At 38.9% G+C, this 101341-nt stretch overlaps 1 protein-coding gene across 2 annotated transcripts; it reads left to right on the top strand.

Annotated features, from left to right (window-relative positions):
- Positions 1 to 703: 703 nt before the first annotated feature.
- PLEKHA8 (pleckstrin homology domain containing A8) lies at positions 704 to 63340 on the top strand. Of its 2 annotated transcripts, XM_069461522.1 has the most exons (14): positions 722 to 1121; positions 16944 to 17060; positions 18153 to 18308; positions 19722 to 19846; positions 21335 to 21493; positions 22492 to 22532; positions 24046 to 24203; positions 26359 to 26518; positions 26898 to 26983; positions 30550 to 30608; positions 37738 to 37868; positions 38524 to 38594; positions 48779 to 48840; positions 52316 to 58193. In XM_069461522.1, exons 1-14 carry the CDS (start codon positions 1082 to 1084, stop codon positions 52511 to 52513), a joined length of 1563 nt encoding a protein of 520 aa, XP_069317623.1. In that variant the 5' UTR covers positions 722 to 1081; the 3' UTR covers positions 52514 to 58193. The 2 variants fall into 2 exon arrangements, with proteins under 2 accessions (XP_069317622.1, XP_069317623.1); XM_069461521.1 differs by lacking the exons at positions 48779 to 48840; positions 52316 to 58193 and adding an exon at positions 62739 to 63340 and having other exon boundaries at positions 704 to 1121.
- The last annotated feature ends 38001 nt before the right edge of the window (positions 63341 to 101341 follow it).

Below are 101341 nucleotides of genomic sequence, written 5' to 3'. Positions count from 1 at the left end.
GCATCTGTGATAAATACCTAAAGCAATTTGGATTTGAAGTGTACACTTTTCTCACCTTCTCTATGCATTTACTCGGTTGTTAACATTTTTCCTGGTCAAATATCCTTAGCACAGTGCATTCTCACAGTTTAATGGATTTAGGAATTCCCTGGGGATCTCGTTAAGATGCAGATTTTGATTCAGGAAGTCTGGGCTCAGAGCGAGATTCTGCATTTCTAATAGGCTCCTAGGTGGCGTCAACGCATCGGGTCCATGAACTACACTTCCAGGAGCGAGGACAACACCCATTTACACTGGCCGCACAGTATTCTATCCTGAAATTCCAATCATCTCCTCAGGCTCCACTGTCTAGGACCTAGGGTGTGGGGGATTAGATAGCTGTTAAATAAGAATTGGACTCTGGGGACTAGAACCCAGGGGGTATCGTAAGCGGTGACGAAGACCTCCACACTTCGGGAGGTGAGAGGCTACCCTTAGGGCACCATTTGCGGTCAGAACTGTCCCACACTTGTCTCGGGGGCCTCCCTCTTGCCTTCTCGCCCACGGCCTCCTCCCCAGCCCGCTGCCCAGGACTCAATCTCCCGGCAGGCCTTTCCCACTACGTCAGCCAGGCCGCCGGGAAGCGCCGGAGTGGATTTTGGGAACGTGCGCGACCAAGGTGCACTGCGCATGCGCGAGCGCGCGCCGGGCTGGGGTTCCAGGGTTCAGGTAACGCGCGGTGGCGCCGCCCGCGACGGGGCTGCCTGGTTCGTGGCAATTTGAAGGCTTAGCTGCCCGTCAGGCTCTCCCACTGCCTCGGCCTCCTGTGCACAGCGCGCCCGGCTCCGCCGCGCCGGCCCACCGGCTGCCCGCGGCTTCTCGTGCCGAGGCCGCCGCAGTGACCCCGCCCCCGCGCCGAGGATGTGAGGCTGGCCAGGCGTCCCCGCACCGGGCCCGGGCGCCGGGAGTGGGCGTCTGGGCCGCGCCGGGCGATGGCCCTGCTGCTGGTGCTCCTCGCCTCCTGGGCCCTGGAGCACTGAGGGGGCCGGTGGGCGTGGGCAAGCGGCCCGGGCGCGGCGGGGGCCGGGGGACCGTGGGCGCCATGGAGGGGGTATTGTACAAGTGGACCAACTATTTGAGCGGTGAGTGGGCGCGCCTGGGGCCGGTCCTTTGTCTGAGTGGTCGGAGGGCGGCGTCGGGACGCGCCTGGGGGTCGGGGTCATGGCCCATCCTGAGACCGCAGTGGCCGGCTCAGACCCGGAATATTTGCTAAAGCAGTTCTCTCACAGGACCCTGTCTGTCGCCCCTGCTGTACGGACACAGCCCTCTGTTGGGGATGGGTGAGACCAGTAGCTGCCCTTTCACTTCAAGAAAAGCTAAGATTTGGGGTGACTTGAAAGACACAGGGCCCCGGACGTCAGCGGGAGGAAGGCGCTGACGCCCCGTTGTGGGGTCCTTAGAGAGTCCGTCGAATTCTGGCAAGGGAGCCGGACTTGCCTGGCCTGCAGCTAGTTAGGGAGGTTTCAAGTGAATGCCAGCAGTGACCTGGAATTCCAGAAGTGAAAGATCCTTTATCAGAGTTCCCAGTGCAAACACTTCCCTTCGTCACCTTCAGTCATCTGCATGCAGACCAGGGTATCCGAGTTCCAGCTCAAAGCTCCAAAGTATCCACGAGGTTTTTTATTTTCTCACTGAGCATTCCTTTTTGTTTTACAGACTGAGAAATTGACGTAATTTTATTTTCTCACTGAGCATTCCTTTTTGTTTTACAGACTGAGAAATTGCCGTAAAATGAATACAAATATTAGTAACTGTTTCCTTGCCCTGCCTAGCAGAATGGCTTAAAAATAACACCCCGCCCCTTTTCCAATTTGTGGAAGTAAAGGCTGCATGTCTTGAGAAGGTTATAACTATTCTTCAGCTGTGGAGATGATTCAGAACGAGCATTTTTGCGTTTGTGCAACCAGTATTTATTAATAATAAAAGCATATATGCTGGAAACTGCTAGGCACTTTTTTTTGAAATAAAATTTTTTCTTAAGGATAATGGACTAGTTATTTAAAAGTTTAATGTCAATATGTTTGAAACCAGAAATGCTTCCAGTATCTCTTAGAGTGGGGGAGAGATATTTTCTCATCCTTTATTTTGTGGGACAGTTTTTTTAAAGAGTCCAGTGTGGTGATGCTCTGGGTGTTTTAAGGGTGGATGTATCTGGAAGGATCCATTGGCATAGTGTCTTTAAGGAGGTCACACAGCACAGCAAAAAATGCACCTGCTGGGTTTACCCAGAATCTTTTCCTTTTGCATAATGTAGTTAGCAGAGAATTCTCCTGTTTATTTTTTCCATAATCATTAGTAGGGACTGAATGAGGAGAGATGTTTTCTTTAGAAAACTTGGCTTTTGCTTCAGGGACCTTTGGTGATATTAGCAATTAGATTAGATATGGGTAACTCAAAGCTGGGCTTTGGTTTGATGAATGCCAGAGCAATTAGATTAGATATGGGTAACTCAAAGCTGGGCTTTGGTTTGATGAATGCCAGAGGTTGATTAACGCTATACTAACCTAAGGGGAGGAGGCTTGACCAGGCAGTTTTCCTTTTGAAGTCTCTCTAAGCTCTTTGTGCAACTTGTTCCCTTGACCCACGTGCCTCCTCCTTTGGGCATACTGTTCATAGAAACCCAGCACAACACTGGGTACTTTTCCGGATATACTTAGATTTATGGTTCAGCACATTCTCTTCCATTAGGAGATAAATTTACTTTGGAAGGAACAGTAATAGCCTAGGAGGCATTCCTGTTTCCTCCACACTTTACCCTCCTTTGTAAGTTGTTCTCCCAAAAGAGCATGTGTGTTATGTGTTAAGGACAAGCTACTTTTAAAAGGCTTGTTTTAAAAAGTAACTTTTTTTCCTTGTGGTTTTGCACATAATACCTTTAAAACATATATCTCAATCCAAATTTTTGTTCATTGTGAATTTTTCTCCAAAAGGAATGCATAACCTGTGCATCTGTTTGTGTATTTCTGTTCTGCTGACAGCTTGATGTGGGATTCTTTTTGTTGAATTTGAGTGGAAAAGTTAGGAAATCAGTTTCCTAGTTGATTGATCAGTTGATCTTTTGAATCCTTGGAGGATGTTGTTCATTTTATTCACCACCTACTATGTGCTGGGCACTGTGCTAGGCACAGGGGAAGCAATGTTGAACAGGTGGATAGCCCCTGCCCTCCTTAAGCCTGCAGTCTGATGGGGAAGAAAGATATTAATTGGCTAAATGATCAGAAGCATATTCCAATTGTGTGTTATTGGAGGGAAAGGGAGGCTAGTCTGGATTGTGGGGGAAGCCTTCTTTTAGGAAAAAATTTAAGCAGAGCCTGAAGGATAAATCAAGCTAGTTAGGTGGGGAGGCCAAGGGAGAGGAGCAGTAAGAAGAACTCTCCAGGCACAGGGAATGCCAGCGTGAAAACCCCAGAGCAGAATAGAGACTGGTGAATTTGAGGAAAGAAAAGAGGACCTATCTGGCTGGATAGCTAAAGAAAGTAAGGCTCCAACAAAGATGCAGGAGTCACGTGTGGGAGGCCTGATGTTAACAGGGCCTCAGAGACTGATGTAAACACTGTGATGTGATTGTATGTGTGTGTGTGCATACATGTATGTGTCTGTGAGAGAAAGAGAAATGATGAACTTGTTTAAAAGCTTACTCTGGTTGCAATGTATTGTAGGAAGTTTGCTGCCTTTGTATCTCTCCTGCTGCATTGATTGTATTTTGTCAAATACTATGTATAATTATTTTGTGAACTCCTCTTGCCTTGTGAATTTAAGTGACAAGTATCAATTACTGAAAGTTGGAGACATCATCAAGCCCTGAGAATAGTATCTAGATTGCTTGCATGAGTATACACTCTAGAATGCAGAAAAAGAAAGGAAGAAAAGTCTCTTTTCCCTCAAAAGCTAAGCATACTCAGATACCCTATGCTCCTTCAGTAAAAAATGGGGAAAAAAAGAAAAAAAGAGAGAGAGGGAGCTTATGTGTGTTTTCTTTAGTCTTGAGCCATCCTGTCTTTTGAGGGGCAAAACATTGGATATTCTGGGATTTAGTGTCAAAATTTCTTTTCAGATATTATTATAGATTAAACCTAAGATGAAAAGAGAACAAATTAAACATTTTACAGACACCCATATTGTGTGAAACACAATGCTAGACATGTATGTTTGTTATTTGTACCTTTTGAGACCTAAAAGTTAGGGGGGGTATTATCATACATGCAGGAGGAAATGTTAAATGCTCTAAGAACATTGGTTCAGGAATCAGAGACCTGAAGTCTTATTCCAGCTCTGTCATTGTCAATTGCAGCTCTGTCATTGTCAATACCATTCTGAGCTTTAGTGTCTTCCTGTATAAAAATAATCAAATTTACCAGTTTATAATAAGAATAGTAAAAAATTTATTAGCACTTACAATGTGGCAGGCACTATTCTACACATTTTACATGGATTAACTCATTTAATCTTTGCAGCAATTTTGAGAAACAGTTGCCTTTATTGTCCTCTTTTCCCAGATGAAAACACTGAGGTACAGAGAGTGGAAGTTGCCCAAAGTCAAACAGTTGTTAAGTGGCTCCAGAGACAGTGCTCCATTACATAATACTTTTACAGGTCCTTCCTGCTTTATCATTATATAATTCTAGCTGATTCATAACATACCTATATTTAAAGTATGTTTGACCTAGAATAGCAGACTCTGGGGGTGGGAAAGTGGGGAGGAGTTCAGGAGTGAACAAGGCTTTGAGTGCCCAATGTTATGCATATGTTTTGCCACACAGAGGTTTTCTGAGCTGTTTTTCTACTTTGCAGTTTTAGCTCCTATTCTTGTCCACTCAGCAAATAGAAGGGCTCCTGCCATGAGCTTTGGCCAGCTGTAGGCTTCTTGGATCTCTCCAGCAGGTTAGGGCACTAGCACATTGCAACTCTGCATTCCAAAAATAACAGAAGCTTGCATCATGCTGGCCAGATGGTTGTCGTTAAGGAGGTGCTATAATTTTGTTTCCCTCCAGGTGGAAGAAGGTGACTCTTGCCCTATATGTTTGTGCTTTGTAAACAATGCCAGGAAGACATCTGGAATATGAGTGATCCAGAACAGGATTCATGGTCTCACAACCACTGATCAATCTTTTTTGTTGTTGTTGGTTTGACATCTTTATTGAGATAATAATTCATGTATCACAAAATCCATCCATTTGAAAATGTACAAGTTAGTTGTTTTAGTATATATACAGGGTGCAACCATTACCACAATTTTAGAACATTTTCATTATCCCCAAAAGAAATCCAGTACCCATTAGCAGTCATTTCCCACACCCAGCCCTCACTCTTGACAACCACTAATCTGTGCGTAGATTTACCTGTTCTAGACATTTCATATAAATGGAATCATACAATATATGGTGTTTTGTGACTGGCTTCTTTTCCTTAGAATAATGGTTTTTTTAGTTCATCCATGAGCATGTATCAGAATTTTGTTTCTTTTTATGGCCAAATAATATTCCATTGTATGGATATACCACATTTTGTTTATCCATTCTTCAGCTGATGGACATTTCAGTTGTTCCTTTTTTTTTTTTTAAATTATTATTTTGAATAAAAGCTGCTGTGAACACTCATATGCAAGTTTTTGTATGGGCAGGTTTTAACTTCTCTTGGATATATACCTAGGAGTGGAATTGCTGCATCATATGATATCTCTTTGTTTAACAGTTTGAGGAACCGATGAATTGTTTTCCAAAGTAGCTGTACCATTTCATTTTACATTCTTATCAGCAATCAAAGAAGGTTCCTGTTTCTTCACATCTTCACTTATTGTCTGTCTTTTTGATTATAGCTCTTCTAGTGGGTGTGAAGTGGTGTCTCATGACTTTGATTTATATTTCCCTGACTAATAACGTTGATCATCTTTTCATGTGCTTATTAGCCACTTGTATATCTAGTTTGGAAAACTGTCTATTCTCATTCTTTGCCCATTTGTTAATTGGGTTTTCTTTAAAAAATTGAGTTGTAAAGGTTCATTATTCTGGATATAAGTTTCTTATCAAATATATGATTCATAAATATTTTCTTCTTTAGATTGCCTTTTCATTTTCTTTGTAGTATCATTTGCATCACAAAAGTTTTTAATTTTGATGTCCAATTTATCAATTTTTTTCTTAAAATAAGTTGCTTATGCTTTTAGTGTCATATCTTAACAAACCATGACCAAACCCAAGATTATGAACACTTTTTTTAATAGTTTTTAGATATTACATTTAGGTCTTTTATCCATTTTGAATTAATTTTTGTGTATGATGTGAGGTCAGGCTATAACTTCATACTTTTGCATGTAGATATCTAATAGGCAGCTGTGATTCATGGTTTCAGTGACAGAATCACCAGTATATTTGAATGCTTAAGTGCAAAAGATTGGAGTCAGAAACCCTGAGTTCAAACCTCTGTTCCACAACTTAGTGCTGATACCTTGAGCAAGCCTCTTAATCTTACTGAGCCTCAGCCTACAGTTTGACAACAACAGTAATAGCCATCACTAGGTTTAAGATAAAATGAATAATATATATATAAATCTGCTTGGTACATAGTTCACTTAAGGGTGGCTTAATTGGATAACTCTTTGATTAATGATGCCCAGAAAATTCAGTGTGTGTGTATTCAGCTCTCTATGTGCATGTTATGGCTCCTCATGGCTCCTTAGAAAATATGCATCCTGAATTCTTTAGATCCTCCTTTTGGAAGTCAGAGGGGTATAAATTATAAAGGAAAAGATTCAAATAAACCATCAAAATTTTATAATTGACTCTATAGTTCTGTGGCCCCCTTTTGGACAAATGATGATTACAAATCATGTAATTCTATATATCACTGGTCTGTGCTTTTGCTTCCAGCAAAAATTAATAATTTGTTAAGAAACTTGAGCAATGTTTTGCCTCATTGGCACCCTATCAAAAGTGGGACCAGTCTTCCCACTGGTTCTGATGTGTGTTGTGGTTGGAGATGTTGGGAGTGATCCATGGAGTCTTATGTTATTGAAGTGGTCTGCAGACTGAAGAAGTCTAGGGGCCATTGTTCTGGGACTGAGCTTTCAGTGTTTAGTCCTTACCATTTCCCATTGTTACCATTACTTTCATCTTGTTTAGACTGAGCAAAAGCCAGTTAAATTCTATTAGGAATTGATTTGAGATGGACAATAAAACAGGCTGTGGAGCTATTGTCAGACACGCATGACCGAGACAACAGGGAAGGTATATCCAAAACATATCATGATACTTGGGTATTGTTAGGTCTAGAGTCAAGAGGGAGACACGTGAAGCCTCAGGTGTAGCAAAGTGCTGTTTATTTGAGCATCTGGGTGCAGATGGGTGGAGGCCAAAAAGAGCATCCATGAGAGAAAGGGGAGAGCAGTGGGTTTTATAGGAGGTTTGGATGGAAGTTTGAGAAGGGTGAATTTTTTTCTGAATATTAACTAGTTCTGCAACCATCTGTGGTTAGAATTAGATTTACAACCTCCAGACTCCTATGGCTATTGTTTTACAAGCCTTATGATCACTGTCTAAGTTTTCCATTAACCACATTCCATCCTATACATACTTTCCGGGTTCCCACCCTGAGCAAACCTAACAGGCATTTCTCTCCCTGAATCCATTTACAAGTTGGCTTGTGGAGTGCATGGCAGTACCAGGAGAGATGGAGAAATGGATAATACTTCTAGAGCACTCGCCAGAGAGAAGACTGACCTTTCTCAGTATTTTCATCACATCAAAGAATTGTTCCTATAGTCCAAGACAAGGATGGCTCTGTCTTGATTTTTAAATATGAGGAATGGTTTCAACAATATACTTTCAACACTGTGTGATAGCCCTTATTCATTCATTCAAGAAACAGTTACAGAACAGTAACTTCTTATCAGACCCTGTGTGGGTGTTAGGGATACTGTTGTAAGACATGATCCTTGTTCTCAAGGAATTGTAGTGTAGTGGAAATCCTTTTCAATCGTGAAAATGCCCTTCCAGCTAAATTTGTCATTTTGACCTTGAAGTTTTCAAGTGGTTGCTCTGAGGCTGTGACTTGACAAGGCTTAGAACCACATTGCATATACCTGGTCCCTAGGGGTGGTTAGGTGTTACCTATTACCCTCTGGGATTTTAAAGGCAAATTTGGAGTACCCCTTACAGGCTGGAATGCTAAAGTCTTTGGTCATCCAGGTTGATATCACAGGTGTCCTGTTGCTTTTCTCCCTCTGTTGGCCAATATATACAACTTGGGTAGAGACCAGCTCTTCAACTTCTGAAGCCAATGTGAGCAGCCAGGAGGAAAGTAAGAAAGAGAGGAAGGTGTGAAACCTGCTAAAGGGGACAGCATACCTGTCAAGAAAATGTAAAAAGGCCTGGTGTGGTGGCTCATGCCTGTGATCCCAGCACCTTGGGAGGCTGAGGTGGGAGGATCGCCTGGGGCCAGGAGTTTGAGACCAGCCTGGGCAACATAAATTGAAAAATTATCCAAGCAGGTTGGCACACTCCTGTAATCCCAGCTACTCAGGAGGATCGCTTTTGCCCAGGAGTTTGAGGTTGCAGTGAGCTATGATGATGCCACTGCCTTCTAGCCTGAGCAAAAGAGTGAGACCTTGTCTCAAAAAAAAAAAAAAAAAAAGTGCAAAGAGCCCTTTTTCAGGAGTGGTCAGGGAAAACTTCATGGAAGAGGTAGGACTGAAGGGTTGGTAGAATTGGTGTGGACAGAAGGGGGAAGGTGAAGAAACTATTAGGAAGTAGAAGTGACCCTTAATGAAGAAACCAGTAGGATTAAAAAGGAAATATTTTCTGGGAGCAGGAAGAAATACTGGGAAGTTGTTAGGCTGGGGTTAGATTATTAAACCAAACCTGATAGTTTAAAATTGATCTGGTAGGGAGTCAGTCAGGGGGGTTCTGAATAAGAGGAAAGAGCAGGTAAAAGCAGTATTTAAGGAAGATTAACCTGGCTGACACATGATCAGGGAAGTGGGAGAGCTGAAATACAGCAGGGAGTTGATGAGGAAAAGGGAGGAGGAAGGTATTATCCCTTATTTCACAGGTAAATAAGTAACTTAGAGTCACACAGATAAAAAGTCTTGAGCCAAGTCTGCCTGATTCCATGTCCTTTCCATGACTTCACACTCTGTGCCCCAATGTGGGCACAGTGGGATGTTGAAGCCAAGAGTAGAAGTGCGGGGGTTTGGGAAGGCCTTAGTGACTGACCTGGAGAGATGGGGCAGAAGTGACCCTCAGGTTTGGAGCTTGGCTGGTAAGGGGATACTGGGTCTGTTGAGTCATTATAATCATAGGAAAGATGATGTGTTAAGCCTGGAAGGAACCTTAGATACTCAGTTTAGTCCATCTCTCAGTTTATAAATTAGAGAATAATGACCAGGGGAATTAACATGCTCAAGGTGACACAGCTGGATGTTATGAATCTGACCGAGGTTTCCTGACTCTATTGTCTTGAGTAAGGTGCTGGTGGACGTAAAAGAAGCACTGTCCAGAACAAATAAATATTCAGTTTGGTAGCCCAAAGCACACAGAAGTGACTTACAGCAGGCTCTAACAGAAGGTTCTAAAGAGAATTTGATATAATATATTGTAATTATAGTCTCCTCACCATCTGCATACTCCCCACTAGACTGTCACTCCTTGAGGGCTGGGATCTTTTCTCTAAATCTCCAAGCCTGGCAAATTATAAGTGCTCAGAAAACACTTTGTGAATTAATTAATGGTAAATTAAGAAGCCTGTAATTTTGATAATTCTTGGTTATTATCTGTTACGATGGAGAGAGGAGTATTTCTTTTCTTTCTTCCCTCCTCCACAGCTATAGGAAAAATCTTACTGACTGACCTAGGAGAGGAACCTAAGGCTTTGCCGTCCACTTCCCTATCTGGAGCTCCCCGAGAAGCTGAGATATGGGGGCGGGCTCTGATGGGATGAGGTGTGGCTGAGCGCCCGGGCTGGACATTGGAAATCACCAGGGCTGTGGAGGTCAGGGGTCATATTAAATCAATAGCTGTGCTTTGCTTCAATTTAAAATGGTAGATATGTTCACTATTACCATACCTATGTAGCATGCAAATATATAGTGTATTATAACCATAATATATATGGCTTATGAACATAGAAACCATAATTTATGATGAATAAATTAAGTCTTGACTCACCACTTCACAAAGATTGTCAGTCCTGTCAAGAAATTTAATCTCACTTTATTGTCTTGACATTGGTTACTCTCTTGAATCAGATTCTGGGAGCGAATTGAGTTTTCTGTTACTTTGTATTAGGGTAGAGATTTACAGGTTTTGAAAGCTGAAAGAGACTTGTCATGCTGGGATTTTGTAGAAAAGAAAACTAAAGCTGAAAGAAATAAAGGTACTTAACCTTTTATTTCTCCCATTTCTACACCCCCTTAATTATGGTCACTAGTTTTTCCTTTGTTGATTGATGAAAAACATCTTTCCTTCACTTTTGGCTTACTTTCTAGAAAGGATTTAAATAGCCCCTTCTCTTTTTTTTTCTGCATTTCTTTTCTTTTCTTCTTTTTGAGACAGTGTTTGACTCTGTTGCCCCAAGTAGAGTGCAGTGGTGTCATCATAGCTCACTGCAACCTCAAACTCCTGGGCTCAAGATCCTCTTGCCTCAGCCTCCCAAGTAGCTGGGACTACAGGCCCACGCTATGATGGCGCTGGGCTAATTTATTTTATTTTATTTTTTTAGTAGAGATGAGGTCTCCCTCTTGGTCAGGCTGGTTTCAAACTCCTGAGCTCAAGCAATCCTCCTGCCTTGGCTAGGATTACAGGTGTGAGCCACTGTGCTCAGCCTGTGCATTTCTACAGAGTAATATTTCTTATGGATTTAAAAAATTCATAATGTGTTAACGTTTTCTTTTTTTTTACCTGTTTTTCCTGTTAAACAGTAAGATCATAAACTTCTGGTTTCCCGTAACACCTTAATTGGCAAAAGTTCTGTAAGAACTATGGTTTATAGGCAGAGTGATATACTTTAGCATAAGGCTAACATTTCACTTAGTGGGCATTATACTAATTATTTAAGAATGTCATTATTGAGCCAAGATAGAGTAAGTCCACTGTAGTCTCTCTTTCCCTCTGATTATAATGAAAAACTGAACAAAATACAACAGCAGAATGTTACATTTTTTAAAAATGGATATGAAACATTCACCAAGGTAGACCATATTCTGGGCCATAATAGAACCTTGTCAAAAGAATATTCTGTGTCTTTAACAAAAGTAAACTACAAATCAATAACAGAAAGATGTAGAAAATCCCCAAATATTAATATTAGGAAATTAAACAGTACACTTTCAAGTAACCCATGAGTCAAAGTGAAAGTCTTCAAGAAAATTGGAAAACATTTTGAACTTAAAATGAAAACATAACAGTGGTTGACCAGGGAGGGGTAAAGGACAAGGGAAGGACTTGACTACAAAGGAGCAGCACAGGGAATTTTGACAGAATGTACTTTGTTGTATTGTGATTATTGTAGTGGTTGTTGGAGGACTATACATTTACCAAAACTCAGAATTGTCCCCCAAAGAATGAATTTTATTTTATGTAAATTAAAAATAAATTTTTAAAAAATTTGTGTCAATTTAACGGAGTGCAGTTTTTTTATAATGGTGTGTTTGGATGAGCTACTTGTCACAAGGCTGCTGGGAAAAAAAGGAAGAGAAGCTACAGTATTTTTTAGTCAGAAGTGGGTATGACTCACAATTACTTTTTTGGTTTGAATCTTTAAAGGAATAAGAACATCTCCATTTAGAAATTTTGATTTAAAAATGGTGGTTGCTATTGGGAAATAAAGGAAGAAATTTCAGTGCAAAATTAACATGAGCTATGCCAGTTTACATCCAAATGTAAGTGCATTTTTTCAAGAAAATTATGCTCATTGAAAAAATGCATATTGTTCAACATTAGTTGAACTTAAAAGCCTTTTGGCTAAATACAAAGCGAGTGGATTTTACAGATAGTTCCTTGTCCATTGAGTGTAGAATGGCATTTGCACTAAGTGAGAAAAGAACAAGCTGGTAGCAGTTTTGGATTAGTGATCTTCAGATCTTCTTTAATTTCTTTGAACAATGTTTTATAATTTCCAGAGTGTAAATTTTATTCCTGAGTAGTTTATTCTTATTTTGATGTTACTGTAAATAATTTGTTTTCTAGAATTCATTTTCAGATTGTTCATTGCAACTGTACAGAAATAAAATTGATATTTGTATATTGGTTTTATATCCCATCACCTTGCTGAACTATTTAGTCTAATGATTTTTCAAGTACATTCCTTGTTTTTTGTTGTTGTTAATTTGTTTTAAATATGTAAGAGCATGTCTGTGAATAGAGCTAGATTTGCTTCTTCCTGTCCAATATGGATGCCTTTTGGTTCATTTTCTTGCCTTATTACCCTGGCTAGAACTTCCAGTACAATATTAATAGAAGTGACAGCAAATATCTTTGTCTTGTTCCTAATATTAGAGGAAAAGCATCTTGTCTTTCACCATTATGTGTGCTAGCTATGGGTTTTTGGTAGATGCCTTTATCAGGTTGAAGAAGTTCTAGTCCTAGTTTAAGTGTTTTTAGTATGAAAAAATGTTAAATTTTGTCAAGTGCTTTTTGTACATTTAGTGAGATGATCATGATAAGTTTAGAGCTTTTTTTTTTTTTTTTTTTGCAGAAAAACCCAATCAGACAGGCTTGAAGTAAAAAGGGACATTTATTGGCTCACTTAACTGAAAGTTCAGGGGTTATCGTACTTTCAGGCATGGCATGGTCTGATTGAGGAGTTCAAACACTGTCATCCAGATTTGCTTCCTTCTCCCTCTGTCCTTCAAATTCCCCCACCCCCCATTTTCGTTTATGTGGGAATCATGTTTAGGTCCCATGTAATGCTGAAATGGCTACCAGCAGCTCCAAGCAAACATCCTTAAGATCAAAGAAGAAAGAGAGACTATCTCCAGTTCTTTCCACCTTTTCACAGTCCCAGCAATAGTCCCAGAATTATCTATGGTTGGGCCACTTGCCCATTCTGGAACTATCATTGAGGACAGGGATATGAAGCTCCAATTAGGCTTGAATCATATATCTACCCTGGAACTGGTCAGCCCCACCCCAGCTACATGGATGGAGTGTGGATAAGGGGGTTTTCAGCAATGGAAATGTGCTGGGTGGATGCTAGATTGCCAAAAATAAATGTCACATATACTTGCTATAGTGAAGTAATCCGGGATAATACAAAGTATGTGAAATTGGCATTTAAACCATTCTTTTCTTACCCCTCCTGCATCCCTGGCAGCAGTAGCTGCTATCAGCTTAAACTCTTCCCTGCTGAAGTTTCTTGTCTAATCATTCCTAGCAGGGAATTTGGGTGACACCACATTGAATCTCTAGAAGAGGATGACAAAAAGAGGGTGGGGCTTGGTTAGGAAGATAGACTAATGGTAATCTAAGGGAGCAGGGACGAGTACAGACCCGCAGTTTTCACCTACACTTTTGTTACCTTGAATATTTTTATCATTTCCAAGGTAACAGCAGATTAATTTAAAACGTAAGTGGATTAATGGCCTCTTCATCATCCATCACTCTTTTTTCCTACAATTCATTATTCCTGGGCTGTATCCCAGTTTCCCAGCACTTGACATCATCCCAGCTGTGTGTCCCAATACTAACATAGACTCTCCCTCACTCTGCATTTCAATTTTGGCTAATTTCTATGGTCTCTTAATGTGCCTTCTGAAACTCCAGGAACTTTATGCTTATAAGAAAAGTTTTTCTTAGTCACAGTTTCTGTGGTTACAAACTACAGAATAATATAGCAATATATTGAACTTCCACTTATATAATTATAACTTCTCCTAGATAAATACAGAACCTGTTTATAAGGAAGGTGTGTTTTAGTTACTGTTGTAGTTTACCAGCTGCTTTCAGAACTAGTATTGCAGCTGTGCTTTGTTAGGGGGCGAGGGGTGGCAGCAAAGGGATTATTTAACATTTTTTCAGATTCCTGTAAGATAAAACTAATACATTTTTTCAATTTTAAGACACTTTTTTTTTTTAACATTTCAACAACTCTGAAATCAGGAAGCAATGCCATGCTGTAATTTAATTGGCTGGATTTTTTTTTCTTTCATGTGTTACCTAAAATAATGGTGTATATTAAAACTGATGATGTGATGGTTAATTTTAAGTGTCAATTTGACTGTGCCCAGCCGGTCTTTGAGGGTGTTTCTGGAGAAGATTAACATTTGCATCAGTAGACCAAGTAAAGTAGATTGTCCTTCCTCATGTAGATAGGCCTCATCCAGTGAAAGACTTGAATAGAATTAAAAGACTGAGAAAGAGGGAACTCTTCCCACCTGACTGCCTTGAGCTGGGATATTGGTCTTTTCTTTTTTATTTTTAAAATTTTAAATAATTTTTTTTTGAGACAGGATCTCACTATGTTGCCCAGGCTGGTCTTGAACTCCTGAGCTCAAGTGATCCTCTCACCTTAGCCTTCCAAGTAGCTGGGATTACTAGCACACACTACCACGTGCCCGGGTTCAGCACTGGTCTTTTCTTGCCTTCGCTGGCTCTTCTTGGTTCTCAAGCCTACTGGCTTTAGGAATGGAACTTACACCATCAGCTTTCCTAGCTGGCTGACTGCAGGTCTTGGGGCTTCTCAGCATCCATGGTCACATGAGCCAATTCCTTATAATATTAATACATCTCTTTATACACACACATATACACACATCCTATTGTTTCTTTTTCTCTGGAAAATACTGACTAATACAGATGCATCCTAACATTGGATAAAATATAGCAATAGAAGATGTCCTGAATGTCTTTTGCACAGAAGTCATGGTGAATTTGAGGAGTGTTCACACCAGCCAGAGTCATGGTAGTGAAAAGATGCTACTCTTCTATGCCAGGACAGCTTTCTGGGAGTGAGGAGCCAAGATTTGGGAGTTTTTGTGCCAGGAAGGGCAGTGTAGAAAGACATAGTTTTCTTTCCAGCTCTGCTATGTTATTGTCTGTGTGCCCATATGTAGGTCATTTAATCGACCTGGGATTGGTTTCCTCATTTAATCTTCCTGGAGTTGGTAAAATGAGCTGGTTGGACTAGGTGATTTCAAAAACCTCTTCCATTTCTCAGGTTTTCAGAAATTGATTCTTCTGTTTCAGTGAATAATTAGACTCTCTTGCAAATAGCTGAAACATCACCAATAATGTTTGATTCCAGGAGTACTGATTCTCTGTTCAATAAGACAGTCTGATGATTGCTTTGGTTTCCCAGATTGTAATGTTTATGCCAAGAATAGTGACCTTCAAGTTGGAGTTTCTGTAGAATTTGAAGCCAAGATGTGGAAGCATCACTTTCTGAAATAAAAATTTACAAGTTCATCCCAGGAAGTTTGCCGAGCCAAGAATTGACTTGTGCCCACGTGGAGAAAGGCCATAGAGCTTCTGACACACAAAAAAGGTCTAGGTCCCTGGGAAGGAATTCTTCAATATAAAATGTAACAAGAGGAGCAAAAGCCAGAATTTTAGAAAAGATTACTTATCTTTGGTCAGAAGGGGTTGTATGGCAGGATATTTCAGTTCAGATATTATTGGAGAGTAAATGTTGAGAATTAGTGTTTATCCAGTTTTGTTTAAGGAAGTGAGTGACAATAGTACCTGGCAGGCCTGAGTATTCTGCTTTCTAGAACAGCAGACCCTGATGAAGTCAATGATGAGTGAAATATCTTGCCTGTCCAGCTAACTCCTTCACTTAGATTTAGTGTTGACTATTCAGCCTTCTGATTACAAATGTAGTTTACCTGTACCATAATCTTGGGCTGGGGGTGCTACAGGAAGTGCAGTAATCTCCTGTTATGATGAAATAAATCAATACCATTTTAACATTGATTGGTGTCTTACCCACTTGGTTTGTGTGAATCAAACCCCAAGAGCCCATCAGATGTCTATACCTGAGCAGCCCCTTGGGGCTCTGCCTTCTCTCTGGCTGCCACAACCATGGCAAGAGTCCCATAAGAGAAATGTATCCCTAAAGGGCTATGGCATTTAAGAGAAAGGACAAAAACTACATCTGACTGAGGAGACCTCACAAGGCTTATGCAGAGCTAGTCAAGGGATGACATTTTATGAAGAAGATCCAGTTCAATCAGAAGTTCAGAGACAGAAATATGGCAATTAAGTTTGGCTTTTCTGTATTTACTAGAATATAGGGTATGTGAGAGGACTAGATGAGATGTATATTTATATATGTTTTGCCTCCTGTAATTCTCTAATATTGAAATGAACATGGCTAAGCCTCATTGAATGTTTCAAGATTCCTCCACGTTAGTGGATCATTACTAAGTAGTCAAACAAAGTTAGCTTTTCCTAAGGGTCACATGACTGTAGGCAGACTTATTAGTCAGCATTCTGTATCATGTTCATTGAAAGGGCATTGAAATCTTTATTGCCTCATTTCTAAGTTTTGGATAATTTTTCTTAATCAGAAGAGGAGTATGTGATGACAGTAATGTTCAGGAGACAATAATTATTTGTCTTAGAAAAAATTATTAGGGAAAAAGATAATAAAATGTCTTTTTAAATATTTCTGTAAATTTTATTACTTAGAGAATCATCGCTATACTTGTTGCTGATCCTTCCAGACTTCTTCTACTATATAATTATGTGACTAAAAATATATGCCTCTGTGGGTGTTTGTTTTTAATTTTTACAAAAATGGGGTCAAACATGCAGGTCTCTTCTAACCTACTTTTTTCTTGTAGAATTTCCCTTGCAATGTAAAGTTCCTTGGAGCTGGGACCCAGTATCCTATATTAGTCCCTATTTCTGTGTCCTGGGAGGCACCTCACATGCAGGCAGTAACTGTGATGATACTCTTGGTTCTGTTTTCAGGTTGGCAGCCTCGATGGTTCCTTCTGTGTGGGGGAATATTATCCTATTATGATTCTCCTGAAGATGCCTGGAAAGGTTGCAAAGGGAGCATTCAAATGGCGGTCTGTGAAATTCAAGGTGAGAATCCAAGAGACTTGCAGGTTTTATTTTTCTTTCAGAAATATAAAAAGCAGACATAAAAAAGCTCTGGCCCTTGCATGCCCTTTTCTGCTGCTCCCATAGTACAGACTCAGATACATAGTGTTACGTCCCAAAAAAAAAGCCTTGCAAATACAACCTAAAACTGCTGCTGACTTTTACAAGGAGATTGGTTAAGAGGTGGCCCAAATAAATGCGAGCAATGTGCTTCACCACTCAGCTAGTGCTTATTCCTTGGTCACCTGCTCTTCAGGCACCAGCAGTTATTTGCAAAGCTTAAGTCTTTTTACTGTAGCATTAAACACTTCTGTGTTTAAATCAGGACATACACATACACACCAATCCCCTACCCCCACTCAAAATAAGCAGAAACCTAATAGACTTACAAATAGTCTTTACTTCTTATTTTGGAAGTAAACACATGCTGAAAAGGTGTGACTCAGAAGTAAAACAGATTAATGGGAATTTGGGGGGTGGGCATCGGTGAAGGAGAGTGTGGTTTGCTTGTTTCTTGAAGAGCTCTGAGGGAATTCTCACACTTTTGGTCTGACTGACTTGTGAAGGGAAGTAGAAAAGGGAAAATATTTGTTCTTGATTGCTTCCCAGTAAATCCAAGGGGATAAAGAATATACCCTTGCTTGTTGGCATGCAAGCCTTTTTGGCCTCAGAGCAGCATACTTTACACATACACACACACACACACACATACACGCACGCGCGGACGCACGCGCGCACACAAGCGCACGCGTGCCAAAAGAGAGATTCCTTCTTGATTCTGATAAAAAATCAATTTAACCCAAAAGTTAAATTGGGTGATTCTTTTTTGGGGTCAAAGTCTTAATGATGCCTTGGAGCCAGAGCGAGGTTTTCCCTCTTGATCAGCAGAGATGTCTAGGAAGAGATATATACGCAGAATTTTGTATGAATTAGGAGAGGTAGTGAAGACTGGCATCCTCTCTCCAAAGTAGCGTTCAGTGACATGTACCAGTTGAGCTCAAGAGGTTGGGTAGGGGGGAGGCTACCCAGAGAGGATTCTTCTAGGTCTTTGACCCCCCTGTGTCTTGCTCCCAGTTCATTCTGTAGACAACACACGCATGGACCTGATAATCCCTGGGGAACAGTATTTCTACCTGAAGGCCAGAAGTGTGGCTGAGAGACAGCGGTGGTTGGTGGCCCTGGGGTCAGCCAAGGCTTGCCTGACAGACAGTAGGACCCAGAAGGAGAAAGGCAAGTATTGATTATTCTCTGGTCTGAAAACCTTGGGCATCACCCACTGTCATCTCTAAGTTCCCTTATTTGTTATCTGTCCCCTGACCACCTAGCCAGCTTTTTGTATCATGCACATGCTATGTATGTTAGTAGAACTTAAACCAAGGTCCATATCTAACTCTTCTTTCTTGGCATATCATAGTGGAAAGTATGTAGGCTTTGGAGCCGGACACAACTGGCTCTGGAGTTTACTGACTGTGTAACCTTGACATAGGTCACTTAATCTCTCTTAGCCTATTTCCTCATCTTTTAAATAGAGGTAATAGTACCTACCTTAGGAGGATTACTGTGAGGATCAGTTGTGATATGAAACCGTCTAGTACTCAAGTCTGGTACAAAGTTGATCTTTGATGAAGAGCAGCTAATCCAGAGAAGCCTTGTGTCAGGGTGTTTTCTATAGTAATACCTTGCTCTCCTCTCCCTTTCTCCGGGGTAGAATGGATACTTAATTGTCAAGTTGCTGCTGCTTAATGCTCATTAACTCATCAGCATCATTAAAGTCTCCTGAGAGCCATGGCCCAACTTTCTCTTTGGACTGGGACAAGAATGCCAGGGCTTACTGCCTGGGCCCCGTTACTGCCTTCCCAGCCTGTGGGCCCACAGGTACACCTGAAGAGATTGGGGGTAGTGGTGTAATGGGAAAAAGTGTTCCAGGGAACGTTTCTCACAACAGGTGTGCTTAACTCCTCAAGTAGACTCAGTAAAATGATCTCTTCATTGGTTGTTTTTAAAGGCTAAATTGGGAACAAAATTTGGAAGCCGTTGGCTTTGACTCAGAGCAGATGGTAATATGCAGTTTTTTCATGGAGACGGAAACAAAGGTAGTAATAATTGTAGCTGAGCCCTTAGCTGCCAGGGTGGCTGGAGTTCATTGCTAATAATGGCTGGGTGCCATCAGCCTTGACAAGTCTGAACCAGTCCTCAGCTAAAATTACACATGGTGTTCTTACTCGAATTGGACACTACAGAATGCTGATTCTCAGGTATGAGCAGAGTTTTGCTTTAGTGGGTAGATAGCTATGACCCCATTTTACAGATTGGGAAAACTGTGTGTGGCAGAACTAAGACCAAAACTCTGAACCCTTCTACTCGCAGTTCTGACAGGAGTGGGTAAGACAATATGTTGTCTCCTTCTTCCCATACTGGTGATTATTCAATATGTTGGCTCAAGAAATAATGTATATTCCTTCAAAAGACTGGAAATCTATTTTTCTGTTTTTCGTCTCATGTTTTCACCTATCACATCTCATATCCCATACTTTAAACATCTGACTTTGGGCATAGTTTATATATTCCACTTCTGTGTAGCATACTAACTAGTAAATTGGTTACTTATTCTGGTTACTACATTATCATTGTTTTGTTATTTAGAGTTTGCTGAAAACACTGAAAACTTGAAGACCAAAATGTCAGAACTAAGACTGTACTGTGACCTCCTTGTTCAGCAAGTAGATAAAACAAAAGAAGTGACCACAACTGGTGTGTCCAATTCAGAGGTAAAATATTATTTTGTTAATACTATGAATATTACACATAAAAAGTAGCACCAAATGTTGCTTACAGATGATGCTTTCTTTCATGTAATCTATGACTATCTTGGAATTTAGTATTTTATAGAGGTAAAGAGTAACAGAATTCAACAGATAGAGGAAATGTATACATTTTAGCATATAGAAGTATATAGTTTTCTGGCCGGGCGCGGTGGCTCACGCCTGTAATCCTAGCTCTCTGGGAGGCCGAGGTGGGCGGATCGTTTGAGCTCAGGAGTTCGAGACCAGCCTGAGCAAGAGCGAGACCCCATCTCTACTAAAAATAGAAAGAAATTATATGGACAGCTAAAAATATATATATAGAAAAAATTAGCCGGGCATGGTGGTGCATGCCTGTAGTCCCAGCTACTCGGGAGGCTGAGACAGGAGAATCGCTTGAGCCCAGGAGTTTGAGGTTGCTGTGAGCTAGGCTGACGCCACGGCACTCACTCTAGCCTGGGCAACAGAGTGAGACTCTGTCTCAAAAAAAAAAAAAAAAAAAAAAGAAGTATATAGTTTTCCTTCCTGGAGTGAATTGGGGATTAATTGGCAACATTTGGAACCTTTAATTTTAGTACTGATATGCTAAAATATATTTCTCCATAGTTTACATTGCTTTTTAAATTATAATCTTACCTGTTTGCAGAGCCATATTTATAGGTGTGGCTACCAAAATAGGTCGATCAATGACATATATCTGTCTCCTTTGAAGAGACCAACAGGATTTTATTTCACTGTAGTAATTGTGGTTTGGAATGGACTAGTGCTTTCAAAATGGAGACAGCTTTTTTTCCTCTTCATTGTCAGCAAGGATTGTGATTATTAACATTTATTAATAAAGTTGTCATTCACTCATCCTAAAACATACATTAAAGGAGTCCTCTAATGTTAAGCTATGTATGGAATGGATATTAACCAGAGAGGGTCTCTGCTCTGCTCTCAAAGAAGTTACAGTCTAATAAGATACTGCCTACCACACTATGCTACTAGTAGTATAAGTGCTTTGAGTTTTTCTGATAAAGATGATTTAGTTCACTTTCATTCACTTCCTTTGGGCTCTATTATTCATTCAACAGCTGTCTATTGTGTGTAAGACATTGTGCTACAGTGGAGAGGGGAGAAGAGGAGAGGTACCAAAAAAACATTTTAGTCCTGCTCTTGGGAGGTTTATAGTCAAGAGCAATGATTCTCAACCCAGAGCAATTGTGCCCCCCAGGAGACATTTGGCAACATCTGGAGATACTTTTGGTTGTCACAACTGAGGGGGTGCTAATGGTTACAGTGGTTCATAGATAAATTAGGCTTTTTTCTTATAACTGATGTACATATTTGTCCAGCAAAATAGGTGGGCACATTATTATCATTTTGTGGATAAAAACCTGTAAGGACATTCCACAATTGGGCTTTTTCTTTTTTGGCAAGGTAAAGGAGTCTTCCACTCTGGTTGTTTCGTAGGAGGGAATTGATGTGGGAACTCTGCTGAAATCAACTTGCAATACTTTTCTGAAGACCTTGGAAGAGTGCATGCAGATTGCAAATGCTGCCTTCACCTCTGAGCTGCTCTACCGTACTCCCCCAGGATCACCACAGCTGGCCGTGCTCAAGTCCAGCAAGGTAAAAGTCCAGCTCAATTTGGCTACAGTTTAAAAGTTTATACTTTGCCATATTCTCCATCATTCTTTGGTGGCGTGACTGATAAAGGCATTCTTTTAGTGGACTTTGCTTTATGTCCACTTTTATATCTGCTCTCAGTATCCCTTATCCAGTCAGTTGTGGCAATTTTACCACCTAAACATGTCTCTGATGTAGCCTCTTCTTTCCAACTTCCTTGTCCACTGAGTCTTGCCTAAACTGTGCTAGCCCTCAACTAGTTACCTTCAGCGTGACCTTTCCAGTGAGTGACAGTATTTCTATTGAAGCAGCATAAATTGAACCACTTTACATAAACCTTTGAGTGGCTCCCTCATTGCCTATAGATTAAAGTAAGAAATTCTTAGCCCCTTCCCACATTGCCAGCCTCTTTCCTTGTCATTACTTGGCTTGAACATATTAATTGCTTTTAGTTTGCCCCACACCTTTATGCCATTTTGCAGTGCCAAGAATGCCCTTCTTACCTCTCTTTCCAGGTTAGCTTTTATTCATCTTCCAAGACTTAGTCTCTTCTCTGAATCCTTAGGTTGAGCTAAAAGCTTCTCCTCTTATACATAGCCCTATTTTTAGCCTTGTTCTATACTGAAATTATCTTAAGAGGAGGAACTCCATAGTGGTTACCTTTATACCTCTAGTATTTGATACAATGCTGTGTCATAGGTTGCTATTTATTAATGTTTAATGAGCATAACTGAAATTACAAAGAAAGCTAATCACCAAGAGTTTGGCTATGATAATTTGAACCTTCAAAAGACCATCTTCCTTTTCCTTAGAAATTTGGGTACCCTTATTTGAATAAATAAGAAGGACTAGTTGGGATCAATGACTCCCTTTTGAGAGGACCTAATATTGTTTCTGTGTATGTTATGGTCATATTTACCACTTTCATATGTGATAAAATCCTAAATATGTTCTGTTGGAAGTCTAACATGTAAACTTTCATTTCTTTGCTTCTTTTGAAGATGAAACATCCTATCATACCAATTCATAATTCATTGGAAAGGTATAGTAACCTTTATGTTTTTTTCTTCTTTCTAAAAATAAAGAAGATACTGTTATTCTTCGCTTTTTAAAAAACTATATTTTGATCATATGGTGGTTTTCCTCATGATTTAAGATGATACCAGAAGTAAATAATACCTGATTTTCCTGTTTTGGGTGTGCCTGAAGCAACACAGACCTTTCATTCAGCACTAATAGAGAAGATGTTTGCATTTTCCCTAGGATGTAGAATCTTACACATCACATCTAGTAACTTTTAATCTCTCCAGAGGGTACTGAAGGTTGGAACTTCTCTTGTACAGGAGCTGGATACTGATTTAAGTGTGCTTTTATCCAGAAAGGGCAGTATTGCTATTTTGTTTAAAAATAAAAATCTTAGGTAGCTTTACAGGTTGAAAAAAACCTTAATATCAAAATTTAAACTATTTCTATTTCTCTAAATGCTTCATCAATTTTAAAAAAAAAAGTACACATTTACATAGTCAATGGGGTCTTTATTGAGTTATTTCTTATAGGCATTCCCATATATTGAAATGGTCCATGTATTTGTCCTTTCAAATTATTATTTATTATAGTTTGTCTCCTTATATAGTTATTGTTTGCTTCTTTGTCATAAAAATTATTCCTTATTTGGTTGTTTCCAATTTTCTTCTGTTCAAAATATTCCTACTAGGAACTTCTTTGTAAATATTTTCTCTTTTGAAGCATTGCCTCTATATACCCCTATATTTCAAATTACCAGCTTGAAATATGGCATTTTCTTTAACAAAATAGCAAATACTTTTCCTGGAGTCACCATGTAGCTTGGACCCTTCCCTCTTATTTTTATTAGAAGAAAATATTTTTGTTCTAACTTGGCTAGGTATAATCACCTATAATAAGATACTGTGATTGTCCCTTTAACAAATAGAATCAGTTGTTCCACCAGCATGTTAATTAGCTTTTTCTGTTACCCTGAAGTGCTAACAGGATGTGTTGCAGTCCTCCTGGGTTTTTTTTCTTTTTCTTTCAGACATACTTTATAGGGAGTACTCTCCCCTAAGTATAGCATGTGGCTTCTAGACAGTTAACTGCTGGGCAAACACATATGGCCAGTGTCTATAGAGAGAGAAAAGATATCCCAGGGAGAAGTTGAGGAAAGTCCAGAAAGTGTTAATGTGGCATCTGGAGAAGCTGATAGAAAACCAAAGAGCTGTCAATGACTATTTCCTGATGCTGGTGGGGAGCAGGAAGATTTGGACAGCTGAAGGTGCTAGAAGAGCCATTAATGGCTCATTTATTTCTAAACTGCAACCTTGAGGCTGGCCTGCTCCCATCATAAGCAGATACCTGCCTTGGAGGCAGCGGCTGAGAGGTTTGGCATGGTTTAACAATTCTATTTTTTAATTGATATTAAAAGGAGTTGGTGATTGTGAACCCTTCCCCTATCCCTCAGAATAATATCTGCTTGGGCAGTCTATTTGTGACCATATAACTGGACTTTCTGGCTTTTTTTACTTTTAAAAAAATTGCAGGCAAATGGATTTGAACAATTGTGAAAATGGATCTTTAAGTATGGAAATAAATGATTATGAAGAAATCCTAATGAAAAACAAGAGCTCCTTATATTTGAAATCTGCAGAGATAGACTGTAGCATATCAAGTGAAGAAAACACAGATGATAACATAACAGGTAAAAACAAAAGTAAAGTCTGAAGCAAACCATTGAACAATAGGAAATTGGGGGATTTGTCTTATATTCATGATTGTGACGCTTGCTGGGCATGAACCCCAAGACAGTGTACCTAGGCATCTCCTAAGGAGGATATTGGTTCAATAAGATAGGTCAGGTGACTGAACAAGATCCTCTCATCTCATCTAACCTGGTATTGAGAAGGCAGAATGAAGAGGAAGTTTGCTGCTCACTGTCCTTGGCTGTGATATTCATGGGCTGCAGTGGGCAGTAGCTATCTGCTGACTTTTTAGAGGGTATGAGGACGTCACTGACTGGCCTTCCATAGTGTATCTCAAAGTCTTTTGAACACAGAATATGATGTCGACCAAACAGTGTATAAATTGAGTTCTTCATTCTCCCAGTTTCTGGTGGACCTGAGGATGTCAGAATTCAACAACTCCCATCAGATTTTCACCCAGCCTTCTCTGTGTTCATCAAGCCAAAGTCCCATATTTCAGATCATACATCTGTAGTTGGAATTTGCTAATTCCATTGGTGCTAATCACTTAGACTCCCTTCAGCTCTGTCAAAGATAATCATATTAGAGTTTTTAATTATAAGTGCTTAATAATAAGTAATTTTAAAATAAAATTTTAAAAAAATGTTCTTCCTCATCTGCCCTGAAATAAGAGACCCTGTTTTTCCAGATGAGTTGAGGGGAAAGACTCCCTTCAGCTCTGTCAAAGACAATCATATTAGAGTTTTTAATTATAAGTGCTTAGTAATAAGTAATTTTAAAATAAAATTTTAAAAAAATGTTCTTCCTCATCTGCCCTGAAATAAGAGACCCTGTTTTTCCAGATGAGTTGAGGGGAAAAGAAGATGCTTTTACTTGGCTGTGAATCTGAGACAAACAATCCACACATCAATGAAGTCTTATCTCTTGAGTAAATTATAAAGACAGGAGAATTTCTCCAACTCCTGACCTCAAGCAATCCTCCCACCTCGGCCCCCCAGAGTGCTAAAATTACAGGCATGAGCCACCGCACCCACCCGAGACAGGAGAATTTCTGTCAACGCAATACTCTCATTTTTTTGCCTCAATAGTTTTACTTCTAGGAATTTGTCTTTAAGGAACAGTCAAATTTAAGGACAAAGATCTATGGACAGGGATATTCTTTACAGCATTATAGTTGATTCTTATTATTTGCAGTAGCTATGTTTTGAGTCACCACAAACAGTGAATTAGCAAATACTGAACTATTGCCCAGGGGAAATACAAGGTTACGTTCCTGCAAGCCTCTGGTCACAATATTTTTGTCCACCTATCAATACATAACCTTGTTTTATGGGTTTCTGTTTAAAGACACCTTATTTAATGTCAGTATATTTTGTTGATTCATTGAACTTATAGCCAACACCACTATAACTCACACCTGAATGACGTTCACCTAACACCCTTATTAATATTTTTGGCCATTGGCCTCCTTCATCACAGTCTTCTTGTGCTTAGGAATGCTAGATAGCACTACACTTGGGGGACCTTTTAAACAGTATAATCACCAAGAAATACATAACACGCCAAAAATGTGGCACTAGGTAAGGACATTTGTTTGTAGTGTGAGAGCTGAAACAAGAAGGTAGAGCATCACCTTGTTCCACTTCAGCTAGGAATGTGTGTCAGGTTACAAGTTTTTCGTCACTCTTCACATGTTCACAAATGACTGCCAGAGTGTCACAAGAATTGATTTGGGGGTTACAAATAAATTTTAAGAAGTAGACAAGTATACATATCCATACAGAATATGCTAATAATGAGGATCAACTGTATAATAGTAAAGTTTTGGAAACCACCTAAATGCCCTCCACATGGGCATGATGCAGTATTACATGGTAATTAAAATCATGTTTTTGAAGAGTATTGAATTGTAATGAAAATATTCATTTTCAATAAAACTGGTTCAATAAAAAATAAGCAGGATACGAATCTACATATAGTTTAAACCCGATTTTGTATGTATGTGTTTATGGATATATGTACATGTGTACAGTATTTAACCAATTTTAATCTCTGTATTCTTGTCTGTGTTTTAAAAATTTTCAACAATGAATATGTATTAATTTTTATAATAAATATATAATAGGTTAGTAATAGATATCTTCTGCTTTGCAGTCCAAAGTGAAATAGTGAAGGAAGTTGGAGAGAAAAACCTGGGAAATCATGACAACAACTTGGGACAGCCTGGATCAGACTCCTCAAGTTGCTCCCCAGAATCCCACTGGGAAGAAGGCAAAGAAGTTATCCCAACTTTCTTTAGTACCATGAACACCAGGTATTCCAGGCCTTCTCAAATCACTGGCAGTTGAATACCAGCTTGCCTTCTGGAAAATCAGTTGTGGTATTCCTTTCAGGTGATGGTGTATTCTAAGAGAATAGAGAATAAATTCTATACCAAGTGCCTGTTTTACTGTTTACCTTGTGTGAGTAGTGGATGAGGAGGAATTGAACAAAGTTTACCTTGCTTGGGTGGATTATCTTTGGAAAATGGTAACCATATTATGATAGAAAAACAACCACTGGGGCATATCTGTGCAATCAAGTCAAATGATTTGCCCTACAGGAGAGCAGTTGTTTCCATGACTACTTCTGAACTGCAGAGTGCTGATGTTGTATTTTCAATCTTTCTTCCTCCATATCACCAAATTGTTTAGCTTTAATGACATTGAACTTCTAGAAGACAGTGGCATTCCCACAGAAGCATTCTTGGCATCATGTTATGCTGTGGTTCCAGTATTAGGTAAGATTGTGGCAGTTGCCTTATATGCACGAGTCTCTAAAATCTCTCGCTGTAGTTATTTTGCAGGAGAAATATCCTGAATTATTGTACAGTGAGATCTTCTTAGCTACCTATTTGTATCACCAGCCACATATGGTTAAACCATATGATTCTAAGCATTATTGTGTATTTCCATTTCATTTCTAATTATTATTATTGACCTCAGAGTAGTGTAATGAAAAAAGGGGATTCTGTTATCTAGAAACCACACATAAAAGCAGAAGAGAAAGTATTAATAGTTGAGGAACACACCTTCAAGTCTATTGGTACTATGAAAAAAATATTTTACGAGCTAAACATTTTTCAAAGATTTACAAAAAATATTATATATATAAATTTATTTAGGACAAATTTATATAGTCAGTATTACCAGAAGTTGCTAAAATGTGGAAATTTACTGTATGACCCATTTAACTATGCATCTTTTTTTTTAAATTGAGGTATAACTTGCATAGGAGTTAAGTGTTAACAATTCAATAAGTTTTGACAAATGCACCTACCTTTGTAATCCCCATCCCTAATCAAGACATAGTATGTTTTCATCATCCTAGAACATTTCTTGTGCCAGTTGGTTCTCATCCTGCCACTCAGTTTGAGACAACTGTTATGTTGATTTTTGTCATAATAGATTAATTTTGCCTATTCTAAAACTTAAAATAAGTGGAATTGTATCATATACTCTTTGTGCACCTGGCTTTTCTCACACAGTGTGTTTTTGAGATTCATCCTTGTTGCAGTTATGAGTAGTTCATTCCTTTTTATCGGTGAGTAGTAGTTCATTAAATGAATATACCACAATTTGTTTATTTGTTCTATTGATGGATATTTGGGTAGTTTCTAGTTTGGGGCTATTATAAATGAAGTTACTCTGAACATTTTCATATCTGTGGACATATATTTTCATATCTCTTGAATAAATACTTAGGACTGGAATTACTGGTTCATAGTTTATAATAAACTGCCAGACAGTTTACAGAGTGGTTGCACAATTGTGTACTTCCTAGTATGAGTATTCTAGTTGCTTCACATCTTTACTAGCATTTGTTGATGTCAGTATTTTTGTTTTTGGCTATTCCTGTGAGTGTTCAGTGGTATTTCATTGTGACTTTAATTTGCATTTCCCTGATGACTAGTGATGTTGAGCACTTTCCCATATAAATATTGACCATTGCTATATTTTGCATTGTGAAGTGTCTGTTAAAGTCTTTATCCCATTTATAAAAGTTGATTTTCTTTTTTACTCTTGAGTTGTGAGAGTTCTTTATGTATTCTGAATAAAATTTTATTGTAGACATACACATTGTGAATATTTTCCCCAGTCTGTGACTTCCCTCTTTCTTTTCTTACTGATGTCTTTTGAAAAGCAGAAATTTCTAATTTTGATGAGTTAAATTTATTCTTCTATAGTTAGTGCTTTGAGTGCCTAAAATATCTTTACTTACCCCAAAGGTCATGAAGATATTCTCCTATGTTTTCTTCTAGACCCTTCTAATTTTTACGTGTATGCCTGTGATCCATTTGGAATTATTTTTGTATGTGGTATGAGGTAGGGGGTTGAGGTTGTTGTTTTTGTTGTTTTTGTTTTTTGCCTTATGATGTCTGGTTGCTCAAGAACCATTTGCCAAAAAACCATTCTTTTCCCTTTTACATTGCTTTGACAGCTTTGTTGAAAATCACTTGGCCTTACAATGTGTGTTAGGGACAGATGTAGGTGGGCAGAGTTAACCACAGGAAAAGGTGGGGCAAAAATGAGGAGGCAAGTGAGCATTTAGAAGCTAATCCACAACAGCAGGAACTTGTGATTAGGGACTTTTTCCCAGCCATGAGCATGCACAGAAACTAGGAGCTCATATCCAAAAGTAACCTTTTCCCTGTTAACATACACAACATTGTAAAAAATCACACTCACCAGTGCCATGACAGTTTATAATTGTCTTGGCAACCCCTGGAAGTTATGTTCTTTTGCTTTCTATTTCTGTGCTGAAAAGCCTTCAATAAAAGCTGCTTGTGTAAGTTGCTTGTCTATTATCACTCCATCACACTGGCCTGGCTTGTGATTCTTCCAAGCCAGGAGCCAAAGAACAGGGACAGCATCCCTCAAAAACTGAACGCTGACATGTGGATCTATTTCTGGACTCTCTCTTATGTTCCAGTGATCTGTTTTTTGTTGTGCCAGCACTACAGTTTCTGAATTACTATAAGGCTTGAAATCAGATAACGTAGGTCTTCCAGTGTTGTTCTTTTTCAAGATTGTTTTGGAAATTCCACGTCCATGTAAATTTTAGCTTTTTAATTTCTATTCAAAAAGCCTTTTGGATTTTGGTTAAGATAATATTGTATCTGTCAACCAGTTAGGAGAAAATTGACATCTTAAACAACATGGAGTCTTCCAATCCATGAGGATGTGCTATCTCTCCTTAAGTTGCCTTTATTTTTTCTCAACAATGTTTTATATACTTTTTAGTGTGGAGATCTTAATTAGAATTTTGTGGGTTTTAAAGCTATTGTAAAAAGTGTTTTGTTTCATTTTCTAATTATTCATTATTAGTCTGTAAATACAATTGATGCTGAGAGTTGTTTTTGTAATCATGAATGAGTTAACTTTATAAAATGCTTTTTCTGTGTTTATTGAAATCATTGTGTTTCTTCTGTAATATCTTAATATAGTGAATACTTTATTTGGGTGGATTTAATTCACTATTTTGCTATTTATTTCTACCATCTTACTAATTTTCTATTTTTCTTACCTGTTCTTTGTTCCTTTTTTACTCTTTTCTTGACTTTTAGCCAATTAGTTATTTTTTAGGGTTCTCTGTATTTCCTCTTTTAGCTTTTTAGCTACCTATCTTTGTTCCTGGCTTTCTTTTAGATCAGTCAAGTATTTTTGATAAGAATTCCACTATCTTTTCTCTTTTGGCTTTTTAGCTATACCTCTTTGTTTTATTTTTTAGTTACTGCTCTTGCCCAACAGAATTATTCGAACTGCATATGTGATTTCAAGTTTTCCAATAGGCACGTTAAAATTAATTTTTTAATATATTTTATTTAACTTAGTATATCTAAAATATCATCTTAACATGTAAATCAGTATAAAGAATCATTAATGAGGTATTTTGTATTCCCTTTTTGGTACTAAGTCTTCAAAATTTGGTCTATATTTTACACTTGCAGTACATTTCAGTTTGGACTAGCCACATTGTAAGTGCTAAATAGCCACATACCTGGTGGCTACTATATTGGACAATTCAACCATAAGGATTACAATATATATTCTAAATTTAGAAGATTATTTTCATCTTACTTGCCACTTAGGACCTCATTATAGTTACTCACCTCCAAGTAGTGTAATAGAGCAAGGTGATAACAGTATCCTAGGAAGCTTTTGGACCTTATGCTTAGAAATGCTTTGGAAGCAAACATTAAAGTTGTTAGGGAAATGATCTGCTGAATTTATTGTTGATATAAAAATATTTTCCACTTGAAAAAATTGCTTTTTTAAAATGTTTTGATCCTTTCCTTTCTTCTAGACAAACTTGGCCCTACGGTATTTGCTCCTGTTAAGATGGATCTCGTTGGAAATATTAAGGTGAGTATGCTGGCTTGTCTCTGTGGAAACTTTTAAATAAAGGAAAACATTTTCAATATTTTTGTATTTGACAAGAATAAATTAAAAAGTGAATGGTGTATCACAGCTCTTGAAGAGAGCAAATATCTTTCTTCTTACATTCTGAAAGCTCAGTAAGGGAATTGCTAAGCCTTTATTATTAACATATGCTAGTGGCAAGCTTTTGGGAGAATGAAATATTGATTTTGAAAATGAAACCACGATTTCCTTTTCATGCCCAGAGCATGGATCAGTAGAGTTTCACTCTTATGTCAACACTGATTTTGTGCTTTTTAAGAAGTTTTAACAATGAAAAGTTACATTTTTCCAAAAGGTATATTGGATGGTGAAAATAGCTATCAATGGTCTGGGACTCTAAAGGCCCAACTCTTAGTTGCGGCTGTGGGACCATCAGCAACTCACCTAATCTCTCTGAGCTTGTCTCCTCCCAGTAAAATGAGTGAGTTGTGCATATTACTTTCAACTTTGGGTCCCTTTTTAAATGTACATTGAATTACCTTCTTGAGCTTATAGTACTCAATAAAAATCTGTCTCCTTTGTCATTGGATGCTACTCTGTAAGGAAGCAGTGGAAAGAATTCTTATAGATATATAGATATATCTTTATTGTGAATTTGGACAGAATAGTTGCATGATAACCTCATTTGAACAAATGATTGTTGATTTTATACTTAGAATGAAAAGTGTCTGCCAAAGACAGCTATGAGAGAGGTTCTGAGGCAGAAAAAAATACTTCAAGAACAAAACTTTAAAACCCTGGGACTATTTAATATTAGCAGAAGCCTCAGAATTTTCACACAAAAAACCACATTACCTTGAAAACAAAGAAGCAAGTTATGTTGATTTCTTAGAGGCCTGCTTGCCAAACTTGTCTCAATACTATACTGATTTACTTGGTAACTTTATCATTTTAAAAATTTCAGTAGATTTAGGAATACAAGTTTTTTTTTTAAATGAATGCATTACATAATTCATTCTGAAGTCGGCTTTCAGTGTATCTGTCACCAGAATAGTGTACTTTGTACTCAATAGGTAGATTTTTATCCCTCATCCGCCTCCTATCCTCCCACCTTCTTAGTTTTCAATGTCTATTACACCAGTTTATAGCCATATATACCCCTTGTTTAGCTCCCACTTACAAGTGAGAACGTGTGGTATTTGTTTTTCTGTTCCTGAGATACTTAGTATAATGGTCTCCAGTTCCATCCAAGTTGCTGCAAAAGACATTGTTTCATTCCTTTTTATAACTTTGTAGTACTCCATGGTATATATATGCCACATTTTCTTTATCCACTCGTCTGTTGCTGGACACTTAGGCTGATTTCATATCTTTGCTATTGTGAATTGTGTTACAATAAACATTTGAGTGCAGGTGTTTTTTTTTTTTTTATCAAATGGCTTCTTTTCCTTCGGGTATATATACCCAGTAGGGGGATTACTGGATTGAATGGTAGGTCTACTTTTAGTTCTTTGAGGAATCTCCATACTATTTTCCTTAGAGATTATACTAGTTTATATTCCCACCAACAATGTATAAGCATTCCCTTTGGCAGCATCCGTGCCAACACTTATTGTTTTTTGACTTTTTAATAGTGGCCATTCTGATGGCCATTATTCTGAGGAGTAAGGTAATATCTCATTGTGGTTTTACTTTGCATTTCCCTGATGATTAATGATATTGACAGTTTTTTCATATGTTTGATGGCCATTTGTCTATCTTTTCAAAAAAATCTGTTCATGTCTTTTGCTCACTTTTTGATGGCGTTATTTGGTTTTCTTCTTACTGATTTGTTTCAGTTCTTTGTAGGTTCTGGATATTAGCCATTTGTCAAATGTATAGTTTGGGAATATTTTTCCCATTCAGTAGGTTTTCTATTTACTCTGTTGATTATTTCCTTTGCTATGCAGAAACTTTTCATTTAATTAAGTACCATTTATTTATTTTTGTTGTTGCTATATTTGTTTTGGGGGTCTTAGTCATAAATTCTTTGCCTAAGCCAATGTCCAGAAAAGTTTTTCCTATGTTTTCTTCTAGAATTTTTATGGTTTCAGGTCTTACATTTAAGGCTTTATTACATCTTGAGTTACTTTTTGTATATGGTGAGAGATAGGAATCCAGTTTCTTCTACGTGTGGCTATCCAGTTTTCCCAGCACCATTTATTGAATATGGTGTCCTTTATCCAGTGTATGTCTTTGTCTACTTTGTTGAAAATCAGTTGATTGTAGCTACATGACTTTATTTCTGGATTCTCTATTCTGTTCCATTGGTCTATATGTCTACCTTTATATCAGTACCATGCTGTTTTGGTTACCATACCCTTGCAGTATAATTTGAAGTCAGGTAATGTGATGCCTCCAGATTTGTACTTTTTGCTTAGCATTGCTTTGGCTATAGAGGCTCTTTTTTAGTTCCATATGAAGTTTAGGATTATTTTTTCTAGATCTATATGACATTGGTATTTTAATGGGAAATATGTTGAATCTATAAATCACATTGGGCGATATAGACATTTTAACACTGTTGATTCTTTCAATCCATGAGCATGGGATGTTTTTCCATTTGTTTGTGTCATCTATGATTTCTTTCATCAGTGTTTTGTAGTTGTCTTTGTAGAGATTTTTTACCTCCTTGGTTAAGTATATTCCAAGATATCTTATTTCTTTGCAGCTATTGTAGATGGTATTGAGTTCTTGATGTGACTCTGTTTGACTGTTACTAGTATATAAAAATGCTACTGATTTGTGTATATTAATTTTGTAACCTGATACTTTACTGAATTTATTTATCAATTCTAGGAATCTTTTGGTGGAGTCTTTATGGTTTCCTAGATGTAAGATCATATCAGTGGCAAATAGGGATAGTTTGACCTCCTCTTTCCCAGTTTGGATATCTTTTATTTCTTTCTGTTTCCTGATTGCTCTGCCTGGCACTTCCAGTTGAATAGAAGTGGTGAAAGTGGGCATCCTTGTGTTATTCTGGTTCTTAGGGGGAATGCTTTCAACTTTTCCCCATTCAGTATGATGTTGGCTGTGGGTTTGTCATATATAGCATTTATTATTTTGAAGTGTGTTCGTTCTGTGCCTAGTTGGTTGAGAGTTTTTGTCATGAAATGGTGCTGAATCTTATTGAATGCTTTTTCTGCATCTATTTAGGTGATCGTATGGTTTTTGTTTTTAATTCTGTTTATGTGGTGTATCACATTTATTGATTTGTGTATGTTGAACCATCCTTGCATCCTTAGAATGAAATCCACTTGATCATGGAGAATTATCTTTTTGATGTGCTGTTGGATTCAGTTTGCTAGTATTTTGTTGAAGATTTTGCATCTGTGTTCATGAGGGATATTGGTCTATAGTTTTCTTTTTTTCTTGCATCCTGTCCTGGCTTTGGTATGAGGATGATACTGGCTTCATAGAATGAGTTAGGCAGGATTCCCTCCTTCTCAATGTATGAAACAGTCTCAGTAGGATAGGTACCAGTTGTTTGTAGGTCTGATAGAATATGTGAATCCTTCTGGCCCTGGGCTTTTTTTCTTGGGAGATTTTTTATTACTGTTTCAATTTTGCTACTCATTTCAATCTGTTCAGGATTTCTATTTCTTCCCAATTCAAACTTGGGAGGTTGTGCGTTTCCAAAAATTTACCCATTTTCTCTAGATTTTCTAGTTTGTGTGTGTAGAGGTTTTTATAGTAGTTATAGATGATATTTTGTATTTCTGTGGTATCAGTTGTAGTGTTTCGTTTTTCATTTCTGATTGAGCTTATTTGAGTCCTTTCTCTTCTATTTCTAGTTAGTATTCTATTGATTTTGTTTATCTTTTCAAAGAACTAACTTCTTGTTGATCCTTTTTATTTTTTGTTTGTTTGTTTCCATTTTCTTTAGTTCTGCTCTATCTTTATTATTTATTTTCTTCTAGCTTTGGGTTTGCTTTGTTTTTCTTTTTCTAGTTCCTTGAGGTGTGACATTAAGCTGTTAATTTGTGATCTTTCTGTCTTTTTGATGTAGGGATTTAAGGCTATAAACTCTCTTAGCACTGCTTTTGTTGTATCCCAGAGATTTTGGAAGCTTGTGTCATCTTTGTCATTCGATTTGAAAAATCTTCTGATTTCCATCTTGATTGACCCCAGGATCATTCAGCAGCAGATTGTTTAGTTTCAGTGTATTTGTATAGTTTGGGCAGTTCCTCTTGGAATTGATTTCTAGTTTTATTCTACTGTGGTCTGAGAAGATACATGGGATGGTTTTGATTTTTCTGAATTTACTGAGACTGGTTTTGTGGCCTAACATATCTCTCTTGGAAAATGTTCCATGTGCTGATGAGAAGAATGTATATTCTGCAGTTTGTGAGTAGAATGTTAAGTGTCTGTAAGTGTCTGTTAAGTCCATTTGTTCTAGAATACCATTTAAGTCCAGTGTTTCTTTGTTGGTTTTCTTTCTCAATGATCTGTCCAGTTCTGTCAGTAGAATGTTGAAGTCCCTGGCTATTATGATGTTGCTGTTTATTTCCTTGCTTAGATCTAGTAGGCTTTGTTTTATGAACCTGGGAGCTCCTGGGTTAGGTGCACATATATTTGGGATCATTATATCTTCTTGTTGAATTGTTCCCTTAAGTTATTTTTAATATAATGATTGTCTTTCTTTTGCCATTGTTGATTTAAAGTCTATTTTATCTGATACGAGAATAGCTACTCCTGCTTGCTTTTGGTTTCCATTTGTGTGGAATATTTTCTCCACCCCTTTATTTTGAGTCTATGAGAATATTTTGGAATTAAATGGGTTTCTTGGAGACAGCATATATTTGGGTTGTGTTTTTTATCATCTTCAGCCAATCTATATCTTTTAAGTGGAGCACTATGATTGTTTACGTTCAGTGGTAGTACTGACATGAGAGATACTTTCTGTTTATCATGTTTATCGTCACCTAGTTGATTTGTTTTCTCCCTTGTGTTTCTGTTTTATAAGAGCTGTGAGTTTTAACTTTCAGGTGTTATTTCACTGGTGGATATTGATTGTTCTGTCCACCTATGGAGCACTTTTAATCATATCTTGTAGGGCAGGTCCAGTGGTGACAAATTCCCTTAGTGTTTGCTTGTCTGGGAAAGACTTTATTTCTCCTTCATTTATGAAACTTAGTTTTGCAGGATAAAAAATTCTTGGCCGGCAGTTATTCTGTTTAAGAAAAGTAAAAATGGGACCCCAGTCCCTTCTGGCTTATAAGGTTTCTGCTGAGAAGTCTGCTGTTAGTCTGTTGAGTTTTCCTTTGTGAATTAGTTAATGCTTTCATCTCACAGCTCGTAGGATTTTCTCCTTCACTTTGATTTTCGCCGGACTGATGACTGTGTTCCTTGGTGATGTCCTATTTGCCATAAATCTCCCAGTTTTTTATTGAGCTTCTTGTATCTGGATGTCTAAATCTCTAGCAATACCGGGGACATTTTCCTCAATTATTCCCTCAAATAGGTGTTTTTCATGCTTTTTGGTTTGTCGTCTTCTCCTTCAGAGATACCTATGATTCTTATATTTGTTCACTTTGTATAGTCCCATATTTCTAGGAGACTTTGTTCATTCTTCACGATTCTTTTTTCTCTATATTTGACTGGGTTAATTCAAAAGCATTGTCTCCAAGTTTTGAAATTCTGCTTGGTCTAGTCTGTTTTTAAAACTTTCTACTATATTTTGACATTCCCTAAATGACTCATTTCCAGAAGTTCTGTTATATTTTTCCTTATGCTATAGTGAATTTTTCATTCATGTCCTAAATTGTTATTATTTTTTTTTTTTGTTTCTTTGTGTTGGTTTTCAACCTTCTCATCAATCCCATTGATCTTACTTACCATCCATATTCTGAATTCCATATCTGACACTTCAACCATTTCCTTTTGGTTGGAGTCCATTGCTAGAGAGCTATTATGATCCTTTGAGGTTGTCAAATAGCCTGTTTTTTTCATGTTGCCAGAATTCTCATGCTGGTTCCTTCTCATCTGAAACCTCTTCTCTCAGCACAAGATAGATAGCTTTGCAGTGCAACCATTCTTCTCTGCTTAGTGAAGAGAAGGAGAGGTCCCTGGAAGGCCTGCTTCAGTCTTACTCTGGAAGATTGACCAGGCAGGAGAAGGGTGGCTACACTGTGAACCTTTAATACTGCTACTCTCCTGCATCTTCCTGTTCTGGGGTTGTCATGGGCAGTCAGCATGCATGGCGTGAGCACTCACCCCACCCAGATCCACAGCTGTAGCAGGGGTCGGCATGCAGCAGCAAGCATTTGCCCTGCCCAGGTTCATCAGTGGTGACAGTACCCAGGTGGCAGCAGCAGCTGCTGCTACATGACTCAGACTGCAGTGATAGGTGCCCAGGCTGTGGGCCCACTCTCTGTCCATTTCCTGCAGCAGCTGTGGCTGGATGGGGCTGCCTAGGCTGTAGCACCAGGCACTGAGTCTTCGGGCACCTACTCTGCCCAGGTCCCCTGGTAGTGGTAGGGGTGTGTGACATCCACCCACAAGGCTCACAAGAGTATCCAGCCTCCCTGCTCCCTTACCAGCCTGGGAGGGGATATAGGGAGGTGGCAGCAATGGATCTGCCCCCCAGGTAGCAGCAGCGTTCTGGGGCTGGGACCTAAAAATGGTGCCAACTGCAGTGCCTAGGGTTCATAAGCAGTGGGACCCTATTGTGCCTTCTCTCCAGAGCAATACCATTGCACAGTCTCCAATCTGCTCCCTGTGTCAGTTCAGTGGCCTGCTTCAGTGGAGTGGCCCTCCCACAGCACCAAGTGCAATGTCTACAGGGGAAGTGTGGCACCAAAGGGTTCTCTCCTCTGTCCCTTCCCCTTCATCCAGGCTCTTTCCCTGAGTACCTCCAATCCTGCTGAGTGGGTCACCCCACTTCCCTCTCCTTCACTTTGGGTGCCTCCTATCACCTCTCTATTGATTCCCAGTATGCTTTCTCAGATGATCCATGTGAAGGTGAATATCTACTTGTAATTTTGATCCTCTCCATGAGAGCTGTGTGTGCAGGCTGCTTCTAGTCCGCCATCTTGGGCCCCCTCCAACTTTAGTATTTTTAACTTAGGTTGTTTCCTTTCTTTTTCTCCAGAAAGTAAATCAGAAGTATATAACCAACAAGGAAGAGTTTACCACCCTCCAGAAGATAGTGCTGCACGAAGTAGAGGCAGATGTGGCCCAGGTTAGGAACTCAGCTACTGAAGCCCTCTTATGGCTGAAGAGGTAAGGGGTGGGGCAGCAGTTAAAATCTAGCTTAATTGAAATGTTGCCACCAAGAAAATTGTTATGTAAAAGAGACTAATTCCTAATGAAGGATCTAACTGAATTGTTTAGCCTCTTCTTGAGGGCCTGATGAATAGAACACCAATTTTTTTTTTTTTTGGCCTCCCTCTTTATGATGATAAATATTGTTAATACTGATAGAATATATAAGATAGGAATCTTAAAGGGACAGTACAGTGAACTGGTTTTTCTTTAAATTAGTGGCTCTCCATCTTCAGTGTTATCAGAATCACTTGGAGGGCTTGTTAAAAACAAGAGTTTCTGATTGAAGAAGTCTAGGGCATAGCACCAGAGTTTGCATTTCTAGCAAATTCCCAGGAATGTGCTGGATCCACTGGTCTTGGAACCCCAATTTGAAAACCACTGCTTTGGGTATATCAGATGGGGCTGGAGAAGGGTCCAGAGCAAGCTAAAAGGAAGTGACAGGGAAGAAGCTGAGGATGGACTGCCACGTAATTCAGCCTGTTTACTGCTGAGCCCAAAGTATTACTGAAATTGAAGCTGGTGTTTGCCATTTGTTTGTACCCATTCAACATAAATAAGCTTTGGAAATAATATTTCTTCGTTTTTTTGTTTGTTTGTTTGTTTGTTTTAGAGGTCTCAAATTTTTGAAGGGATTCTTGACAGAAGTGAAAAATGGGGAAAAGGATATCCAGACAGCCCTGAGTAAGTGTTCTTTACATCTTAATTGATCAGTTGAATAGGATTTGGAATGGAGACCTCTGGAGAGGGAGATAAGGTATAAGGAAAATTTTTGCTTTTCAGGATTTGATTTGTTTTCTTATTTTATTATTACCCATTGTTTGCTTCCTATATGCTTTGTTTAAAAAGGACCCATGAGACGGTGACCTAGTAATCTAGATTTTACTTATTAAAAAATAGTATGTTTTAAAGAAGCACTGAATTAATAGAAAGCCAACCCTTAATAGGAAGATCTAATATTATCAAGGGGTTGATTTTCCTAAATTAATCTTCAAATATGGTATAATCCTTGAAAATGAGTATTCAAAGAGAAGCTAACTTTGGAGACCATTAAAGAGGGTGGGAGGGGATCCTGGGGATTTATTCCAGAATGAGAATAAGGGTTGTCATCATCCTGGACTCCTCAAATGCTCTACATGTCCCGTTTTGTAGTGCTAGACTGAGACTGAGATAAAGGCACTGGTCAAAGGAGATCATCCTATATCTCCAGCCTTAATGCAGTGACTGCAATATTGTAGGTGCTTAATAAACATTAGACAGGTGGGTGGGTGGGTAGATATATGGACTGATGCATCCGTCAGACCATTTTGGAAAATGTTAAGATTTAGAAGCATCCACACAGTGCTTCATGGAGTGGCTGAACTCTCCTTTGGCTTACAGGAAGTTTTTCTAGCATGGGGGGTGGAGGGGGCCAGAAATGAATTCCATAGTATTTTGAAGCCCTGTATTAAACTATTATAATGTAGAGATGCACACAGTCAAGCTCTAACTGGCTGTGATTGTAAACAGTGAAATGTATTAACTAGATGCCCCTGGTAGGGAGGGGGAGCCAGTGTTCTGTGTAGCATTTTTCAGTGTCCTGAGTGGGTCCTGCCTCCCTCTGTCAGACTTCGCCTAGGCCATGAGTCCTCAGGGATTCTTCCCCTACATGAGTCCCCCTGTCCACCCTGTCTGGAAATTACTGACATGCCATAAAACAGTAAGAGCTGACATTTCTGTAGCACTTTGTGAAGAATTTAGACAACTTAATCCTTGCATCAATCCATTTTACACATTAGGGAACTGAAATTCTGAGAGATTAAAATACTGGCTTAAGACCACACAATGTCTGAAGCAGGGTCATTTTGGAGCCTGTCTCTCAAAGGTTCTCATTTCTCCCACAAAGGGTCTTCTCTACCATCCCTGAGCCACCCGCACTTTTTTTTCCCCCCCTCAAGAGACAGGGTCTCACTCTCTGTCACCCAGGCGGGAATGTAGTAGCATGATCATAGCTCATTGCAACCTGAAACTCCTGGGCTCAAGCCATCCTCCCACCTCAGCTTCCTGAGTGGGTAGGACTACAGGTGCATGCCAACACGCCTGGCTAATTTTTTTGTTATTTTGTAGAGATGGGGTCTCACTATGTTGCCCAAGCTGGTCTCAAACTCCTGGCTTCAAATGATCCTCCTGCCTTGGCCTCCCAAAGTGCTGGGGATTATAGGCGTGAGCCACTGCACCTGGCCTCCACGTGGAATTTTTGAATTCCCCATACATCCCTGAATTGCCAGATAGTCTCAGTTATATTCTCCCCCATGTGTCCTGATTACAAGTACTAACAGTGTATTCACCATGTCTATCTATTCATGCCCCCTAACCAGTATCTGTCAAGCTCTATGGCTTATGGAGTGATCAGGGTCATGGGCTCTGGAGTCGTTCTCTGGGTTCCACTAACCATCTGTTAGTGTTCTTTCCTTAGGCAAGTTACTTAGCCTTTGTGTGCCTCAGTTTCCTCATCTGTAGAATGGGAATGGTGATACTGTTTCACTAATAACGTTGTTGTGAAGATTGAGTAGGTTCATTCATGTGAAAAAAATTAGAAAAAGCATTTGGTACATAATAAGTGCTTAACAGAGGTTAGCGTCTATTGCTATTTATATTTTTATCATCATCATCGTGAAATATGAAGTTGATAACTTTCCAGAAAATGGGGCTTATTTATTTCAAATCAGAAATGGAAAGTTTACAAAGCTCAGATGGCAAGCAGAAACTTCTGTCCAGACTAACTTCTTAGTGTGGAAATTTCACACCGAAAGAAAGTCTTCTCCGCGTCTTGGAAATGCAGACAATCGATTCAGCACTGTGTGCCTGGTGGAGTCCACATGTCACATGCTGCTGTTGCTTTGTTAGGGGCTGTCTGTGAGAGGGGAGAAGGTCAATGCTAATCCCATTTAGTCCACTGCAGGAGCTAGAACAGAACCCAGCTACTTACAGGACATTAGCAAGTTTTGACCCCAGGAGGTGGAGAGGAAATTAAGCATATACCATTTCTGCCTTGTCCCCACCCCAATTCTGCCCCCTTTTCTCCGCTAGCTGGTACCTCTTACTTGATTTGAAGACTGGGCCCAGGAGATGTTGACTTTGTAAAGAGAAGACTTTGAAGGGCAAATGCTGCTTCCTGACTGAAATAATCACAGCCAATCTCAGCTTTTCCTTCCCTTTCTTCCCCTTCAGCACTGTTTTCAACGGAAAGGAAAGGGGGGCTGTAAATGTGACATTTTCTTCCTGATGTTCAGGCTTATTTCAAAGGTGGTTTTTATGATTTAAATCATGTCTTCGATTGTAGTAATCCCTGGTTCCCTGCTGCTGCTCAGTGTGAGGAGATAAAGTTCCCCTAACCAACCCAACCTCCCTCTAGACACAGACACAACAAGCTCTGTGCAAACACACACAGTTTTATGAGAAATGTTCATGTAATTGTTGTTCAGAACCCCTAGGCTCCTTGATGCGTATTTCTTCTGAGATAATGGCTTCTTTTTTCTCATTTTGAAGTCACAGCCTTTATAAGTGAACTGATACTTGTCTGAAATGAGGGAGGGTGGATATGTAGGTGAAAGAGAGGATATGTGTAATTTATAGGCCATGTATAGGCAAATTAGCTTACTTTTTTAATTCTAAAGTTGAATTTGAGTTATTGTAATAACAGCTACCATTTATAGAGCACCGATTTTTACTATTATGCTAAATTCTTGATATACATTTGAATAAATCTTCCAAATTCTCCCTTTTTACAGGGAGTAAACTGAGGTTTAGAGAGGATAAATACCTTCCCTAGGGTCTCAGAATCCAGATCAATTTTTCTCAAATGGGTCTAATGATAGCATCTTTATCACCTGGAAACTTATTAGAAATGTCCAGACTTGGCTGAATCAGAAACTTCAGAGGTGGGGCCTGGTATTCTATTTTTTAACAAATCATTCAGTTGATTTTAATCCATGCTAAAGTTTGAGACTACTCATCTAGACCTAGGCCATGGAAGCTCACCTTTCACTTGGCTATACTTCATTACTTTGGGATTTTGACTGTATCTGAAGGATCGTTAATATGCAAGAATAAAAGTGCTGAAATTAGTCACAGCATCAGTCAATTTTGCCTCCTTTTCATCATAATTAGAAAGCTTTCCAGAAAACGCTGCTTAAGAAAGATTTTGAGATAAATGTTCAAAAAACTTGTGTAGTCTTAGTGGCTTTGGAGATGAGACATGATTTTTAAAGTCCTAAATGACACAATGGAAGCTTTGACATCTATTACCTTTCTGGAAAATGTATGTGTAGTCATTGTATTGCTGCAGTTCTGTGACCTGGAACAGTTCTTAGCATCTGGAAAGAGGCGTTAGGCTTTATACTGCCCCCTTTCACACTTGAACCATCACTTGACTTCCCCATATTGATGATCTGAGTGTAACATTTTGGGTGGTTTCATGCCAAGAACTGCTCTGTACCCTTAGTGTCCTGTGCCACTCTAGAGATCATTTTAAAGGAGTTGGATTCACAAAGCAGGTATGTTTAATGGTTTGCCATAGAGCTGGGCTCTCCATTTGCAGATGCCACATCAAAAAGAGATTTTGGAAAGCGTCCTTGTGAGTGGAAGGAAGAAAAGTTACTCTGGCATTTCATGGACCATTGTACTAAATGTTACATGTTCTGCACTGTTCATTCAGCTGGGTAGTATATTTTCACATCTCTCACCTCAGAATGATTCCACAAATGTCAAGTAAAAATTAACCCAACCAAAATCCTATTCTGGCACAGAATAGGAAAAATTTTAAAAGGTTGATCAGTCATGTATTTAATATGAAAGACTTTCACAGACAACGAGAGCTAAGTGAGAGAAATAAAGTCAGAACTCATAATCAGATATTTAGCATAAAATCATAACTTGACTAATTGTTCCCAAAAAATATCATGGAACGTGAATGAAGTCATACCCTCACCAGAACCACTCACAGCATATGCCTGTACCGGCAGGACTGGCTTACGACACAAGTCTTATTCTTGACAGTGGCTGCCTAAAGTGAACAGAGGACATCTGGGTGCCTGTTTCAGCTCTGTCTAATGGTCACTGAGTTGGCTTTTTTCCACACAACTCATTTTGCCTGAAGCTTAGTCACTATAGGGAATTCAGAGAATACTTTCCTAGTAGCTCAGTTTTTTAAATAATTGTAAATCGTTCAGGCATTTAACAAATATCTACCTAGTATAAAAATAATTCAGTACGGTTAAGTGCCCATGTACCCCTTGATCTCATTACTTGTTCTGTACACCCAGAGACATTATAAATAGAAAAGGCACGCCACAGACTGATAGAAGATATTTATAACTCATAACTGAAAAGTATTAATATCCAGAAAATATAAAGAACTCCCATAAATCAATAAGGAAAAGAAAACCTAGGAGAAAAATGGTCAAAGTACATGATCAGGCATCATTTTCCAGAGATCACTATCCTGAATTTGCTGTTTATTATTATGTAATGCATGTTTTTATATTTTTACTATATATTTATGTGTTCATAAATAGTACCTAGTATTAAACTGCAAGTTTTAAACTCATATGGTGTCATATTGTACACATTCTTCCTTTTTCACTCAGTATTGTTTTCAGATTTATCCACTATTGATACTTGTAGTCCTGGCTCATTAACTTTCCCTGCTATTTAGCATTTTGTTGTATGAATTGACCATAGTTTTCAAAAACTAATATACTGTTGATGGTATTAGTTTTCAAAAACTAATATACTGACATAGCTGATTCCAGATTTTCACTGTTACAAACAATGTAACAGTGTTCATGTTCCTTTTGCACACGTTCTCTGTCGTCTAGAAGATTGTAAGATCTGAACAGCACACTGGGAAAGGAGGACGCTGCTAGTAACTAAGGGTAACTGGCCCAGGGGTTCTAGCTATTTGCAGACTTGTAATTCACTAGGCCTTACTGGTTGGGAAGCTGTGCTGCCAGAGAAGTGGTTCTCAAACTCCAGCCTGTGTTGGCATCCCTGGAAAACCCCTTAAAACAGATTGTTCCGTAGGTCTGGGGTAGGGTCCAAGACTACATTTCTAACAAGTTCCTGGGCTTTGCTGAGGCTGCTGGTCTGGGAACTACACTTTGAGAACTGCTGTTCTAGTATATAATAGAATTAGAATGGCTGAACCACATTACTAGATATTGCCAAATTGCTCTCCAAAGTCTATAATTACCAGCAGAATAGTGAGAGTTCTCAATGCTCCACATTCTTGTTAATATTTGTCATTGTCATACTTTTAAGTTTGTGCCTGATGGTTATAAAATGATAGAATATTGCCAGAGTTTGTGTTCTTAGATTACTAGTAAGGTTGAGCAGCCTTTCCTATTTTCATTGGCAATTTGATTTCTTCCTCAGCAAATTGCCTGTTCAAGTACTTTGACCAGTTTTCTCTTAGGTTTTCTTTATTGATTCATGAGAGTTCCTTATATTTTCTGGATATTAATAATTTTCAGTTATGAGCTGTCAATATCTCCTTTCAGTCTGTGGCATGCCTTATCTCTTTCTTTATGATTTCTTGATATACAGGAGTTTCAAGTTTTTATATAAACAGACATGTCAGTTTTTTCTTTTATGGTTCACACTTTTTATATCTTGTTTTAAGAAATCCCTTTCTCCCTTGGGGTCACAAAGATGTTCTCTGATATTTTCTTCTCAGAGTTTTATAGGTGTGCTTCTCATATTTTGTCTTCAATTTTCCTAGAATTTATTTTTGAGAATGGTATAAACTATGGCTATAATTTTATTATTCCTAGTTAGAAAATCAGTTGTCTTAGCAGCATATATTGGATCACCCATCCTTTTCCCATTTATGTATATCAGAGTTGGCATTACATACATCTAAACACCTTGCTAAATATCTCATAGCAAGTTTCTGAGTTACTTGTAATAAAATCAGATCTGTGGTGTTTCTGTAATTAGAATAAGGTGCTCATTCTTTCAGGAAATGACTGGAAAAGACATAAGTTTTCATTTTCTTTACTTTATTTCACCAAGAATAAACATTAGGTTTTGGTTTTGTTTTGTTTTGTTTTGTTTTTTAGTAGAATGGTTTGATATGACAAGAATTCCCCAAGTTCTCGTTGCTTTTAGGTTTGTGACCTTGGGCAAATCACTACCTCTCTGGGTCTTCCGTGTCTTCATTTGTAAAAGGAAGAGAATTGGGCAAGGTGACTGTCAAGGCTTCCTACTTGGAAATTTTGACTCAGTCTCTGGGGAACTGACACATCTCAAAGAACGGGGAGAAAGGTATCATTTATGTCTTTCAGAGGCCAAAAATACTCCCAGATTATAGAACATGCATTATGATAATGAACTGGTATTACAGTGAAGATTAATGTATTTCATTATCTTCTCTAGGTAACCAAAATAAGTCAGGCTTAGATTTCATCTTATTTTAATGCAGCCTCATGTGGCAGAGATATTTGCAGCCCTAGAAGTCAGCTAAGGACTTTTGACAGATTTTTTTTTTTTTATGAGTTTTATTACATTTTTTGGTTTAAAATTACAGCGGTGGTCTTCCTGGACCTGTTAGGACTCATCCCAAATTCTGTGACTCCCTCTTCTCCCGTTAGACCTTCTGGCCCACATTTTGCCAGGTGGGACTCTCTTCTGGCAAGGTACAGGTACAGCAAGGAACAGCTGCTGCTTCTAGCCTGGCCACGTGGGAAACAGATCATACTGCTGTACAAACACTCCCTCCTTCTGAGGCCAGGGTGCCCATGCTATTTGTACTCACAACACCTTTGTCTTCCTTGTCTTCTTGCTGTCCTTTAGAAGAGAGCATAGAGAAGGGCTTTTTGAATTGTTGATTTGAATGACAAAGTATCGGAAAGGTATAAGGTTCTCATTGCAGGCGTAGCACTGAGTCGAGAGCTCTTTTTAAACAAGCAGTTTGTCTGACCAGGTAAGCAGGCTTTGGAGCTGAAGGTTCAGGGTCCAGACACCTATATTTGCTACAGACTGTAAAGAAGTGTCAGTCTCATTTTGTTACTTTTCTACCACAATTCCAAATCACAGAATGATCATGACTTTGTTAACAGAAGAAAATAATACTCTCTTGAGAGGAAAAAAGACTAAGAGAGCATTTCCCCAAAATGCCCACTGTGGTTATTTCTGGGAGAAAGGATTATAGGTCTCTTTAGTTCTATTCTGTTTAAATATTTTTCTTATTTTTGATAATGAACATATATTACTTGTGAAATCAGAGAAAAAGTAATAAATGTTGTATTTTTAAAAACTGCTCCTAAGCCTCAGGTGCAAGTTCAGAATCCTTGACATGGTGGTTAAAGGTCCTCGCACTTTGGCCCCAGCTCCGTGCTCACCATCGCCCAGCATGCCATGACCACTCGCAGCTCTGCGGTGCTTCATCTGTCTGCAGCACCACCTACCATCCTGCTCTGCCCTACCCAGCCTTCCAGACTCCTTCTGAGAATTCACTCTGTTCCACACTCCCCTTTAGGCTGGATTAGTTTCTCTCTTCTTTCTGTTCCTATAACGCTGTGTGTAAATCTCTACTGTAGCAGTTAGCAATTTGTGTAATCATGACTTGTTAAATGGCTGGCTCCCTTATACAGCCATCAGCTTCTTGAGGGCAGGGGATTGACTGAGTTTAAATCACAATATGTAGAGTGTGGTAGACTCATACTAAATTCTTGCTGAGTGGAGCAACTGTTCGTTGTAGATATCTACCAGCAAATTTTAATGGTATTTAATTTATTTGTTTATCATTTAATGGCCTGGAATAGGGTCACAAGAAAAAAAAGATTCCCGTTATCTTACCTCAGTAACTCACCTCAGGATGTTTTCCATGGACCTGTGCACTCTTGCCAGACCAGAAGGCTCCTCAAATGGTTGCAGATCTGGTTGTTTAGCTGGTTTTTCTTAGAGGCTGTGCCTAATATTCTCTGCCCATCAATATTATACACTTTGTGGGTGAGCAACCCTTTTCTTCACTTTTCTCAAGATATCCTCACTAAGGCCTTGTATATCTAAAATTTCCTTGGTACCATATGTCCCCTTACAGAGAATCAGCTAAGTTTTATGTGTGGCCTGAGACATATATCTTTGACCATGCTCTTGTCTACCCGGAGTGTTATCCTAAGAAAAAAACTAAATTTAATCTTGGGCTCTCCTGTTTCTGAGAGTCTTCTCCATACTTGAATTTATTAATTGTTTATCATTTATCACTTCTGTTTTGAGTTCACCACCCTGGGTACTGGCATTCCAACCTGTTCCTAATACTTTAGATAACCAGGGACATCTGTTGTTATATTTCAAATGTAGTCTTTTATATAAAATACAATATATATTAAATATATGTTCTTTTATATAATTATATTTTATGCAAATGTGAATTATGTAAAATTGAAATAGTCAGATGTACTAAAAGTATTAATAAAGCTTCACCCAAATTTTTAAAATAAAAGTTGACTGAAATTACATAATTTCAAAGCTGGGGGGCTTGAGTAAACAGTAAACTATGTCAAGCTGCAGTCACATGGCAGTGCCACTTTGGCCAGTAAAATGCAAATACCTCACTTCCTTCAGTGGACCCTTCCCAGGCAGTGTCCTGTGAACCTCATTGCTTTTCACTGCATAGGAACGTGTACTTGTGGTTTCAGTGTCAGTCTTTCTGTTATTTTAACATCTGCTCTTATTATAATTGAAAATATGTTTATAGCCTATTACAGTGTCTCACCTAAGCATTTATGAAATGGTGGTAGTACTTGTTCTAGTGCTAAAACTAACACATAAAAATAAGTAAGTTTGGAATAGAATTTAAATGTGGGAAAACATGAAGACGGTCAAATATCTATTTGACCCATTATATGCTGTGCTGTTAATGTGGGAATGAGCACTCTGTAACTACTGGTGCTCATGGTGCCATGGTGCTCACTGGTGCTACTGATGATGCTTAGAAAATAAAATGGAGCATTGAAATAAAAACATACCATGGTGATATAGATCTGTACCTCCTGAGAACTCATTTATTCCTGTGGAAAAATCAGCCTTGAATTTTACACATACTGAATTATTCATAGTCTTTAGGAACGTATCCCTCACATAAAATAGATCCATCTTATTCTTGGGGAATAAAATTTTTTATAATTAAAATTATTCCCATTTTTAAATCTCATTTTAAAACACATTGGGACAAAAATGATAGGTTGTTATAGTTAAGGTATAAAACATGAGTGACATTTATTAATAGGTCTCACCAGTTACTTTAGCTTAATAACTTCAAGCCATTCTCTCCACAATATTTTTAAAAGTTTATAGCTTTAATACCGTATACCCAGGATCACAGGAACATTCAGGACAAACATTGACATCCCAGAATGGAATGTTTAGCATTGGAAAGAACCTTTGAGATCATTTTACAAAGGGGAAACAGATAGAGAGAGCAGCTAAAGGGACTGGCTCAGGGCCATACAACATTTCAAAAAACTGCATTTCTGTATTTTTTAATAGTGTATTTCTAATTGTATTTAGTATCAATGTTTCAGTAGTTTTTCCTCACTATTTCTTTATATGTATTGAACTTTTCCTACTATAATAATAAGCTTAAGTTTAGATATATTGACCTAGGGTAAGAGTGGAAATATCAGTTTTTCTTTTTTTAAAAAAAATTCATGTGGGTTTTTTTCCTACTTTAGACTTTTGGGGTAAAAATTATATAATTTGATTTTTTACATCAGTTCCAAATACCAATAGGACCATGCTACTACATACATTAAAAAGTACATTATACAAAGAGCATATCAAATTCTGATGAAGTTGTTCCTCATGGAGTTTTTCTTCTTTTCAAGATAACGCATATGGTAAAACACTACGGCAACACCATGGCTGGGTAGTTCGAGGGGTTTTTGCGGTAAGTAGTCCTTCTGCTATTGGTTCTGATGGTCAGAGCAAGGTGTTTTGTGTATATGGTGTTTCTGCTTTGTTTTTTGAGGGAAAGAACTCAATGTTGCTTATTTCATTTACGTGTATAGGCCTTTGGTATATAGAAATGTCCACACTAAAAAGTGTCTAGACTAACAAAGATTATTAAACATGAATAAAAGAGTATGCTTTACCCTATCCAGTTCCAATGACCTTGCAGAGATTTGCCGCAGAGGTGGTTGCCTTTCTGATAAGGTAGTAAAAAGTTTGTGTATCACTGCAGAGGTTGGAAGGAAGCAACGACACCAGATATGTACCATTCAGGGAAAACGATACATTCAAGTGATGAATTCAAGCTAATAGCTCCCTCTGCTGCCCATTGTATTCAATGTCCTTAATTCTCAGGTCTTAGTTGATTTTTTTTATTAGTTGAATTTAGTCTTTGAATATTAACTGTATTGGGTGTGCCAGTGACTAGGGCCAGAAATCTCTTTTTATCCAGTTATTTTCATTGTGAAGGTGTTTATATTCATGTGTTTTGGCTCCAGTTACCCACCACCCCCTCCCTCCCAGGATGTTGAGCTAGGAAGAGCGCAAACCTGGGAATCATAGAATAGCAGGGGTAGATGGCCCCTTTATGTTAGCAATGATACTCTGTGATTCTTCCATCCAGGGAAAGGTCAGTCTTAGTCAAATGTAGCCATGAAAAGACAGTCTCATAGTTATATGCTGGGGCATTCCTAAGCATGAATCTTTAAAATGACTTTTTAACTTATAGCCCTTTGCCCCAATTTATAGTAATTTATACTATAAAATATTTTAGAAATTATGGAAGAATAAAAATGGAAAAAATTAAAACTGTCCATGTTTTCCATTTTTAACATTTTTGCGTTTTACTTCCTTTGCTTTTATTTTTGTATCTTTACATATTCTTTTAAATATTGATCTATTTAATTTTATATATTTAGGTAAATATATATTTCTGCTTATAGATGTTTATGTTTATATAGCTATATATGTATATAATTATCTTTATTTTGTATATTTTGTATATACATATAATTTTTTTCTACATTTAGTTTGTATTTTGTATCCCCCTCAATAGATTCTGTCATGACCATTTTTAAATGACATAAGAGTCTTTGAAAAAACACTATTTTTAGTGACTACATAGTATTTCCCTAGTCTGGTGGTATCATAATTTATTTGTCCAATCCTCTTGTCAGAAATTTAAGCTGCTTCTAAGTTTAGAAATAAAACAGCATCTGTTTACATGCACTTTTTACTAAAACTCTTATTTCCTCAAAATAGGTTCCTAGAAGTAGAATTGCTATGTCTAATACCAAGAACTACAGTTACAACTTACAGTTCTAAGCACTTACTGTGTACTACATGTTTTAAGGGCTTGACATACATAAATTTATGAATCTCATAACTCTGAGATAGGTTCTAATATTTTCCCTGCTTACAGACAAAGAAACCTGAGACACAAAGAGATGAGGTAACATACCCAAGGTTATAGAGTAAGTACATTTTGAAAGCTTTAGATATTATTGCCAATAATTTTCAAAGTTGCAGGATTTTAAGAAAATAGATTATGTCAAGCATTTGGCAACAGCCTTATCAATAGAGAAGTTAAGTCTGTAGCTAGATTGGCCCTTTCGTCCTCTCTACTATTCTCCAAGTCATCCCTGCTTGGGAAGGTCTGTTGAGTTTTCTGATGTGCTAATTTATGGAGTCAAATTCATTTTAACTGATCTCAGTCACTGAGGCAAACATCATTTACATCCAAGGAATTTGACTCATTTACCAGCCAAATAGTGAACTTTTATCCTCCAGCAGTTACAGTGTATTGAACTGATGCCCAGGCCAGACTCTGCCTCCAGCTTGCCATTAAGTAGCCATCATTTGACTTTTTTGGTTTTCTCTTCAGTCAAACCAGATAATTGAACTCTATTATTGGTTTCACCCTTTTTTTCTAGAGTGCTGGTTTGGCTGGGTATAGAATTCTAGGTTAATAATTACTTTTCCTCAGAATTTCAAAGGCATTGCTCTATTATCCTCCAGCTTCCACTGTTAATATTGTGAAATCTAATGTCATTCCTATTCCATTACATATAAATTGTTCCTTGTCCTCTTTGGAATGTTTTTAGAATCTTGTCTTTATACACACATTCTGAAACTTCACGATGTGCCCTTTTAGTCTTTATCATTGCTTGTGCTGAGCACTTGGTTAGGTCTTTACATCTGGAGACTCTTATCCTTCACTTTTGGGAGATTTTCTCACATTATGTTTTTGGATAACTGCCTTCTCTTCATTTTCTGTTCTCCTCCCTTGTACTTCTACCATTAACCGAATATCATGTGCCAGGCAGTAGGCTAAATACTTTCTACATATCCCATAATCCTTCAAATAAGGAAAGTGGTAGTAGTCTTCCTCTACAGATAAGGAAACTGAGGTTTTATGAGGTTAAGCACTTTGCTTAAATTTCTCAAGCTAATAGATGAAAGATCCGAGATCCAAGTCCAGGTCTACTTTATCTTGGCCTGTGCTTTAGCCACTGCATGATAATGCCAGTCATTCTCTTATTGCAAAAATGGGGAGGGCTGATTCTCAGAGACTTTCAAAGTATACAGAAGATTAGGAAAGCAACTATGGAATGATAATTCAAGATTCTCCAAAAAGCCTCTGCTGAAATCTGTTGATATCAGCAGAGCCAACCTAGTGAATGTCAGCAAATTTTAGCAAGCTTAGTGAATATTGGCCTACAAAGGAAGTGAGGGTAAGGAGCCTAGGAAATCTTCCATTAGGGAAGCAGCATGATGTGGTGGTGTGGTTGAAAAACACAGAGATGATGTTAAGTTCAGATCCTGGCCCTGGCACTCATTAGCTTTATGGAGTTCATCCGTAAAATAGGTATGTAAACTGCACAGGGTTCTTATGAAGATTAACTGGGATGAAATATGTTAAAGCATCAGTGTACAAGCAAACAACAAATGTTAGCTCCCTTCTTTTCTAAAATATATGCAAGGGTTCAAAGGAAATATGATCCATGTGGGAGAAAATGGACAGGAGATGAGATATAAACAGGACAGTGGGCTTCCCTGGAAGCCTGGCCACATGGAAACAAAGACCATGGTGGTAACATGCATTCGGGTAGATTCAGCAGACTCGGAGAATAGTCTGGATCACACTGTGGACCAGAAGGGAGCTTTTCTAAAACTCTCTCAGCGTTTCCTGACTTGATGGCATTATTCACCCTTAAGATGGTTCAAGTACATCCTTGCTTCTTCTAGCGTTAAAGTTATTTGATTTGTGCTTGGAACATAGTCTTAGTCCACGAATTGAAAGGGTATTTGTGTTTCTTTATTCTTGCTCTCACAGCTCTTTGTGCGCGCATGTGTGTGCATGAGAGTAAGTGCGAGAGACGTGATGCATATTCTCACGGGTGATTCTTTTGCAGTTAGCTCTGAGGGCAGCTCCATCCTATGAAGATTTTGTGGCCGCGTTGACTATAAAGGAAGGTGACCACCAGAAAGAAGCTTTCAGTATTGGGATGCAGAGGGACCTCAGCCTTTACCTCCCTGCCATGGAAAAGCAGCTGGCCATACTGGACACCTTATACGAGGTCCATGGGCTGGAGTCTGATGAGGTGGTATGACAGCTGCAGGACAGCGCCTCCTAACTTCAGGGAATACAGTTTGCTCAAGTGTTTTGTTGCCCTACTTAATTTCCAGCAACAGCCTCAACCCTCTCCAACCCCTTCACTTGGGAGGATGGAGAAGAGGAGGCAAAACCAGTGCTTTTATATATAATTTTTTAAATGCATATGTGTTTTGTGTATTTAAAAATCAAGGTGCTATATATTTCAGTTCAATGGGCCTACTGGAAACCAAATCATAGCTGTTACAGACTTGAACAGCAAGTTATCAGAGCAGATTTGACAAATGAATTTGCTGTTATTATGTACTGTTTTGTTTTTAGATTTTAGTTTTAATGGACCACCCAAACCCAAGCTGAAAATGAACAAATTCTGTATCAAAGAGTATAATTCATAGCCAGTATGTCAGCCAGTTTAGAATTAGACTAAACACTTGGAGGGAGCGTAAGCCCCTTTGTTGAACCCATTGTGACGTAGAGTTTGCTATTCCGAGACATTCTCCAGTGGATCCTCTTCTCCGTGGCTCTGTCAGCGATAAGAGCCTGTGTAGTGAAGATGCTCAGGGCATTTGCACGTCCATGCAGTTGTGGGAGGTGGAGAAGACATGGACAAGGAGTGCCATCCTGTTGACAGGCAGTGGACTGTGGCTCTGAGGAGATGAGTGGCGTGCCCTAAACCCAAGTTGGAGGACAGTGCGGGAGAAGTGGGACAGGTCGTTTGCGATGACACCTTCCTAGTGCCTACCTTTTGCCAGCATGTTTCCCGTGCATTATCTCAATTGGACATCACAAGGAAACCATGATACTCAAAGGGATTATTACCCCACTTCAAAAGCAAGGTTTAGAGGTCAAGGGATGTTCTCACAGTCACGTGATCTGTAAGTAGAGAGCTAGGTGATTTCCAAGTATGATCTGAGCCACCTCTGCATCAGAGTCACATGAAGTGCTTATTCAAAGAGCAGGTTCCCAGGCCTTATCCTGACCCAAAGAACCAGAATCTGGGGGGTGGGACTCAGGAACCTGCACTTGGATAAGCTCTCCATGTGATGAATCTGCACGGTGTTGAGGAGCCGCTAGATTAAATTCTGGTTTACCGAATTCCCAGTCTTCTGCAACAGCTAAATGACATGTCCTTTTTCAAAGAGGAAAAGGCCATTATTCAAGTAAAATAGCTAAATAGAGAGTGAGAAGTGAAGCAGGTTTACTCAGCAACATTCATAATTGAACCAGCATCGGGACCCAGCTTTGGCATTGCTTTAGGGATCATGGCTCTGAGTCTGCTTTCTGATCAGTCTTGATTTAATCACCAAGAGTGCAGAGCAAGCTAAATGCAGCTGTTCATCAATCTCAAAAGGTTTGGGACAGTGTCAGAGGTTAAAGATAGGACTTAAGTATTGCATAAAACAGCATTGGGTATGCGTTCTTGTGCATGGTATGCTACCCAGGCTCTGGCCCTCAACTCCCAGTAGACCAAGCCGCCTAGAGTGTGCACTGGAGAGAAGCCATGGGTGCCTTCCCCATTAGAGGTTATTACTTCCTTCTAGTAACAGGAAGAATAGGTGGTTCCAGCATAAGGCAGTTCCCCAGGGTGGAAGCTGTGCGAGTGAATTGAGCAGCTCTAGATGGTGCTATTCCTGCTGCAGATCCCTAGGGCAGAGGAGCAGCTCCTCTCTTTAGGCAGAGAGGTTCATGTAGGGAGGGAGGTTGATTTTGTCTTTTGTCTGTCTTTAAGCAAAGGGGCATTTATTTAGCTCAAAGTAATGAAGCAGATAATTTGTCCACATAAGGACTTCTGGAAAATGCTTAAAACTTAGAAAAGCAACCTCACATGTTTTAAGGCTAGGGGATAAAAGGCTGCTAAAATGATATTTCGTATTTTAGCATTTGCTGTTGGCAGCTACCAAAGTGTGGTGTTATTTTCCTCCCTCTCCCATGAGTCCTTAGTGTGGATCTCCTTCTCTGGGTAGTATGAACATGATGGCAGGACTAGGAAATAATTTAGACTCCTGCCCTTTATATAGTCCTATAAAAGGGAACAAGAAAAAGCAGCAGGTCTTTGCTTGTACTTTGAATGAAGATGCTTTAGGCATTGTGCCACTTACAGGGGATGCTACCAGGAGATTGTAAGTGTTGTGAAGCCGGTTTGGTCTAAGCAACTGCTGGTGCTCCCTGTCACCTCAGGTGAACTCTTGTGGTCTCTTGGAGAGGAGGTGGCACTCTGCAAATACCTCAGGTTTATCCCGAGGCTCTAAGTACACGCACAAAAGGAAAGATGCTCACTGTGGCCATTTCACATGTATATAGGTACTGCCTAGGCATATACGACTCAATTGTCTGGGGAAGAGGGGATTAATATTTTTTTAGATCATTGGGAACCCAGATCAGACAAATTGAGTAACTTGAATAAGTTACATTTTCCAATCACTCTTTTCCAGCCCTGTAGAAAGAAAATAATGTGCTTTGGTGGGTATTTTCCTTACTGGAGCATATTAAGTATGCCTGAGGTGTGTAAAACTGAGGATCCTTAAATAAAAATAGGGAGAAGAAATTGAACCTAATGTTAAGAAATAAATTCAACTGGACCCGAATGGTGGGAAGGTCAGAGCTTCCTCCTGGCTCTACAGTATTTGCCTCTCCGTTTTAAAGTCATAATTTGTGCTGGTTTGCAGTTACTTTCCAAGAAGGGAGCAATGAGAAAAGATGCTTAAAACTTTTTCTCCATAGCCCTCCAATACTTCCGGAACACCTAAGCTTGCTTTCCACCTTGACTGTGAAAGGAGATGAGAAAACCTCTAGTATGTTTGTTGACAGAATAATCATCTTGCTTTCATTGCTCTTTCTAGCGTAACCTTTAGGGAGAACATGAACACAAAGGAAATGTGTCTTCTGAGTATTAGTAGATGTGAATAAGTAACATTTTGCTGACCCCTTAGAAGACACTTCATGCACGGAATTTCATCATGCCGGCACTTCTCTCCACGATAGAAGCCAGGCTTTATGCTTTGGAGGGATCAGTGTGTCCTTGTTGAACTGGACAAAATACTTTCAGTGATGGCAAGTTTTTTGTCCTTTGAAAGCAAATCAGATTCGTTTTAGCTAATCCTGGTGAAAAATGTTAAATTGGAGGGATATCTTTTAGGGGCAAAACCAGCTTGTAACTATGAGGAGGAAATGATTTTCTCATCAGCTCTTGATCCAGCTCTGAAAGGAGTTGCAGAAGAGGAGCTCTCAGAATGTTGAGCACATGGGCCTTGAGTATTCATTAGGATGTGTACGTAGTGGCTTGAGGCACCTTCTCATCATTGTGTGTCATTCTGAACATAAAGTTTCCCCCAGTGTCCTATTCCAGGATGAGGGATTTCTAAACTCCATGGTTCAATGTTACTGCTTTTTTTTCTTCTTTGCTACTGAAAATCGCCAGTAGTGCCCCCATCAGCATGCCAGATCTATCCTCTCTTTTATCTGTTCTGCCCATCCCTCAGCAGCAGCTTCTAGCACTTATGTAGAGCACCTGGCACTGTCCTAGCCCGGGGCCAGGTGCCTAATCCATGGGGATTCTGTCCCTCTCCCAGACTGCAGGAGCTTCTTAAGGAACCCTCATTCCCATTTATAGCTGGAAAGCAGGTGGACACCATGATTTGTGGCACCTGGGAAAGGTGATCTATTATTAGGGGAGTGCTGCTAGAAAAATTTGCACTCTTCTTTTTTTGGTTATTACTTCCATATATATATATCCAAGAATGCTTTCAACTTTATGCTTTTTCAGAAAAGTGTTTTTAATTAAGAGAAATATGTGGTAAGGAGTAATAAATAATGTACTTTTTTCTTCACTAAATTTGAAGTGAGGAAAAGAACTAAATAAGGAGTTTCTTATTAAGGAAACCTAATGTGAGTGTGAAAATCATATATATGAAAAAATGTCAGATAAGGCAATAGAGTTAGAGGGTCATGAGCAGTAGATGATGATGTGAGGCATTTTAGAAACTTTCTGGAGGAAAACAATTTTTATGTTTTTTCCTACTAAACCTCCATGTCCTACAAGAACTTGGTTACATAATGGTGCATTTCTGAATCATTGATTAAAACCAGTTGCTTCTGATGTTAGTCATAGGTTTGACAACTATTCAGCTCCCCCACCCTCATGTTTCATTACTTTTCTTAAGGCAAACTATCAACGTTTTTTAAATTTTAAAATTTTAAATGTAGAATTTTTAAGTAAGTAAAATATATTTTAAGCCATTGTTCTGTTAGCTGAGCTAATGTGTTTGGTCTGAGAGGGCCTAACTTCCAACGCTCTTTGTGATCTTGTACAGTCTGTACACAAACTTCAGTATATATGGTAAACTTGTATCCCTGTGAAGTGTATATAGAATGCTTTATTTAGGAATACGTTCTACTTCTGTATGTCCCTTTGTAATCTGCAGTTGCTTACTCAGGGGTTTCATAGTAATGACATAAATTTTATTAACTGTCTAATGATACTTTAAGACTGTTTATCTATTATAAGGTTGTTAGGGTCCTTTCAACAATTCCATAAGCATACTGTTTATTAAACCTTCCCTGTAAATGTTACCAATTCCCATCCTGTCTCAGACAGTCAATAGTCCTGTGTACAGTGGCCATTTGCATGATTTCTTGTTGCACTGCCACATTCAGGCATTCCAGGGCATGATTAAGCAGTCATTGACGTGCCTCTCTGGTACAGCTGACGCATGCATTGATCTCTCTCCTCTGCTGTTTATGTATAGCCTTTAATTAAAAGGAAAAAAATGCCACCACTCTGCAATGCAAAAGTTTTCAAAATTCTTTGGTTACCCTTATTAATCACTTCTCTTTCAGAGTGAACAAATGTTTTTAGCTAAGCTACGTGACAACCTAAGAACAATATCCTGCTTGTTTTAAATATTTCATAGATTTTAAAGTGTGGTCAGTATTTCCTCCCTGTACCTTACAAACAGAAACCACCCTGGGTTGGCTGGTACCCTTTGCAAAGCTGATCTCATCCACACAGACTCCCATGTACGTGTGTTTATTTATAGGTGTTTCTGGAGTCAGTGGTGATAAGAAGGGTGATCTAGAAGTTATTCTGTGGCTTCCTAGTAAGCTAATGAGCCAGTTTCATGGCATGTTTAATGTGTAATTCCCATGTGTCATGAGAATTTCACTAGAATGTTATTAAACAGCCCAACTACCTCATGTGAAATTGGCTGTGGACAATCTGTGTCAGAGAATTGTGTTCAGATAAATTTATTCTGGTTAATAGATTTAAGAAATTGATGTCTATATAAAGAACAAACATGTTAGACCAGATGCCAAAGGCTAAAATGTACATAGATTTCCTTGGATTAACTTTTAAGTTAATGTTTAATGCCACACCCAGTATTCTTATGAATGTTTGTGGTTTCATACATTCATGCACTCTGAATATCTGTGACATGCAGTCTTATACGTTACCTGTTTTTGTTCGTAAGCATTTTGAATGAGCATCATAATGACAGTAGAATGCAAGTTAAACTACAAGTGTCAAGTGGTTTGTTGACTTCCTAATTTAATGGACCTTTACTTAGAATATAATGTGTTGGGGCCTTTTAGGACCAACCGATGAATGAGAATTTCATGCTTAGGTTTGTGTTGTTTATCTGTCCAAGTTCTTATTCTATATTTTGTGGGGAGGGGTGATGGGAGGGCTTTACTTTTTTTGCAAAAATGTTTGAAAACATCTGTCAAATTTTATATTCGTTAGTTATAATAAACTTATTTTTAAAGGATTTTATCAAGTTCTTCTCAAATATTTTTGTGGGTTTCTGCTTAATTGAATATACCAGTAATAAGTATCATTTATGGATCACGTATGACTTGCATCAGTCTAAGCTCTTTACAAATATTAACACGTTTCATCCTCTAATAACTACAGGGCAAGTACTATCATTATTCTCAAGTTACAGGTGAGAAAATTGAGGCACAGACTGGGGAAGCCCCTTGCCTAAGGTCCCACAGCTAACGAGAAATAGAGCCAGGCTACAAACCCAGGCAGTCCAGCTCCAAAAGCTTTATAGAACTATTTAAAACCTAAACAAAACATCATTTTGAAGCATCAAACAGCCTCTGTAATAGCATTGCCCTGAGTGTTCTAAGCATTTTAGAAAGACTAGCTCCTTTCAAAGGTAGCTGAGGTTTTTTTTTTTTTTTTTGGCTTCTTTTAATTCTGTTTTCAGAGAAACCACAGATGCAAAACAGATAGTAGATGCATTTGCTAAGCGTAATGTTTGAGTGGCTGTGTGCTTAATTAGTTTATATTCAATAGCAGACACACTTTTGCCTAAATTGCTTGATGCCAAAGAAGGGTGAACACTTGTCAGGTTTTCCCTCTCATACACTTGTTTGTAGATATCAGGATACCTGTAGATATCTAGATAACGGCTTCTTATGAATCTTAACATCAGTACTGCCAGAGCAGGCTGTGTAAGGACCAGCTCTACCTCCTACTTCTCCATGCCTGGGTAGAGACGTATGCCCAGTTAGGAGCGGTGTGAAAGGAGTCCATTTCTGTTCCTCAGCTGCACCCTCTGGGGCACTTGCACTGCTTTCTGGAGGATGAACAGAGGTGATTTCCGAAAGAACATATTTGCATATCGGTCCCAACTTCTAGTGGGTAGGGGAGTAGAGCTGCCTCATGGTAATGAGGGATTGACTGAGGAGAGAGTGTGGCTACGTTTGCCACTTGCTCTTATTCCAGAATCTGCAGGTACTGGTGCATTCTCTGTCCTCTCATCGTTCTGTAATAACCTGGACACACCTGGAAGATCTGTGCTCAGTGGCAGCAATGGGGAAGCCAAAAGAGCAAGAAGGAGTGGAACAATCCTAGAGTTGGTATTTTAATTTGTTCGTATGTTCACAATGGTACATTAGAAGAGATGTTCTCTTATGAGCACGTGTCGTGTGTGTCCATATGCATTGGTGCACACACATCCCACCACTGTCGTCATCGTCATTCTTTCCAGAGACACAAAATGGAGATAGCCTTTGGAGCAGCGTGGTTCATGTTGATGGAGAATTGATGAATGTTGATTTTCTGATGTCAGCGCTGAGGACACAGACCACATTTTGGATGGTTTACTGTGTGAACACATCTCCCTCCTCAGAGAACAGAGTTGTCACATCTTTGCTGACACTTATGTATGGCCAATTTTAGGACTTTTGGCTTTGGCTTGAGAGACCAACTTGTTGAAAAGGTTTTTAGTTATTTTAAAAGTCAAATGCCACTTCAGAGTCCTTCATGAGATCACCGTAGACAGTGAATTCCCTCAGTCCTCCCCTTCTGACCATTGTGCTTCATTGAGTTTCTTGATCACAGGGGGATATGAGGTGATTCTCCACTTGGTTCCTGATTTAGACCTGGCCCTCTGCTCTCCTCCCTGCAGACAGCCCTTAAATTACACTTCAGGTGCACATCACTCACCTGGGCTGTGGTCTTGGAGCTCCAGGCCAACCCACCTGCCTCCTGATCATCCCTTAGGTGTCCTACCTTCACCTGAAACCCCAACTCCAAACTTGGTTGCCCCTAAAGCTTTTCGATCCAAGTCAGTTGTGTCACTGTTATTCTAGTCTCTCAGACAAGAAATTCAGACACCCTAAACTCTTACTTCCACTCTTCTACCTCGGCACCCACATTCTTGGTGCTGTGGCTACAGCCTTGATCTCTGAATCCTCTGCTCTTTCAACTCATCATGGCCTTCCAAACCTGAACGCTCCCTTTTGATTCCATGCCACGTTTCAAGTCCCTTCACAAACTTGGAATGCCCTCTCCTCTTTCCCTTTCATGGAAGTCCCTCGAAAACTTCCCAGACACAATACATCCCAGCCTTTAATTTCACCTCTAAACACCCCCTGCATTTCTAAATGATACCTCACAAATCAGAACTTAGGGACTAGAAGCGTGACTCCAAGATAACTAGACTAATTCTTTGATGTTGTGTTCTGGCTATTGGTGTCCGTACCACTCTCATTAAATCATGAACTTCACCTTCAAATCAAAGTGCCCAGCACCCAACAGTGCCTTCCTTGTCCATGGTAGGATTCCAAAACTGTCCTCGAAGTTGGGTGTTACCTCAAATGGTGCTCCCTGATTCTTTCAACTGTTAGTTCTGTTGCCCAGCTGGATAAAAATATTTTCAAAGCAAAATTATACACATCTATTCCCTCCTGCTTCCTTGGCTACTCAAGAAATACTTTGACCACTCAGGGTATAAGTACTTTGTTTTCTATGTTTTGCCTTTGTTAATGCACATATAAAATGTTTGTATCAGTGGTACTCATGTATCAAATTATGAACAATTAGGCGGCAAGGTCCAGCTCGTGGCTTTCAGCCCTGTTTGTACATTAAAATCAAGGGAAGGACTCAAACAATAAGCAAATTAAAAAAAACAAACAAACAAAAAAAAAAAAAACACTGATGTCTAGGCCCCTCCCAGACCACTTAAATCAGGCACATGGCCTGTCACCAATTTGTTAAAAATCTCCCTAGTGATTCTAATGTGCAGCCGAGTGAGAACCCCAGAGCTGCTGGTTTAGTCCCTTGAAATTGTACTGTGGGGTTTTTAGGAGAAATATGGCCAGATCACAGAACCTCCATCTCCTAAAGCCTAACAAAATGAACAACCAAAATAAATAAAAATTTAAAAAGTAAAACCAGTTAAAAAAAATCGCCAGCAATCGAACAATGGAAGGAGCCCTGCCTTGTCCTTGTGTCTTAAACTTCAAAGGGTGATAGCCAGAGAAAAAGACTGGACTGCTCTGGCATGAAAGAAGAGCTCCTAATCCCACCCCTTACTGGGGAATTTTCAAAATTGAGAATACTCAGTAAAATCTCAGGTTTTGGAAAGAAGTAGACGGGTGAGTTGGGACAGGATCTGTATCCTCCCTTCCTGTGCATGGAGCTGCTGCAGGGCAGTGTGGGGAGGGGCGTGGAGGGGGGCGTTGCTGGGGTGAGATGAGGGAAACAAGGGATAGGAAGCAGCTCATCCCTGAATTAAAACCTACATTCCAAGGGTCTTGTTCCCATGATGAAGAGACCCAGTAAATATGTCTCCTCTCCATTCGGAACTCACCCTGGTGCAGGACTTAATGCAGGTCCCAGAAGACAGAGTAGAGTCCCGTCCCTCTAGCAAAAGCCCATATACACAGCTCCTTCCTCCCCTGCTCAGACAAAAAGACATGGACGAGCAGGCCTCCTACTTGGCTGCTACACACTGGTATGGCTGTGCTGGTTATTAAAATATCAAAATACTTCCATACCAGGAGGTAAATAACCACCATCCAAGTGTCTCATGCTGTTCTGGCCACCTCAACCCCTCTCACAAGAAGCCCCCCATTCCAGATGACCCCACGAGACAGCAACTACAGGAGTAACGTGGCCCAGCAAGGGACCTTCAGGCCCCTGCCCCAGAGCTGTGACCACCCTCTATTCCATCTTCTCAACGTCTGTGTCATACTATCTTAAATATCTTCGTACTATCATAAATATCTTCAGTGCCATCTGGGCAGGGAAGTATATAGAACAGAAGCTCACAAAAGAGAAATAGATACCAAGTAAGATGGGATATACGTCAAGGAGAATACACCAACACTATATGAAAGCACATAAATGGTCTGGACGGAACTGCCCACATTAAACACGAGCAAATGTAAACAAAATGACCTGGCAACTACGTAAGTACGCTATAGCCAGAAAGGGGGCAGAATGGGAAACCGATGAAACCAGTTTGGAAGAAAAGCTAACCTAAGAAACAGAAGTCCATACCAGTTTATTGTGCTCTCAAAGAGCTTAAAAAACACAGGAACTCAACCACTCAAATATGAGCTGATGAAACAACATAATAAGATTAAAAGATTGCAGTTAAGGAAACAACTTGGCTAAAATAATGTTACAGAACTAATAAATGAATTAAGAATAGCAAGAAACATGGTTGAAAACCAAATCGATAACAGAAGAAAAGGCTTGAGGTGACTGCAGTGAATGAAGAATATAAAACACAAAGATTCGAGTAAGTCTTGAGTGGGTAATTGTAGGAGGATAAAGATATTCTAACGTAAGAGTAATTGACAAAAAAAGTAAGTGACCAAAAAGAAAAAAGAGGAACTAAGAAAGTATTAAAAATATGATACAGAAAAATTTTCCTGGAATGAAGGAATGACTCTTCAGATTAAAAGAGTTCACTGTGTTCTAGGAAATCCAACAAAAAACCCTGACACCAAAACATATCCTGATGAAGTTACTGAACTTCAAGAATAAGGAAAGAATTCTTCACCATTCAGTCAGAAAAAACAAGTCACCAAGGGATCCCAGACTCTTTAACACAAGATGCAGTGACGGGAAACAATGGAGGAGTATTTCCAAAGATCTGAATAGGAAAAAAGAATGATTTAAATGTATTATTGCCAAGTCATCAAATATAACGTTGAGTCCTGATAAGCATGCAAGAAGTCAGGGATACAACACCCACGAGCCCTCCTTAAGGAACCCATCTGATAGGACAGATGAATCCAATGACTCAGTAATGGAGGAGCTTGTAGAAAAAGAACCGGTGGGGAGCACTGAATTTATGTAAACTAAAAGCCAAGACCAAACTGGGAATTATAGTTCCATTACAGATACAGATTGCAAATATTATAAACCTTAATAAGATAACTCATAAATTGGCAGTGGGGGAAAGGAGGTATAACAGTGCCAATACAGTCTTATTTTCATAGTAGAGAGTTGATGTTGTCTAAAAAAAAGAATAAACTCTTAAATTTTTTGGTAATCTTTTAAAGAAACTTAAATAGATTTTTAAAGAAATATCTGTTTAGCAGTTGCTTCAGTTCCCTTTGTTTCTTACCTTAAATACAAGCAAATTAGCTGAATGCTTTTATTTTAAAATACATGTGATTAGAAATAAATGAGAAACTAAAAATAAGTATGATTCTATGTTTATAAAAATACCCTCTATCTTTTTGTCTGTATCTGTGTAGAGAAAAGTCAGGAATGAGCCTCATGCAGTGGCACATGCCTGTAGTCCCAGCTAGTTGGGAGGCTGAGGCAGGAGGATTGCTTGAGCCCAGGAGTTCAAGGCCAGCCTGGGCAACATAGTGAGATCCTTTCTCTAGAGAAAAGAAAAAAAGAAGGGTCAGGAATGATATTTACCTAAAGTGAATGACAGCTGTTTTTAGCTGGGTATTGATTTTGTTTTAATCTTTTCTTTGTATGGGTCATCAAACATGAAATATCTGATTTCGAATCAAAAGTTTAGTTTATTATATCTCAAATGAGAATCAGTACAGTTAATCAAAGTATGCACCTAAACTATAAAAAGGCATTTTCCACAGCTTGTTGAGAATTAAATATTTTTCCTTGAAAAAAGTGGTCCAAAACCTGGAAGAAGTGGTAGTCAGTAGGTGCAAGGTCTGGTGAATACGGTGGATGACAGAGTTTCCAAGTCCAGCCTCTGTAATTTGAGCAGTGTTGTTTGTGCGACATGTGGTCAAGTGTTGTCTTGCAAGAGGGTTGGACTGTGTCTATTGACCAATCAATTTCAGCTGCTTAATCACAAACTTCCTTATCATTTCATCCAACTGGTTGCGGTAGACATCGCTGTAATCTCTTGACCAGGTTTCATGAAGCTGTAGTGGATGATACCAGAGCTGGACCACCAAACAGACACCATTAGCTTTTTTAGATGAATATTTGGTTTTGGACTGTGTTTCAGCACTTCATCTTTACCCAACTGGTGTGCTGAATACTTGTGATTGTCAAAAAGAATCCATTTTTCATCACACGTAACAGTACAGTATAGAAATGGTTCGCTTTTGTGTCATGAGAGCAAAGAAAGGCAAGCTTTGAGACAATTTATTCTCTGACACTCTTTTAATTCACGTGGAACCATCTATCCATCTTCTTTACCTTGCTGATTTGTTTCAAATGGTCCAATATTGGTGGAATAGTAACGTCAGACCTTGCTGTTAATTCACGCATAGGTTGAGATGGATTCACTCTACTACAGTTTCAACTCATCATTATCCACCTTGGTCTCAGGCCGCCCATGTGGCTTATTTTCAAGATGAAAATCACCAGGATGGAACTTCTCAAACCATTGATGTACTGTGCATTCATTAGCCGCATCCTTCCCATGGATTTCGTTGATATTTTGAGCTGTCTGCTCAGCATTGGTTCCACAACGGCACTCATACTCAAAAATAATATGAATTTTTGACTTATCCATGGTTTCACAAAAATTGCTCTAAAAAAACTTGAAAGATAATCACAAGCCAAACCATGTGTTTGAAAGCCTGAGGATGTACCTTCACAATAAAAATAAAACAAGATGTGTCAAAGTGAAATGTCAGAGATATCAACTGTCAAACTTAGTACTTAAGGAAATCAGACATTTCATACTTAATAACCTAATGCGTTACTATATTGCTTGACTTTTGTTTGCTAACTGTGATATCTTTTTATTTTGAATTGGAAGAGGGTCGGTGTTGTCCTAAAATCAAGCTTAAAAAGCACTGTAGAGTGTGGTGGACCCCTGGTACGTGCTGCTACTTGTAATGACATTTGCTTTATAACTCCTATCAAAGTACTTTACAATTTTAACTTTATCTCACCATGCTTGTTTTTTCCACTGATAATTTTTCTCATAAGCTACTATTCCTTAACCCACACGAAGATATCTAAATATTCCATTTTATGCGATTCGTAAGTGTTGCGACATTCTCTGGGGCTAAAGGGAAAAACTGAACACCAGTATGACACCTAGGGACTTGCCCAGTACATCTGAAACAAATGAAAAATAGGGAGGAAAAAAGCCACTTGGAGTGGCTGACAGTCATCTTACAAGAAGCCAGAAAGACTCTTAGCAACATGGGGATTTTGCACATGAATTGGCTGCAGTTCATTGGAGGAGCTGAAAGGTTTCTTTCTTTGTGCTTCTGTGAGTTTGGAAATGAAATGTCAACCCTTTCCCTGCCCGAGTGGAACTGCTGTGCAGTAGAGCTTCAGTTCGGGATTAGCTTATACTGAGCAAAGCCAGCCAGCCAGCAACGGCAGACGAGAGAAGGCAGCAGTAAACCTTACTCAGTCAGCATTTGTTTTAAGGACCATTCAGCATCATGTTTGTGGAAACCCATGGAAGCCCTACATCCTCTCGTGGCATGTATGTGAGCAGCTCAGGACCCTCTCTCTCTGTGTCACACAAAGAGTTTTATAAAAGCTCAAATCCTCCACTTGATTAGTATGGAAGGATGATCATAGGATTGCAGAGCTGGAAGACTCCTTTATCCATAGTGGGAGACATAATAGCAATCACAAGAGATTGTAATAAGGTTCAAATCAGGAATTGTGCATAATGTGTGTAGCACAGCGCCTAGCACAGGGCAAGAGCTCCAAATATGGTGGTGCTAATGATATTATAGTAGCTGTTACTATTATTGTTGTTTGGAAGAGAAGTGTGGCTCCATTGTGCCTGGAGTTTTCCTGGCTCCATAAGCCTTTTCTTATTTGGGCCACTTGTCACTGCTGATCCTGGTCCTCTGCTCTGTACTGTGTGTCGTGACACCTTCAAGGAGGAGATCCTTGACTAATCACATCTCTGTGTCAATGTGGCACTTCCTATTTCTTGCCTGAGCCCCAGAGCCACCTGGGATGCTTCACAGCTGTATCCCAGCTGAAAGATTCCAGAAGAATGGCTAACTAGGCATTAGGGTGGACCTGCCACTGTCCATAGGACCCCACTCTCCATACGCCAGAGGACATCTAATATATTTTTCTGCCCTCACTTCCTCTCCACTTATTCTGGAACATGCTTTTATTTCTTTGAGTGAACTTCTTCTCCACTCTTTGAGTTCTGGTTGGGCTGCCAGCCACCATCCCAGACATGTGATCCAGAACAGGTCCACCATGGGACTTCCTGGGACTATGTATTTGGAGACTGGGAGAGAGTACCCCATCTCTCTAGGGTTAGAGCAAGACAGAGAGACAGAGAATATGGACAGGACATGTCGAGTGCTGGATCAAGTCATGCCTGGGGCCACCTCCACGCTTGTCTTTCCCAGTTACGTGAGTCAGTAAGTCCCTCTTTATTTAAAGCTTATTGGAATTAGGTGTCTGTCACTTGTAGCCAAAAGAAGCCTGAGAAATTTTCAGATAAGTCCGATTGATTTGCCTTTGGCCAAGTTATCAAATGCTCTCTCAGTGCTTTCAGCATCCACATAATATGTGGACATGCTCTTTTATGGCGGGGTTAATAGAAGAAAATTGAGAAACACATCTAAACTGGGGCCAGCTGGGGATCCAATTTAAGTGATAACTATTTGGTTCTGCTCCAGCACCAGGACACTGGGCTGGGTTTTTGGATTCTGTTAACTTTTCCCTCCTTCCTAAGTAACAATAATAATCATGAACACCTCTGTCCTATCAGGCACTGGGTGGAAAACTTCATATAGATTATCTCATGTAACCCCCAACCACGAAGTAGGGGCTATAATTAACCCCATTTATAGGTGAGAAGAAGACTTAGAAATGTGGCTCGTTTTGCCCAAGGTGGGCGACCAAACATGTGAGAGGTAGACTGTGATGTGAGCCCAGAGCCCACAGCCTTCCCTCTGTGTGGCTATGTCGTGTGATGTAAGAGATGGCAGAGGCTGGAATCAGACAGACCTGGGGTCAAATCCCAGCCCCACCATACTCATCGTGGGGCTTTGAGCATGGCAGTTAACTTCTCTGAGCTTCACTTTCTGGTCTGTAAACCGAGATAACGAGATTGCACTCGCTGCTCATAAAATTTTTGCAAGGATTAAATGAGGCAGGGGATGTAAATCACCTGGCATGTTGCCTTGCTCACCTGGACAGGCAAAAGCTTGGTGTTTTCACTGTGACCCACTTTCAGATCTCCTAAGCTCAGCTGACTGTCACATGCAGAGGGTGCTCAGCCCTGTGCAGGCCCTTCTGCACCCTTCTCATCCTCCTGGGTGTGAGGGTGGAAATGGCACGGGACTTGGCATTGCATTGGTAGGAGAGCAAGTTTCTAGTTTTCTTTTTCTTTTTTTTCTTTCTCTCTTTCCTTTCCTTTCTTTCTTTCTGACAGGGTCTCACTTTGTTGCCTGGGCTAGAGTGCGGTGGCATGATCATAGCTCGCAACCTCAAACTCCCGGGCTCAAGTGATCCTCCCGTCTCAGCCTCCCAAGTACCTGGGACTACAGGCATGCAGGCACCACACCTGGCTAATTTTTAAAAAAATTTTTTTGTAGAGACAAGTGTCTTGCTGTGTTGTTGAGGCTGGTCTTGAACTCCCAGCCTCAAGTGATCTTCCTGCCTTGGCCTCCCAAAATGCTAGACTTACAGGCATGAGCCACCATGCCCAGCCTTTTCTTTGTTTTTGTTTATTTTCTTTATTTTTTAATTTCAATTGCAAGTTTCTTTTTTGTAAATTACTTAAAATATCTCGAATTTCAGAAAATAAGATATTTATTCATACCCCAAAACAGAGAGTTCTCTATCTCATGTAGCCCCTCACCAGCTCCCTACATTGTAAGACAGTTCTGTTAGCAGAAGCGTCTCCACACCAGGCAAGAAACAAAACACTACAAACAAATGAATACCCGTGGTATGCAAGTCACCATGGCAGGTGCCTTACAGACACAGAAATAAATCAGAAACACTCCCTGCTCTCCAGGAGTTTGCAGTCTAGTAATGGACATAAGACATGCTCTTAAATAGCTGTGTGTTATAAAACAGAATGTAATACAAGCTTTCCAAGAAATAGAAACAAAAGCTTTTGGAACCCCGAGTGCAGAGTGTGTCCTTTGAGGTGAGGGTGGAGCACAAAGGCTCCCTCGAGGAGGCGGCAATGAAGCTTGCAGGTCACTCTTGGCTGCAAGTGACTGAAACCTGAGCAACACTATCAATCAGCCCAGCCTTCTGGACGTTTGCAGAACACTACGTCCATCTGTGGAATGTGTACTCTTCAGGTACACACAGAGCACTCACCAAGTGAAACCATAGCTGGACATAAAACACATTTAAAATCATTCATCTGCAGAAGGATTCTGGGGAGAGGCCAGTGGCAGCGGCATAATTCCTCAGTCTCTGTGAACTCCCACATGAAACAGAACAGCTAGGTAACAGAACCAAAAATTCACGAACAGCTTTTACTGCAAAACTAGGTATTCATTTCCTAAGGCAATAGCAAATGACTACAAACCAGGTGGCTCAAAACAACAGGATTCATTCTCTCACGATTCTGGAGCCTGGAACTCCAGCATTAAGTGTTGGCAGATCCATTTCCCTCTGAAGACTTCACAGAAGGATCATTCCTTTCCCCCCCCAGCTGCTGGTGGTTACTGGCAGTCCTACCGTGCTTTGGCCGTGGCAGCGTAACTCCGCCTCTGCCTCCTTCTTCACATGGCCGTGTTCCCCTGTGTCTCCAAATCTCTCTCTCCTCCTAAGGATACCACTCATTGCATTTAAGGCCCACCCTAATCCACTATGACTGCATCTTAATTTGATTATGTCTGAAAAGACCCTATTTTCAAATAAGATCACCTTCACAGGTACCGAAGATTCGGATTTAAGTATATCTTTTGAAAGGATGCAATGCAATCCACAACAGTAGGTATTATTATACCTAACAATATGAGAATGAATGTTTTCCCCCAAAGATCAAGGAACAAGATAAGGATATCTGCTCTCACCATGACCACTTCTATTCATTATTGAAGTTGAGCTCATTGCCAGTACAGTAAGGCAAGAAAAGACAATAAAATATATACAGACTCAAAAGGAAGAAATAAAAACTCTTATTTGCAAATGGTGTATTTAGAAAACCCTAAGGATTCTACAAAGACTGCCAAAGCAGATAGCTGAATTTGGGGTGTTTATAGGATACAAGATAAATATAGAAAATGAATGGTATTTCTACATACTAATGAAAAATAATTAAAAAATGAAATTTGAAAAGTAATGCCATTTAAAATAGCATAAAAACTTTAGTCTTTTGGGGCTGCTATACCAAAACACCATAGACTGAATGGCTTATAAACAATAGAAATTTATTTCTCACTGTTCTAGAGGCTGGCAAGTCTGAGATCAGGGTGCCAGCATGGTTGGGTCCTCTTCCAGTTGCAGACAGCCACCGTCCCACGGTGCCCTCACATGGAGGAAGGAGCAAATGAGCTCCTGGGGGTCTCTTTTATAAGGGCTCCAATCCCATTCATGAGGATTCTGCCTTTGTGATCTAATCACCTCCCAAAGGCTCCACCTCCTAATACCTTGGCTCACCTTGGGAGTTAGGATTTCAATATATGAATTTGGAGAGGACACATTCAGACCATAGCAAAATCTACAAAATAATCAGGAAAAAATCTAATAAAATATAGAAAAAAAAAAACCCTTTACAGTAAAAACTGTAAAATAAGTTAGAGAAGACCTAAGACAAATTTTAAAAGGTAGACCACATTCTTGGGTTAGAAGATCTGACATTGATGAGATGTCAGTTCTTCTCAAGTTGATCTAAAGATTCAGTTCAATCCCAATCAAAATACTAGCAGGTACATATGACACCAAAAGTATGAACAACAAAAGACTAAGTAAATAAATAAATTAGATTTCATCAAATTTAAAAACTTCCGGCCGGGCGCGGTGGCTCACGCCTGTAATCCTAGCACTCTGGGAGGCCGAGGCGGGTGGATCGCTCAAGGTCAGGAGTTCGAGACCAGCCTGAGCAAGAGCGAGACCCCGTCTCTACTAAAAATAGAAAGAAATTATATGGACAACTAAAAATATATATAGAAAAAATGAGCCAGGCATGGTGGCACATGCCTGTAGTCCCAGCTACTTGGGAGGCTGAGGCGGTAGGATCGCTTAAGCCCAGGAGTTTGAGGTTGCTGTGAGCTAGGCTGACGCCACGGCACTCACTCTAGCCCGAGCAACAGAGCGAGACTCTGTCTCAAAAAATAAAAAATAAAAAAAAATAATAAAAAAAATAAAAAATAAAATAAAAACGTCCATGCATCGAAGCACATTGTCAAGAAAATGAAATGACAACCTACAGAACGGGAGAATATATTTGCAAATCATATATCTGATAAGGGACTTGTATCCAGAATATACAAAGAACCCTTATAACTAAACAACAAAAAGACAACTTGATTAAAAAATGGGCAAAGGATTTGAGTAGTAGACATGTCTCCAAAGAAGATTTACAAATAGCCAATAAGCACATGAAAAGATGCTCACCATCATTAGTTATTAGGAAAATACAAATTAAAACAGCAATGAGATACCATTTGTATCTACTAGGATGGTTATAATGATAATTTTAAAAACTCTGAAAACAAGTGTTGGCGAGGATGTGGAGAAATTGCATCTGTTGTACATTGCTGGTGGGAATGTAAAATGGTGCAGCTCCTCTGGAACCAATTTAACAGTTCCTCAAAAAGGCAAACATAGAATTGCCTTATGACCTAGCAATTCCACTTCTACATATAGACTCAAAGAAATTAAAAGCAGAGACTTGAACAGACACTTGTATGCCAGTATTCACTGTAGCATTATTCACAATAGCCAAAAGGTGGAAACAACCCAAGTATCTATCAACAGATAAATGGATAAACAATGTGGTATATACAAATAATGGAATAGTATTTGGCCATAGAAAACAAATAAAAGTTCTGGCACACACTGCAACATGGATGAACCTTGAAAACATTATGTCAAGTGAAATAAGCCAGACACAAAAGGACAAATATTGTGTGATTCCACTCTTGTGAAATATCTAGGAAAGGAAAATTCATTGAGACAGAAAGTAAGTTAGAGATTACAGTGTCTGGAGGGAAGAAGAATGAGGAGTTATTTTGTAACGTCTACAGAATTTCTGTTTAGAATAATGAAAATGTTCCAGAACTAGATATTGATGATTGCTCAACATTGTGAATGTAGTTAATGCTTAAGGCACTTAAAATGCTTAAAATGGCAAATTTTATGTTATGTATATTTTTATAATTTAAAAAAATTGATAATGTAATATACCAAAAACCATTGCATGCATTGTACACTTTGAATTGTAAACTTAAATTGTACTGTAAATGGATGAATTGAATGGTATGTGGATTATATCTCAATAAAGCTGTTTTTTAAAAAAAATACCAGCAAGATTTTTGTAGAAAGTGATGAGCTAATCCTAAAATTTATGAGGAACTGCAAAGGAACTAGAATAACCAGAACAATCTTGAAAATTAACAAAGTTGGAGGATGTACATTAGCTAATTACAAGACTTTCTATAAAGCTGCAGTAATCAAGATGGTACAGTATTGGTGTAAAGATCTGCGGAACGAGGAAGAGTTCAGAAATAAGGATATACGTGTGCAATTGGGATTGCCTTGAATCTTATAAGCATGTAGTCAATTGATTTTTGAGCCAGATGCCAAAACAATTCAATGGTGAAAGGAAGATCTTTTCAACAAATGGTGCTGGAACAACTGCCTATCTCTATGAAAATAATGAGCCTCAGTCCATACCTCACATCACACACACAAATAATATGTTGAGATAGATCATATAACTGAATGTAAAAGTGACAGCTCTAGATAAAGCTTCTACCAGGAAACATAGGGCAATAGCCTTGTGAACTTAGGGTAGGCAAGATTTCTTAGGACACAAAAAAGAAAAAAAAAAACTCTTCAAACGGCCCATTTGTGATCTGTCATTTCCCAATATGTGAATTTTATTTGAATTTTAAAAGTTAAGTAAAAAACATGTTCTCAGGAACAATAGTGTTAAAACAGCAGGGTCAGCGTTTCTAGCCCTATCAAAACAGTGAGTTCAAGACTTAAGAATCCCCACAAATCGGTTAGAAAATAGACAAAACACAATAGGAAAACATACAGAGGAGAGGATATGACTAGACAGCTCACAAATGAGATGGCTGAAAACGATGGGGGAAGGGGCAGAGAGTATTGTTTCATATGTGCTTTGATTTTTTTGTTGTTGTTGTTGAGACAGGGCCTCACTTTTTCACCCCAGCTAGAGTGCAGTGGCATCATCATAGCTCACAGCAACCTCAGACTCCTGGGCTCAAGCCATCCTCCTGCCTCAACCTCCCGAGTAGCTGGGACTACAGGTGCATGCCACCACACCTGGCTAATTTTACTATTTTTTTTTTAATTTTTTTGTAGAACCAATGTGTGTTGCTCAGGTTGGTTTTGAACTCCTTGCCTCAAATGATCCTCCCACCTTGGCCTCCCAAGGTGCTGGGATTACAGGTGTGAGCCACCATGCCCAGCCTCATGTCATATGTTTAGTGGCCATTCAGAATTTTTCCTCTGGGTATTGCTCAGTCATACTTTTTATCATTTTTCTCTTGAATTTGGTTATATTTTTCTTTTTATTCTAGATATATTGGTTACATAAGTAGCAAATATCTTCTCTTAGATGGTGACTTCATATATCGTGGTTTTTTTGTTACATACAATTTTTAAATTTTAATATAATCAAATGTAACCCATTTCTTTGTGTGATTATTGCTTATTGGGTTTGGTTTCGAAAATAATTCCCGGCCGGGCGCGGTGGCTCACGCCTGTAATCCTAGCACTCTGGGAGGCCGAGGTGGGCGGATCGTTTGAGCTCAGGAGTTTGAGACCAGCCTGAGCAAGATCGAGACCCCATCTCTACTAAAAATAGAAAGAAATTATATAGACAGCTAAATCTATATATAGAAAAAATTAGCCGGGCATGGTGGCACATGCCTGTAGTCCCAGCTACTCGGGAGGCTGAGGCAGGAGGATTGCTTGAGCTCAGGAGTTTGAGGTTGCTGTGAGCTAGGCTGACGCCACGGCACTCACTCTAGCCCAGGCAACAGAGCGAGACTCTGTCTCAAAAAAAAAAAAAAGAAAAGAAAATAATTCCCTATTCAAATATCACTGAATATCATGTGATATTTTTCCTAATAATTTTATATATTTTCATCTTTAGGTCTTTAAGCCACCTGGAAATTCTTTGTGTATGGAATTTAATTTGGATTACTTTCATCATTTTCCTTATGGATATCCGTTTGTCTCAGAACCATTGAGGCTACCCTTTTCCTGTAATTTAATTGCAACCACTGTCATATATAAATGGGCTTAATTCTAGGTCCTCTGTTCTACTCATTTGCCTAATTGTCTTTTTCTGGGACAATACTGCACTATTAGAAAGTATGTGCTGGTATAAGTCCCCTCCCTGCACATACAGATACAGCTGGCCCTCCCTATCCATGGCTTTCACATCTGTGGAGTCAACCAAGGATGGATTGAAAATATTTGGGAAAAAAAATTCACAAAGTTCCAAAAAGCAAAACTTGAATTTTCCCTGTACCAAGTATTACCTTGAATCCATGTGAATGAAGTGAGTTATAGGCATTGTATTGGGTATTATATGTAATCTGGAAATGATTTAAAGTTGTGGGAGGATGCACATAGGTTATATGCAAATACTATTCCATTTTATATAAGGGATGTGGGTATCTTTGGACTTTGGTATCATGGGGGTCCTGGCACCAATCCCCCACAGATACAAAGGGATGACTCTATATAGTTTCTCATCTTAAAAATTGCTTTGGCAATTCTTGTCCCTTTAAGGATGATCTTTTCAAGTTCTGAAAAATACCTTCTTAGAATTTTTATTGGAATTATACTGAATTTATAGACTCACATTGGAGGAAATTTCTGTCACTACAGAATTGCATCTTCTGAATATGGTTTATCTTTCCACCCATTACTATGTTCTTCAATAAAGTTGTATAATTTTGTTGATAAAAGGCTTATGCATCTTTTGTTAGATTTATTCCTAGGTACTTTATATTTTATTGTTGCCACTGAAAAATATATCTTTTTTAAAATTACATTTTTAAATTTTTATTGCTGGTGAATAGCAAGGCTGTTGATTTTGTATACATATTTGTTTTGCATTCAACAACCTTACCAAACTCTTATTTCTAGTAGTTTATAGATTCTTTTGAATTTTTTATTTTTTTCTTTCTAATCTTTATAACTTTTATTTCTTTTTCTTATCTTAATACACTTGCAAAAAGCTCTAGTAGTAAGGTTATTAAGTATGAAATGTCCGGGCCGGGCGCGGTGGCTCACGCCTGTAATCCTAGCACTCTGGGAGGCCGAGGTGGGCGGATCGTTTGAGCTCAGGAGTTCGAGACCAGCCTGAGCAAGAGCGAGACCCCACCTCTACTAAAAAAATAGAAAGAAATTATATGGACAGCTAAAAATATATATAGAAAAAATTAGCCGGGCATGGTGGCGCATGCCTGTAGTCCCAGCTACTCGGGAGGCTGAGACAGGAGGATCGCTTGAGCTCAGGAGTTTGAGGTTGCTGTGAGTTAGGCTGACGCCACGGCACTCACTCTAGCCTGGGCAACAGAGTGAGACTCTGTCTCAAAAAAAAAAAAAAAAAAAAAAAAGTATGAAATGTCCGATTTTCTTAAGTACTAAATTTGACAGTTGATATCTCTGACATTTCACTTTGACACTTCTTGTTTTATTTTTATTGTGAAGGTATATCCTCAGTCTTTCAGACATACATTTTGGCTTGTGATTATCTTTCAAGTTTTTTTTTAGAGCAATTTTTGCGAAACCATGGATAAGTCAGAAATTCTTGTTATTTTCAAAGTATGAGTTTTGTCATGGAACCAATGCAGTGCAGACAGCTCAAAATATCAACAAAGTGTTTGGGAAGGATATGGCTAATGAACACACGATATGTCAATGGTATGAGAAGTTCCATTCTAGTGATTTTAATCTTGAAAATGAGCCACGTGAGCCACCTGAGACCCAGGTGGATAACGATGAGCTGAAAGCTGTAGTGAAAGCAAATCCATCTCAACCTACACGTGAATTAGCAACAAGGTTTGACATTACTATTCCAACAATAGTGGACCATTTGAAACAAATCAGCCAGGTAAAGAAGATGGATAAATGGGTTCCACATGAATTCTCAGAGGAGAAATCTTGAAGCTTGCCTTTCTTTGCTGTTATGAAATAAAGGCAAACCATTTCTATACTGTATTGTTATCTGTGATGAGAAATGGATTCTTTTTGACAATTGCAAGCGTTCAGCATAATGGTTGAATAAACAGTAGAAACACACAGTCCAAAACTGAATATTCGTGGAAAAAAAAAGCTAACAGTGTCTGTTTGGTGGTCCAGAGCTGATATTATCCACTACAGCTTCATGAAACCTGGTCAATTGATTACAGCAGATGTCTACTGCAACCAATTGGATGAAATGATGAGGATGCTTGTAAGCATCTGAGATTGGTCAACAAAGACAGGCCAATCCTCTTGCAAGACAACTCTTGACCACATGTCGCACAAACAACACTGCTCAAACTACAGAGGCTGGACTTGGAAACTCTCGTCATCCACCGTATTCACCAGACCTTGCACCAACTGACTACCACTTCTTCCAGGCTTTGGCCCATTTCTTGAAAGGAAAAATATTCAATTTTCAACAAGCTGTGGAAAACACCTTTCGCGATTTCATCTCCACTTGCTCTCCAGGCTTCTTTGCTGCTGGCATAAACAAGCTACCATTAAGATTTTTAAGATGGCAAACTGTTGATAGTTTAGGTACATAATTTGATTAACTGTACGGCTTCTTGTTTGAAATATAATCAACTAAACTTTTGACTCAAAATCGGACATTTCATATTTAATGACCTAACACAATGTTGAATAGAAGTGGCCATAGAAGCTATTCTCATTATGTTCCTAATCTGAAAGGGAATGCTTTCAACATTTCACCATCATACATAATTGTTGCTATAGACTTTTTGTAGCTACCATTTGCCAGGCTAAAGAAGTTGCTTTCTCTATGTTGCTTGCTAGGGATATTAATTATGAAACAAGGTTGAATATTATAAAAAGTTATTCTACATTTGTTGAGATGATCATATGGTTTCTTTCTTAAACCAATTAATATGGTAAATCTAATTAAGAGATTTTAAAATTTTAACTATCATTGCATTTCTAGGATGAATCCAGTTAGGTAATGACGTACTTTTACTAGGCATTTCTGGAATCAGTTGCCTAATGTTTTATTTAGGATTTTTGCATCTATATTTAGAAGTGAGATTAGTCTTTAATTTTCCTTTCTCATACTCTCCTTATCTGATTTGCCATCAGAAATATTACACTTCATAGAATGAGGTAGGCAGTATTCTCTCATTTTATATTCACTGGAACAGTTTGTATAAGATAATGATCTATTCTTTGAAGTTTCGTTCTAACTGGTAAAACTTTCTGGAATTAATGGGTTGTTTCAGTTTATCTTTTTTTTTTTTTAACAAGGAGGGTAGATTTTAAAACTCCTGATTCAAGTTATAAATCTAACCAAAAAATTGTATTTCTTCTTGAGTAATTCTTTTAACTTATATCTTTCTCAGAAATTGTGCATTTTGTCTATGTTTTCAATTTACTGATTGTGTGTGTTAAATAGAATTGTACATAAATGATCCTGAGAACTTACGCTGGGTAATGTGGACAAGAAGCCAGCAAAGACTGGCCCTTCCTTCTCTTAGAGAGAGGCTGGCCCCACGCTGAGCTTCCCACGGGACTGGTAGCTCCCTTCCTTTGGCAGGAGTGCCTGCGGCTTTCCACGGCACCCTAGGTGTGGGGCTTTCTCAGCAACTCCTGTAAACAGCAAGCACTTAAATCTAGATCACTCATGCCAAGCAGTCTGTTTGATTCCCACAAAAAGAGTTAATTCTCCTGCTTTCATTGTAAAATAGAATAGCCTGGAGCCGGTGACTCTCTACAAAATGCAAACTCACTGTAGGTCATCACGCTGGTCCTGCCGTGACTGGACAGTAATTGGAGTACAGTGATTCCATCGCCACTATTTTGTAGTTTATATACCATTTGTCATCCATAATTGTTCAAAATCTCTTCCTCTCTCCCTCCCCACCCAAGGTTTGTCATGGTTGTTTTTACTTTTATTTTAGAGTAATTTTAGATTATATAGTACAAAGATAGTACAGAATTCCTGTATAACCTTGACCCAGCTTCCCTAATGTTGAAATTTCACGTATCCACATACACTTGTTGAGAGGAGATTAACATTAGTACAACACTATTACCTACACTACAGATGTTATTCAGGTTTCGCCAGTTTTTCACTAATTTTTTTTTTCTGTTTCAGGATCCAATACAGGATACCACATTGCATTTAATGTCATCCTATTTAATTTTCCAAAACTCAATTATATTGAGAAAAATTAACATAGCATAAAATTTACCCGCTTAAAGTGTACGAGTTAATGGTTGTTATTATTATACTTACAAAGTTGTGCAGTCTTCACCGTAATCTAAGTTTAGAGTATTTTCATCACTCCAAAAGATACCCTGTATCCATCAAGCAGTCACTCCCCGTTTTTCCCTTCTCCCACCCTGAGAAACCACTAACCTGTTTTCTGTCTCTATAGATTTTTCTATTCTGGACCTTTCATATAAATGGAATCATAGAATGTGTGGTGTTTCATGACTGGCTTCTTTCATTTAGCGTGGTTTTGAGATTCATCCATAATGTAGTACATATCAGTACTTCATTCCTTTTTATTGCTGAATAGTATTCCACTGTGTGGATATATGCCATTTTATCTATCCATTCACCAGTTAACGAGCATCTGGATTATTTCCATTTTTTGGTTATCATTAATAATATAGCTAAAATATTTGTATACCAGTCTTTGTGTGTATATATGTTTTTATTTCTCTTGGGTACATACCTGGGAGCAGAATTGCTTGGTCATATGGTAACTCCATGTGTTTAACATTTTGAGGCACTGCCAAACTGTTTTCTGAAGTGGTTGCATTTTACAATCCACCAGCAATATTTAGGGGTTCCAATTTCTCCACATCCTCATCAACACTTGTTATTATCTGGTTTTGTTTTTTTGTTTTCTTTTTAATTATAGCCATCCTAGTGAGTGTGAAGTGGGTATCTCATTGTGGTTTTGATTTACATTTCCCTAATGACTACTGCTGTTGAGCATCTTTTTGTGTGCTTGTTAGCCATATGTATATCTCCTTTAGGAAAATGTCTATTAAAATCCTTTGCCCAATTTTTAATTTCATTGTCTTCTTATTTTTTAATTGTAAGAGTTCTTTATATGTTCTGGTTGCAAGTCCCTTTTCAGATATATGATTTTCAAGTATTTTCTCACAGTCTGTGGTTTATCTTTTCACTTTTTGAGGATGTCATCTGAAACACAGAAGTTTCTAATTTTGAAGAGTCTAGTTATCAATTTTTTTCTATGTTATGGCTTGTGCTTTTTTGTATTATATCTGACAAGTCATTGTCTAATGCAATTTCATGAAGATTTACTCCTGTATTTTCTTCTAAGAGTTTTACAGTTTTAGATCTATGACCACTTTGAGGTAATTTTTGCATATGACATAAGGTAGGGGTCCAACCTCATCCTTTTACAGGTGGATATCTAGCTGTCCCAGCACCATTTTCAGAAAAGACTATTTTTCCCCTCATTGAATTTCTTGGTATGTTTGTTAAAAGTCACTTTATGATTAATATAACAGTTTATAATGCCACACTACCTTGATTTCTATAACTTTGTCATAAATTTTGAAATCAGGAAGTGTAAGTCCTCTAACTTTGTTCTTTTTCTAGATTGTTTTGGCTATTCTGTATCATCTTATTTTAAATTTTTTTCATTTAACCACTTTTGATTTTGTGGTTTTTACCTATTGTTTCTTAGTTTTCTATTTCATTCATTTCTGTTTTTATTTTTGTAATTTCCTAGATTTTACATTCTTGGGTTTGCTTATTTGTTTATAACTGTAAAATTAGCATTCATTTTCATTATTTTTAGGACTTTTTATCTTTTCTAATGTGTGCAATTAAGGCCACAAATGACTCAAGTTCTACTTTAGCTGCATCCCTTAGGTTTTATTATATGCTGCTGTCACTGTCTTAGAGCTAAATATGTACTCATCTCTCTTAAGATTTCTTTTTTGACACATTAACCATTTAGAAATGTGTTTTTATGTTTCTTAAGGAGTTGTCTTTTTGTTAACTAATTTCAAATTGTAGTACCTTTGGTCAGAAAACCTTGACTTTTTTGGTATATACTGAGTTACATAAATTTTGGTATATACTGAGTTACATAAACCTTGACTTTTTTGGTATATACTGAGTTACATACATTTGTTATATACTGAGAAAGATTTGTCTTATTCAAATCTTTCATATTCTATTTTTGTCTAACCCATGACAAATATGAATTTGTCCATTTTACCATCTCTTTCTGTCAATTGTGCTGTTATTTGTTGCACAGAATATCAGAACTGTTGAATATTCCTGGTGAATTGTTCATGTTCTCATTTTGCAGTGACCTTTTTTATTCCTAAAAGAAATTCAAATCTCTTTTGTCTAATATCAACATAATTACACTGTCTTTTGGCCTCTGATGTGGCTAATAAATTATGTGCTATCAATTAAAAAATTATTTACTTGATGTAATCATTTTGCCATTCCATTTTTTCAGCCTTTCTAGGTTGTCAGATTTTAAGTGTGCCTATTGTTATTTTTTGTTTGTTTTGTTTTTTTGGTTTTGTTTTGGTTTTTGGTTTTGGGTTTTTTTGTTGTTGTTGTTGGAGACAGAGTCTCACTCTGTTGCCTGGGCTACAGTGCCATGGCATCAGCCTAGCTCACAGCAACCTCAAACTCCTGGGCTCAAGTGATCCCCCTGAGAAGCTGGCACTACAGGCATGTGCCACCCCACTCAGCTAATTTTTTCTATTTTTTAGTAGAGATGGTGTCTCACTTTTGCTCAGTCTGGTCTTGAACTCCTGACCTCAAGCAATCCTCCTGCCTCAGCCTCCTGAAGTGCTAGGATTACAGGCGTGAGCCACTGCACTTGGCCTAAGTGTGCCTATTGTGAACAGCATATGGTTGAGTTTTTGTACCTGATATCTGAGAGCCAATTTTTAAACTCATGTATGTAGACTATATATGTATACACACAGTCATGCGTTGCTTAATGACAGTTCTGAGAAATGTGTTGTTAGGTGATTTTGTCATTGTGCAAACATCATAGAATGTACTTAACACAAACCTAAATAGTATGTGCTACACACTTAGGCTATATGGTATTATAGCCTATTTCTCCTAGGCTACAAACCTGTACAACATGTTACTGTACTGAATACTGTAGGTAACTGTAACACAATGGTAAGTATTTGTGTATCTAAACACATCGGGAGAGGAGACCAGACCAGACGAGGAAGAGGAGACCAGACCGGAAGAGGAGATGAGATTGGATGAGGAAGAGGAGACCAGACCAGATGAGGAAGAGTGTGCTAAGTTCTTAATATGCAATACCTCGTTCAAACTTCATGAACCATCCTATAAGATAGGTATTGTTCTTTACCGTGTTTACAGATGAGGAAACTAAGGCTTAGAGAAGTTATATAAGGTAACACCTTAACTCATGAAACTGAGAATCAAAACCAGGCCTGACTCCAGAGTCTCTGCTCTTAGCCATTATGCAAGTCAGATACCTTCTTTCTGCCTGTATGGTTGTTCCCACAGCTTCCTCCAAAGGTGTCCTCAGGCTGGCCCTGGGGCTGAGCCACAGCTGCTGTCCTGGTGATTTCCAACCCCAGATTTTATTTTTACTGCGAATGGGGGGAGGGGCACAGTCCTGGGCTGGAGGGCAGAAATTGGGCTTCCTGTGCTGTTCGGTCTCAGGACACAAGAGGGTGAACTCTCAGCAAGCATCTCTTGCACTAGGCCTCACTTGCCCCATCGGTAACATGGGAAGAATAATCCTACTCCTGGTGCCTGCCAAAATCGCTCTTTTTTTGAGATCATATGTGGAAGAAATCTGCATAAAGGATTAGCATTTATTAGACTATGTATAGATCTAGCCCCTAACCAAAGTTCCAGACTTAATTCCCAAAAGTTCCCAGCAAACTTGGAAAACATCCAAAGGATCCTCACCTACCTGCCTTGGTTCATGCCTTTCCATTTTTCTGAAAGGCCTCCTCATCTTCATCTACCATAATCCTACCTATCCAAAAGGCCTAGTTCATAGGCTTCCTCCTAGAAGGTGTTTGTGGACAGCTGTCCTTAAAATGATCCATTTCTCCTACCTAATCTTTGGCTATAAGCACTTAAGACAAGCATCACTCCTAGCCTTACCACATAATTACTGATGTAGAGGACATCTCCTCTATGGAGGACATGTGTTGGTTTTTGCTTGCCTAGTATCTTCTCCCCCTTTTAGTAACAGCAACTTGATTTTCCTCTGGTGAACAACCTTCGCTAACTTTTAATCCATATGATTTGGATGGGGTCAACCCCACTTCCAAATCCAGAGGTAGGCATGTGACATAGGCCTATTCAGAGTTACTATCATGGATTCAGTGAAGGGCAGGTGACTCAATTAAAAGCATTGAGAATTACTCCTAGGACTTTTGCTAAGACCATTGGCATAAAAAGCTCTATTTTTTCTACAGCTGGATGTAAACATGGAGCTGTGAGGGGCTTTTACATGAAAAAAAAAAAATAATTCCTGAAGATGAAGCCACTCAAGAACAGATTATAGAAAGAGACCAAATCTGGAAGTTAACATTGTTGGAAACCCTTGGATCTTAGATTCAGCTATACCTGAAACTATTAATAGAAGTAACCTGCCTAGGACAAATAAATTACATCCTTTGCCCACCCCCCCCCCCAAAATATCTGAACCTAGAAAGGTAATGTGTTACACAGCCAGCCTCATTATAATAATCATATGGGATTACCATCATATACTCAGTCCATTGTTGACCAAAGTGTTATATGATGCATGACTGTATATATGCAATGTGTATATCTATGTATGTGTATAAGGATGTGTTTGTATATTAATAGTTTGATTTCTTTATATCACCCTTTTAAACTTTCTTTTTACCATGCTTTTTTTTTTTTTCTTCTTCCCTCTCCTCTATTGGATAAATCAAGTATTATTTATTTACCTCTTTCTCCTTGGTTTGGAAGTTCCGTATTGTAGTTACCCTTGAAATTTTAATATTTATGCTTGACTTAACAAATCTAGAGTTTGTCAATATCTTTACCTTTCCCCTAAAAGATATTGACTTTAGAAAACTCCAACACCAGTCACCTGCCTCTTGTCTGATATGTTTTTGTCCTCTGGTATTTTTGTTCCTTCTTGTTTTCATGCCCCTCAAATTAGTCAGCACTATCATTATTTTTAATGGCAGTGGTAGTGTTTTATGCAGTCAGTGGTTGCTTAAGTTTACCTACATGTTTGCTATTTCTTTGGAGATCATTATTTTTTTCTTCTGCTTCTTTCTTCTGGTTTTGATTTCCTCCTTCCTGAAGTATACTCATAGTAATATTTTCTGTGAGGGTCCATGAATGGTAGACTCAGTCTTTGCCTAAAAATTCTTTTTTCCACCTCACTTTTGGAACCACAGTTTAGCTAGTTATAAAATTCTAGATTGCCAATTATTTTCCCTCTACCTTTTGAAGATATTTTTCTGTTGTCTTCTGGCCTCTGTTGAGCTATTATTTCTTTGAACACTGCCTCTTCATCATTCTCCCTATTGCTATTTCTGGAATTCCCATTAGATATGTATTGGTCTATCTCATTTTTTTAATCTCTTAATCTCGTTTTCACATTTTCCATCTCTTTATCCTCTTGCTGCATTTTGCATAATTTCCTAAGATGGGACTTCTAATTTACTAATGCTCTCTTCAACTTCTTTTTCATCAGCTCACTAACTTTTTAATTTCAATGACTCTAGTTCTTATTTCTAGATATTCTAATTTGTTTCTTTTCAAAATCTTACATTTCTTTTTTGTTACAATAGAAGCTAAAACTTACTGTGTGCCAAGCATATTTGCACACTTATAAGCACTTTATATATATTAACACATTTAATCCTCACAACAACCCACTGATATGGGTGCCATTAATATCCCTACTTTACAGAGGCAAAGACCTGAGGCACAGAAGTATTAAGTGATTCACCTGGGATCACCCAAATAGTAATTGGTAGTGCTGGGATTTGAACCCAGCAGTTTAGCTCCAGTTTCTTTGCTCATAACTACCATGCAATAGTACCTTTCATGGGCTTTGTTCTTTTCTTGGTGTTTTAATCACATCTTTTAGAGCTTTAATAATTTTTAAATGACTATTTTACATATTCTGTTGCCATTCTGTTATGTGAAGCTTTAGGGAATCTTTTTAGTGTTATTTGTTGTGCCTGCTGATTCTCAAGGAGGATTTTGTCCTCCTACACTTCATTATTTTTGTTTGTGAGCTCATCTTTACACTTGATCTTAGCCAAAAGGCTGAGAAGAAGTGAGCTCATCTTTAGAGAAGCCTGTTTTTCTGTGAGAATCCCTTGTAGCCTGGGTTTTAGATGTATCCCTCAAGGGCTGTTTTGCATTTGCCACAGAAATAGTACCATACCTGGACCACTTTTTTGGACATCATCTTGGAGGTCATTTGTCATCATGATTCCTGGACCACCTGCAAATCTGAACCTCTAAATTTGTAGTAGAAACAGACCAGGAGACTTTGTTTCTCAGATGGACATTTTTATCCATTCAGACAGAGGCATATAAATTCTTTCTTGTCTCTCTGTGCCAGTGAATTGATGTTTTTCCTAATCTACTCTTTTAGCATGAGTGCAGCCCTTTAAAAACTGCTGCAGTTTTTTAACTAACCCCAGCTGTAGCAGCATCTCACATTCTTACCACTCACTTCCCTCTTTGTTACTGACATTCCTAGAGACTTCCTTTCTCTCTTGGCAGTTCATTCATGCATTTAAAATAATTTTTCTATATGTCATCAAGCATTTTAGGAAATATGGAAGGTGAGTTTTCAGATTATCTTTTCCCACATCTTCTCTTATGAGAATTAGAAGTCTCATTCCACCCTTTTAAAAACTGTGATGTTCTTTATTTTCTCTTTATAAAAGCAGTAAAAAATTGGGGACATGCATGCAACTGTTGGGAGGAAAATGCAAACCACTCATGGTACCACTACCTAAAAATGAACACTATATGTTTCCTTCTTTGTGTCCTATATGTGTCTAGAGATACATACACATATGTGTATGTAATTATGTATGTACTATTATATAACTGGATTCATATGTGAACATCTGTTTACACATACCATTTTTAACCTAATATTGTATTGTGTTTTTCTTATGTCATTAAAAAACAAACAACTGAAGAAAAATTTCTGTCTTAAGCTTAAGGATAAATGGGAGGCATCTTTCTGCATATATTTGGCTGCCAGTTCTGCAAATTTACTCTTCTGCACCCTGCAACCTAGAAATAAAAAAGGGAATCCCTACGCTAATAGCCCTACAATCCTAATTAACTTTGTGCCACTGATAGATGCCTTACATTTAAAGCAAGATCGTGTTGTATCTCTCCCGCAGAAATGATTTTCATTGACTATTCTGAGTAACTTGATTATATTTCTGGTCTCTAATTTGCTGTAACTAAATCTTAGCTACTCCCTCATTCCAGCTTTCTTATTGAAAATTGCTCTCTGAGTGAAGCCTGGAATGTCTGAAGTCGCCCCCCAACACGGTTGCTAGATACGGACTGGGAGAGGACAGAATTTAATAGCAAGTCTCTCCATCGGCCAGAGGATAAAGAGGCCCTGACACCCCGGCTGGGAATGACAAGTATGCTAGGTGGAATGGCACTCCCCTGCCTGCCTTCTAAAAGCAGCTCGACTTCTGGAGAATGGGCATGTGTTTCTCTTGGTCTTGCAAATGCAGGTCTAAGTTTGGCACAGCCTTTCTGTCTGCCTTCCAGCACCCACGTCCCAGTTGACATCATGACTGTAGGAGGCAGATTGAACACTAGAGAGGAGACAAGCCTGGAAATTGTGAGAGGCAGGCAGGGCCAACGGAAGGCAAGCATTTTGGGAGGCTGGGGTTCTTAGCTCACATTAATCAAGAAATCAACTCAGACTCATGTAGCACGATGAAATGATGCATGTGTGTGCATTTCCTAGAAGTTACCCACAGCACTATTCGTTGTCTCGACTAAATGGATTTGAGTTCCAAGTTAGGTTCTTGAGACTCAAATTAGTTCCAAGTTAGATTCTTAAAATTTGCAATAGAAACAATAGGCTTAAATTTTAATTTCTTGAAAATTAAATTTAAAATGTTAAAAAGCAATACGTTTGATTTACAACAGCCAGGATTTATGAGAAAAAGAAGAATTTTAAGTTTCAAAGGACTGTACCCTAAAAAGATCAAAGCACAAAGTTTATGGTTGTCAACAAGATATTAGGAACAGATTAGAAGAATAACTAGACAACTTCACTTCCTGCAGATTAGTTCAAGGTTGCCCAGACTTTATTCAAAAATATTTTTATTAAAAAAAAAAGATAACACAATTTAGATATTGGTGTGTTCCCAAAAGGGACACAAAAATGTCTGACGGTGCCCAAGGACCTGTAGAGGGCTGTCACTCAGAATCAGGTGGGTGGAGAGTGGCCTGTGGGACGTGACGACTCGGGATGAGATGGGAAGCATCACATCTCGGTTCTACCTCTGTCCACGGGAATGAGCCCAGACTAAATGGGCTGGGTGCCCAGGAAGCTGAGGGATGCCACTCTGGAGAGAAGGAAGCGTGTGGGAAAATCCTAAATTGAGTGAAACCTAAAATGCCTGAGAAAGCACTGAAATGACTGAGGTTTTTTTTGTTTTTTGGTTTTTGGTTTTTTTTTTTTTTTTTTTGAGACAGAGTCTCACTCTGTTGCCCAGGCTAGAGAGCCTGGCTCACAGCAACCTCAAACTCCCAGGCTCAAGCAATCCTCCAGCCTCGGCCTCCCACAGTGCTGGGATTACAGGCGTGAGCCACCGCGCCCGGCCATGACTTTTTACAGCTTACTTGATTGTTTTTCTGCCATCAGATGAGGCCTCAAAAGAGAAATTAAGTTGTGTTACAAAAAAATAAAGTTCAATTGCTTGCCTATTTGAGTCTGTGGGCTGGCAGAATCTTGCCCACCAAACTACGAGAAGCAACACGAGGAAATTTATTACAACTGTGCAGGTGGGCGTCTCATGGAATCTGAGGGGAAAATGTGTGGGCAGGTCTCATAAAAGACTAGAACCAGGAACTGGAAAGCCATTGGGATCTTTTCCCAGCTCTCACTGCTGTTTCTCATTGCACATCTGCTTCTCTCCTCTCTCACTGAGAACCGGTTTTCTCCACTTCTCACGTCCATCTGCCAGAATATAGTGGCATCTAGATCCCTAAGCTACATGACCCAATTCTAGCCACATCCAGACTCTAACCTTCTGTACCTTGGCCTCATTCCCCAATACTTGGCCAGAGTTTTTAGAAACGACTAGTTTTTTTTTTTTTTTAGAGAAGCAACTAGTATATTGATTTGGGTAGGAGAGAAGGGGTGCAGATGGGAAATAGGAGGCCAGGGTCTCCTTAGTGTTTGCCAAAACCACTGCCACACCTCCCTACTCCCTCTTGCCTCCCTCCTCTGTGCTGGGCCCCAGCAAGCTCTCACCCTTTCCAGTGGCCTCCTTTTCCCTCCTCCCTGCACCTTCTTGACTTCAACCTCCAGTGACTCCACAGCGCCCACCCAGGCTCAAAGAATCTGGTCCATGTTAGTCCCATGTCTGTCTCCCTCCATTCAATGGAGGGTGGTGGGTGGTACAGGCATACTATGGTGGGTCCCTCACCTTGGGTCAGGGCACAGTCCGCAGGGAATCGGAAATGGTTTTGAGCTGGGAAGATGCCCCAAAACCTAATGACTTCTCAGTTGCTGTGGGGCTTGTGCCTCACTTTTCCCACCTACAAAATAAAAGGAATAGTATCTGTAATAGTCCTACTTTTAAGTGAAGGCAAAGGGAACTAACATGTATTGACTTCTCTCCATGTTTCAGACATTGTAGGAAGTTAATCAGGTTACCTTAGCACATCCTAAAAACAACCCTAAGAGATGGGCATTTTAACTTCCATCTTTATAGATAAGGAAATTGACACACGCAGAGGTTAAACCTCACAGCCAGTAAGTGGCAGGACTCAGATCTGAACCCAGACAGAACCAGTGCTGCAGCCCAGGAAACAGCTATGATTAGGGTGGAGATAATGCCTCAAAGCTGTGCCTTACGTTCTCAGCTATTAACATTAATAAATTGCCTGGGACAGTATCTTACACGTAGTAAATGCTCAGAATTGGAAATCTCATTAATAAGAGCACCTCACCCTTCAATTACAGCACAAGTCTTATCATCACAGAGTGTTTTGCTCACATTAATCCACCAGACACCTCTGGGAAGTGGGCACCCATCTGCCTTGAGAGGTTTCTGCCAAGACACATTTTATTAAAAGTGAAAAGGGCGATGAAAACAGCAGCTGATACCTGTTTTAACTGTAATTGACCTTCAGCCACCATTTGGTGCAATGATTAGAAAGCTTCTAAAGCTTCCATCCTGTTCATGTTATGGTGTGAATTTGTCAGCCTCGAAGCCCGCTGTCACAGCCTTTAGAATGTATTTATGTCCTCTGATCTCTGACCTCCTGAAGCTAAATATAACTCTTTTTCGTTGGTACTGAGCTGATACACAAAGCTTAGGCTCTTTGTGAATGTTTGCGGAGGGAGAGATTTGTCAACACCTACTGTATTCTCAGATTTGAAAATACTAAACCTCTAAGATACAATCCATGCCTCTGAGAGCAAACAGTCTTTTCTGTGCCATCAAAAAGCTAAGAAATTAGTCATTAGGGAAATGCAAATCAAAGCCACAATGAGATACCACTTCATACTCCCTAGAGTGGCTATAATAATAATAACAAACTCCAGAAAATAACGAGTGTTGGCAAGTGTTCAAAGAAAAACTTCAGACAAATTAAATTGAACAGAGTTTGTGCAAAGAACAATTCACAAATCAAGCAGCCACAGAACCAGAACAGGTTCAGAGCAACTCTGGCCAGAAAAAGGAAAGTGACGTCAGAAAACGGAAGTGAGGTACAGAAATAGCTGGGTGGGTGACTACTGGGTGTTTGCCGTACTTGAACACGGTTTGGACAGTTGGCTGCCTGTAATTGGCTGAAACTCTGTGATTGGTACAAGAGTAGGTTACAGTCTGTTTGAACATCCAGTTAGGTTACTGTTAAACCTTTAGGCAGAACTTAAAATATGTAAAGGAGGCAGCTTTAGGCTAAATTTAATTTAACACAAGGATATGGAGACATTGGAACCTTTGTATATTGCCAGTGAGAGCATAAAATGGTGCAGCTGTTGTGGAAAACAGTCTGGCGGTTCCTCAAAAAGTTAAACATAGAATTACCATATGACCCAGCAATCCCACTCCTGGGTGTGTACCCCAAAGAACTGAAAACAGGTGTTCAAACAAAAGGTCACACACAAATGATCATACCAGCACTATTTTCAATAGCCAAGAGGTGGAAACAACCTAAATGCCTGAGTGACAAATGGATAAACAAAATGTTGTGTGTCTGTACAATAAAATATCATTCAGCCATAAAAAGGAATGAATCACTGATACATGCTACAAAATAGATGAACCTTGAAAACATCATGCTACATGAAAGAAGCCAGATATAAAATACCACATATTATATGATTCCATTTATATAAAATATCTAGAAAAGGTAAATCCATAGAAGCAAAAAGCAGACTATGGCTTTTCAGGGGTTGGGCAGAGGAAGGGAAGGGATGTGACTGTTTACTGGATACGGGGTTTCCGTTGAGGGTGATGACAATGTCCCAGAACTAGATAACGGTGATGGTTGCCCCACATTGTGAATATACTAAATGTCACTAATGGTAAATTTTATGTATATTTTACCATAATTAAAAAAAAACTAAGAATCAACTTTGAAATCACCAGTTAGGTCTATTTTGGGTGAAATTAATACATGTTCACTTAAGGGCGTTTGTTGAAACCCTTTCTATAATTCAGATTGGCTTGGTCGGTGCTACACTTGCTTTGGTTAAAGATAACAGCATCAAATAAGTGACTTCAAGCATTATAAGTGGGGTTCTGGTCTGTTTTTGTGAGCATTGGTACAGATCATGTCATTGATCATCCACACTGTGACAATTATATCCAAGACAAATGCTAAGCCAGAAAGGACACTGGCACAGAAGGCCCCAGCCCATGGTCGTCTTTGCTGGAGGAACACCAGGGACATATTGGCAACTAGAGAACTCTCCCTCGGGAGCACATGGCAGATTTGGGAATAAACCTTTCTGCAAAAATTACCAGTTTCCTTACTACTAAGGGCATATGAGTGAATGAACATGTAGTTTGAAAAGTATGTTTCAATGTTTCACTGAATTCCTGAATTCCTTTCTGCTCAGCAGAAAATCTTTATACCAAAAGTCCTACCCCCTCCATACCTCCAGCCCCTCATTCCTGGAAAATTTTGTAGTTCTACCATTGCATCTCAAAGAAGATTTTTCATTCAATATGGCCCCTTCAGATGTATTATTTCTGGCCTTTTCTTTGTCAAAGCCAATCATGGTCTATTTTGTGATTTATCTGTTTTACCTGTGGGAAACATGAAACCTACGGCCTGTGGCAGAGCCAAGGGATACATGCCATGGTTAGAGTGGGAAGCAGGAATGGCGGGGTTCTGCATGAAGAAATATGCAACTTTTCCCCTTTTCCAGGTCTGCTTCTTTGACACATACACACTTTCATTTCCTTCTAAGGAGACTGACCAGGAAATAGCAGCTCAGGGTGGATATCAGGAAGACAGCGATCAAAAACAGACCAAGAGAGGGATGTGGGCCACCTTGGTAACAGAGGAGTGGCCAAAGGGATGAAGAATTTAGTTTACTGATTTCTCTTCCTTCACGTGGAAAATGAGTTGGCTGCATTCATTTGTGACTTTTAATCTTTGTATCTCTGCCAAAAGGCACATTTCAGAGAGGATGCTGTTTAAATTTGCAAATCAATAAATAAGCAGGGTCAAAGGTTCAAAACTAGCAAATTGCTATTTCCAGGAAAAGACCCTGGCGTTACCAATGTGGCTCTGTCCTGCATGCACCAGAGTGTTCATACTTTTCCTGCCCAGACCTAGCGTTGCTTGGAGCCATTCTATAGAAGTTCCACCCAACTATCTTGGTATGATTGCTCCAGGCCACTTTTGAGGAAGGCTGAATTAGGCAAGCCCTAGAGACCTGCATAGGAAAGCAATATGCCTAGGTTTATATATGTATACCTAAAGAACTGTAATAGTTATCACCAAAGGGATGAGGATGTCAATGTGAAACTCCTTGTGATTCTGCCTGGGTGTCTATCAGATGGCCTTTCTTCTACGAGGTAGAATCAGAACACATAGGCCTGGGAGCTGCTGTAGGAAATTGGCCCATCTGGCTACTCTAATTGATTTTGGAAAAGAAATACCACTGGATCCATATATGGATCTCTCAGTGTCCTCACTGCCAAGTGTGCGTAGATCAGGACCCTAAAACCATTTACCTCTTCTACTTCTGGCTACACTTCCCACTGTGCTTCTTCCCCCCACTTTCTTAAATAGGATTATTAGGACTCATGTTCAGCTTCCTATAGTCCTTGACTTCACCCCTTTCCAAGAAGTTTTTTTTTTTTTTAAATCATGTTTGTCTATCTAAAACCTTATAGTTGTAAAGTTCTTTCCTTTTGTTAGTACCCTAAACTCGTATGCGTAGAAAAATTACTCTAACTGTTGAAATAAATACATTTTGGGGTATCTTCCCAGCTCAGTACTCCCTTCCCCTGAGAACATCTCCATCTCTATAAAACATCATGTTTGGGATCAATGACCCTGCTCTCCTGGCCGTAAATGGACACCTGACTTGAGACGAGCCAATCAGATTGGAGCTAGGATTCAGAAATGACACACAGCCCATTAGCTGGAATGAGGGTTATGGAAACTGATGAGCAAAAGCTGCCGCCATGGAAAACCATTCTCATTCCCATGCGTGGGGAAAGCAGAGACAGTGGACATTTAAAGAGAAGAAGGGAATGGATGTGCTAAATAAAGGACAGATGAAAAATGATCTGGCTGGAGACAGAGAAAGAGAGAGGGTGAGGGAGAGAGAGAGTGGGGGTGGGAGCAGAGAGAGAAAGGAATTGGAAATAATAGTTCTGGTACATTTCCAGAACTCAGCTCTCATGAAGCCCACTCCTGTCCTTGGGTTCTGTGAGGTACTCTGAATTCTTACACAAAGTTCCCCTGACTTTCCCCCACCAAGCTAGTTTGAACAAATGTCCGTTATTGACAGCCAGAAGACCATTGACTGAAACAACTAGAAGCTACTTCTCTGTCTTGGTTTGAGGCCCAGAATCCAGTGAACCTTGATTCTTCCTGAATTAGTGAACTACAGTTACAGATATTTAGATCTGTAATCGTCTAATCCAACCCATTAATTTTATAGATGAAACAGTGGTGCCCGAGGAAGTAACTTACCCAGGATCACACAGTTAGGGAATGGTAGAGCCAGAACTAAACCTTAGGTCTTTTGAATGCCAGCCTGCTGTCCTTTCCACTAAACAAAGCTGCCTTTTCATGAAAACATTTGGCATCGTGCTTGGTGCAGAGAACACCTGCTCCCCACTCTGAATGATGCGGTAGATGTGGCAATCAAGGGGTTCCCCTCCTCAAACACAGGGGTGGGCAGGGGATCCAGGACAAGCATTTAGAGTATCACAGACCTCGGGGATCAGTGATTGGCCCAGAGATGGGCTTCAGCTCCAAGTAGAGCTACTTAAGGACTTTTTAGGGAGAATAATCAGATAGAGAGAAGGAGAGAATATGAATCTCTCATTGAGACACTAAGGATCATGTGGTCTTAGAGCTGCTAGTGGTTGTCTTTTCAGCATGAGAAGACAGCAGCTGAAGAACAGAACCAGCACGGAGAAAACTAGAACCAAGAGATGGAGAGACACAGATACCCAATAACTTCACTTGGGCACTTAGATGCAGCCGTGCCTGAAAGCTATCCAGCCCCTGAACTTCTCAGTACCCAGTGCATTGCCTTTTCTGCCTAAGCTAGTTTGAGTTGACTTTCTAGTATATGCAGCCAAGTAAGGTATAATACCAAGACATTGATAACAGTCAGAATTTAATTTTATATATATTTGCTTCTCATTTTTATATCCCATAGAAAGGCTGTATCTTTGGATCATTATAAACAGATATTAATTATTTTGGTTAAAAGTTTAATTAATATGAGTTATTAAGGCTAAACTAGGAGCAATAGTGAGAAAGAAATACCATTGTGTATGCTTTTATTTTCCAAGGAGAAAGAGAAATTTTGTCCTAAAGCAGTAGTTCTTGGGCTTTTTTGTTTGTTATTTTCTGACCCCTTTTACACTCTTAGGACTTATTGAGGACCCAAAAGAACTTTTATTATGTGTGTTATAACTATCTTCACTATATTAAAAATAGAGACTGAAAATCTTTTAAAATATTTTGTGATTCATTTGAAGATAGCAATGACGAATACATTGCATGTTAATGTAAATAACATCATAGTATTATTATAAAATTAGTTTTGACTTTGCAAACCCCCTGAGATCTGTTCCAAAAAAAAAAATGTCAGCTTATTGTCAAATAGTAAAGATCATAGTGGAGGGAAAAAAAACTTGGAGAGTGAGTTTTATTTGCCTTAGTTTATAATACTTGAATCTGAAAAGTAGTTCTATAATGTGTTGAAATCTTAGCAAAGTTTGCCTAATTTTGGCAGCCCTGTTTCCTTGGTTTACTGATTAATTCCTTTGCCTACAATGTAAAAGGTTATCCATTACTTGCTGTGTAATCTGCCTGGATAGCAAAGATTCTGGGTCTTACCAGAATAATTTCCTGTGCTTTATGTTGACTTTATAATATCCTCGATTATTTAAGGAAGAAAAAGTACAAAAGTTTTTCGCTTATGAAAGAGCAAAGGTTCTTTTTAATCATGTTACTTTGTATGTTTGTTTATAAATGCTTTATTGTAACTTAAATTAAATAAGTGGGCCGGGCGCGGTGGCTCACGCCTGTAATCCTAGCACTCTGGGAGGCCGAGGCGGGCGGATTGTTAGAGCTCAGGAGTTTGAGACCAGCCTCAGCAAGAGCAAGACCCCAACACTACTAAAAATAGAAAGAAATTATATGGGCAGCTAAAAAAATATATAGAAAAATCAGCCAGGCATGGTGGCACATGCCTGTAGTCCCAGCTACTCGGGAGGCTGAGGCAGGAGGATTGCTTGAGCCCAGGAGTTTGAGGTTGCTGTGAGCTAGGCTGATGCCATGGCACTCTAGCCTGGGCAACAGAGTGAGACTCTATCTCAAAAAAAAAAAATAATAATTAAATAAGTAGTAAAGTACTGTTTCTAAGGCACCCATGATTCTTTTTTTAACCAAGTATCCATATATCTTCTGATAAGTATTTTTTTCCTTTTCTTCCTCACAAAAAATCATATCTTAAATTTAGGAAAAAATAAAATCAGAATTTTTTTGCCATTGCTTAATCATAACTTATTTTATTGTTTTACTTTTTTATGGTAGTAAAATACATGGAACATAAAATTTACCATTTTAATTATTTTTAAGTGTACAGAAAATCAGGATATCTTTTACACTCAAAACTGTCTTTCAGATTTTTCGGTGGGCCCCTTGAAAAATCACGAAGTCTTGATCTTTCGCCTTATAAAAGGATAGGTACTATAAAAGGACAGGTTTCTTTGATGCGCTGCTGTTGTAGGAGTCGCATGAGAAAAGTTGTCAAGTCAGAAGGGATGCTCGACCTGTCTTAGGTTAAATTTGTATAGATAAAATATTGTTAACATTATTATTTCAGTAGTGGCATACAGATGGTCCCCAACTTACGATGGTTCAACTTAACAATTTGTTTTTTACTTTACAATGGGTTTGTCGGGATATTAAGTGCATTTTTGACTTATGATATTTTTGACTTACGATGGGTTTATCAGGATGTCAAGGAGCATCTGGACTTTATAGGAAGTCCCTGGAGATTTGTCAATGCTCTATCTGCCCATGATCTGTTTTTAGCCTCAAGGAGAATCCTGATCAAAACTCTTATGGAATCATTTTGTTTTGTTTTCCTATAGTTATCAGAGTCCTGACCAATGCTTTGCCTGATGATATTAGACAAAGTATAGTGTCCTCGATCCTAATTTCAATTACTGTTTAAAATGTCACCTTGGCCTGGCCGCAGTCTTATATTTTTAATTTGAATATAGTATCTTCTAGGCCAGTGGTTTTCAAATGGAGTCTTACCTATGGAGTTTTATAAAAATAAAATACATAGGCCTTGCTCCTGAATCTCTTCACTTCATATTTTTAGTGTATTATGTCTCATGATTATTACATTATATCTCAAGATTTTTTCCTCTATAAAAGTTATATTCCTCCACTTTTATAAATCAGGTGTCTTTAATTACAAGCTTAATTATTACCCTTAGAGACAACTCACCTATTTTTTTTTTTTTTTTTTTTTTTGGAACAGCTTTATTATCTTTGGCATGCCACAGAAGCAACGAAATTTCCTTACTGATTGCACTATAATCGTGCACCTCTCGTCTGAACTTTCACATTTGAATATTATGAGTTATAAATTAACCCATAGTCATTTTAGGTTTCTGCCATCTGCGGATTGGTCTTGTTTCACTCTGATGCTTGCCTGAAGGCTGTGCTATAAGCTACAGGCCAGATTTTGTATCTTTAACCAAGAAGGACAGTCTCAGAGCCTCACAGAAAAAGTCTGTAACAGATACTTCAAACTATTGACACGTTAAAACATAGACTGTTGAGTGTAGCCTTCTGAGCTGGCATGTCTTAGACAACTTTCAGACCAGATCAGTGGACTGAGTCGAGATCACCAGGAGTCTTTTTACTCCAGGGGACTGCTAACTCGAGATCCATGGGACCAGAGTATAATTAATTACACAGGACTAAATGGACAGATGAGGGGAATTTCATTGTGTGTGTGTTTTTTAAAATATTGTTGTTTTTTTCCCCAATATTCTCTACTCTGGTTGTATAATAGTCTACCTTCTTTCTTCTCAAGCTATCTATAACCTATACAATTTAGTAGACTGCTATAACCTATACAACTTAGTAGACTGCTTTTGTAGACTGAAATGAAACATCTAAAAATGATATTTGATTCTCACTGACCCCACAGAATTCACAAACTCTAACTGAGTCTCCTTACTTTTTATGACAATATAGTTATGGTAAAGGTTCAATAAGAATCTGTTCTCCTTCTTACTAGGATATAATTGGATGAATCAATTGTACAACTAGGGCCTTACCTGGAGTGTCCTTTTGAAGAATGATGCTTATTTCATCAGGTTTGACCAGCCAATTTTAAGAAGCTGAAGTTGACTTTTCTTAGGGAGCCAGTGCTTACCAAGCCCTCCTAGGAAAACTGGCTGGTGTCTGGCTTCTGGAACCCCAGCCTTACAGGAGCCCAGGAATGTTACTTCCTGTCAGGCCAGGAAACTTAAATTTGGGGGACTTTAAAATGAAAGAAATGTACCAAAATTTGTAGATACTGCAAGTGAAATTTGTCTATGAGAGTTTCCTAGCCATGAGATAGCAAGTCTTTTAAAAGATCATCCTGGGATTCCTCATGAAAACTTCTGGACAGAAGATTTTGTAACTGGTCAACCCTGTATTGGACCTGGCTTTTGCAAGTGAAAGTTGAGAATAATCTTTCTTAGAGATTGTTTTGATCACAAAAGGAGAAGGACACTAGGGAAAAATTGAGAAAGACTTTGAAATGGACCCAGAGATTACTGGGTGTCTTCAATGGAAAACTATGCATTGTTTTCAAGCACATCCTTCCAAGTTTTCTGATTCTATAAAGTATGTGCCTTTCGTTATCTTTGAGCTGTTATATAGAAAACTGATAGTACTGTAAATAGTTCTTGTCCATAGAAACAAAAATTGTATGCAGTGAGCTGCAATCAATTATTCTCCTGTGGGTATCTATTTGTACATTCATTTTAGCATTCCTGATTCAACTATAAAAACGTAGTACATTGAATTCTTTTATAGCATCTTACTGATTCCCTTGAGTTAAATAAAATTCTTGATGTTTCATTTTGTATTTGTATCAAGTGTCCTGATTTACCTTTTAAAAAATTGTCCTTTATCAGGTATTTATATATATTATTGTTACAATATCATGTATTTTCCCATTTTTTTGCTTTCACACTTCCTCTGTTATGGTTGGTGTTTCTCTTGTAAACAGCATATAGATGAGTTTTGTTTGGTTTATTCTATCCAACAATCTTTGCTTTCATCTATGGGTAAGGTGCCCTTTGATTCCCACATTCATGGTGATGATGATTAGAGTTAATTGGAATTATTTATTCCACTTTTTTTGTACACTTTCTTTATGATGATTTTTCTTGGCTGTTTCTTATTCCTTTCTTGTTGTCTACAGGATTGATGGAGTTTACTCCCCATTTTCCTTCCTACGTGTTTGGAATTTTTTCATTCTTTTTCTAATATTTAGTGGTTACCCTTGTGGCAGAGCCTGCTAGACACCCTGTGTCTTAGTCCATTTATGTTGCTATAAAAGAATATCTGAGGGTGGGTAACTTACAAAGAAAGGACATTTATTTGGCTCACGATCTGTAGGCTGTACAAGGAGTGTGGCACTGGCTTTTGCACCTGGTAAGGGCCTCAGGCTGCTTCCACTCATGGTGGAAGGTGACAGGAAGCCCAAGGGTGCAGAGATCACATAGTGAGAGAGGAAGAGAGAGAGAGAAGGGGAGAGGGAGAGAGAGAGAGCGAGAGAGGGAGAGAGAGAGGAGGGAGATGCCAGGCTCTTTTTAACAACCAGCTCTCTTGGGATCTAATAAGGGAGAACTCACTCATTACCAAGAAGACAAAGGTGGCACCGAGCCATTTATTTAGGAAAGATCCACCCACCTGACCCAAATACCTCCTGTCAGGCTCCGCCTCCAACATTGAGGATCAAATTTCAACAGGAGGTTTGGAGGGTCAAATGTTCAAACTATAGCACTCTGCCACAGTCATTCTCCCTTCTTTCTTCTTTAGGAATAAAACTCTGAGAAATATGCCTTGCTCAAAAACTACACTTCTCAATTTCTCCTCACAGACAGAAAGGAAACAATAATATGTCCAGATTCCATTCATGTGAAACAAAGATAAGCTTTTATCTTGTCCAAGTCACTTTAGTCAAGATTTTTATTATTAGATGAATGCGATTTCTCATTGATACACTGAAATTTTTAACATGCAGACATGATTTAACAAAATCTAGAGTTCATCAACACCTGTCCACACATTATAGTCCAAAGGCCTGCTGTAAGAACTTTGGGTATATAGTCAAATTCCTCACATTTTTAAAAACTCCTTGTTTATTCTTTGCAACCCTCCTCCCCTTCTCTCTCTCACACATACTCAAATATTTATTTTCTCAAATCCTGACAAGTTAAGCATATGCTCTTATTTTGTTTTTACAGATAAGGAAACTGGGGTTCCCAGGGGTTAAGTAACTTATCCAAAGTCACACAATTATTAATAATTAGTGGCAAAGTCATGATTTGAAGTCTTTCAGACGCCCACGTTTCCACTGTGTCACAAATGTTAGCTGCACTCTTTCTATCAGTTACTTTCCCATTATGGTAGCTGATGACACGCACACTCACTGTCTGGGGCCAGGCTAGATAAAGCATGCTGTGCTGTCTTCCAGATCATTGTACACTGGTAAATGGATGTGTCATACCACATAAGTCTGCCAGTAGAATAGCAGCAGCTTCTGGTTTAGTAAGTTACGTGGATACACGCCTTTTCCTAGAGAAAATCCCACATCTTCTTAGGAGTTCTGGAGTAATGCTCTTGGGACATCTCTCTAGAGGATGAACTATATAACTGGGTCCAGTAAGCCTCAACAAACAAAACAAAGACAGAACTGTACTCATTATCAGAAAAGTAACAGAGAAAAGTGTTAAAACAATGGTTTTGCTGCCTCAAAATCTGTGTTTGTCTCTTAGCACCACCAATAGATATTGCTGAAAAGGAAGTTCTGTGTATTGTATTTCACCGAAGAAAGACCATGCAAATGCTTAGAAATAGGAAGAATGAGAAACTATCCTAGTTGATAATAAGGGTAAGGGGGGGATCATTGAACAACATAGAATATTGAAGTGTTTAAATGAACAAAGAAAAAGTAAAAAACCAAATCATAAGTGAATATGTCTGTTTCTTTGACATATATAAAGAGGAATGTTTACCAAGTGAATTTGATCAACTAGACATGTTTTGAAGGTAAACGTAGCTAAATCACATAACTCATAACTCCCTCAAATTCTAGATCCGAACCTTTTAGAGGAATATAAAAAAAATGTGTAAAAACTAAGGTTGGAAGATTCAGAAACAAAATTCAGAATGAATTTTCCTAGCAGAGTGTAGGAATGCTGAAATAAATCCTGTTCCTGAGCTTTATTGGGCATTTGGGGTAAATCACAATGACTCATTTATGTAGATTTTAAATTTTTGCTGTCCTTCCAATTTCATTTTTTTTCCAGACTCTAGTTGCAATGAAACACAAACTTTGGCCTAAGCTTAAATCACATGTCTGCCCTCTACTTATCCTCCCCACCCTGCCACCTGGTGTCATGTTCTTGAGTGCGTTGGGGTTAGGGGGGGATAGCTCTCATCCTTCCTGTGTTGTCCTCTTGGGTGTTGCTTCTCCAGATCTTAGGGTCCTTTCACCTCTCCCATCAGCACTATACAAACCATACACTTCTTTACTGACCACCATCCTGGGCTCTACAGTCCCTCAATACAATGCAGCTCCCTTGGGTTCAACCGAAGGGTAAATGTGGACCCAGCCACACTTCCCTTTCTGCCTACTGTGTAATCACAAGGCTATCTGGATGAAGCAGATTTATCAAAGGGTAAGGCTGATTAAATGGACTTATAATGTAGGAGTGAATAAAAGGTCAAATTATATGTGAAAGTCAACTTTACACACACAGAAATAAAAACCAGGGAAGAACAGGGGTGGGTGGCAGGGTCAGCTTTAGTAGGAGAGTCTTTGCAATTCTAAACTGGGCTCCTGAGACCTCCCGGCCAGTGGGGTTGGAATATGCCTCCCTTCTTGCCAACACACATCTCTCAAAGACAAATGGTGGTTTTCAGAGACAGCAAAGTCCAGTTTCCTATAAAGGAACAGAAACTTTAAACACAAGGAAGACTGCACGAGTCTTTACCCACTGGTAGGGATAAATTTTAATTTTCCTTTTACTTCCAAACCATGGCTCAAGGCTATTAGGACACAAGAAAGGGGATTCAGGAGGCCCTGGTGTTCCTTCACCTTCCGGCTGCACAAAACACCTGTCTGAAGATCTGGAATGACCACTGCCCTGTACATGGGGCCTGACTACATCCCTACATGGGAAGGCTCATAGGACTCTCCCTAAGCAGTAGGGAGGCAGGGTGAAGATTTATGTCCTTATCTAAACTGGTGACTTTTACATTTGTTTTAAAGAAACCAAGGTTCAAGTGATTTCCCAGGATGAATTTCAGCTGCTTTATGTGCGCACTTTTCCCGTTAGTTAATAAGAATGACCGACAGAGACCTGGTGCAAGACTTTTCTCCCTAAATCTATGGTTCTCAAGTGGGGACAATTTTGCCCTCCAGGGGACATAATGTCTGGAGACATTTTTGGTTGTCACAGTGGAGAGACGGAAGGGGAGAGGGAGATGCTACTGGCCTCTAGCAGGTAGAGGACAGGAACGCTGCTGAACATCTTACAATGCACGGGACAGCCCCACAACAAAGAATTACCAGCTCCAAATACCAGTAGTGCTGCCGTTGAGAAACGCTGCTCTAAATGCTTGGAAAAAATGAGATTTAGGTTCATCTGTGACCTATACTCACCATGATATCACCCTCATGTCACTCCTAAATTTTATTCTTAAAATTCATCAGCTGATCTTCCTATAAATCATACCTAAGAAGAAGATTAAGAGTAACAATGGTGTTTACTGAGTTGCTACTATGTGCCAGGTTCTGGGATAAGGACTTTACATACTTTATCTCACTATTGTCCCTGTTTCCAGAAAAGAAAACTGAGGCTCAAGGCAATTAAGGAAGTTGCAGATGTAGATAAAACTTAAAACTGCAGAGGTGGGAATCAATCCAGATATGGAACTCCAAAGCTTTGCTCTTTATCTCAGTGTCTTTCTAAGGAAACCAACAGTATCTATTCAATTAATTGTGCAATAGCTTTGTACCCAGAGTTCTGTTTTTCATCATGAGAGTTTTTCATTTTCTGACAAAAAGTATTTGATAAATATATTTAACTTTGTAATTGTGGTCATCCATCACTTGGAGCAAATTTGGTTGATTTTGAAATGCAGTATTTAAAAAAAAAAAAAATCCCCCTTTCCCAAAAAGGAGAAAAGCAATGTAGTTTTCATTTTGTATCAAATTTAAGGGATTCTTCAGTTTTGGAATTTCCAGACTAACACCTACTATGCTTTCAGTGGTAGAACAGGTAAAATTGCAAGGAAGCATGTGCTATTTTGAGGCACTCACAATTATTTTAAAAAGCAACATTTTGAAACTTTACAACAGCAAATTGCATTTTTATATTCCTGTGTCTGTCTTCCATAGTCTTGTGTATTAGTTTTCTACTGCTGCATGAAGAATTTAAACAGACTTAGCAGTTTAAAACAATGCCTATTTATTAGCCCACAATTCTGAAAGTCAGAAATCCCAG

Source organism: Eulemur rufifrons, chromosome 29 (genome assembly GCF_041146395.1).
Source record: "Eulemur rufifrons isolate Redbay chromosome 29, OSU_ERuf_1, whole genome shotgun sequence".
Lineage (NCBI taxonomy): Eukaryota > Metazoa > Chordata > Mammalia > Primates > Lemuridae > Eulemur > Eulemur rufifrons.
Note: the sequence above shows the minus strand (reverse complement) of the source record. Positions and strands in the feature narration are given on the sequence as shown.

Excerpts from the sequence above, each read along its gene's own strand:
- PLEKHA8 (XM_069461522.1), top strand. The coding sequence starts at position 1,082 with ATGGAGGGGGTATTGTACAAGTGGACCAACTATTTGAGCG. Across the intron at positions 30,609-37,737 it reads ATCTCGTTGGAAATATTAAG|AAAGTAAATCAGAAGTATAT; the intron begins GTGAGTATGCTG and ends CTTTTTCTCCAG. Across the intron at positions 38,595-48,778 it reads GGATATCCAGACAGCCCTGA|ATAACGCATATGGTAAAACA; the intron begins GTAAGTGTTCTT and ends CTTCTTTTCAAG.